The sequence below is a fragment of the Phaethon aethereus genome (assembly GCF_964289735.1).
Source record: "Phaethon aethereus genome assembly, chromosome: 1".
Lineage (NCBI taxonomy): Eukaryota > Metazoa > Chordata > Aves > Phaethontiformes > Phaethontidae > Phaethon > Phaethon aethereus.
This window is the reverse complement of record NC_138575.1, coordinates 195,126,005-195,270,183: the sequence shown is the minus strand read 5'-3', so window position 1 is coordinate 195,270,183 and position 144,179 is coordinate 195,126,005. Positions and strand designations below refer to the sequence as shown.

The 144,179-nt window shown below is 42.5% G+C and overlaps 1 protein-coding gene across 1 annotated transcript; it reads left to right on the top strand.

Annotated features, from left to right (window-relative positions):
• Positions 1-121,423: 121,423 nt before the first annotated feature.
• On the top strand, positions 121,424-122,769 carry SERTM1 (serine rich and transmembrane domain containing 1). Its single transcript, XM_081996967.1, has one exon. It carries the CDS (start codon positions 121,576-121,578, stop codon positions 121,897-121,899), a length of 324 nt encoding a protein of 107 aa, XP_081853093.1. The 5' UTR covers positions 121,424-121,575; the 3' UTR covers positions 121,900-122,769.
• Positions 122,770-144,179: the final 21,410 nt, after the last annotated feature.

Sequence of the window (144,179 nt, the reverse complement as noted above, 5' to 3'; positions counted from 1 at the left end):
AAATGTGGTGTTCAGGCTAACAGTAGCAGCTTTCAGGAGGTGTTGCTGTCTTCGAGTAAAAGAGGTATGGAGGAGAGCAGAGCATGTTCACATCATGCATGCATACCTTCTATAGGCACTTGAGCACCAAGGAACAAACGCAATTTTCCACATATGCCTGTTGATCTGCTAACTGAACATCATACTCCTTCCTCTGCCATTTTTTCGTCTTCATTCAGTGATTGGTCACAACTTTCAAATTATATGGAACAAGGATGTGGCTCTGCAGAGGCTCCTTTACCAGCAGGATAATGCGGTGCAGGGCTCCTGGCTCAGAGCCAGCAAATAATAAATCTACTATCATGCTGGAGTGACTGACATGCAAGTGTTGAACAGAGCATGCCCATTCTTAAAAGCGTCTCCCTGCACCAAGTCTTAGGCATGAAGTTGGCCCCTAATCTTTTTAGATAGTTATCCTATATCACCTGGTGAAAAGATAAGCCCAGCAGGGAGTAAAAAGGCTCTGATGGCTCTTTTTGCAGCAAGTAATAAGGGCAGAAAGCTTTGCTGCTGTTTGCCAGATTATGCCTCACAACTGTACTTTCTGTAAATAGCTGCTTTTCTTAGTGCATGAACATCAGGCCATCATGAAACTCACAGCACAACCCCTGCCAATGCTCCCAGATCACTGAGCTGGGCAGTATGTAAGGGATGTACGAGTAGTTTCTGCTGTTTAATACCATTCTCTGGGCCAATTCAGAGGTTACAGTTTGGGAACTGCTGATCTCTGTAACTTCCACTTGTGTTAAAGCAAATGCTGACTGGCCTTAAACTGGGGAAATCTTTTATTGTCAGATGAAATATCCAGAACCTTTCATAGCTACCTTTTAAAGAGAAAAGAATATTAAAAAAACCCCACAACAAACAAAACAAAAAATCCCACCCACCAAACTTAGAATCACTAATCTAATTACCAAGGAGACTACATTGTCAATATTGTACCAATACTGTACTGAATAGTCTCTAGTAGAACACAATATTAATTAAAATGTTGCTGTTTCCTCCATCTGGAGAAGAGAAACTTCTGAATGCTTTGGGATGGGAAAAGTCTCCGCAGGTGGTTGATAAGTGTCTGAAACCATAATGCTTTAGAATCTTTGGGGTTTTTTTCCTTGTATGGTGTGACACGAGTGATCACTCTAAGGATGCTCAAGGAGATTCTGGGAATCTCTCTGTGCTGATTCATCCTAAAGACACTGAAAAATTCAAGAGTAACATTAAGTGTAATGTTACAAAATTCAGTGTAATAGTAAAGTTAAAGACCTTATTACAGTATTAAATGTAATGAATCTATCTGCCCTTGATGGTCTGTAAGTGACTTTGCTAAAAGATTAAAGGCTATCACTGGATTTTTCTTTATTATCCTTTATTACCCTTCCTGAGTGCCACTATCTCAAACCAGTGAAAACTTCGCTAAATCTCATACTGTCTTCAACTGGGGCATGCATTTCACCTGGTATATGAATGACCCAAAATCATCAGCTTTCTTGCTTTTTCTAGAAAGAGGGAAAGGCTATTATGAATAATGTACCCAACAGTAACTCTTATATAAATATTCAACATAATGTAACTATCCAATGATTACAGTATTAATTATCTATAGAGAGTTGATTCTATATCAGCTCATGAAATGTTAACCACAGCTTGTTTACCCCTTGGTCAAAATTTAAGATGGATAGGAATGTGTTTTACAAATTTTTTGACTATGCTCTGCATCCAGGGTTAATGGTGACAATTTCTGAAAGCCCATTAACAAAAGAGGTGCTGACCTGGAACTCTGCATTGTTTGGTAAAAGGCTCAGCTTTTTGCATTCTTCTCTAAGGGAAGTTCTGCATATTACTGCAGAGAGCCAAGCAAACACATGAAGCCTCCCACATGAAGCTCACTAGAGTTGAACCTAGGAGTAGGTTCAACGTGCCAGAGTTGAAATCGATAGCCCAGCTCAGGTGCATCTACACCAATGCACGCAGCATGGGCACCAAACAGGAGGAGCTGGAAGCCATTGTGCAGCGTGACAGCTATGACGTAGTTGCCATCACAGAAACATGGTGGGATGCTTCTCATGACTGGAGTGCTGCAATGGATGGCTATAAGCTCTTCCGAAGGGATAGGCAGGGAAGGAGAGGTGGTGGGGTGGCTCTGTATGTTAGGGAGTGTTTTGATTGCATAGAAATCGAAGATTGTGAAGACCAAGTAGAGTGCTTATGGGTAAGGATGAGGGGGAAGGCCAATGAGGCCAATGGTGGTTACAGACCACCCAACCAGGATGAAGAGACAGATGAGACATTCTATAAGCGACTGGCGGAGGTCTGGCATTCGCTGGCCCTTGTTCTTGCGGGGGACTTCAACCTACCGGACATCTGCTGGAAGTATAACATGGCAGAGAGGAAACAATCTGGGAGGTTCCTGGAGTGTGTGGAGGATAACTTCCTGACACAGCTGGTGAGTGAGCCCACCAGGGGAGGTGCCTTACTGGACCTGCTGTTTACAAACAGAGAAGGACTGGTGGGATACGTGGTGGTCGGAGGCCATCTTGGGCTTAGCGACCACGACATGTTAGAATTCTCAGTTGTGAGGGAAGTAAGGAGAGGGGTCAGCAAAACTGCTATCATGGACTTCCGGAGGGCAGACTTTGGCCTGTCCAGGTCACTGGTTGAGAGAGTCCCTGGGGAGACAGCCCTGAAGGACAAAGGGGTCCAGGAAGGTTGGACAGTCTTCAAGAAGGAAATCTTAAAGGCACAGGAGCAGGCGGTTCCCATGTGCCATAAGAAGAGCTGGCGGGGAAGGCGACTGGCCTGGCTGAACAGGGAGATTTTGCTGGGACTCAGGGAAAAGAGGAGAGTTTATCATCTCTGGAAGAAGGGGCAGGCAACTCACGAAGAGTACAAGGATCTAGTTAGGTCAAGCAGGGACAAAATTAGAAAGGCAAAAGCCCAGCTAGAGCTCAGTCTGGCCACAGTCGTAAAGGATAATAAAAAATGCTTCCACAAATATATTAACAACAAAAAGAGAGGCAAGGAGAATCTCCATCCCCTACTGGATATGGCGGGGAACATTGTCTCCAAGGACGAGGACAAGGCTGAGGTACTTAATGCCTTCTTTGCCTCAGTCTTTAATAGCCAGTCCAGGTACTCACAGGGTATTCAGCCCCCTGAGCTGGAACATGGGGATGGAGAGCACAATGTACTCCTCATAATCCAGGAGGAAGCAGTCAAGGACATGCTAAACCACCTGGACACCCACAAGTCTATGGGGCCTGATGGGATCCACCCGAGAGTACTGAGAGAGCTGGCGGAGGAGCTTGCCAAACCACTCTCCATCATTTATCAGCACTCCTGGTTAACAGGGGAGGTCTCAGAAGACTGGAGGCTTGCCAATGTGACGCCTGTCTACAAGAAAGGCCGGAAGGAGGATCCTGGGAACTATAGGCCTGTCAGCCTGACCTCCGTACCGGGGAAGATCATGGAGCGGTTCGTCTTGAGAGTGCTCACAGGGCATGTGCAGGACAACCAAGGGATCAGGCCCAGCCAGCATGGGTTCCTGCTTGACCAACCTGATCTCCTTCTATGACCAGGTGACTCGCCTAGTGGATGAGGGAAAGACTGTGGACGTTGTCTACCTGGACTTTAGTAAAGCCTTTGACAGCGTCTCCTACAGCATTCTCCTGGAGAAACTGGCGGCTCGTGTCTTAGACAGGTTTACTCTTCGCTGGGTGAGGAACTGGCTGGACGGCCGAGCCCAGAGAGTTGTGGTGAATGGCGTTAAATCCGGCTGGCGGCCGGTCACAAGTGGTGTTCCCCAGGGCTCGGTTCTGGGGCTGGTCTTGTTCAATATCTTTATTGATGATCTGGATGAGGGAATTGAGTGCTCCCTCAGTAAGTTTGCAGGTGACACCAAGTTGGGTGGGAGTGTTGATCTGCTGGAGGGTAGGAGGGCTCTGCAGAGGGATCTGGACAGGCTGGATCGATGGGCAGAGGTCAACTGTATGAGGTTTAATAAGGCCAAGTGCCGGGTCCTGCACTTTGGCCACAACAGCCCCATGCAACACTACAGGCTTGGGGAGGAGTGGCTAGAGAGCAGCCCGGCGGAAAGGGACCTGGGGGTGCTGGTTGACAGCCGGCTGAACATGAGCCGGCAGTGTGCACAGGTGGCCAAGAAGGCCAACAGCGTCCTGGCCTGTATCAGGAATAGTGTGGCCAGCAGGAGTAGGGAAGTGATTGTGCCCCTGTACTCGGCACTGGTGAGGCCGCACCTTGAATATTGTGTTCAGTTTTGGGCCCCTCACTACAAGAAGGATGCTGAGGTGCTGGAGCGTGTCCAGAGAAGGGCAACGAAGCTGGTGAGGGGTCTGGAGCACAAGTCTTCTGAGGAGCGGCTGAGGGAACTGGGCTTGTTTAGTCTGGAGAAGAGGAGGCTGAGAGGAGACCTTATCGCTCTCTACAACTACCTGAAAGGGGGTTGTGGCGACGAGGGTGTTGGTCTCTTCTCCCAAGTAACTAGTGATAGGACAAGAGGAAATGGCCTCAAGTTGTGCCAGGGGCGGTTAGATTGGATATTAGGAAAAATTTCTTCACTGAGAGAGTGGTCAGGCATTGGAACAGGCTGCCCAGGGAGGTGGTGGAGTCGCCATCTCTGGAAGTGTTCAAAAAACGTGTGGATGTGGCGCTTCAGGACATGGTTTAGGGGACATGGTGGTGCTGGATTAATGGTTGGACTTGATGATCTTGAAGGTCCTTTCCAACCTAGTGTTTCTGTGATTGCAGTGCCCACCAGTAAGCACTTGGAACAAAATGAGTGGATAGTCTCATTGTGGCTGATCCAATTGTACAAGGGCTGAACAGGAGCATGGTTTCCTCTTGTTCAGAGAGCCCCCACCATGATTGCTCTTTTGCTTAGTTTATTAAGTCTCATTTGTATTAATTCTGTCTTTAATAAATGTGTTGTAGGCTCCTGCTGAGCAGAGTGCTTCTCATTTGTTTCACCAGTGGTTCTGCTCTCTGGACCTTTTAAGTTACTCAGTGTATGAACAGTCTCACATTGTGCTTCAGCCATGGAAGAAACTTATATATATATATATATATAATTTGAGACAAGTGGTATGTTAGGATGGTTGTAGGCAATGGTTAATTAGAAGGCCTGTTGCAGTTCAGGCTTTGGCAACAAAAAGGGATTGGGCTTTTTCCTCAATAGAGTCAGAGTGTATAGAGGCCTTCGTTGATGCTGTCTGTATAGATGCATAGTTGTTTGTTTGGTTTTTTTTTAAGGTCAAAAGAGCTTATTACACTTTCTGATCACTTTTTACCAGTTTAACAATGTTTGCTGCTAAATCACCCTTGATACTAGAATGTCTCTATTTTTAACTTCTACATCTCTGACTCTAATTTCAAGTCCTTTAGTTTTTTTCTTGGCCCAACTAAGTTAAAGAGCCCTTTGCTAACTGTATTTATTTCCCCATGCGAGAATGTAACAACAACAATTAAGCTACCCTATGTTTTTTTTTTCTCTTGTAAACAAAACAAAGCGAGGTTTCTATGCTTTTTATGGTAATAAATTATTTCTAGCTCTTGTGTGTTTATAGCACTCCTCTCCAGTTACTGAACATCCTCTTAAAACATGGGCATCAGAGGATGGGATGTAGCTCTTGCCATGGCTCCTGAACACAGTAGGTGCACGCCGCAGGACTGCAAGGCCCACAGTCCCCGAGGAAAGTAACTTTCTAATGAGTTTTGAGATTAAGTGCTGGCAGCTACACGCTGCTGAAGATATGACTCTTGCTGAAGCCTGCTTGTAATGAAAGCTGATTCACCACATTTTTTCCCAGTACGTACAAATCAAAGGCAGTTTTTCTGCCTCCTGGCAAGTTACCAAAGCCATCAGTTAGGCAGGAGTTGGCCAGATGTCTTGTACACTAAGCAGCACTGCTAATATATACTAATTGCAATTATTATGCCAATATTAAATACCACCATCTGTTTTTTATCTGAAGTCAATGCCACTAAAGGACTTTAAGCTGTTCAAGGTATTTCTTTAAATTTCAGAGGTGATGGTATAGATTTTGGTCCCTATTTTGCTTTTAGGAATGCTCACCTCAGTGGTCCTTGCATGGTCAAACATGGCTGGAACTTCCTAACTCTTCTTTTTTTGTAAGTGTAGTGGAAGCAAATAATTAATGTGAAGGAGGATAAACAGTTCACGTAGGTAAAAGTCTGAAGGGGGCAGGCGACTTACTGAAGGACACAGCAAAGCCTGAGGCGTGCAATGGCGTCTTTCCTGTAATCTTTCCTGGCAGGATTGTGTTGAAGCCTCTCCTGTCTCTGAGGGTTGGGGGCCGGAGGGTCTGCTGGAGAGAAAAGGATTGAGTTAGGAATCCTCTAATTAAACAAGTATTCTGGGTGTTTGTGGCAAGGTGCTGGCAGGGGCGGCTGCAGGGCAGCCTCTGTGAGGAGAGGCTGGAGTTGGTGCCAGGCACAGCTGGTTCCAGCCGGCTCCAACAGGCCCACCACACAGCACAGCTGAGCTCCTCAGCCAAGATGGTGGCATCTCTGCAAAAGCGTATTTAAGAAAGGGTGGGAAACACCAGACAGAGGAGGAAGCTGAAGGAAGACCATGGCTGGAGGAAGAGGAGGTGCTCTGTGGCCACAGAGCAGATATCCCCTGCCTGTGAAAAGGATCCATGCCAGAGCAGGGGGAAGCCTGAGGAAGATGGAGTGGTGGAGAGGAGCCATTACAGACTGACTGCAGCTCCCTGCACTGCTCAGAGCAGGGAGAGGAGTCTGGAGTCAAGCAGAGCCTGGGAAAGTGGGGAGGAAAGCTGTTTTAAAGTTTGCCTCTGTTTCCCACTAACCACATCAGTAGTTAAAAATTTATTTTAATTGGCAATAAATTCAGTTAATTTTCCCCAACTGAGGTCTGTTTTGCCCATGACTGAGGAAGCGGGGTGTGTTTATCCTGGAGAAAAGGTGGCTAAGGACAACTTAATTATTTTCAGCTGCTTAAAGGAAGCTTGTTAGAAAGCCAGAATGGGATTTCTCTGAGGGGCATAGCTGAGGCCGCGAGGCAGCAGCAACCTGAAGGCTCTGACCACACATGAGGAAAAAAATTTCACCATGAGACTGGTTAAGTGCTGGTGCAGGTTGCCCAGAGATATGGTGGGACCTCCATCCCTGAAGGTCTCCAGAGGTTGATGGAACAAGCCTGAAGCACCTGCTCTGGCTGTGAAGTTAGCTCTGCTCCGGCCTCCAGAGGGGTGGTGTAACCTGGATCCTTCTGTCTTCCTATAGGATGCACTGGTGGAATGGGCTGGTTTTGCCCTATGTTCCTCTTCAACATGAACAGCTAACTGTTAATTAAAATGACAGGGAACGATGACAAGAGCAAGCTTATGTAAAAAGGTGTGGAGTAATTTCCTGATCACTTGAGCAACAGAGCTTCCACTTTTTAGTATGTTACTATGTGTGCTTGTCTTTTAAGTATATATGCGTGTCTGTATATATACACACATAAACATATACATGCACATTGAGGGAAAATGGTGAAGGGTTGTATCCAGGCTGCCTGTGGTCAGTGCCTGACCTGAACACCATGACATCTAAGGCTGAGAAAATGCTGACAGTTTTGGGCACCTATTTCTGAGACCTGGAAGAAAGGAGCTATGGTCACCGAGAAGCAATCCAAGCACAAGTTAATCCTCAACGGTAAGCAATCTTCACAGTTGAAGATTGCTTACTGTTGAAGTAATCCTAAATTGAACCTTAGGATGCATAGTACTGCTTGGGATACATTCTGCAGAGCCCAGGTCAGTACAGATACCAAACAGCAGTTGTCTTGCTGTACCTTTGAATCACAGGTATGTTGCGTTGCTGCCATACATGCCAGAAGTATATAGTTCTAATTAACTGTGTATCATACATGTCAGCAATATTTTTGTTTGATCAATGCTTACCAAAGCCATGAGAAATAAAAAAAAAGAGAAGCAGACTTTTCTTAAAGCAGAAGGCAATATTTTAATCAGCTTTATTTGACATATATGTACCTCCTGCAATCCGGTGGCCTGATCCTCAGAATTTTAAAGTGGGAGATAGGAAATTTATTTTAATGGTAAAATTTTCTACAGCTGTGGTCTGTAGAGGTGTTTTTTGCATTTTTCCTCCCTTTGTGTGCACTTGTGCACACAGCCTCTGACTGGTTTGAACGTGTTCTTGGTCATCAATGTGCTGATACCCTCTGTTAATTTTGAGATGCTGCACAGAGCTTCAATGTGTGATCTGCCACCTTGGCCGTCAATTCTGTCACAGTCATATCTGTCATAATTTATAACAGAACTGTTGTCGTAACAGTTTTCATAACTGTTTTCATGCTCATCTGATCCATTGTGCCATCTGCTACTATGAACAGAAAAGTTACTGACTAACTTTGACCTTTGTACCCTAGAAGGTGTAATAAAACCAACTCACTCCCTGGCATCTAGTAACTGTTTATTAGAAACAATTTTGGACTAAAGCTGAGCTTGTATGTTGGGTGTGAAAGGTTCCAGCTGACTGACCCAGGCCATGGAGAAAGCTTTCAGGAGTGCCTGAATGATCTAGAAGCTTAGGTCTTCTTGAATTTGAGACTTATACTCTTGAATTATTTAGATATATTGAAAAACTTAGACATACTGGGTAAACTCTATGGAAAGCATTTGGGGATTGCCACTACCTACCTATTCTTACCTGAGATCCTGAGCTTATGTGGTGCATCGGCTGCTAGCTCTGCACCAAGGGCCTGGGATTTGAGGTGTGCTAGAATCAATGGTAATGCTTTACCGGGGTCTACTTTGAAGCTTGTTCTAATTTTGAAATGCACTATAAAGTCTATTAACTAGTTCAGCCACCTCTAATTTATTTTAACTGACTGAACTGTTAGTGTGGTGATAGGTGGCTGTAAACTACAGCAATGTTTCTTTCACTCTATTTAGGAAAATCCTGTAAGTGTTGCTGAAGCATTGTAAGGTACCAAGAATAGAGATGTGGCAGTCTGGAACTCCAGTGAAGGTTTGGGATTTTCAAAGCAGTGCCAAACTCAGTTGTTAACACTTTCTAAGGTGGACTCATACTGCAATTTTTTTTGTCATTTAACACTTCGCTAAACATTGTGCCATTGATCTTGATCATGACAGCAACTTAAAATAGTTTTCACATTTTGAAATGACTATGTAAACTCAAAATTCCACAGGAACCAGGGCTGTAGAAAAGTGTCAGCAGTAACCTAACAAGAAATATATGTTCTGTTCACTCCAGGTTGGCAGTTCTGCATATTTACATATTGCCTTTACATTAATAATTCTAATCATAATTAATTTCCATTTCTGGAAAAGACTGAATATTGTATTAGATGTGTTGAGCAGATGAGCAGCTGCAGTATTTATAATCTTTTTTTGCCGTTTCTTGTGTTTTATGGGAAATAAGTCCATCTGGGACTGGTGACATCTGGCCAGAGAAGGGATTTGGTCAAGAGCAAAGGCAGCTAGTAACATGCAATGGATGAGGTGCAGAGGTGGGTTGTTGTTTGGAGCTCATCAAGAATGAAGTCTCTGAAGCCTAGGATTTAAGGAGCTGGAAGGGGTGAATGTGGAGGGGATGAAAGAGTCTGACTCTCATTAAATAAGCTGTGTAATCTTCCCTTCCTTTCTCCAGAAGCCCTTAGTCATGTGAGTTGGAGCATTCAAAACGGCTTACACAATCAGGAGAAGAATAAAGAGGTGAAAAAACCCCAGAAAGTAGCTAAAATCCTCCAATTCTTTTGGGCTTGATGCCAGCCCTACCAGGGGTAAGGCTCTTGCTGAGGAAGAGAGGAGAGTGAAAAGACATTGTTTCCAGCCTGTTTTACAGGATTGTCTTTAACCTTCACACTTTGGTGCTTTCACTTGGACTGTTAACTATCGTTAGTAGCAACAAGATGAGAAGTCCAGCTACGATAGGGGTAATGTTGAAAGTGAGCCATTAGCAATCCTCTTCCAGAGCTGGAGAGGAAGTGAGTTTCAGAAGACTGTCAAAGGCAAATTTAAGTTTTTTTGAGATGGGGGGAAAAAAGAGCAAAGAAGTACTAGGATAGTACTAGTAGTAATAGGATAGGAAGTTATCAATTACTTGGCCTCAGTTTTGAACTAGGAACACATCGGGGGGAATGTTAATAATCAAAACCAAATAATTTGTAATCAACTTAGACAACAACTAAGGTGAATGACAGCCAACATTGTTAAATGTGAGCTCATGGTATATCAGCCTAATGTCCACCTAGGATGGGTCTTGTAAAGGAAAAGCAAATATGTTTTTTTTTTTTTTTAACTTCTAGTGAGGCTTTTGTCTGTGATGACACTCACATAAGGGGAAATTGGATCTGATGAAACTGGATGGGGTTATGTGGTTGGTAGGAAATTGTACTTGGAGAGTAGTTATCTCTAGCTAGTTATCCAAATGGGTAGTCATTAACAAAAAATTATTTTCGCTAATGACTTAGGTGAAGTAGAGAGCATGCTTATAAAAGCGCAGGTGGCACTAAGATGAGAAAGGATGTGGATTCTATGGGACAGCCTCAGCGTTCCAGCAGTCCTGCCAAGCTGAAGTGGTCTGAGCAGAGGACGCGCTTCTGTAAGGACAAATACATGTTTGGATGAAGGCAGGAGCAGGAAAGCTGGGGAACACAGAGTGGGGACTGACTGCTGGGGGGAGTCAGCAACTGGGGACTCAGCAACTCAGGAGTCAGCAATGTCAGGCTGGGAGGTGCTAAGAGGAACATGGTCTGGCAGGTGTAAATGCAGTCCTTGCATGCTGCTCAGAGCAGTAAGGGCGGCTCTGAAAGGGTCTGGAGGGAGCATGGCCAGCTGCCCACCATGCACAGCTGCTGCAGAAGGCCTGGCTTTTCTCATCTTAGAGAAGGGAAAGCAGAGAGGATGCATGATTATGGTCTCCAAATACAGGTAAGAAGGGAATAAATCAAAGGGGCAACGAAGGATAATAGGTTTATATTACAGTGATAGAGGTTTCATTTATTCCTCAAGGAAAGAGCTATGCAGCATGACAGCTGAGCATGGAAATTGATCATCCCAGTGGTGTTGCTTATGGAGGTTTTTAAGTGTCCATTGAGAGCAATACAGGTACAAGTATGAGACCCTCAGGAATGGGAAGGGCAAGATAACTGCATGAGGAGATCCTCTTAACACAATAATGTGATTTTTATGAAATGGCTATAGAACTGGTAGGGCAGAACTCATATATGACACTATGTTCTCTTCCCATTTTCCCAGGATATGAGTAAAAATGTGGCTCTTTACCTACCACTTCTGCCAAATCAGGATCTAGCTTGAGGGTTTGCTGACTGTCCAGTCAATTGTTTTTGCTCATGCTGGCACTTGCTAAAACATGGTTTGGAAATGCTGCTGATGCTAGAGAAGAGAATAAAAGCCAGCTCATGCTCTCATGGCTCTGTGGACTCAGCACTGTTCTATGTATCCATACTGTCTTTGCAGTTGCAAATAGCCCTGAGCAGCAGAATGGCCATATAGCTAAAATGAACATTAACCATAGGGACTTGACCTTGTCATATTTGTACACCAAATACTCCAAATTAATTATTAATAGTGAAATTGTGGTAGCTAAACATGGACATCTGACAGAGGTTCTTCCTTAACGCTTATGGAGATAAACTAAATGAGAGAAACTAAAATGCTGACATGAAATCACTGTGTAAACGGACAAGTGGTTTGTCTCTCTGCACTCTGGGGGAAGAATGTGAGCTGTCCTTCAATAAAGCTAACTATGTAGCACCTGATGCCCTGCTTTTCTGTGCTGGCAGCAGTGATAACTTATATCTCCCAGGCTTTTGACACATGAAATGTCCAAAGTCATCTCAGATGTACTTTCTTGGAAGCATCAATGGAGCACACTGTTTAAAACTACACCTCACTCCCCCCTCATTTTTCCTTTTCTAATTTGGTTAAATTTTCTTTTGATTTCTTTTGGAAAAGAAGAAATGGTGGGAAAAAAGAAGGTAACTAAAGCTCTAGGACTTCTGATTTCGAAGGCTGCTCAGCTGAAGCCTTTCTCATATGGAGAAAGAATGCAGAGAATGAATTCTGAATTTCTGTAGTAAAAGAAAGATAACAGACTTCTCTCCTGCTTTGTGTAAACTGTGAGAAGTTCATCACATTCCAGGATAATTAATCAGGAAGGTGCCTCAGGAGGTCTCTAGGTCAACCTCTAGCATGAACTGGGATCAACCATGAGAACAGAGCTGGCTGCTCAGAGCTTTATTCCATCTGGTTTTGAAAATCTCTAAGGACAGAGATGGCACAATCTCTCTGGGAAACCTGTTCCACTGCTTCGCTGTCTGCACAGTGGAAAAAGTTTCTTCATATAGCCAGTTTAAGTATCCCTTGTTTCAGCTGATAATTAGTGTATCTTATCCTCCCATCATGCACCACTCTGAAGAGCTCAGCTCCATTCTCTTGATGACCTCCTCATAGATATTGTACAGCCCTTTTCCTCCCCCACTTCCTTTAGTCAAGTGAAATTTTTTTTTGTTTTCTCTCTAATGTATTTGTCCTTGAGTGCCAGGAAAGCATCAATACCTCCATTTTCACAGGTAGAGAACTAATCTCAGCTAAGTGAATTTATTAGATTATTTAGATGTCCTGTTGATCTGACAGTAAGGCCTAACTCAGCTCCAGATTTAGACACATAAATTTAGGTTTCTGCATCGTGGATGCCTTCAGGTAAAGTTAGTCTCAAAGCTCTTGTTATATTCAGTGGAGGTGAAACAAAACAGCCATCAGAGCTTAGAGGTTATTTGTCTCACACCTTGGTGCACTCAGCTGTCTTGTTCTCTGGAGTTCACTACCTGTACTGAGTAGATCTCCACTGGCTATAGTGGCATTGGCTCACACATAGCCATTTGCATTGTGTCATAGAATAGTTTGGGTTGAGAAGGAACCTTTAGAGGTCATCTAGTTCAACCCCCCTGCAGTGAGCAAGGACATCTTCCACTAGACCAGGTTGCTCAGAGCCCCGTCTAACCTGACCTGGGATGTTTCCAGGGATGGGGTATCTACCACCTCTCTGGGAAACCTGTGCCAGTGGTTCACCACCCTCATTGACAAAAATTTCTCCTTTGATCTAGTCAAAATCTTCCCTCTTTTAGTTTAAAACCATTACCTTTTGTCCTATCACTGCAGGCCTTGCTAAAAAGTCTGTCCCCATCTTTCTTATAAGCCTCCCTGAAGTACTGGAAGGCTGCAATAAGGTCTCCCTGGAACCTTGCCTTTTCCAGGCTCAACAACCCCAACAGTCTCAGCCTTTCTTCACAGGAGAGGTGTTCCAACCCTCTGATCATTTTTGTGGCCTCCTCTGGACCAGCTCTAACAGGTCCATGTCTTCCCTGTGCTGAGAGCTCCAGAGCTGGACACAGTACTGCAGGTGGGGTCTCACCAGGGCCGAGTAGAGGGGCAGAATCCCCTCTCTCGACCTGCTGGCCATGCTTCTTTGGATTCAGCTCAGGATACAGTTGGCCTTCTGGGCTGTAAGTGCACATTGCCGAGACACAAATTCGTTCCTGAACCTGGAGCTGAATCCCATCATAAGAAACTGTCTCAAACTGATACAGGAATTCAGTAGCAGAGCATCATTTGAACTTGCATCTCTCTGGTCCATGCTTGATGTCCAACATACTAGAAGAGCCGTTCTGTTTCAGAGGAACTGTGTGACTTTGTCCTGTGAAAATCAGAGAACAAGGAGGCACAATTTCAAAGCAGCACTAGTAGTTTAGAGAATGGTGAACAGTGTTTTTGTCTTATGTACAAAGCTTGTTTGATCATTCGGCAGCACCATTTTCTTATGGTTTCCAGTTTCAGTGGCATTGGGTCTAAACACTGTGATTTATTCTCTCAAGTAATTTACTTAAGACTCTGACAGCCTCCTTTTGGACTGACATGTGGAAATGACAGTGAATTCAATATTGAGTAAAATGAATGCCTTTTACAGAAGTTAATTCAATGCACATAAAGTAGAGTGACAGTTGTAATTATTTAACATTTTTTTTAAGGGAAGAATAGTTGCTGTGATCACAAAAAGCTTTAGAAATGCTGATTCCTTTTGTGGTTACTGAGATGAGAGTGCACTACTAAATACATGAAATTAAAAAAAATACGGGAAGAGCTGTAAAATATCTTTGCTGTTCAGAAGACTTTGCTTTGTGGTATTTAGCTGAGCATCGATGTGTCTCTCTCTTCTAGCTCCTCAGGCTGTATCAGATTGCATTCCCCAGTGCTTGTGTCACATGTTTGGTGATACCCCAAGGAGTCTGTGTCTTTCAGGATGAGGATTTTTGTTTAACCAAGCCGGGAAAATGATGAATAATCAACTGGAAGTGAACACAGGATGACACTGGGCTTTGTTAGCAATCAGGAGGAGTGATGAATGTTGTTTGGAAAATCTCTGTATTTAGAGTTTAGATGTTTCTTAATTACTTCTTAGAAAAATAAAGTTATAAGGAGGCATAATGCAAGTCTTCTGTGGGTATGGGGAGAGAAAACAAAGTCTCCTCTTACATTTTTCTTATATCCTGGGAATATAAAATTGGTGAAATTATGAAAAATGGGAATACTTAGAAATGTAAAATGGTAATACAAAAAAAGGCAAACAACTCCATCATCTCTTTGCTTCTTCTAAAACACCCAGGTCTTCCTTTTTCTTTCCATTTCCAATTCTTACCTGTTATGACATATGAAATGGAAAAGGCAAAAATGTTAAAACCTTAAAATGTATAAGGCTAGATATCTGCAATGTGCTTAGTGCTGCAGTGATTTAAGCTATGTACAATTCTGGTTGCTCACATTCAACAAAGTTGAATTCTATAGAGCAAGAAAAGGTTAGTAGGATGGTTGATCCTTTCTGATCAATCTATATTACAAAAGAAAAGTAAAAATAGCTTTTCTAGTTTATCCCAGACTGGTGTTTGACTCTCCACAGATACAATATTTATTGTTATATGAACATTAGGAGGGAAACAAACTCTTGAAGCTAAGCAGCATGAAAAGATGGAGCTCAGTAAGTTTATCCTGCTTCTAGACACTGTGGAAATAAATTTCTGGAACAGCCTTCCAGTAGGAGCTGTGGGCCAAGAAGGAGCTTACTCCTCCTGGATTATGACAAGGGAGTGTAAAATGTGGTTGCCTGTGACAGCACATTGAGAGTGTATCTACTTTGCTCAATAAAGGAGGCCAGGGAACAAGCCTAAGCTTCCCACCCCTGTTTATCATTAGCTTACTTCTTGGTGTTGCTTTGGACCATGCCAACTAGCACTCCCAAAGATGACATCCAGGTATGGTTCCAAGGAGAGTTTCCTTCAAGGCCTCTACCTGAAAAACCATTATAAATGTGGCTGCACCAAGGTGGGTTCCTGTGTCTCTCCATGGTTCTCCAAGGCTATCACAGGGGGGTTGCACTCTTAAACATGCTTTTATGCCACTTCCTGTGGAAGATCAGCTGCTGCATGGTGTCTCGCTGGCTCTCATCTCCAGAGCTTGTCCACCCTGTACAACAATGTAAGTCTCCCAAGTCAGAGCCTGAAAATCCTAAATCCTACTTATTTTTCTCTTGGCCACCTTTGGGGAGGAGGTCACCCATTTCAGGTGATACAAAATGAACAGCTGTATCTGTACAATTACTAGGCCTCTGTTGCCAGACAGTGGGAGAAATCTGAGAGGCCATGAAAAGCTGTACAGCATCTCAGGGTCTAGTAGGAAATGCTTAGGAGCCAGGCAACCTGAGTCCGTATTTCCTTTCAGTGTGTGACATAGCATCTTACCTAATTTTCCCTGCTAGGAGAATTAATTGGCACATATCAGTCAAGCCCATGTGCATACCAGCACGTAGGGAGTAGGCACTGTGAGCACTGACACTCAAATACCAACTAAAAAGAAGCCCCATGCGATCACTTAGACATTGCCACATCCCAGAAGGCTTCTTCAAATCATATGATCACTATTTCTAAAGGTGGAGGCTTTCAAGGGGTCCTTGGGAAGCCAGTGGTAGTCACAACAGGTTCCCAAATGATTGGCTTTGTTCCTACGTTATCACTATGCCCAGCCTAGGCTGGTCTGAGTATCGGTATGAGGAAGAGGCTTCACAGAGTATTCTTGGATAAGAGACTATCACCCACCATTGATTTTCTACTTTCTGAAAATAATTGCTAGTGGTTAGCTGTTCATTCAGGGCAGCACTGCATGAAAACCCTGAGGTACCTGACTGCTTGTTTCAGCTGAAAGACTGGGTTGTGTGACATCCAGCTGACTGAATTGCTACTGTAGGTATTTCCCAGATCAGCTATTTACTCTTGACATCTTCCTGAAACTATCTATCAAGCAATCTCAGTTAATGGATGCTTTTGCAAAAATTGTAATCTTATGCAGTTGTGAGCAGGAAAAGACTTATCATTTATGGGGTGTTCTTGTTCATAGTTCAACAGGACTACAACAGGAAGAGTGTATTACAAAGAGGTCTCATATTTTATTCCATTTCAGGAAATGATATCCCTATTTTACCCTTATTATCTTTGGAGAGCCATAGTTTTCCTGCCCTTACATAGATGCTCTTTTAGAGTGTAATAAGCCATCATATTTCTCTGTGGTTCAGGCAAAGACCGAATTGGAGGGCTAGTGGCCAACTCCTGGATAGTAAATAAGAATTGATGGAGAAGAAATAATGGGAAAGCATCTGGAAACCCCGACTACTCTCTTTCTTTTCCTCTTTGTTAGTGCTAGCAGGTGGCACTAAGCTGTAGCCCATGGCTCATGGACCCGTGAAGAAGCCCAGAGGCACTCTGCTCAGAGATAAGGAAATCCTTGCAGGGTTTTCCATTAACATTGAGAGGAGAGCAATGTGAGGTCTTCCCATGGGAAAAGGGCTCCATTAACCCCTGCATTCAGGAAGGGCATAGACTCATCCTTCATCTATTGTTTGCCGAAGATATAAAACAACAGTGTGGCCTCAAGTTTGGATTTTTCAGAGCTGCTGACATAAAACAGTGAAGCACCAGAGTTCTTCCACCGCTACACTGCTACCTTTCAGGATCTATTGTTATGGGCATATGCAGCTGAGGAAGGTGTGCTACTGAATTTCATTTTTGAGCAGCTTAGATGCTGATAGCCACTGAGATTTATGTAAGGTTGTGACATTTATAGGTCATCTTTTGAAAGGTTGAAGATATTTTACAGGTTTTTTCTTCCTTTTTTGCTATACAAAACCCAGTATTTTCTATTTCCTCATTTTTTCAAGCCGAGTTTTTATTTCTACCTACAATAGAAATAAAGGTAGAAACAGAAATAAAGGCAACTACCTCCGCTCTCTTTTCTTTAAACAAAACTAATAGCATATGTATTTTAACTAGCCCAAGCCTCAGGTAGCTGAAACATATTATTTTTTATTGATGTCAGGTAGAATCAGAAAATAAGCTTATTAATGAAAACTATGATTAATGAACTGTTTTGCTTTATATGAGTTTTATATATAGTGCTTTATATAGATCTCACAAGAAGAGTGGCCATCTTGTGGGTAACTCCTTTAGGATTGAAACAACAGCTGGAAAGTCTGATTTCATGGGAGGAAGGTATGCTATTTTTTCATTTTCTGTTTAATACAAATTCAGATTAGGTTACTTTTATTTATAAGATTTTATATTATATGTTATTTTCATATCCAGTCTTGTTTTCTTATGTATGTATTTAAAATCTAAAGATCTACAGCTCACTGTGCTTCTAACGTCCTTTATTCTTTTCTCTTCATCCCTATTTCACATGAAGAAAGTTTCCTTATCAGATGATGATGCTATCTAGGTAGAATTTGCTGCAGTAGATAAATGTATTTTAAATTCATATATTCTTGTCTGAAATTCTGTTTTCATTTATTCTGAAGTTGTGAAGATTTTAAAGAGGTTAGAGAGAAAGTATGGAGTTTTCAAGCAAAAATAAAATAAAAGCCATGTCTATCCTTTGTATGCTAAGGCTCTTCCATCAGTCAGACTAGAGGCACTACACACTATGCAATCCACATTTATAACAAGATCCTTCAGAATTATTTTGCATTTACTGCAGAATTTGGTCACACATGAAAAAGTACAAACATGCTCTCTTTTTCGATAATAAAAAATTCTGACTACTTTGTAATTATTAAAGTGTATTTGGAATACTTTGAAGTCTGTCTATTTGTCTAGGTAATTGACCTAATATATACAGGCCAATGATTAATTCATTGGTTTTTGGATTTTACAGGAAACATCTTCTTGGGCTTTAATCTGATTTGAACAGACAAGGAGCATGTTCTTATCTGTGTTCCCAGGAGGAGTGGAGCAGCAAAGTCCTCTCCCTTGCCCTTTGATTACATTTAAATGCACTACTCATGCTTTAATTGAATTTTTATCAAATGACTTGAAGCTTCCAGGCAAATGAACTGGGTTTAAATTTTGTGTTTATTACCTGCTAATATGAAAAGCAAATGTTTATCAATTTGCCTTATTTTTCTTAGGCCAGTACCGTTGTAATTTTTGTCAACAGACGCAGGCATTCCTTATGAAGACCAGATCTCAGAGCCTAGGGGCTAATTTGTAGTGTCTGTTAGCCACATGAGCATGCAGGCTCAGTCCTACACTCGTGGTAAGCAGCAGTGAATTTCTGTCTTTGGAAACACTGGGGAAACAGATCCTCTATGGCAAACCAGGGCCCTCTGAGAGGAAATTAATTCAAGCAGTATTGTATGATAACCCAATCTATGCCTCTAGAGTAATAGTCTGCACATCACTGATGCCTTCAGCAAGAACTTGACAAGACAGTTTCCCAAGAGTGACTGTTAGGTGTAAAAGTTTTTCTCAGCTATGTTCCATGATCATTCTTCCTGGTCCATGCATTTTCTTTTTTTTCTCTACCAGGTGTGTCAAATATGACAATTAGGCTCTGGCCCTCCTGAAATTTTTATTGTGGGCCAAAGATCTTCCAAAACCTAAGCTTCCGTGTGAATGTGTCTAATGCATGGTAAATCTGAACTGTATATAAACAGGACTTTTTATACATTTTTTCATCAGTTAGTGAACTTCTTGCAGTATCAAGGTGGAATTAATTTGATTTAAAACTCAAATGTCTTGTCTAAACCAGTTTCTTGGGCTTGGACTCCCTACAGTCTATGGGGCGAGAAAGATACCTTCAAAAGCTGCTATCCCCTGTCTCTCACACAGGCCTTAATATAAGATGAATGACTCCCTCGAGGCACCACCTATTTCTTTCTGTTGATTCTACAGGAAGCTTAACTTCCACATCTAACCTTAAACATACACATTTCCTTTAACTGTCATTGGCATCATGGGTAGTAATGACAATGTAATTGCTGCAGGAAAAATACGCAGATAAAAGCCAAGTGAAACGAAAGTCATGGGGAAAAAGAGAAACAGACAATTTTTTGACAGGCAATAAATAAAATATTAAAGTGAAACAAAGGATACAAAATGGTCCTAAAAGGCATTAATTTTTCCAGTGAATGAGGTGGCAAGGCACTGAATAAATAGCGACATTTAGTTATTATTTATGGGCACTTTCTGTCCTTCAGCTCTGCTCATGTCTCCTGTTGATATCCCTAGGATATGTTGCTTTTTGGTCTCAGCATTGAAGAACTCTACATTCCAAAGAGTCTTTCCTCTTGGGTAACTTGGATGCCTCTTTTCCTTCTTCCCTAACATGATCTTGTATCTCCCTGCTATCATTTCCAAAGTCTGGATGTGATTCCCCAGTTTCTGTCTCTGATCTCTTCTTATTTTGGTAACTGTGTCTCCTGAAAGGATTAGAAGTCATCTGCCACTGGTTAAAAGTGACCTGTTTCTCTCTACAGTTCAGATCCGTGCTTTATACTTCCTGAGAAGTTAAATGTAATTATTCTACCAGAAAGCAAGTGAGCCTCTTGAGTGCTCCAAGAGCTCTGTGAGGCATCAGGGTACCACAGTCTCATGCGACCACTTAGAAGCTGACATCGTCTTAATCAAAATAGGCCTCCATAGAGCCAGGCTACTGTGTTCATGTCATGAAGGTTAAGAGCATGTGGCTCATTGACTGTTCTGTCTTTTTGATGGAGGAGAGGAAAAGAGAAAATGATATTCCTCCTCTTAATTTCGCAGAGTTGAGCAGGGCTTGATATTTAGATCCCATCTTCTTATTAGTTCGGAAAATTATACTTGAGCTTGTTATTCTGAGTCAGTGATGTCTTAAGGAGGAAGGAGCTTTTGTTCGCAGGTTGTGGCAGTACTTCAGATATCTCCTGTGGCAGGTGACTGAGCTGTGCCCACACCTCTCTACAGACTCACCAGTAGCACTGCCTGCCCTGGTGGAACCAACGTTGTTCCTCCTACTTGCCCAAGACACTGATTTTTGCAGTTCTCCACACTTCACAAAAATACTGTGCTATCTCAGGGCAAGTTGTTTTCTTTTTTTTTTAATCTTTCTTTATATTTTTGGGATCTTTCTTACTCTTTGGTACCTGAAGGTTTTGTTCTTTAGAAATGCTGGGCAGGCAATGGAAGACTGCAGAAACAGTTTCTCTGCCTTCCCTATTTATTCAGAAAAGAAAGAAATGTGTTCTTTTCCAGTGAGCTAGGGTGGACTCAATTAGGTAATCTCTACTCACCTGACTTTGCAAGCTGACTTTCTGGATCTATTTAGTCTCATAAGATCCTGTTCATAGATCTTGAAATGGTGACCATTATTTTACCAGTGATAAGGCTCTTCCCTCTGACTCTCCGAATCCAGGAAGACTCATGGAAGCCACACCTCACATCCAGGATGTGAGCAAAAGATGTTGTTTATTGACAAAAAAGGAGCAATTAAAAGACATCAACAACTGAACTAGATGGCATCTTCTGCTGCTTCTGATGCTGGGAGCCCCAAAGTAACAGCATCAGATGGACCCCTTCTTTGGTGTACAGCACCCTGCGCAGTCCCCTCTGCAATGTAGGTGTGGGCTGACTGGCCTTCCCCACTTTTATTCCAGCACATGTTCTTTTTACGCTCCTTCCTTTGTAGCAAAAACAGCTTAGATACCATGCAGTTGCATGCTGTTTATGCAGAGCTAACTACTGCTAAACACGTTGCCAGACCTTTGTCCACAGCCACTAGCCCTTCATGGTAACAAATACCTTCCATTTTTCTGCTAGTTGCCATTTTATAAGTTATTTTCTCCCATAAACATTTGTAAGTTTGGATTTTCCCTCTGCAGATTTTCCCTCTGCACCTTTATGAATATTAGTCTTAATTCAGAAGCTCAGAATACCCACAGTCACTAAGCTAAAAGTAAGCTATTTTTGCATTTTTACATTGACTTTGACTTTAGATAATTTTGGGGGTGTATGTGAAGGAGGCAGAACAAAACTCAGGCTCCCTTGTATTTTAACATTGTGACCATCCTGCCAAAAAATGTTTGACATCTGAAGGCTTCAGTTTCTTCCTGATGTCTAGTTAACAGATCAACTGGCAGCCTCATCATAATATTGGTGTACTTTGGTTGTGCTAAGAGAAGTGTGAAGAATCACTGAAGGAACTATAAGTGCTATCTGTCTTGCAGGTTTATTTTAATCTTTGTAGAAGCAATTCCTCTTCATTGTCACTGAAGTTCTTGTGACAGATCCACAACATAAATAAATTCTGCCCCTCTCCATAAAGAGCTTTATTTTTATCTCAAAAAACAAGCCTAAAGGAAGACAGTATTTCATAAGATGGGTGTGGAAGAATGCCTTTTTAGTTGCTGCTGCCAAAAAAGAGAAAGGAAGAATGAAAAACCTTCAACCACATCATTCATTTCTCCTCCTCCCTCTTCAGGTTTAGCACTAATCTAAATGAAGTTGGAGCCTATTGAACCAATAGGAATTTTTTTTGCCATAGACTGATGATTCTAATGCCTGGTTTACAATTCTTTATGTTCTTCTTCTAAAAAGGCAAAGGATCACCAGATCTGCTTTTAGACTAAGAAATCTCTCTTTGGAGGCTATCAGAGAGGTGCTGGTTTTCAAGACACTACCACTGCCGGTAGGAAGCCTATGCAATGATATGTCTCTTTGCTATTACACTGTGCATTTGGTATTGCAAAACATACATCAAAACTCAGAATTAATTTCTTCCACAGCTAGTTCGTGTGTCAGATTAAACAGGATTTTCCTTAGCTCCAGATGAGTTCTAGAAATGCATACCTCCTACACTAGTACACTGCTTTATATATTTTAAGTCACGGGAAAAAGATCTTCTCCAGTCCATAGTAAAGAGTATCTGAAAAGCTTGAAATCCTTTCTCTTCTAGATCCATGGGGCACAAAGGCAGAGACAGCAAAAGTTGTGCTTCTCCCTGCTTTAAAATGTATAGTTTCACACCTTGCTTGAAGTACTTTCTAGCAGAATCAGACCTGAAGAGAAAGAAAAGAAAAGGAAATCGACTGGGATGCAGCTGATGACAAAGGCGCAATAGAGACTCACTTTATTTTGCAACATATGCTCCTGGTTCCTTTGCATTCTGTAATAAAACTGGGGGAAAAAAGATGTCTAATGGTACTTACAGAGGTAGTAAAGATGCAGGAAAATGGGCAGATGTAGTTATGATTATAAATGATGGTGAAGCCTATTGTAGAAACAATGCAGGAAGTAATGTGTTTAAGATACCAGTAACAGATACATGATCTGGATAATAACCTAAAGAAAGGGCCAAGATCATGTAAGATCATCTCTCACTCCCTATCTTTTTTGGTTACTATGTGTGCTTGTGGTATACTCCTCTCAGATAGAAGAATGGATTTTCGCAGGCTTTGTGCGTGAACTGAAGAAACTAGTTCTGTGGAGATGTTGTCTGTTGGTCAAAAGTCTAAAAAAAAAATCTTCTCAGGTTGATATCATATGGTTAAAGAATGTCTTGCATGATGTTGCTTTGCATTGAAGGTCTCCACAGGGAGACTAACAATCACAACGCATTCCTAGCTTGTAGTTTGTTATTTTCCCCTATACAGGCACAAGTTTCAACATGTATAAACAATAGTAGTGAGCAATACCACCAGCTCTGTGTTCTCAAAGTGCTTTCGAGCTTTTCCCATAGGAAGTCCAGATCATACTTGAGCTGAAATGATCAACTTGTGTTATGTGACCACAAAGAACACAAATAAATTAAAAACTGCTGCATGCTCTGTAAAGCTACTAGAAAGAAAATGGATTTGTGGTCTATCGTTTATTCCCTGAATTTCAGGGAATAAATTTTTCCATTCCCTGAGAGGAATATATCCATAAAGAATGGATTTTTCCCTCATTTCTTGGGGCTGGGGGAGGGTGAAAAGGGCCTTGCTCAGGTCTCTGTAAGTGCTCCTCGGATGTCTTACCATGGGCCTCTTCTCTAGAGAACTCACACACAGTTTGAAACAAGCCAGAAGGGGTGCGTTGTGATGGGAAGTGAAATGTTTTCCTTTCCTCTCCTCTCCTCTCCTCTCCTATCTTGCTCCTGCTCACCCCCCCCCCCCAAATCCCAAATGTTAAACTAAAGTATTAGGTCACTAAAATAGTTAGGATAAGACTGTTTTGTGTGGATAACTAGGCATGCAATAGCTGAAAAATACTATTTTACAAGTTAAGAAACATGATTTCTTAACTTGTGTGTTTACCTTCTATTTCTGTCATATGATCACATATTATTTTGTAATTAATACAATGTATTAAGACACATTTTCTGCAACTTCCAGTGCCTTCATATAGCAGAACCATATATGACAGAGTCCCTGAAAACAAAGCTGTAGATTAAGCTGTACTTCAAACTTATATAACTTCAATAAACCCAGTAGATTTCCATATTTAATCTATATAAATTATCAAATATAAGAATGAATGCTTACTGGTATGCCTAAGTTGGCTGTGTAGTTAACTGAGTCAGAAGGAAGACAACATCTAGGTCCATGCTTGGTTAAACTGGCTTTGTGCTACCTACGACTAACTGTTTTGACCTTGGAATTGCCTAGGCTGTGTTTTTGTATTTGCACAATATGTAAGGCTTTCAAATCCAAACTTTAATGTCCAAGAAAAGGATCTATATGTAAAAAAATGAATGAAAATTAAGCAGTAAGATGCCTAAAAAATGCATGTTATGCTGAGATAACCTAGATCTCAAAGGTCATTCATGAATCAACTGTCAGTGACCCAACAAAAGTGTAATCATCCCACATGAACACAGCCCTTGGGGTGTGCTGTTGGAATAATTAACTGGCAACTAGAAAAAAATATGGTGTGCAGGACTACACATAGTGAATCTTTTAAGAAGTATAATTTAATTTTCTATTAAAAGTGTTTTAACTGAAACTTTCAAATTTTGCTTAGGGAAAAAAATATACACATTTTAGACCAGATTCTTAAAAGTATTCAGATGCTAGAAAGACAGTGGAAATCTGGCCCTCAGTCCATGTGTTTCTGTGGAAATGCAAAATGTGTAATTTATGTTCTGTTCATTTCTTCATAATTACATATCCCCCCAAGGAATGAGCTTTAGTAAGTTCCATTTATGCATATTAATTTCTTAGCTAGAACATTTAATCATAAAGTTGAGAAAAGAGTAACATTTAATCACTATTAGAGAAGTGGGAGCTTTAGGAAAGGGATGGCTGGGCATAGGGACATTGATCAGCTGGGGAGCCATTCACCTTTGGGTCACTCATTCCCACTGAGGTCTCCTGGGGAATAACCAAGAGCAGTTCCTGTCTCATGCTTACTAGAAATTTCTAGTTTCCTTGCTTACTAGAAATGAACTTGTAGTCTCAGACCACCACCTTTGCCTCAGCTGCTACTTGGCAGCTTCAGAAGACAGTCAGAAGCCTGGCTGGCTGCAGAAATAAGAGGGCTAGCTAGAGAAACTGATATACCCACAGGGGAGGGAAGCCTCACCAGTGTGAGGGTGACTTGCTCCGTTAAACTGCCTTTCCTGCAAACAGCCAGAGAACTCCAGTTCCCATCTTCCACCAGCAGTCTTCCCATGTCAACTCCTTCTTAGGATTTATTTTGCCTAAGATGTCATGCTTATAGTCATGGATGTAAAAAAAAAATCCAACCACCACACCATTATTTCTGCCCATGGCCTGTGGTATTGACAGGTAAATGCTGTTCCCTTTTGCCTGTATCTGCTAATCAACAAATGGCTGCCCTATGCCCATCCTTGCTCAAAACGCTGCAGGCTTCTCAGTGTCATCCCTGGTTTCCCACAGAAATGAGATTTCACACAGTTTCTGTGTGGACTGACACCCTGTGCTGCTGGCCACCTCCAACCTGTATGGCTGGAGGGAGCTCTCTCAGCTGTAGTACCCTCCAAAAGGTCTTGCTAAAATAGTTGGCTGGGTGGAGGGGAGAAAATGTACATTCCCTGACTGTGAGAAAGGCTGCAATGTTCACCTAAACAATAGACAGGGTCCAAAAAAGAGAGCATGAGAGAGAGCAAAAGGAAGAGTGAGAACATGCATAAGGATACCTCTCTGTTTGCTGCCACTCTTGAAAAGACTCATATCCAACACACATTTTTTCAGTTGTTAGCATGAATCAACCCAAAGACAGAAATCCAGGGGAAAATAACCTACATTAGTTCTGCAGCTCATCAGCTCTCTGGTGCATTTCCTTCAGTAATGAGCCAGAGACACTATTTGGTATGTCTGTGTATATTACATGAGTCACACTTTGAACTAGTTAAGGTATAAGAGCTTTGCTTGGTATTTTATGAATCATACTATTTAGACGTGTCAAATGCTATCAGCCACTTTCTGTCATCAAAGGAGCACAACACTATCTTTTGATCTGCAGAAACAACAAACCCAAGGGTAAGTAAAACAAATGTATTTTTTTAATTATTGAGGCTGAGTAGAGCACATTTTAAGGGCTCTAGAGCTGATAGCGGTAGTTGTACAATGCAGAAATATTGTAGTTGTATCACCTTGCTTATATGGGTATGTCACATAAACTTCGGTGAGGTCAGTGAAATTAAGAGACACACCAAATGAATATGAGGCAGATATCATGGAATCATAGAATCATTTAGGTTGGAAAAGACCCTTAAGATCATTGATGTCATTTAGCAGGTTCTTCAGTCCTCAGAGTTAGATTTGATGCCTTTGTCTCAGGAGAGGAAAAGTAAAAATTTGAAAAATTCAAGTTATGTGAAGTATAAAAGTACTTTTCAACTTGTGCCCTTTCTGCAGTACAACTGAAATGAGGTGGCATTTATGTAATTTTAAATTTGTTGCTTTAGAAGTATGGGTGAAATGAACTGAAACATGGAAGTACATTTTCTTCCGTAGCACTCTGGAAAATATGCTGTTGCAGTCAGTCATTTTCTGGAGGAAAAAAAATCTTATTATGCTGAGTTTCTTATTTGATGCCAAGCTAGTCTGCTTGGCAGAGTTAATCAAACATTGATTCTTGCACTAATTTTCACTTTACTGTCTGATGGCAGAGATAATAGTCTGTACTGATGAGGTATGCACACTGGCTTGCTCTCTGTCTTCACCTTTGCAAAGCTTGGGAAAGCTTTGAACTCCAGCCACGAGGGAGCTAGGAGGGATTAAGAGGCAAGTCCTGTGATCAGAGGCAGAAGATAGAACCATTATGTGCAGTCTAGACATTTGTCATGTAAGTACTTAGTCTGGGAAATACTCCTATAGCTTGTGTTGTTTTCTGATGTGGATGCTCTTTGGGGAGCTGTGTGTGGTTAATAGGAACAGCTTTTCCTCTTTACAGGAAGGAGGATAATTCTTCTGAAGCAACATGAATTCTTGAGGTGGAGTTGTTGCAGCAGCCCAGTACTCTGAGGTACGGGCATTGCTTTGGAGCTGAAATTGTCAGTGTTGCCCCAAGTCAGGTACATGTGGAGGCATCATGTCATTGCTTGTTTCCTATGGGAAGCTGACCTGGGATACTCAAAGTCTACAACTTCTCAGTGGATGTGCAACATGAGCAAAACATTGGTCTTTGTCACATAATCTCTGGATGTGGATGATGCCATTTTCCTTTGTACACCAATTATCTAAACTCTTTCTATCCTGAGTCATTATCCTTCCCTCCGTCTCTTATTCACTGGATTATTACAAACCTGCACATGCAGAATCCCATGCAGTCAAAGAAACTTTATGATATCTTTCAATATTCCCTTGTCAAGTTACATCACCTCTTTTTGTCTTCTCTCTCTTCCTCTCTCTAGGTTCATTCTTAACGTTGCACTGGCCTCTTTTCAGTCCCACCAAACAAGCTCATAACTGTCAAGGCAAAAGCTTTCTTCTTTACAGTTTCTGCCATCTGGAACAGCCTTCTTGTAAATCTCTGCCCTGTTGACTCATCATTTCATTTTTTTTGTCATATGAAAACAAATCTCTTCTCCCATCTCTTTCCCTTGGTTCATCTCTCCCTCCAAGATACTGTAGTTTTTCATACTTTAACTATTTTTTAAATTCATATCTGAGACCCGAACCCTGAGTCTAATATCCAGATGATTCTGTCCTTCCTCAGTATATTTTGGAATCTGAAGATATTAAACCTGAACAAAGTTCTGTTAGGTAGTTTCTGAGAGTATGTTAAAAGAGACAAATTTACAAATGCTTTTATAAGATGTAAGACCAGCTGAAATTCTTCCAAGTGATTGTTGTATAGTTCAGGACAAAGTTTGTTTCAGAAGAAATACATTTTCTCCTTCAGTGAAGACAGCATTTTCAGAACCCTGTAAAGAATTAACTAATAACAAAAGTCATCACTACAAGACATTGTCCAAGTGGAGGTGAACTGCACTCATTACTAATTAGATGAAAAGTAAACATGAAAATTCTTCTCATAAAAATTGTCATCATGAGATTAAAGAGACACCCCTTCTTTACCTGTCAGAGCTGATTGCCTTTGTAGGCACAAAGGCTCAAATCAAGGGTTCACTCATGTTCCTTCATTGTAACATATGAATAAAGTGCCTAGTACTCTCTTTCAGTGCCCATGTCTCTGTAATGCTAATAACGGTAGGAATGTTCTTCCATTAGGGCATGAGGGATTTAAATCCATAAATAACTTGAGTGAATAGAAACAATTTCCCATCCCTCAAGTGACCAAATTGATTTTTTTATAACTTACAAAGAGGGAAGGTGCCATTAATATTGAACGGGAACATGTCTGAATGGATCTCATGTGATTTCTGCAGGAAAAGGCAGCCCCTCTCTGAAGCCAGAGAATGCCTGCTGTACACTTAAAACACTTAACAGCCTTTACGTGCTAAGGTTAGTGGTGAGGGCTAAAGCAGAAAAGTCAGTACACTTGGTAGATTATATAAAATGCGTTCATTTTTGTAAGAAAGTCAGGGCCTCACACTGCCAATATTTTAATGAAATATCACAGATGCTTTAACAAGAAAAAGTGATCCGTTCTGTATCACGAAACTAGAAGCTGATGGAATGAAGAATGAGGTGAAATGTCTTCAGCAAAAAAGTGTTTTATCACACATTCAAATGTAGTGCAGCATGGCTTATTCATCCATCTTTCTGGCTGTATATGAGCATGACAGAAGAGCAGCACCCCAGGGAGCGGAGTTTCATGCCCTCTGTTCTGTTCCATACACACAGGCTAGCTGTAACCTTGAGAAGCACATTTTGGAGGACAGTTTCCAGATCAATTTTTCCAATTCAGCTTCTCTAACTGGAGCCTTAGCTGATATTACTTGACTGTCAGCGTTTGTTATATGGGGTCCTGCCAGCCAACGCATTGGTATGAAAGGAGCTTTAAATGAAAGCTGAGGACATGTGCTGTGTTTTTATGCTGAAGCCATCTGTGTGGAAGGACAGGTAATTAATTCAGCATGAAAATTAAAAGGCATAACTGGAATCTGTTAGAGCAAGTGAACAGACCCGATAGCAGGCTGCTGCCCGGGGGGGCTCTGCAGCCTGACTCCCGGCTATGAGACCACCGCCAGCGCAGTGCCTTCGCAGCAAAGCGCTTAGGCACCGTAGATGCCTTCTGCTCACATCAGCATGGGGAGCAGCCCGGGATGGAAACCTGCCTGAGAGGCAAGGTCATTACCCAGGCGGTGCCGAACCTGAACTGCTCGGTAAGGACATACCCAAAAGACACAAATTGTGGGCTGCAGCCTACTGTTGAAAATTGGCAAATCCAGACCTGCCAGCGTTGCCAAGTCTGAAAGCAGCCGGTGGGCACACGCTGATCAATTCTGTATTACCTGTGTCGCAGGGCAGCTCAGACCTGTGCGGCTGCCCTGGGCAGTTACTCTCCTGCGACTGACGGGTGCTAGAGAGCTGTGCCTCCTGGAGAACAAATTTCAGTTGATTTCTGCTCAAGTGTTCTGAAATAGCAGCTTGCTGCCAAAAGCAGCAGTACTTTTCATTAATTCATGGCTGAGGTTGGGTGAGGACAGCTTCTGCCCCTAGGTCTGCCTCCCCGTAGCCTCAAATCCTTCCATCGCTGGGACTGTGCAGGGCCGGTTCCTGCTCAGCCCTTATCAGCCTCCCCACACTGCAGGGCTGTCTCTGCTGTGAAATCAGTCTTTTGTTTTCATGAAGACAAAGAAAGTCCCGGAATTTAATACACAGCTGTGAGTGAATACAAGACAACACCACCGATTCACCTGCATTTGCAGATTGCCACTTGCTAGGTTGTTTTTGTTGCTTATTATTTGAACTACTGTCAGCTCCTCTCTATGAGCAGGCGAAAGCCACACATCCCTTGTGCTGGTGATGAAGTACAGAACTAGGCTAGCTGACAAGGTATTTTCTAACTGGAAGGCTTTTGTGCCAGGATATTTCTTTAATATGGAGTTATGTAGCAGAGGGTGTCACAGAGACCTAACTATGAGTTTACTACTACTAAATAACTGAAATGCCATATGAAATGTCAGTGGAGATCGTGAAGTAATTATATCCACTAAACCCCTCCAGTTAAGATGTTACTTTCCACCAGAGACAATGGGCCAGATTTTGTATCCAAGGTAACTCCACAAAGCATTTTAGAGACAGACTGAATTTTATACTCCAGCAAAAGATAGTGCAAATGATATTATTAATTTCCTTTTATAGTAGTAGCCCACTGGGAACTTGGAAAGGACTTGCCAAAGTTATTTGTATGGTAAACTGAGGTAAGCTGAACAAAGGCATATTTTACAGGCCAAAGCCGGTTAAGGAGCATCTACCAGCAATTTCGATTTCTTATACTGAACAGCAGCATCACTGCTGCAGTAGTTTGTTGGATTCCGTCTATCAAGATCCTTTTGAAACTGAAATCACTGCAGTTAAACATTTAAAAAATCTGGGGCATGAACTTTTTTAACTTACTGTCAGAAGGAAGTTGCAAAGGTGTAGAAGTTTCAGCCTTCAGCTTTAGAGCATGTTCAGGGTGGGACATACTACAGATCCACTGCAGTTTATTTTGGTGCAGCACAATCCTTTAATTCCTTAATTCTCATTATAGCCAATCCAGTAAATAAAAGTTATATCTAATAAGGTGAGAAACATGGAGGAAGGATGAAAGGAATAGCAAATATAAATCTACACAAAAGTTATACCCACTTAATAAAACTTGCCTACCTACTTAACAAAACTCTACACAATGGAAGACCTTCCCAAGACACTAGTGAACAGGATATTTTCACAGTCTTACTAAAGTTGTTCCTATTCACAAATAATCTTGTCAAAGTGACGTCAGGTCACACAGGACTTAGTGTCCATAATTACATGCAGGGAAGCTCAAGATAAGAAGAGGATGAAGATGTTGAGTGGTTACAATAAATCCATGGACCCGGGCTATTCTGTTGAGAGTTTCAAAGTCGCCTTAGCTACATGCAAAATTTACATCCTTGCATCCCATTGAGATTTACAGAAATCATTTTTTTTAATTCCCTCTCTGAAGACTTTCTAGTGTCCTTAAATTTAACTTTAGAGCTCTAAAGCTATGGCCAGTTGTAGCAAGGAGATTCTATTGTGTTTTCAAATACAGGACACTAAATATATAATAGCAGCTTAATGAACCATTAAATACACTGGAAATAAAAAAAAAATTCCCCATTTACTGTACTGTATTTTTATTTAATATTTGGGATCAGATGTTAAAACTGTATAAGAGGGTAGAGCTTCCCAGAAAACTACAACTCAATTATCTGAAAAAAATCACAAGCTCTGTCACCCTATCAAGTCTCTACTGTGCCCTAGGAGAGTACCCCTGGTGAAAGGCAAGATTCACCATTTTGGGGCAGAAAGAGCCCTTGGGGCCCAGAAGTGAAGTGCTGGGGGGTGTGGAGGCACAGCTGGCACCATTCACACTGCACCACGTTGCAGTAACAGAGTGAGCTATGGGCGCACATCTTCAGGGCACACTTTTTAGTTCTTAGTTAGAAGCCTCTCACACTGCATGGCTGAACCTGCACCACGACTCCCTTTGCAGGCCTGAGAAGTCAGGTCCAGTTGCGGTTTTTGTAAGCTGACAACCTCTGTAAACATAGATGCGAGTCTTAGACCTCAATAGCAAAACCTGCTGTGAGCTGCTACAACTCCCGACAGCTTTTACAGTGCACGATGTATTTTGAAAGAGCAGTTTATCCTATTTATTAGGCCTTTTCCCCTTACAATGTTAAAACGGATTCTAACCACATGTTAGGGTAAGTGTGGCTGATCCATAATGTAACTTGCTCTTGTGATGCAAAGTCTGGGACTGAATAGCAGCACCTCTGTAAGGATTAAGGGATATGAAAGTCAAACTGAGCATCTCAATTAAAATATTTCTAGCAGACAATGTAAAAAATTGGATGTATGGTGCCTTTCAGTTTTGCAAAAAATCTTTGATCGCCTTTTCTGGATTCAGGTTCATGTTGTTTCATTTAATTTAATTTCACTTGTTATTGTTCTCCTCTACCATCACTCTCCTTTACCAGACAATAAGTTATTTGCTTCTCTTCCTGTTAGTTTGCAAATATACATTAGAATGAGCTTGGTGTTCAGACCTAATATTTTTCTTAAGCATGCTTTTATTTTTTTAAAGTGGTATAATATATAAAGACTGTATACTCTTCAATAGTGTATGCACAGTTTAAAAGGGAAAAAAAAAAAAGTTCTCTTTCTCTCCATGCTGGCTGCTTCTTAATTTGTTCATCAGCCCAAATACCTATCATGCGTTTTTACTTTACAACTCCACAGAGCTGTGGTGGTTAAGAATCTAGTAGTGGTATCAAGGCTTTTGTGGATACCACTAATGCAAGGGATCAGCTCAGAATTCAGCTGTAGGGTCTCCACCAATGTATATATCCAGGAATATTGACGAGTCTTAGCCCTAGTGACACATCATGCCCCCTTGGCTCCGGAGGCCGCAGTGCTCGCTCTCACTTATGTTGCGCAGAAGCATTGGTAGCTTGTGTCCCTTCCTCAGCTGCCCGCCGAGCATTGGCAGCACTCTGGGGTACGCTGCCTCAGTGGAAGGAGCTCAAGTTTCTGGCAGTTTGTCCTCTGGTTTAGATTAACAAGATGCAATTACAAATTTGGCTCAGTGTTCTGTGGTTCTCTTTTCATATGAGAAATCAGTAACATTAATTGAGAGAATTATTTTACAGCTGTTTTGGAGTAATTTCAGGGTTTGGGGTAACTGTCTTTTTTGACATTAATGCTTACCACTTTAGTTCCTTTCTTTCACACAGTCCTCCCATTTCAGGAAACCTGCAAGAAGACGTGCAATGCAGAAGACTTTATTCAATTTCCAAAATGTTCTTTTTGTCCTATGGGAAGTCAGCTGAGAATTTAAATACATTTCTTGCTTTCTCTCCAGGTTCACCTGCTGTTAGAATCAGTGCACCTGGCACAATCATGGCACACTCATCCATGGAAAAGTCATCCAATGATCTTCACATTTGGGGTATGGCAGTGGCTGATCTCAGCTGATATTTATATTGAAGAAGCCTGTAGGGCCTGGCAAAGGGAGTTAACCTACCGTGACACCTATATTTGGATGGTAATACAGCGACAGAACAAAAATATTTAACATGGAGACTTATAAACGCAGTACTTTCCTCTTATCTCTTTTGACAGTGGTTTCAATCAGTCACATCTGATCCTATGAAACTGGTTGTCTGCAGTTTTTGAAATGAGTACTTAACACTTTCTGTTCTGTCTTTTAGCATTCCTTGGCAATATATATACTTTACATTAGAAGAATTATCTGACCTCATTATTTTACTCCATGCAGCCACTTGCTTCCAGTTGCTTCCCTCACCTTTGAATTAGATAATTGCAAACCCTGATACTTGATATCCACTAATCACCTACTTGAAGTATTGATCTACAGCCTTCAAGTCTCCTAGAGATGAGAAAAGACCACCTAATGACTTGACTTCTGCAAAGACAGACAACTGGGAAACACGCCATACTGAGAGTTTATATAGGAAATGGCATTAGCAGAGGCTTCACCTGCCTCCCAGCTGTGTCTGAAATATAAAAAAACATCCTCCAGAACCCCACTGATACACTTTTCTCCCATGGCTGTTGGCTCTGCCCTTTGGATCATCTCCCATTTAACAGTTAGCAACACTACCTTTTCCCCTTCCCAGCTTTCAGAAATTTATACATGAGTAATCAGAACAGAACCCTTGATGTTTTTATTTCCCTTTTATGTTTTTAGAAGAGATTCATTAACTTGTTGGAATCAGAAACTCCTTTTTTCTGTTCATATATACACCCATGTAAATAAATCAGGGGGAGACAGAAGTTCAATGCATGAACTGTCTCCCACAGAGATCCAATTAAAGCTTGCTGGGTTAGGTCTTATTTTGGGAAAAAAAAAACAGCCTCAGGTTTTTCACAGCTGAATCACAAGCATGTCCTTTCCATAAAACATATGCAGATACTCAGTGCTTTACAACCTAATTGTGGTCTTGGGTTTAAATGATTCACATGGTGCACTGAAGTCTGCATTTTTAAAGGCATTCTAAAAAAAAAAAAAAACAACCCCAAAAAAACAACCCAAACAAAAAAACAGATTCAGGACAGGCTGGAGAATTAGAAAGGTTATAAAGAATAAATTAGCACCAAAATTCTTCTGCCCTGTACCATGCATTATTAAACATTAATTAATGCCTTGGAATGTCTCACTGCTTAATTATCTGTTTTGAAAATGAATTATTAGTGAAACAGACATTTTTAGCTTTAACTAAGTAGGAGACCTTGTGTTATGAAGACCTCTCTGTTAAGTCACCCAAGAGAGTGTTTTTGCCTGTGGTTCAAATGTAAGAACCTGCCTTTCCAATTATCTAATAATTTGTTTCTGCTGTATAGTCACCCCTGGGTGTGGGACATTATCACAGGGTAGACACAGAAAAATTGGTGTGCTAGCAATTTTTAAATAAAATCCCACCTTTCATTTCTTCCTTTCTCTTTGCACACTAGTTCGGAGGACTAAGGGAATTCTCCAGGTCTGATGTGTGTGATAAAAAGACAAGGAACCAAAAAACTGACATGCTATGACTTCTGTACTAAATTGGAACATGGACCAATAGCTTTTCTTTCACAGTGTATTGGGTTTGTGTGGCAGGTTTTGGTGGCAGGGGGGCTGCAGGGGTGGCTTCTGTGAGAAGCTGCTAGAAGCTTCCCCCATGTCCGACAGAGCCAATGCAGCCAGCTATAAGATGGACCCACCACTGGCCAAGGCCGAGCCCATCAGTGACGGTGGTAGTGCCTCTGGGGGAACAGAGTTAAGAAGGGGAAAAAAATCTGTGTGATGACAGCTACAGTCAGAGAAGAGAGGGGTGAGAATATATAACAGCCCTGCAGCCCCCAGGTCAGAGCAGCAGGAGGGGCAGGAGGGGCTCCAGGCGCCGGAGCAGAGATTCCCTGGCAGCCCCTGGGGAAGCCCATGGTGAGGCCGGCTGTGCCCCTGCAGCCATGGCGCTCCACAGGGGAGCAGATCTCCACCTGCAGCCCGGACAGGACACCACGCCGGAGCAGGGGGATGCCTGAAGGAGACTGTGACCTCATGGGAAACCCACGCTGGAGCAGGTTCCTGGCAGGACCTGTGGCCCTGTGGAGAGAGGAGCCCAGGCTGGAGCAGGTTTGCTGGCAGGACTTGTGACCCCGTGGGGGACCCACGCTGGAGCAGCCTGTTCCTGAAGGACGGCACCCGTGGGGGGACCCAGGCTGGAGCAGTTTGTGAAGAACTGCAGCCTGTGGGAAGGGCTCATTGGAGAAGTTCATGAAGGGCTGTGTCCTGTGGGAGAGAACCCACACTGGAGCAGGGGAAGAGTGTGAGGAGTCCTCCCCCTGAGGAGGAAGGAGCAGCAGAAACAACGTGTGATGAACTGACCACAACCTCTATTCCCCATCCTCCTGTGCTGCTGGGCAGGGAGGAGGTAGAGAATTCAGGAGTAAAGTTAAGCCCAGGAAGAAGGGAGGGGTGGGGGGAAGGTATTTTAAGATTTGGTTTTATTTCTTCTTATCCTACTGTGATTTGATTGGTAATAAATTAAACTAATTTCCCCAAGTCTGTTTTGCCCGAGATGGTAATTGGCAAGTGATCTCTCCCTGTCCTTATCTGGACCCACAAGCCTTTCATTATATCTTCCCTCCCCTGTCCAGTTGAGGAGGAGAGTGATAGAGTGGCTTTGGTGGGCACCTGGTGTCCAGCCAGGGTCAACCCAACACACACAGAAATCAAGCTTTGATAGAAGAAGCCTGAACACAGTTGTGGAGAATTAAAGCCTTACCTGCTTGTATAACTTCTACCCACTCTTTTCTCTCCACTGACTCACGCAGTATTTACTGTGGTCTAGGCCGCACCTTGAATCCTGTGTTCAGTTTTGGGCCCCTCACTACAAGAAGGATGTTGAGGTGCTGGAGCGTGTCCAGAGAAGGGCAACGAAGCTGGTGAGGGGTCTGGAGCACAAGTCTTCTGAGGAGCGGCTGAGGGACCTGGGGTTGTTTAGTCTGGAGAAGAGGAGGCTGAGAGGAGACCTTATCGCTCTCTACAACTACCTGAAAGGGGGTTGTGGCGACGAGGGTGTTGGTCTCTTCTCCCAAGTAACTAGTGATAGGACAAGAGGAAATGGCCTCAAGTTGCGCCAGGGGAGGTTTAGATTGGATATTAGGAAAAATTTCTTCACTGAGAGGGTGGTCAGGCATTGGAACAGGCTGCCCAGGGAGGTGGTGGAGTCGCCATCTCTGGAAGTGTTCAAAAAACGTGTGGATGTGGCGCTTCAGGACATGGTTTAGGGGACATGGTGGTGCTGGATTAATGGTTGGACTTGATGATCTTAAAGGTCCTTTCCAACCTAGTGATTCTGTGATTCTGTGATTCTGTGGTCCCCAGCAAAAGTTTGAGGTTTAGGATGAACCATTGTAATTAAACACACAATACAGTTTTGGGGTTCTCAGTACCTAAATCCTATCCAATTGTCTAACATTTTTGTAAGATGCTACACTCTCTCCTCAGTTATATTTTTGGCAACACATTTCGTGGTTAATTGTATGTTTAAAAAATATTTCTTCTGCCTCTGAGTTTCACAGATGCTTCTTCGAGAGAAGGTAAATAGGAGATTCTGATTTTTTTCTTGCATTTCTTGTTTTATGTGCCAAGCCCCTTTCTTGGGTTCCTCCTTTAAGTTAATAGCCTGTGTTTCTTTACTCACTCTTCACTCTAAAAAACGTTTATCATCACTACTAGTCTTTGAACATGTTCTAATATGTGCCAGGCCCTTTTTTCAGGTTAAGGCGATGAGGAGTGCAGATGATGGATAGATTGTACAATGGGATTATGGAAGGATAATGTGAAGCAGTGAGAGCGGAGGGACAAGGCACTCTGCAGTAACAAAAGGATCAGGAAAAAGGAGTGAAAGGGCATGAGTGAAAGAAGGAGGAAACACAATACATGTTAGGAAAATAATGGGGCAAGTAAGTCATTAGCTACTATGTCGTAACAGTAGCCAGGGATACCACGTGACTGTCTGTAGGAAGGCAATAACACCGTGTCAACAGCCTCCCCACACCCTCCCAGGGGCTTACAGGGCAAGTTTTAAGTAATTTCCTGCTGGGAATGATTCTTCATTTCACCTTTGGGGAAAGTATTTGGCAAATGGTCACAAGGGGTCCCAACCAAACCACTGCCAAGTGGTAAATTAAGCACCAAGAACAGGGATCAAGGGACAGAGTGTTGGTGTGTAAGGGGGGATGAGGGGAAATACTCTGACGTTGATGAGGAGAGGTTGCATTACAGTAATTTCTTCATTCTGAGATGCCTTTGCCTCATTTTATTATGCCTGTGTTGTTAAACCAATATGTGTACCACCTTGGCTGGTTGGCGTGGTGTCCTGGGCAGGAGGTGGTGCACCATGCTCCTGGCAAAGAGCTTTATACCAATAGGTCTCTTACAGCAGACTGCTGGATGTTGCCACAGCCAAAGCCACTCAAGCACAAATGGCAGTGGGAGGTAGTTGACAGAAAGCTCTGTAGTTGTCAAGTTTATCTTTAATATGTTGGATGTGGTCCCTACAGAGAACTGACAAAAAAGAAGGATTCCACAAAAAAATGTGTAGTGAAGCTGTGTAAGTCCTTACCATAAGATTATATAGAAGATAAAAGTTTACAGGGTTTCAAGAAGAACCATGGAATGTTCAAGGAAGATAAATCCATGGAGAGTTTTAAAATGCATAGAAACTTTCTCTATTTGAAAAAGAACCTGTGTCACAAAAGCTTGGAAGCTGAAGACTCTTAGGGGGCATATTATGTATGTTTGCCCTGTTCTCAAATTCTTTTGGTGGTGAGATGGTGTGACATGGTACTGTAACTAATATATTCTGAAATGAGCTGAAAATTTGAATTTATGATGTACATACAAAAGATACTTCTTGTAATACCAAAATGAAAATGGATATATGATCACCAAAACCACTAGAAATGCCTAAACGGAATGATTTCATGCAAAACAACCAATCCCTCTCTTATCTTTATGTTCAGGATTTAGGTGGCACCTACACACTTTCAAGACAAGAGGCTGGAATCAAAGAGGATAATTCTAACAGATGAAAGTTACGGACTCAGAAGAAGTTTTACAGCACAGTAATTTTCCCACATGCCTTCTCATGTTAAATTACTGCTATTCTCAGAAGGAAATTACTTGTTTCTTTTGCTGTCTCACAAATGTTAATGATTTTATCATCTTTTCCCTTGCTAACAATCTCCTGTACTCAACAGGCAGCAGGCACCATATTTACTTGAATCGTCTTTGTCTAGTGCAAACATAATACTTAAAACCAGTACTATTTCTTCCAAACTGTTATTAATGTAAAGTCTGCTCTTCCTCTTGCAGACCTGAGGAAGGGCTTGTGTGCCTGAAAATTTGTCAGTTATTTCACCTACACTAGTTCTAAAGCAAAAATTTGTCCCTCTCTACAAGCTTTGCACCAATTAAAAATACAAAACTTGGAAAAAATACAAAGGAGGGAAGAAACACAAACCCAAAGAAAAGAGGACAGAATACACCAATCATTACACAGTGGATGTGTTCTGTCCCTGCTAATCTAAGAAAACAAAGTTAAAGACTGGTGAGAACGAGACAGATGACTTCATCCTGAGGAGTGGCAGAGATTAGATATTATCTCCAAAACTCCCCAGACCAGGCTGGGGCTTAGGGGCTGGTGTTATCAAATGATAGGGAAAAAGGGAACAACTCTCCCTTTCGAACACTGCTCAGTCTTGCCATCACAAAACAGGCAGTGTGGGGCAGTCCAAATTAAGGGAGAAACAGTATCACAGTTTCCTGCTAGAAATGACAGGATTTCTGAGCCAGGGCTACTTGTGTCAAATTGCCACAACCCTGGCATGTACCATCTCTTCCAATGCCAGTTTTTTAAACTCTTGTTGGGCAATGTGGCCACGTACTGCCAAATGCTGTCATCAGTATGAACAGGATAATCCACGTGCACTTGGGACTCTGCAGGCAGATGGATTAGACTTTCTGTTTGCCAATGCTCTGGTCCGGTAACTGGCAAAGAAAGAAAAGGAACAGGAGGGTAAAAGTGGTCATTTCTGGGTATTTCTTCAGAGCAAGTTCTCTCAAGAAAAGGAGACATTCTGAACCATGTGAACTACAGAAGACATACAAATTTTTCCCAAATTTTTCAAGAAGGAAGATGCCTGAAGGGAGAGAAATTTTCTTCTTTAGCAAGTTCCCTCTATGGAGACCTGACTCTGGGCTCAGCCAGCTAGTCAGTAATTAATAGTGCCAACAGGACATACTAGGTAATGAAGCAGCCAAACGATAAAGGCCATGGCCAGGCAGATCTCACTTCTGGACTTCAGAAGAACAGCGTCATGGTTCTGCTTGTGGAGAGATGCTGTGTGCTGAGATGCTACTGAGAGGTAGCACTGACATTTACTGTCTTTGCCCAAGGATGGGATTTCTTCATTGAATTTTTTCTGTCTAAAGGATCTCTAGTTTAAACTCTTTTCCTACAATCACTATGTAGTCCCTAGAGAGAGAGGTACCTTTGCAGACTGATTCATTCTTTATTTGTTTTATACATTTTTCTTAGGATAGGCTGACATCCCCTGCAAATGACTACCTGCCTCTTTGGCTATAGAGGAAGGGTGCCCAGACAGATGACCTAGACCAGAGAGTAGACTTTAAACAAGGTGACTCCTCCTCAGTCTCTTGGCAACCAATGATTGAAATGTTCTTTTCCCACAATTTTAGGATGTTTTGTCGATCTCCTTTTCTCTCTCTAGACTGCTTTGTGAGAAGGCCAGGTATTTTCAAAGTAATTTTCTCCTTGCTAAAAGTTTTCTGTAGCAAAAGTGGGGGTTTGGGTGGCTGGCAGCCTGCAAAGGGCACTAGGCAGGGAGGTAAAAAGAGCATTTTTGTCTCTGTAAGCCTGTCCTCCGAGTTGGAGGTCTGAAGTAGAAGGTCTGAAGCAGAGGAACTTTGAGATAAGTGGACCTAAGTTGTTTTGAAGGAAAGCACGCATGAGATGTTGTCTTAAATTTATTGAAAAAGGCAAGGTCAATGTTTTTCAGAAACCTTTACAGTGGTAATTCATGGGCTTTTATGAGGTTTAAAAATAGCTCAGTATGGTCCATATCACTGCATCCTGGTGTAGAAAAGTCAAATTAGATGGCAGGACCATGTAAGAAAAGGAAACAGATAAAATAGGAGAAAACAGAGATGTAGGATATTGACGTAAATCAAGAAAAGAAACAAGTGAATACTTCCAAGTGAATTGCTTTAATTATCTCGAAGATATAAGGTCTTCCCACTGTAACAATCTCTGTTGGTATGTATCTGCAGTAAGGGAATCGTGTAATAACCCATAACGTCCTTCTCTCTGCAGAGGATATTGTACACAGACAAGTTGTAATGGTAGAGATACTTATCCCCTAACAATTAAGAAGGAAAACATCTAAATTTTATCTCGGGTTCTGCAAGGTGAGGCTCCAGCCCTCCTGCTCTCGTTACAGCCTCCTTTTCTGTAATAAGCCTTTATCAAGTGACATTTGTTATTAGTAACATGTAAATTTGCTAGATCAGCACCACTTGCATGACAGTAACTGAGTACACACTAGTGGGTTTATTATCCACCAACCGCGTTTTGGCTTGTAGCTTTTCTTCACATATTTTACTGAGCTGAAACACAGCATACAGAAAAAGAAGACAAAATAAAGGAAAAGGATGTCATTCAAACTTGCATAAATATATCTAATTATATTCTGAGCCATTAGCATTAAATGAGTTGCTGTTTCTGCTGGGAGCTGAGAGCCAGCAAGTTTCAGAGCTGATCCATCAGGCAGTGGAAATTTTTGCGGAAAACAGCACCTGTCTTTGATGATGTTCATGATGTGTTAATAGGTAAAACAACTTCTTTATGGTGGATGTTGCTGTTAAGTATTTTAATACAGGAAAATACTGAAAAAACAGTTTAGCCATCCTCATCATCAACTGAAGGGATTCACAAGGGCTTCTGAGGTTTTTACATTAGTCACGTGCCCTATTGCTTTTACCTTCAGATTGGTATTTGTATTACTCATGAAACCTGCAACTTCTTGAACACTCTCTCTGTACTGCTTGGCCTAGCCCAGAATTACCACTAAATGAACTAAGAAATTAATCTATGCTGAAATTTTTCAACCCGCTGATGGTTTTTGTTCTCAGTCAGCACTTTTTCAACATTTTGTCCTGAAGCCTGTGATACCAAGTGGTCTTTTTAAAGTCCCTAGGACTTGAACTCATGTAGAAATATTAAAATCTCTCCAGTTATTTTAAAAAAGACAATTCAAGACTTTTTATAACCTTATGTTTCTAATACTGCAGAAATAAGTACATTTCATTTCTTGACAATATACTCTTGACTTCTCTGATAGCTGTATGTGAGTTTTCTTGTTTCAGTCCTATCACAAAAGATCTAATCTGTTTAAGATTTTGGTCAACTTCTCTTGTTTTATAAGAAGGGGAGTGGAATCTAAAAACATAACATTTTTTAGTAATTGTTTTGAATTTAAGGACTACTATATGCAAGACAGTACAGAGCACAAATATATTGGCAACCACTGCTTCAAATTAATTAATGCAAAAATAACCAAGATATGGTGCAGCGCACAAGAAGGGAAAAGAATTCAGAATATCACCCAATATTCATTATTCACTTACTGAATTTACTATGTTCCTTATCCTGCATATATAAGCTATCTGAAATTAATGGAATACATGACACATTTTCATGTCCTAAGTCTGTAAGAACTTTTTCTTTTCTCCATTCTAGTAAATGAGAAATCTGCCACAGATACCACTGCATCACAGCTAAAATTTTCTAAGACCTAGAACAGACCTTAGTCCCTGTGTGCAAAAAATATGCCTGTATCAGAAATAGTGTGGCCAGCAGGAGCAAGGAAGTGATCGTGCCCCTGTACTTGGCACTGGTGAGGCCACACCTCAAATACTGTGTTCAGTTTTGGACCCCTCACTACAAGAAGGATGTTGAGGTGCTCGAGCGTGTCCAAAGAAGGGCAACAAAGCTGGTGAGGGCTCTGGAGCACAAGTCTTCTGAGGAGCGGCTGAGGGAACTGGGGTTGTTCAGTCTGGAGAAGAGGAGGCTGAGAGGAGACCTTACCACTCTCTACAACTGCCTGAAAGGGCGTTGTGGTGAGGTGGGTGTTAGTCTCTTCTCCCAAGTAACTAGTGAGAGGATGAGAGGAAATGGCCTCAAGTTGTGTGAGAGGAGGTTTACATTGGATATTAGGAAAAATTTCTTCACTGGGAGAGTGGTCAAGCATTGGAACAGGCTGCCCAGGGAGGTGGTGGAGTCACCATCTCTGGAAGTGTTCAAAAAACGTGTGGATGTGGCACTTCAAGACATGGTTTAGGGGGCATGGTGGTGTTGGGTTAATGGTTGGACTTGATGATCTTAAAGGTCCTTTCCAACCTTAGTGATTCTGTGATTCTGTGATATGGTATTTGCAGGAAGGTGGTTGGATGGGCTTTCCACCAATCAGGTCAGGGATCTGCTTCCCAACTGAAGATGATGGTATCAGAAGCATCAGGAGCAGACCTTTAAAGATTTAAACCAAAGGAACCCACAGAGAAACCTGGGGCCCTTTGGTAGAACAAGCACATCATTTCCTGAGTATTCAGAGCCATTTTAGAGAAGATAAAAGGAGTAGGATTCACTTCATCAAAGCTGTGCTGTTAAAAGTCTGTGCATCTGGACCACAGTCCCTAGACTAGGCTTACTAGGTGTCTACAGAGAGAAATTCATTTCACCACCCTCTACGTGTTCCCAACTACCTCTCCAGTGTGTGTGTCTATTGACTCAACTAAATCAGACATCCAACTTTAAGGGAAAAATGAGGTGGGTGCAATTTCAGCACTCATTACTCTGGAATATTAGCCAAATATTCAATTTAACAGGTCACACTTCAAGCCTGAATGCTTTGGGAATGCCCTAGAGTCCTTGGAATTTACTCAATTCATCCTCCATCCTTGACTGGCTCCTCTGCCTGCCACGCATAACCATCAGTACTGCCTGTGCTCAGTGTGTTTCTACAAAATGAGAACAACGATCCTGTAAAGTGCTTGGACGTCTGAAGAGCTGACTTTTAACATATACAAGGTTATTATGACCAGCTTTTGAAAAGTCAGTTCAGATCAAAGGACTTGTCAAATGAAAATATTTCAATTACCTACATGACCAACAGAAGGGAAACTTTCATACACTGAATGGAAGAATCTCATCTGCAATATGACTAGCTAGTTACAATTTCAAAGCACACGGTAAAGATGTTGGATTAATTTCCCACTCCAGATGACATCAGTAACACTTTTATTAGGTAGAGGCATTTAGATCCTATCTTGATCCCTGATAATTACTAATAATGATACATTTATGGTGCTTAGACATTGGCTATTTATTTCACGGAAATCATAGCACTTTACCTTGTTTTGCAATGCCATGAGGTGGCTTCAGGTTGAGCTCACTTGCTCTTTCTTCCCTCTCCTGTTATGCAATACTGCAACCCTTGGGAGTTTATGCAGAATCAACTCATCATTGATCCTTCCAAACTCATCCCCATAAATAAGTACTTCAGAAGCATCTACTGTGGTTGCTGCATTTGACAAGGGAGGAAGCCTCTCTTTTTCACTCAGAGTAACTCACTGTGTCATACCAAGGCTGGCCTACGTTTTGTCTCATCTGGGATGGCTGATGTATTAAATATTTATAAACCACTGATCATACTGAGTCATCTGCTGTCAGTACTTGAGTGTTTTCTTTTTTTTTTTTTTCTTTCCTTGAAACTGCGCAGCAATTACTTGCTTTGTTTCTAGATGCACCTAGGGGGTCTGGACTTCCGCTGTGCACATAAAGGCAGCTCTGCAGAGGTGGTACTTCAGGATATGGTTTAGTGGGCATGATGGTGTTGGGTTGGTGGTTGGACTTGATGATCTTAAAGGTCTTTTCCAACCTTAATGATTCTGTAATGCTGTGAAGTCTGTGGAGCTCTGCTGGTTGACCCCTACTTAATGATGCAGTACCCTGTGATTCCATCAGCAAAGGTGCTGGTGGAGAATTTCCTTGCTGGAGTTTGGTTTAAGCTTTGGGTTTGTTTGGAAAGTCTTGGTAATGATTGTTTAAAGACCAGTCTGTGAACAGGGTAGCTAACAGCAGTACTTACCTACCAAAATTTTTCTTTTATCAATATATCCAATTAGGTCTTTTAAAAAAAATCATTACATCTCAGAAAGATACCTGTGTCCTACAGCAAGGTGTGGGCCACCATTCCTGGTGTTTGCTAAGTAATTTCTTCCTAAACTGCCTCAAGGTTTTGCTGGCTTATAATCTCATTGTTACGTGTTATTGTAAAACTGTTGCTGTGCAGCAGCACTGCTGTTTAAGTCACTGCCTCATCAAGCAAGGTGCTTTGCTTTGGGCAGTGCTAGTGAACTTCAGAAAGTAAACAAAAAGTTGAACCAAACACAAAACTGTATGCTGAGATGGGAAAAAGAAAGGATGTAAATATCACAGTATTGATATTCGGGGGGACAACCTGTGTCCACATTGGTACATCCACCCTCAATGGTGTCCACTGAGCTCTCCTCACCGCTATATCCTTCATATTATGCAGTCCTCCTGCTGGGACTGGGGGCACCGTGTGTGTGTCCCCCCACTGTAGCCATTTATCAACTCTTATGCACCGGTGCTCCTACCAGCACCTGTGACCAGCAGTCTCAGCTGCATCTCACTTCTGTCCTCTTAGGACATATCTGGAGACAGCTTCTGAAATGGTCCCTTGTAAGAAACCTTTCTTACATTGGATGATATTTGAATATCAGATAGTAATATTATTATTTTTTATTGTCTATGAACATTGCTAAAGTTAGTGATCATTTACATTGGGATCCCCATTGTTAAAAGTAAATTCTGTGCCATGTTGCTGCTGACTGGGATGGAGGAGAAGCAGGATCTGTAAACAGCCATTTGAATAGTCCCTGGTGATTTTTGAGAGTGTCCTTTACTGGGATATGCTCTGGCCAAATCTGATACCACAGGGAAAGCTCCCAGCTCCTACCAAGCCCTTTAGGAACTCAGGAAATTGAGCACTCACTTACAGGACCAGGCCGTTTGGCATCATTCTTGCTGAGCAGGTCATCATCTATGGTTTGCAAATCCCTGAAACCCTCCTCAGCCCATGGAGGGGAACAGACACAGCAGCATCAACCAAAAGACTGACAGCCGTGATTCATACTGAAGTGTTTCCTGCTGGGGTGGATTGTAAGCATTGAAAAAATGCAGGTGGCCTCTTCAGACAAAAAGGGTTTTTTTTTTCATTTGGGTTTTTTTCAGTTCTGATATGTCCTTGCTGTGGAGGGCACAGTTATTCTTACCTCTCCTTATTCATTAGGCTTGTTGGAGATTTATCTCTAAGCTGAGATATAACATCCTGTAATAAGGGTGAGAACCCCAAAGAAAGTAAAACCCCATTTGCCATAAACGTTAGTAGCTTTTGCTATTTGCTGATCTCTCTGAGAACCTAGGACACAACATGACTCTCCAGTTTAATTTTGTCTGTTTATCAAAGATTAGCAATACTTCTGGATCTTGTCCTCTGCTTTGGGAGGTGATTTGGACTGCAATGGGATTTCTGTGCGTGGAGTGACACATCTCAGTAACACAATACCTGCTTACACATCAGCCTGGTTGCACACCAGAATCACTGTGGCTTAGGCAGTAAGATTTATATCAATTTTTCTCCAAGGGATTTGAGATTGCAAAGCATATGAATGGAAGCAGTCTGCTGTGAACAGTAAAGCCAGGCAAGTGCACCATGTGCACAGCCCAAGCTCTTGCGCTCTACAGTCCGATCACTTTTATTTGCACCAAGAGCTGCTCAGCACAGTGGAAGTTAGTAGATGGTGTCAGAGACCTGGTTATTTGGTCAGCATGCATCAGCTCAGGGCCCCATACACCAGTACATCTCACCCATCATGCCTAGATGCTTATAGTACAAACAATTGCCATCTCTGTAGGTGGTGCTTGGAGCACCCATAGTCTGTGGTATCCCACACAAGTGTTAAACTCCAAAACCTCTTCCTTTTCTCTGTGAACTATATTAACCATTTTTTGAAGGGAGAGGAAAAAAAAAAAAAGCCTGAATAAACAGAAACTCTATTATGTGCAGAAACGATCACTTTGATAGGGCACCACAAGAATAACCAGGTCTCTACCCTTTGAACTGCAGAAGGGCTTTTATTTACTGATGTGGACGAGATGCTAAAGGGTGAATGCAGGGTGTACTTTGTCAGTGTACTACATTGCTGTTAGTAAGAAGCAGAAAGATATTGAAGGTGAGAAATCCTGCGTTTCTGGAAGAGTACTGGGCAGAGTGCAGAGCCAGGATCACAGAAAGGAAGGTTGGGCTCTGGTGTAATCCTTCTGAAAGACCTCTGTGTTAGAAAGTAGGATTTAAGTCACCTGTATCAGAGATTCCCAACCCATTCCCAACCATAGCGCAAGTGACAGCTCATTTGTCTGCATTTATTGGACTGTAAAGTGAGGCAATGATACCTGACTATCTTCTAGGGCTAGGAGATAGCATCTTAAAACGTTCTGTGAAGTACTTTTCTATAAATAATAAGCAGTAAGTGGACAGAAATTTTGAAGTTATCAATCAGCTTGATCTTGGACAAATACATTTTCCTTGAGCAGAAAGGGAAAGATCGCTGTCTCTAACTTACAAGGTCCGAATGGGATTCCAGAGGGCTCTACGAGACAAAGATTAATCTTACCGTGCAGCAATAATGTACCGCAGCTTTGCACAAATGAATAACTTCCTACATTCATAACATATAAGGACAAGAAGGAGTTTTACATCATTGAGTCTGACCAATTTCACAAGCCATTGCATTTCATGCAGTCACCCATGTATGAAGACACCTTGTTTGACTAAAGCTTGTCTTTCAGAATGCTTAATAAGGCTGAAATTGAAAACACCAGAAAGTGGAGGATCTTGCTCTGCTCTTGGTTATCCATTTCAATGGATACTTTTAAACATGTGTGTATAATTTCTCATTGAAATGTGTATAGCTTCAGCTTCCAATTAAGTCTATAAATTCTTCCAAATATGCCTTTCTCCACTAGATTTAAAACATCTTGAGTATCCAGATTTTTCTACCTGTAAAAGTACTTAGGCACAGGCAGCCAAGCCACCAGTCATTCTACTTGTGATACATTGAATGGTCTGATCCTGTCAAGTTTCTCACTGTAAAACATTTTCTCTGGTCCTCAAAGGTCTTACAAAAAGCTTACGTTTAGTATATATGTATAGTTAGCTCTACCAGCCTGATTTCTTAGCCAAACCTTACTCTTCCCTTTAAGGAGGCTGCAAGGCAGGTTTTACGTAAATCCATGCGGAAAAATGAGGGACAGACAACAGAGATTTCTGTTGACAGCTGTTGGTGGACAGGGAGAGAAAAATGCTCAGGGTTGCTTGAAAACTCCCAGCAAGAGAGAGAGTATCAAAAAGTGAGGAAAGTTTGTGTTGTTTTTTGTAGACAATGGGATTCATTTGCACGTGAAACTATTGGTTTACTATATATTTTTTAACATTTTTGGTAGTGATCTGCTATTGTCCTTTTCAGGCAAAGAAGGGAAAAGGGGTAACAGTTTCAGGTAACGATCTCACGCACACAATCTGTCTCTACATGATGGTAGTTCTGGCTCGTAAATATTTCTATATTTTAGGTCTCTACACCCTTGAGTATATCACTAACACATACATTCAGTGATTTAGCAGGAATAGAGAAAGTTGCTTTCCTAAGCTGCAGGACTGCTTTGGGTGCTGCAGGATGAGTGACCTTGCTACCATGCAAATTCCTTTTTGCTTTAGTTGTCAGTCTGGACTCCTTGGGTTCAGCCCAGTAGATTCACATCACAAAGATCATCTTCAACTTCTTTGCATTATAGCTTATATACAGCACTTGTCAGAAGAGACAGTCTTTTTACGATGTTATCTGGCTTGAGCAATTTTCACCCCTTCGCAGAAAAAGTGGCTTCCAGCATTCCACTATGCCACTTCATGAACTTTTAGGGATTTACAAAGAACATGTGAATTTCAGCAGTTTCAGAAAGAGATTTTACAAAATCTCCTATGGTGGCCCAAGTTGCAAAAAGTCAGTTCTGTGAAAAAAAGTATTTCCTTTCCATGAGTTTTACTTGCCTACAAAGGTTCTAACAAAGTCACACCTTGAAAAGAGGTGGAAGTTCATCAGTGCTCTGCCTGCATCAATCCCATAGCCATTTTGCCTTACTAGTACTGCAGAATCTGTTATTTCTGCAAAATCCAAGACTGCCTCCTAATTGTGGTTATTCCTGTGGGTAGGAGAGTGCATGCAAATAATGTCTACCTTCCTTTGAGATGATTATTGAAGTTTGATTTTCTCACAGTGATTTTTTACTAGCTTGAAGCAGAGGGGTCTGCACATGGTATAAAGAATATTCGTAGAATCACGGAATCATAAAATAGTTTGGGTTGGAAGAGACCTTTAGATGTCACCTAGTCCAACCCCCCTGCAATGAGCAGGGACACCTTCAACTACATCAGGTTGCTCAGAGCCCTGTCCAACCTGAACTGGAATATTTCCAGGGATGAGACATCTACCACCTCTCTGGGAAACTTGTGCTGGTGGTTCACCACCCTCAGTGTGAAAAATTTCTTCCTTATATCCAATTGAAATTTACCCTCTTTTAGTTTAAAACCACTACCCCTTGTCCTATTGCAACAGGCCCTGCTAAAATGTCTGTCCCCATCTTTCTTATAAGCCACCTTGAAGTACTGGAAGGCTGCAATAAGGTCTTCCTGGAGCCTTCTCTTCTCCAGGCTGAACAACCCCAACTCTCTCAGCCTGTCCTCACAGGAGAAGTGTTCCAACCCTCTGATCATTAGTTTTGTGGCCCTCCTCTGCAACAGGTCCATATCTTTCCTGTGCTGAGGGCTCCAGAGCTGGACACAGGACTCCAGGTGGGGTCTCACCAGAACGGAGTAGAGGGGCAGAATCACCTCCCTCAACATGCTGGCCACGCTTCTTTGGATGCAGCTCAGGATACAGTTGGCCTTCTGGGCTCTGAGCACACATTGCCGGCTTATGTCCAGCTTTTCATCCACCAGTACCCCCAAGTCCTTCTTGGCAGGGCTGCTCTCAATCCCTTCATCCCCCAGCCTGTACTGATACTGAGGGTTGCCTTGACCCAGGGCAGGACCCTGCACTTAGCCTTGTTGAACCCCATGAGGTTCACATGGGCCCATTCCTTGAGCTTGTCCATGTCCCTCTGGACAGCATCCCGTCCCTCAGGCGTGTCAGCCGCACCACTCAGCTTGGTGTCATCTGCAAACTTGCTGAGGAGGCACTCAATCCCACTATGTCATTGATGAAGATATTAAACAGTACTGGTCCCAATACGGACCCCTGAGGGATACCACTCATCACTGATCTCCACCTGGACATTGAGCCCTTGACCACTACCTTCTGCATGTGACCATCCAACCAATTCCTCATCCACTCGACACTCCACCCATCAAATCCATATCTCTCCAATATAGAGAGAAGGATGTTGTGGAGGACCATGTCAAAGGTCAGAAGTCCAGATAGAAGACATCGGTAGCTCTTCCCTTGTCCACTGATGCAGTCACTCCATCACAGAAGGCCACTAGGTTGGTCAGGAAGGACTTGCCCTTGGTGAAGCCATGCTGGCTGTTTCAAATCACCTCCCTGTCCTCCATGTGCCTTAGCATAGCTTCTAGGAGGACCTGTTCCATGATCTTCCCAGGCACAGAGCTGAGGTTGACAGGTCAGTAGTCCCCAGGGTCCTCTTTGCTGCCCTTTTTAAAGATGAATGCAATGTTTCTCTTTTTCCAGTCACCAGCGACTTCACTCAACTGCCATGGCTTTTCAAATATCATGGAGAGAGGCTTGGCAACTGCATTAGCCAGTTCCCTCAGGACTCTGGGATGCATCTCGTCAGGTCCCATAGACTTATGCATGTTCAGGTTCCTCAGGTGGTCTCGAACCTGATCTTCTCTTACAGTGGGAGGGACTTTGCTCCCCCAGTCCCTGCCTTGAGGTCCATCCACTCAAGATGTGTGGGAAGAAAGGTTGCCAGTGAAGACTGAGGCAAAGAAGTTGTTCAGTACCTCAGCCTTCTCCTCATACTCATCCATTGTTACCAGTCTGTCAGTCTTGCTCATCACTGGGGGTATGCTTTCTGTTATCCTGTAGGTTAACTCTGTAATTGTTCTTTTTTCTCTCCATTTCAAACCAAAAATTCTATGAGATTTGGTTTGGCACAGAAAGGTAGCAAGACCACAAAAACGTTGTGACACCTCTTAGAGACCTCAGCCTTTGGTTTTGGTAGAAAAAGGCTTATAGCGGTTTTTTTGGTACATCTCTCAGCTTCTTTTCTTTATGTCCCCTACTAAACGTCAAACATTGCATCAGTGCTGCACTGTCATGTGGTTAATGCACACTCAGCAACCCCTGAAACTGCATTAGTGGCAGAGTTTGTCTTCAGTACCAGAATCATTCCACCGGTGACAGAGCAGGCATGGTTTCAGCAAGACCCATGGTCTGTGCTATCACCATCACCTAGCTCTGCTATTTTATTTCTGCTGTCATTCATCTGCTGTTGCCAGCAAAGGGAATAGGGCCAAATGGGAAAGGCAATTCTCAAACGTGTCTCTGCTTTCTTCAACAGTAACATATTTCTCCCCACTTTGGGCCCATTCCTTTCTGCTCTGAGTATGAGTTCTTTCCCTGAGTCTTTCAAGCCTCTTCTCTCTACAGTTTGGGAGCATTTTAAGTTTCTCTTCTGGCATCTTATTATTGAGGTGGTTCTTCTTGATATTACTCTATATTTCCTCCCTACTTTATGTACTTTCAGGAGTCATCACCACAACTGTCTGATCTGTCCTCATAGGTCTTACCTAATTTTCTCAAGCATTTTGAACAAGGCTTCACCAGTATCTATGTTCTTCTGAAATCTAGATATCCCAGTACTTACTTGAGTTGTTGTTCTTTCATATGACACTTGGCAGTTGTCTAGCCGGCACCAGTCCCAGTATAATGTCCAACGCATCAATGTGGAAAATCCAAAACCTGTTTATTTTCTAAAATACCCACCACTTACATAACTGAAGTATACTTCAAATAGGTAGGTGATTGAGGAATATGTAAAATTATAAAGAACTGAATTGAAATGCACTTGCCACCTGTCACAAGTAATGCTTATAGATTTTACGCCTGCTCAGAGTGGATGACATCAGGGGTATAATTATCCTCCAGCTAAGGAATAAATTGTTTCCATGCTACTCTAAGAAGGGCTTTATATATGACTGTGGAACAAGACTGCATGGTTAAAATGCTGTCCCTCCATCTCCTCTTGGGCATGTATTTGAGGTATGATGCCAGTTCCTATACATATTTCTCACAAATTTTCATCTTGGAAACATTTATCAATAGTAAAAAAAATATTTTGGGTGATATTAAATGTACCCTTCAGATATAGTGTTTTAAACACAATGAAATATTCCAATGCTTTTTTTTGCCTTTACAATACAAATCTTTGTTCTACCCACTCGAGCTATGTTTGGCCATACCAATGTTCATACGGCCTTCAGTGACTGATGTATCATGTTAACAGTGATGGATATTTTTTGTTTCAGAAATGCTGATTGGTTAGAAGTCACCTATGCTAATATAGATCACTGGGACATCAGCGCGGATCAGATGATTATTTAACCCAGTTTGGCCTAGAAGTACAAATGTAAAGTAATTGTAAATATTGGATGTTAGCAAGCAAGCACTCAGGTGAGACTCTTCTTTTTTGCTCTGTATGTTGTCCTTATACTGCCATATTTCTGAATAGATAATGTGGGAAGTCTAATGGCAAACTTGACAATGAGATCATGTAAACGTTTTTTCTTGATTCTGTTAAATCAGTGCCATATTCCTCACCTGATTTTGTCTCCTCAGCTGGTACCTGCCTTTGATCAAATTCAGATGACTAAGGAAAGCACTTATATATTAAATAGCTGTATATATTCCTCTTAGAGCTTCCTTTTAGATGGAACCTAAACACTTCCAAGACATAACTCGTCTCGTACATAACTAAGGTCTAAAATAGGTCAGATATATGGCACCCTAAAAGTGCCTATTTCTGTCCACTGACCATAAAGACAGTTTAAGGTGAAAGGCTCAGGTGTGAGTGTATATGCCTACTGAATGTATTCCTGAAGCCTGGCTGTGCTGACCTGGGCTAGGGCACCGGTAGGTGTGGTGGCAGATGTTCACTGGCAGCATAACAACCTGGTTTTTGACCACAGTTTATGGATGCAAAGGATAATCAGTCCCTTCTGTTATTCAGTAGGACAGAAAATATCTTAATATATTTAGCATTTAAATAAACTCCACGATAACCATTAATGATTTCACAACAACTTCTAGGAAATTGTGCCTTGAGAATTTTTTTTTCTATATGTGACCACCCAAACAAAGTCTTAGTGAAAAAGAAGACTTATTCTTATCAGCCAGGATAGAGCAACTGATGAATTTCTTTAGCCAATATGTAGTTTGGGAAAAGTCGTCTTTTTCGTCTGTTAACGTTGTGAGAAAATCTTACAACAGAAGCTGGTACATTGACCTTTGATACAGGTTGCGGAGAGAGGAAGCCATGACTCATCCACGGTTAGTACTGTGGCGTCATGTCTCATCAGTAAAGCTGCTCAACTCATCTGTTGCTTTTGATCTGGCTGCTTTCAGTGCTGCCATTAGCACTTTATTACGTATGGAAAACTTATCCATTAACAAGCTGTCTTGTTGTTAGATACATATTACATTTCCCTTTGTCATCATGGATGATGTGTAATACTTGTCCAAATTCAACGCCTGTTGTTTGGTGCATGCACTTCTTGGCTGAACCTTTTATTTTACTGGCTCCCATGTAGCTTCAGAGATAGAGCTAGTCCTAATTGCAAAGTCAGTCGTCATTGGCCCTCTTCACAAAGAGATTACTTTGAAGAATTCAAACAGGCTTTAGTATACAGAACCTTTTTGTTTTAAAGTATGCAATACCTGATTCATCCACCTGGTATATTTTTACACTGTTATTGTTGTCCTTTGCATATCTGAAAAGATAACAGTAACAAAACTCATGAAAATGAACTACTACATTCATCATCTTTCACCTGACAATGACAAGGTTTTTAATGCCCATCTTTGCTGCACCATTTTCTATATATCAGTATATCCAGTGCTTCACCAATTCTCTGTCCTTATAAATACTCGTTTTATTTCTGTCTGAAAAAATATTCTGCTGTATATGATTTAGATTTCTCAGACATTTCGTAGAAGTTTCTTCTCTGCCAGAGTCATTGCTGCTGTCTTGCTTTCTTGACAAAGTAGTGACCAGAAGTTATTTCACTCTAAAGCTGTTGTGGCATTTTGATGATCAGTGTGTGCTATATCAGCTTCATTCAAATTTCTGGAAATGTCAAGAACTGGAACATGCTGGTGATTCCAAGCAGCTCTCAGAAGAATATCCCTTTAATACATACCCTGGAGGGACAGTTGTGTGGCACTGGATCTCCTGAAGCTGGTGAAGTACCTGTGTTTTCTTTCATTTTTTGGAAAAGTTTCCACTGGATCATCCTTCTTTAGGGCTTTATATTTATAATGAGAGTTGCCTGTTTATAGTGAACTGCTCATTATTCCTCCCCCAGATTGTCATCAGCATCTAAATAAACAAAATCAACAATAAACAGTAGAAACAAATGTACAAGCAGAATGAAAAATTGTCACAAAATTGTTTCATTGCTATTACCATAGAAATGCTAGCACTAGAAAAGGGTTCTATCAAACCACACAGATGTTGATATTCAACTAATATTTTGCCAGGTACTAATTCTCCTCTCATCCAGGAATGATATATAAAGTCATCCCACCTGCAATGAGAAGAGCACTGAGGCAGCCTTTCAAGAGTGACTTGAAGATGCAGGAGATTCTGTTGGGCTTTCAGATGTACAAGAGATCTCTCTGGTGAGGTCCACAGTGCTGACTGCAACACATGAGAGGTCTGGGACAGCACAGCCCTTCAGAGTCAGGTCAGATCTGCTCAGATTTTGAACCCTTTTAGTTCTTAAAACACATTGCAAATGAGGGTAGTGAAAGGGGAAATATCTCCTATTAGCACTCATGCTCTCATTAACTAAGTTCTGAGAATAAGACCAGAGTGAAGACGGGCCATCTTTTTACACAGGCCATGTCTGTAAACTAAACTGTAACACTTCAGCCACATATTATACTTGTTTTAGGAAAAAAGACTATTCCCAGTGAAGATTTTTTCATTGCTGGTGCCACAATAAAAATACACTTAGCAATTTTTTTCTACATACTAATGAAGTAACCACACATTTTAGCACCTCTAAACTTAATGGTAGTCATAAATCTTCTGACTAGCCTTCCAAAGTATCAGGGAATGAGTGTTTTATTTGGTCTTCTCTCTGTGGAATAACAGTATTTGTGATCTTCCGGTGGTGTGTAAGTCTATCTATCATTTCTTAATGAGGGAAGATGAGAGGGTCATACTGTGATCAAATCATTTATGTCTTCTACTCACGGGGGCAGGAAAATAATCATCTTGGAAGACTTTCATCTTCTGTCACTGCACCACAACAGACTCTTAGTTTGTGTCTTACTGAAGCCATCAGGGAATCCTTTCATGGCCATTTTCTTTTCCTGAGAAATGGCCGATCTTTTCTGAAGTGTCCACAAACATAAAGCAGAATGAGCTGTCTGAGCATCTACTTTACCCAAGTGGCTCTCACCCTGCCAAAGCTGTGTGCTTGCAGCTGCCCAGTACCAGGCCTTCCCATCCTCCCGCTTCTCCTGTCTTCAGCATCTGCCAATTTTTTTCTCTAACTTGTGCTCGTAAAATTAATCTATTTAAAGATAATGAATTCTTTTTTCATTGATTAAACGCCAAAAGAGAGGTTTTATTTTTAGTCTAGATCATTGTGGCCCCATGAGTTTACATTGACACATCTGTAGGAGGGTTGGTTTGGATTAGGTTGGAAGCAATAGGGATGGAAATATGGGAAAAAGGTATTGCTTAGGTCCACCCACCCTGCCAAGCCTACTATTTTATGAAACCACATGCTCTGTAATGAACCAGCCATTCCCATTTACTCTTTCTGGTTTTGTCTCCTTGTACCTTTGTTACAAAGTTTTTTTGCCCCTTGTGTTTATAAGATGACTGAAGTTAGTCAGAGTTGCACTGCTCCAAAGAATGAAGCTTTATTGCACTGAAGAAATGTTTAATTTCAAAGCAACTTCTATTGGCATTGGCTCAGTTAAAAAAAATCCAATAAAACTGCAGCTGATAACTTCTGCCTTACAAAGATCTCTCAAATCCTTACAAAGGCAATTGTGAAAAGCACCAAGCAAATCTTTAGGATAAATGCAGAAAATCCTTTGATGATTAAAGAAAAATTATCCAAAGATTAATCAAATTAAGAAAGTATAGTCTGTCTAAGATCTGTCTTTAAAAGATCACAGAATCACAGAATCACAGAATCACTAGGTTGGAAAGGACCTTTAAGATCATCAAGTCCAACCATTAATCCAGCGCCACCATGTCCCCTAAACCATGTCCTGAAGCGCCACATCCACACGTTTTTTGAACACTTCCAGAGATTGTGACTCCACCACCTCCCTGGGCAGCCTGTTCCAATGCCTGACCACTCTCTCAGTGAAGAAATTTTTCCTAATATCCAATGTAAACCTCCCCTGGCGCAACTTGAGGCCATTTCCTCTTGTCACAGAATCACAGAATCACAGAATCACAGAATCAGTAGGTTGGAAAGGACCTTTAAGATCATCAAGTCCAACCATTAATCCAGCGCCACCATGTCCCCTAAACCATGTCCTGAAGCGCCACATCCACACATTTTTTGAACACTTCCAGAGATGGCGACTCCACCACCTCCCTGGGCAGCCTGTTCCAATGCCTGACCACTCTCCCAGTGAAGAAATTTTTCCTAATATCCAATCTAAACCTCCCCTGGCACAACTTGAGGCCATTTCCTCTTGTCCTATCACTGATTACTTGGGAGAAGAGACCAACACCCTCGTCGCCACAACCCCCTTTCAGGTAGTTGTAGAGAGCGATAAGGTCTCCTCTCAGCCTCCTCTTCTCCAGACTAAACAACCCCAGTTCCCTCAGCCGCTCCTCAGAAGACTTGTGCTCCAGACCCCTCACCAGCTTCGTTGCCCTTCTCTGGACACGCTCCAGCACCTCAACATCCTTCTTGTAGTGAGGGGCCCAAAACTGAACACAATATTCAAGGTGCGGCCTCACCAGTGCCGAGTACAGGGGCACAATCACTTCCCTACTCCTGCTGGCCACACTATTCCTGATACAGGCCAGGACGCTGTTGGCCTTCTTGGCCACCTGGGCACACTGCCGGCTCATATTCAGCTGGCTGTCAACCAGCACCCCCAGGTCCCTTTCCGCCGGGCTGCTCTCCAGCCACTCCTCCCCAAGCCTGTAGCATTGCATGGGGTTGTTGTGACCCAAGTGCAGGACCCTGCACTTGGCCTTATTAAACCTCATACAGTTGGCCTCTGCCCATCGATCCAGCCTGTCCAGATCCCTCTGCAGAGCCCTCCTACCCTCCAGCAGATCAACACTCCCACCCAACTTGGTGTCATCTGCAAACCTACTGAGGGAGCACTCAATCCCCTCATCCAGATCATCAATGAAGATATTGAACAAGACCAGCCCCAGAACTGAGCCCTGGGGAACACCGCTTGTGACCGGCCGCCAGCCGGATTTAACGCCATTCACCACAACTCTCTGGGCTCGGCCATCCAGCCAGTTCCTCACCCAGCGAAGAGTAAACCCGTCTAAGCCACGAGCCACCAGTTTCTGCAGGAGAATGCTGTGGGAGACGCTGTCAAAGGCTTTACTAAAGTCCAGGTAGACAACGTCCACAGTCTTTCCCTCATCCACTAGGTGGGTCACCTGGTCATAGAAGAAGATCAGGTTGGTGAAGCAGGACCTGCCTTTCATGAACCCATGCTGGTTGGGCCTGATCCCTTGGTTGTCCTGCACATGCCCTGTGAGCACTCTCAAGACCAACCGCTCCATAATCTTCCCCGGTACAGAGGTCAGGTTGACAGGCCTGTAGTTCCCAGGATCCTCCTTCCGGCCTTTCTTGTAGACGGGCATCACATTGGCAAGCCTCCAGTCTTCTGGGACCTCCCCTGTTAACCAGGACTGCCGATAAATGATGGAGAATGGCTTGGCAAGCTCCTCCGCCAGCTCTCTCAGTACTCTCAGGTGGATCTCATCAGGCCCCATAGACTTGTGGGTGTCCAGGTGGTTTAGCATGTCCTTGACTGCTTCCTCCTGGATTATGAGGAGTACATTGTGCTCTCCATCCCCATCTTCCAGCTCAGGGGGCTGAATACCCTGTGAGTACCTGGACTGGCTATTAAAGACTGAGGCAAAAAGGCATTAAGTACCTCAGCCTTGTCCTCGTCCTTGGAGACAATGTTCCCCGCCATATCCAGTAGCGGATGGAGATTCTCCTTGCCTCTCTTTTTGTTGTTAATATATTTGTAAAAACATTTTTTATTATCCTTTATGACTGTGGCCAGACTGAGCTCTAGATTACTATTTTGATTGGATATGGAACTGATTCTCACAAACAAAATGATTGTGTTTATTCTTTAGGCTTTCTAGAAAGAGAACCTTTCAAATTATATTTATTCACTAAGGCAAAACAAAATGGATACCTACATTCTGCCATCCTGTCTGGTTTATATGTATGTGATATATATATATGTGTACAATATGCTTCTGTTTTTACTGATTACATTTAAGAGTAATAAAATTCAGATTATGTTTCTCAAGTAATTTAATTTCACTGTTTATATTGGAGTAGGGTAAATAATTTGTAGCAAGGAACTCACGAATATTCTTTCTGTTCAGTAGTTCTCTGTGAACAAAGCCTAATTCTTCCCGGTGTAATTGCCATTCATAATTATTTCCTCAATAATTCATGCAAATAATTTGCAGCCATAATTCATTCTTAAGCAGGTTCATTGAGGCCGTTTGAATTCTGAGCTATGACGGTTGGGAGCATGATCATTCTGTATGTTTCTGTCCTTGATGGCAGAGGCAATTGATTCAAAGTTTTCATTCAGCATAAGTGCTCTTCTAAATTAGGATGGATTTGTGTGTGATTTAGTACCTTTCAGTGATGGAAGCAAATTAACTGCAACTCTTTTAATCGGGTGTCTGGTGCAATCTGAAACTTTTGCTGAGTAAATTCTTGAATTCTATAATCAGTCTGGAACAAGTTGTGCCATTAATCATCCTGAATGTAAACTCTGCAGAAAGATTGCTAAAAGGCAAACCAATGTTTTAAAAATCAAGGGAACATTTGGGAGGGTTGTTTTAGTCTGCTGTCGATAACATCTAGGTAAAAATGTTCTAATTAGCTCAAGAATATGTACCAGTGTACTGTATAGAAAAATCATGGGGGAAAAAAACAAACTCTGATGAAATATTGTAAATTGGATAGTCTCTGAAAGAAATCCTCCTTTGTGTGTGTGTGTGTGAGAGAGAGCGAGAGAAAGAGAGATACTTCCTCTGTTATTTTCAATCTCAAGGACTTCAGTGACCAAAACTACTTGAATTGGACAGAGGAAAAGGGAAACTTTAATTAATTTCTACCTGAGACAAAAATTTACGTACATTCACTCAGACAACAGAGATTTTTTTAGAATTTTTGTTTTTGTTTTCTTGATTTTGTGCTTTTTTTTTCTTAGTGCTTTCTATTTTCCATGCTTCAAGTTCTTATTAATACCTCTCCTCTCCTGCAAAGCTTTCACAATTTATTGGCAGACAAGACAATAAATAAGCTATTTTAACTATGACCTGTTCAGCTGAGATTTGGCCAAGTTAAAAATGGTGTAACATGAAGGAGTGAGTCCCAATGGAGAGGTGCAACTGCTTCTCACAGTAGGAGCACTGGTATAAACATCTGAACATATAAAGTTGTTGGGATGACTGAGCACCTACAGCTGCAGAAGCGGAGCATTAAATGATGGATGCCAAAATGCCTAACTTGTCCAAGTACCTGCCCCCTTTCAAAAGGCAAAGTAACTTTTAAGTTTTTGCAATCTAACACATGGGGAAAAAACTCTGGCAAGTGGTTGCTCACTGTTGTTACGCTGTTTTGAGCAATTTGTGGGCCAAATTGTCTCTTCAGAGGCTGAGACCTCTTTGATATTGCAGGACCCTCCTTCTTGAAGAACCAGCACTGAAACGCAGGGAGAAGACCAGCGTCTGCACTGCTGCCAAGGGGAAAAGAGGCACCAAAACCCTTGCCTGCGAGGTTACTGTAGCCCTGCCTGGCAGACCAAGGAGTGACAGTGTTCGTCACAGCCATGATCCTTCTCCTAGTGCCCAAAAAAGAATAGATCAAGAAATCCTGCATGCTGATGGTAGGATCTGCTAGGCATTTTCGAATATGTGGGGCTGCTGGAGCACTACATCCCCAGGTCCAGCCAACAGCAAGGCTGAGCACGTGTTCCCCATTAGCACACACACGTGATGCAGACGTACACAGATATATGTAGCTGGCTACACAGATCAGCACAGGCAGAAAATGCCCATCACTCACACAAACATGGATGGCACAGATGGCCCAGTCCTGTCCCTCCTCTTCTGCTGATCAGGACTGAAGCCCAATAGTGGAGTATGGGCATACGTACATGCACGCGCAGTATGGATCTTTCCAGCAGCCAGTGCTGGATGCTCAGTCCATCCTTCAACCCTTCTGGCACTTGGACCTACGAGCCCCTCCCAATGAGCCCCACACCCCTGTGGGCAGTGACGCCCTGCTTAGGTGGTGGTGCAGAACCTCTCCTGGTGCCATGCCCTGGGGTTTTGCCAAGTCCGGGGGCTGCTCAGCCTCCTTGTACACCCAGCAGCAGCTGGGGCTGGTGCTACCTTGGCATCATTGGGTTAGGGTATTCTCACTGCTGTTGCTCCTCTGCTCCTTCGCGTTTGCAGCAGTCAGCCCTTAACCACAGCACCTAACATCATCCCACTGATCCATTACTGATATGCTAAAGGTGGTAATTGGCAGTAAAACTGACAGTCACATCCCTGTTTGTTACATTTCCTTGTCCCAGTTTATATCATTTTTCCAATAAGCCTTTTAAAACCGACTCACATTTACAGTAAATGAGCTAAATGTGACTTCTTTGCTCATCAATAGCTGCCTGAGTGCCACTGTGGGCAGACTTGTCTCACACTGACAGGGCAGAGTTGATGGAAATTAAATTCACAATTAGCAATTATTTTCTTGTTCTGGTTCTTTGATTATCTTGTCAATAATATATAGCTTTGCTCAGTGCATACTTGCTATAGGCATGGACATAGAGAAAAGGTTTAGATAATCATCTTTAAAAACCAAAGATACAACTATGGCAAGAGCCATGAGCAGAGAAGAGCACATGTAGCAGATACCTACAGTAGGTAATTCTCATTTTAGTAAAAGCTTATGTCTGCAAGCTTCAGAGGAAGTTGAAGGATTCCAGGTGGGGTCTTCATGCGACTGAGCAGAGGTGGACTTTGAACGCCTATATTTCAGTATATTTCACTGAAAACATGTTCTCCAGATTTGGATTCCCAGGCATTCATGGAGCCCGCTCACAGCTGCCTGCTGGCAACTATACGTGGCTCTGGGATCAAACTATACCTGGAATTTCTGTTCATTTCCTTAGCCATTCTCCTGCAAAACGTATGCTCCTCATCAGTGCTGTATTGTCATACACTGGTCTTCCTGACCAGGCCACTATTAGGGCTTCTGTTTCTGGCTGATGCAATTCAACAAAGTCCTGCCTCAAAGAGTTTATCAAGCAACATAAAAAGGAGTCTGCTCAACAGCATCAGATACCCTGAGTGAGCCTTTTCTGTAGATTTCTGTTTGTGCTTCTGACAGCAACATCTTTAATTAAGGGCTGGATATGGCCTTTCATGTCATTCAGATAACATTTCCAAGAAAAGCAGAAATGAGCCAAACAAATACGATGTCAGGGAAAAAGCCAATACTTTCTGTTCAAGGACTTACTGCTTAGTAAACTAGAATCCCATGTTTTAAAATGAACTGATTTTCAGTGTCTTCTGACTGTTGAAGTGCAAATTTAGAGAGTTCAGTGTGTTGGTGAAAACCAAGTATAAATGTGAGGTCTCAGGATTCATTATTCTGGAGGATTGCTCCAGTGGAGGCATATCCCCACTTGGGATTTGCCTGAGCTGTGCTGGTTTTGGCTGAGATAGATTTAATTTTCTTCAAAGAAGTTACTAGGAGGCTGTGTTTTGGATTTGTGCTGAAAACAACGTTGATAATACAGAGATGTTTTTGTTACTGCTGAGCAGTGCTTACACAGAGTCAAGGCCTTTTCTGCTTCTTGCACCATCCCACCAGCAAGTAGGCTGGAGGTGCACAAAAAATTGGGAGGGGACACAGCTGGGACAGCTGACCCCAACTGACCATAGGAATATTCCATACCATACAACATCATACTCAACATATGAAGCTGAAGCTCAACATATGAAGAAGAAGGAGGGGATGGGGGGTTGTTCAGAGTTATGGCGTTTGCCTTCCCAAGTAACAGTTACGTGTGATGGAGCCCTGCTTTCCTGGAGATGGCTGAACACCTGCCTGCCCATGGGAAGTGGTGAATGAATTCCTTGTTTTGCTTTGCTTGCGTGGGCAGCTTTTGCTTTACTTATTAAACTGTCTTTATCTCAACCCACGAAATTTCTCACTTTTACCCTTCTGATTCTCTCCTCCATCCCACCAGGGGGGAGTGAGCGAGTGGCTGTGTGGGGCTTAGTTGCTGGCTGGAGATAAACCACGACAGAGCTCAACAAACATTTCAGTAAATTTTTTATTTGCTGTTATGTACATGTGGCAGATGACCAGCCTTAAAGAATGGCAGAGGGGAAAGTCCTGAAATCCTCCCTGATGTCCTGCAAAGGAGCTGAGAAAGGACTTCATGCCTTGTCCACTGGTAGGGGCCCCAGGTGCTTGGTGACCACCAGCTGCCTGATTTTCTCTGGTTTTGGAAGCACAGAGCCTTCTGGACTGGCTCTGGCTACACAAGTCCCAACTGTGGTGGTCGCCTCTCCCACGGACCCACGGGGAAACAAACCAGAGGCCAGGTTAGTAGACTTGGTCACATGCTTAATGTGGTAAATGACACACAGGTATTTTTAAAGGTATTTAAGTACCTAATTCTGCTGAAAGACTGAAAAACATTTTGGGAGGTTGACAGAACTCTGGCTTAGGCGTTGAGTTATTTGCACCTGTGCAGCTGTGCCATGGCGATTTGGTGGCTTCTATCACAAAGTATGAAGGGATCCTTAAGCCAAGGCAAATGTCTGCCGTCAGGCTCCTCGGCACCCTGAGAATCCCACCAGTGCCCACTTGAAGTGTATCAGCATTTTGTACAGGCTATCAGACGTCTGGTAGAAGAACCTTGAACAGTTTCTTTTGGGGACGGATTTCAACTTGCCATCTCCAGACGGTCTCACAGATGTCACTGTCTGTTCTGGCCATTTGCTTCCTCCTCCTCCTCTCTGTTGTTAAGACACAGATTGAAATTCGTATTTTCTGGCAGTTATTGAAACAGAGGGAATTTTTTCATTAAACCCAGAATTGGTATAATCACTGAGATGCTGAAAAGTCAGGTTTTCAAGTCCAGAAGACTTACAAGGTTTTAAGAGTCTTTCACTGAGTCTTCATACTCCTGAAGAAAAGCTTTTAAAATCAGCCAGAGATGTATAATTTCTGTGTATATATGTGTATATTTATGCACATATATATGGGTGGTTTTGAGTTCTGCTCACATCTTCAGCTATTCTGCAGAATGGTGGGTGTAATCCAGCTCGGTCTTCTCTTGCAGCAGTTCCAATCAAACAGAATACAGAATAGCTGTGGCCTTAAGCTATAGTCTGTAGGAAAACTTGCCAATTTAGTATAGAACTTGAAGTAAAATCTGTGTCTGACAGATTTCTCACTGTGCTCTGAAGTGTTTCTTTATCTCTTTTTCCCCACCTCTTAGGAGTTAGAGACTCACAGTCCTTGGTCTCTAGTTGCTGATACTGCACCTTCCTTCTCCCCACTTCTCTTTAGTCTTTGAAACCAGCCAAGCCGTCAATCGGCAAAAAGGAAATAAAGTCATAAACATTAGAGTTGACAAAAGCCAGGTGATTCTTGCTGCCCAGAAATCAAAATGTGTTTTTCTTGTTAAAGGACATTTTGGATACTGCTTAATTGCTTCTGAAAAGTATATCGCTGCGGATACGGAATACTTTTTATAGAGAGAAGATTACTCTGCTGAGTGCACTGCTGCTCTGGTTCACTGGTTCACTGGCCCTTTTGAAGCATTGTTCTCCACTTCTCCTGAAACTCTGCTTCCTCATTTTCTGTATTAATAGTCCTCTGACCATCCTGATATACATCCCTAAGTACTTCACAGAGAAACAATCACTCGCTGGGTACTGTTTTTCCTTTTTCTTTGGCATCTGGGGGACAATAAACCTGAAACCAATATTCAACTTGCTACAAAAAAGCAAAAGACCTTGTGCTTGCAAAATAAAATATGCTATTCAATATCTTTATTTTATCCTTTACTTTGTCCCCAAAGTGAACATCTGGGCATCTTCTGAGTCACATGCAGCTGTCTGTGGGAGGCCTAAAAATACAGCATAAAATACCTCACTCAAAACAAATCCTTAGCTATACTTGCATGGTTTCTCATTCACTTTCATTTCATTAAAAAAAAAAAAAAAAAAATCTTTGAACTGAAATCTTAGTTTCTCACATCTGTATTCCATAAAAGCTGAATATCTTATGTGAAATGACAGAAAGAACCAGGGCACTAAATTATTCAGAGGCTTGCTGAGAAGATATGGGACTTCTCATAATGAAGGTTAAATCCCTGTCCAGGTTGCTACTTGCTGAAAATTGCTTCTGTCTGCTTCAGTAGCTGAGGTGAGCTGTGTTGATATTCTCCTTGTAGAGCCTTTGTCATCAATCCTCTATCATATGGTATGTCTATGCCATGCAACATATAGAGAGTCTTGTGATACCTGCTGCAGTCTGAAATGAAATAGTTCGAGCATCAGCAAGCTGTTGGCCACAGGAATGGGGTCTTCCCAGGGCTTGCTGGCACAGCAAGACTGTTCCCAGCACCTGAGCCCCCTCCAAGGGATGTAGCTGCTCATCTTAGCAATACTTCAGTGTGATGTCCATGTCTGTGGCAGGAAGAAGAGAGGTGAGCGCTCAGCTGGAGTTTGCACGGGGAGCTTGCACACATGCCTGGAGGTGACCCCAGCAGTCAGAGCTGTTTCAGCAGCGAGGCAGGTCTGCGTTGCAGCTGCCTGTGCCATGTGCAGTGGATATCTTTCCCATTCGGTTGGTAAAACGTGTTTACAAATACCATATGCAGTTAAAAAAAAAAAAAAATCAAGTTCTTAAGAAACAAAGAAGTTCTACCTTACATTGCTTTGCTTTGCTTTTCTGCGGAAATGTGGATAAAAATGCTGGAGGCTGCTTTCAGTGAATGAGGTCCAGCAGTCTCCTGGAGGAAAGAGAGTACAAATGGAGGGGTTGTGAGGAACATGGTGGCTTCTCCACAGGAACTCTACTCCCTCACCATCACCATGACAGAGTCTTTAAAAAGGAATAATGAAGCTCAGTGTGATATTTGCTCCACAATTTCTGCCTGTAACTCCACTGTATTCTAACCCTGCTGGCACAAGTTCAGTGAGGTTTTACCCATTTTAAGTTTGTTATGGATATCTAAGAATTTCTTGTAAAATCAGAATTCTGCACTGGCATTTACTAGAGGATGCCATTTTGGTGTCACAGGAAAGAGAGATTGGAAGTCTGGACTCCAGCTCACAAAGCTCCTTGGTTTCACATGGCAGGAAAATGCCTGGTGCTGTTTAATACCTCTGTCAGCTTGTGAATTTAACTGGAGAAAGCTCTTATTTGTTCCATGTAGCCCCACTGAAAGTCAGAAAATTCCTGCTGTTTTTAAGTGCAGAGTCTTGTGGAAACCATGGCCAGTAGATGGATCTGGCAGGATAGCTCTTTTGGAGAGGTTCCAGGACTCACGATCTATGTCTACACTACTAAGTGGAGGAGAGACAGGGAGGAAACTTGTGGTCTTGGGGGCAAGCAGCATCAGCTGGCTCTTGCCCACATGGCTTTCTTACTACAGAGCAGAGCAGAGCTGGCTATATCTACACTACATTGCATTTGGCTTTGAAGGTTTTCTAGGTCCCATGTAATGCCCTGTGGGTTTAATACATGACTATACTATTTTGTACATTTTTTCCAGTTTCAACTACTTTATAATTGGTCTTACAGGTCACTAAAATACTGTTTCTATAGCCTGAAATTGAGGACAGGTGGTGTGTACCTTGACATGAGGTGAAAGGGAATATGGGAGTGCCTAGGTATGCCCAGGTACTTGGGATAGCATTAGAGGACTCGTGGGACATATGGAGCCAAACCTGGTGCAGCCTCATCCATAATATCTTTGGAGAGCTGTTCCTGGAGTGAAGTACACCCCTATTTTTGCCCAGGAGAGAACTGGGTGAAGTGACCCAAAGCCCAGCAGGAAATGAACTATTAATTAAGCAGTGTGGCCGACTGAGGTGTACTTTGTTCATGGTTTATTCTCATTAGCAGTGTTAAAGTAATTACTGTGTCTAGATTTTCAGGTCTCCTACAAGCTCCTGGTGATCTTTGAGTTTATGGAGGTATGTGTCGCTCATCTTGCAGGGAGGCAACTGTGGGAGACTTCCTTTTGCCCTCTTCCTTCTGTGAGATTTATGGCAGGAAATGCATGACTCGGTGACTGCGCAGAAGCCTTTTGGCTCCCAGGTGTCTTTTTGTTTCGGTATGTAAGAGTTTTAGTTGCCCAGTGACATGGTACGTGCTGTCTCACAATACAAAACCTTCTTCCACTTCCAGTAATAACCCTTTAGTGGTCCAGCCCATCGTGGGAAGGATCAGCCTGCCTCCAAGCGTTTGATGAGAAAAGGAAGTCAGGATTTGTTTTAGCTCTGCCCTACTTTGCCATGATGAGAGCCGAAGCCTTCAGACACAACTGCCTAAAGCAGGTTGCTAAGCCCATTCTGAGACACCAAAATAAAAGGTGCCAGATTTGCAGATGTTCTGGGCATGGGAATCAGAAGAAGCTGTACTTCAGCAGTCCTGAAAATAAGGGCATTCTTAATGCAATAACTAAACCTTGCTCTAGTCTTGAAATGTTTGGGAAATCAAGCTGTAAATGTCAAGCTTCTTTCTGCACTTCATTTTGCAGTAATAGTTAGTAATATTGATGTGTCTGTGCTGGTTCAGAATCCCAATGAAAAGACTGGGGTGCCTGAGAGATGCTGTGGTCGCTAATGGCTGCTTATCCACTTGCATGGAAGGGCCTCTAAGGCTTCCCTAGGACAACTTTTCAGGTGCTTACACCCTACGATCCACAACAATCTTCTAGAAATGCATCTTTCTCAATTTATAGGTGCTTTGAAATGTCAGAAGTTTCTTTCTTGTGTGGGGAGATATGTGAATCCTCCTCCATCATGGCAGCCTCCGACTTCCAGGGAGCACTGCAAAGACAAACGCATTTAAAATCACCTCAGATAGATAGTTACATTTCTTTTAGCACCTTAGCCCAATTAATTAACTTAAACTTATTTTCTCATTTACCTGCAACAATCTATTTTAAAATGAAACACAGTGAAGGGAAGATAAGCAGGACATGGGGCCAAAATTTCACTTCTGCTTGAGTTTGTCAGCCTTAGAGTAAGTGCTGCCATTATGAGTAAAGATAGCAGAAGTGGGATGAAGGTGTTTAATCCAATGACCCATTTCAGGCACAAGTTATAAAGAACAAATACAGTTTATTTAGCACAGCTCTTGCCACAGTTTTCCAACAAAGCTTTTGTTCTTAGTGCTCTATTACTATACCATCATTCACCTTCTGTCTGGTTCCCAAAAGTTTCAAGTAGTTGCTATGGCACATACTTTTAAAATTACTTCTTCTTTAGCTTCTCTCAAGGGAGAGAAGGATCATTTTAAGAACAAAACCTGTGAGATGAGAATGTCAGTTTTAACCCACAGAAATATTTGGGTATTTTGCGTTCAATCCATTGCAGCAATAGTTACTGCAGCCCAGGAACAGAACTGGAAACTGGGAAGCCGGAGACCACAGCCCTTTGAGGCTACTGTGCTTGTAGTACAAGTACCAATTCTGGGCTATTTCCTCCCAGAAGGAACTTAAAGAAAATGTAAACAACATTTCTAAACAACAGAGATTTAAGGTAGAACAGAATTCTGAAGAAAATATATCTTCTTTAATTGTTGTTGATGAATATGCTAAAAGAACTTGTAACAGGATTTAATAAAGGGAAGGGAAAAAAGTTGTGAGTAAATATCTTGAAAAGCTTTTAAGACAGATTTGTTGTGGTGAATAATTATCCTTAAATTTACTTTAAATCTGAGCTTCAGGAGTTTTAATATTAATCAATTTACTACAACATTTCTTGCAGAAGTATTATTTTTATAAAAATCTTGGCTCAGACTGTAACAGACAGTAGACATCCTCATGACAAGTCTACATCTTGCAGGTAAAATTCCACTAACAAAAGGTCAGGTCTAGTAAACTCCTCCAGAATAGGCTAGGAAAACAAAGACTCAGACTGTTTTTCCATCACTTCTCAGCTGGAATACAAGCCAGAATTACTGGAGATGCTACTGGAGTAAGGAAGAACTGTGTGTACCCTACGTGCAATCTTAACATACTGGGTGCCATTCTACTTGGTTAATGTAATGTTTTGTGCTATCTTACTGCTGACAATGTAAACTGGTGCTGTCTCACAATCTCCATTTTTAAATGTAGTTTTGTTAGTAGTCATTTGCTGAGTATCAGTTGAAAGACAACCAAGATTTCTAAACTCTATCTGTTGTTACCTTACCAGGTCAATATTAAACAACTCACCGAATAAATTTGAAAGGTTTTGAGTGCTCCTGAAAGCAAGAGAAACAGTAGACGCTCAGATACTTGCAATGCAGACTGCTTGTTCAGTGATCGAACTTCTGGTATGCATTTATTAAGTTCATTGGCTTACACAATCAATGCTTTGCAAAGCCCCAAGAGAGGTCTGCTTCTCTTACAGGGAAACCAGAGAGGGCTGATGTGAAAATATTACAGTATTTGAATAACAACTTCTTAAGTAATCTCTGTTTTCGTCTGCAGGGGAAGGGAGAGGGAGTGGAATAGTCTCCTTTCTCATCACAACAGCCTAAATCTGCCCAATCCCGATCTTTGGTTAAAGCCGCAGTGGTAAAGAAAAGCTGAAGGTATCTCACTTGCACTTGCAAGGTGATTTCACCTGGATGTAGTCTTATGAATTTAACATTTGCCCAAGTGGTCCATTTACTCCAGTAGCTGCTGTCTCACAGAACTGCATACCAGGTGCTTCAGAGACCGGTGCCACAGCTGGGACTTCTACGCCAAGGGAAGCTTCTCCCCAGTTGCTGTCAACCAGTGACTGAATTACAGGAAATATCAACGAGGATCATTTTGAGGGCTGTCTAGTTATAATTGCAGATGTTCTTAAGGTCTGCATAGGTGAGACCTTGGTGTCTCTCATCTCCAGTTTCAATGAACTCCACATGTTAATTATACAGTGTGCTAAAGAGAAAATCCCAAAAATCATGTTGCATTTTCTTGGAAAGGTCTTCAAAGGCCTTCACTCAGCTCTTCAGGCATCCTCTGACAAATGCGTACCAATGTCAAAGGTCAAGTCTTTTGGACTATCTGTTGGAAGTGAAACCTGATATGAACAGGAGTTTATTTAAAAAAAAAAAAAAAGCTCCCATTGTATAAGAATTTGAATCCAAACTGCAAAGCTGAATCTTGCAAACGGTGTGAGACAGACTTAAGTCCAAAAGTAAATCCTAGTTTGGCATTTGGGTCAGACGGACCAAGTCAGAAATATAGATCCGTGCTTTTCAAGGAAAGAGGTGGCTGGTGAAGCCAGATGGGAGTGATGGACCTTCTGAGGGCAGGGTTTGTAAGCTGAAGGAGGGGGACTGGCAGACAGGAGGTCTCAGCCCAGAACCTGGCTCTGCTCCAGAATTTCTGTGTCATTTAAACCAAACTTGCAAGTGTTCAGTCATTTTGAAACCTCAAATTGACATGGGGCTTCATTTTTCAAAGGTCTTCTCCTGAAGCAAATGCGGAGCAGCCCTTGCAGCGCCAGCAGCGTGCCGACTGCCTGGCTACGCGGTGCGCTCTGCTGCCGGGGACCACCAGCAACGTTGGTACCAGTGCTTGTAGGTAGGTAGGACCTTTCTGTTCTGTAGGACTTCACATAGGCACAGTGAAACCAGGGATTTTGCCACTGAAATTTCTTGTGATTTTCATCAGCTAATTTTAGTAAAAAGGGGATTTGACACACTTGTACAGAGAAATACTAAGAAACAGATTTTTTTTTCCCTGCTCTTATGCTTCTTTTTTCCCACCCATTTTTTTGTGCTGCTGAGCAAACATAGCTGAATCTTTTGTTTCCTTTTCTTTCTCTACATGAGCATGTGATCATTAACTCTGTCTCTGTGATGCACGCAAATTTTGGAAATTTTCACCAGCAGACTGCATGAATTTCATGTTTCTCTTGTGTACCGTACAAAAAGAAAACAGGTCAAATTATTACACTTGAGAGCTTTATTGCACTGGTGTGAAAGAATGTTGTTTAGTTTTCCGTGAGCTGGTCTGGATTTTCAGGATGGTACAAGGACACGAACAGGCCTTTGTCCCCAGTATATGTAGATTACATAATCTTAAGAGCAGAAGGGAAAGGAATCATTGAAAGTATGTTTATTACAGTCACTGCAGAGGATGGGAGCTGGCCACCAGTTCTGGGCTCCAGCAAATGTGAGAAGCCCTGGTGAGGTGCTGAGAGTGGGAAGGAAAACTGATAACAGTTTGGGGAAAAAAAAAAAATAGTTCTTGAAAATCAAGGGTATGACCTCTTAGTGAAAAGAACAGATTAATTTTGTAATTAAGAAAATACTGATGAGTTGTATGGAAGCATTTATGGACAGAATAATGAGAAATTATTCTAATTGTTGTACAGGTCCTTATGATATAGCTGCTGTCTCATAAAAAATTCAGCAGCAACATGGTCCCCACTCCAGAGCATTTACTGTCTAGAAGATGGATGTGCAAAAGAAGTCATCACCAAAGGAGCTCTTTTTTGCTCTTTCAGTTTAGTAGTTGTTTCATTCATTACCTTTCTTGGCATTATGAAAGAAGCAGTTCTTTTGGAAGGCTATGAATGATTAAAGGTCATCAGATCAAGACAAAGAGATCTTTTATCCCTGTGTGTACACTACAGACCACTACCAGAAAGAACTGTCAGGGAGATGAGATACACACCTTTTTGCTGAGCCAACACTTTGGGGCGTTTTTGTTCTCATGCACACGAGCAGCTGCCGACGAGAAGGCATGTGAATGGGAGGAGGGACAGGGACAGGACTTACAGTTTCATCGTCACTTAAGAAGAAAGATTTTTAGAAAAGTGCTCACTTCTGAAGGAATGGGATATTGGGAGGCTGATCAGTATCTAAAGAGGCATTAAACACATTTTATTTAGCTACAGAAGAGTAAATAGAAATGTAAAAGAAAAACAAAACATTGTTAGATAATCTATAGGTATTGTTGTGACTATAGTATACCCATCCCCAAGAGGATTCAGTTCAGTCCAATTTCATCCAGTCACATTTCAAATACCCAGAAGAGTGTAGGAATTCATCAAATCCTAAATGAATGGGGCAACAACAGAACCTAGCTTCATACATTTGTTAGAAGTGTAGGGAAGTAAAAAAAAGCATAATGGCAGAGCGGGAATCAAGGGGGATTGAAATGCTTTAAGAGTATTAATAATAGTTTAATGAATCCTTTCCAAATTCTGTAGCTATATTATCATATAGACCAGATAAGTGGTTCTCTGTGAATTTATGAATTTATGGCTTAGATATTGTTGGTTCAGTCTGAGCTCAAAGGGAGGATTGCAGTGGTAAATAAGACTTGGAAGGAAATACTCCCAGTGGATTTTTTCTTTTCAAATGCACAAGATTTCTTCCACTTGGGAATAATATTATCTGCTCACATACTATATGGGGAAAGGACTTGGGCCAGGAAGCTTCACAGCACGGAGAGAACAATTGGTGGACAGTGTCCTAATTGCAAAGAGACTCAGTATTTTTTTGTTTGCGGGCATTATTGTTCACCATATTTGCTACATCAGTCATTCTCTGAAAGGTACTAATGGTGACCTTGGTATTGCAATATCTCAGAGCCTCTCGCACGCCTCCATTTAATTAGCCACAGAACTCCCTCCTGCAATTCAGAGAAATCGCATTAACTGTATTTCCAGCAGAGAACTGAAGCACAAAGAGCTTAAGTAACCGTCAGAGATGACACGGGGAGCCTGCGGTGGAAGCAAGCAGCATCCAAGGCTTTGGCCACAGCTCCCATCTCCCTCCCCAGCTCCCTGCTCTCACCACCCGCCCCTAAAGCCCCCTCGTGCAACCAAAGCTACTGCACTGATACAGACACCGGACTGTTTTAGAGAGGCATGTGGAATTACTGGAAGTGAGTTTATTGCTTTCTAATGGCTCAGGTCATTCATCGTTCAGTGTTCATGTGGGAGCAGGCATCCAGTGAGCTGAAACGCTACGGCTGCAGCTAAAGCTGAAGCTGAAACACAGGTTTCATACTCGGCTTACACCCATGGAAAGCAAAAACAGATCTCATCCCAGCACCCCCACAATGCTTCTCTGGACCTAAGTGTGGAAAAACAGTCTGAACAACTCTCAGTGATTCTCTTTTCCAGTCCGCATTTTATGTTCTTGCTCCTGGGCTATTTAATAAGGAAGGTGAAGCAGTATGCTAGAAATCAGAGTTGCTGCAGTCTTTAAGTAAGGGGATCTTTTGGTGAAATTAATGGTCAGGGTCATGCAAAGGTCACTTTTTATGAATTGTGATCACCTTGTTGCTTCCTATTGCTCTGTCTCTCTCCCTTACCCTAAAAAAAAAAAAAACCAAACCAAACAAACAAAAAAAACCACAATCCAAAAAGAAAAAAGAAGCATAAGGACAAAGCAGGACCTAGGGCCTGTGTTCTTCTTCTGTGTCTCTGAAATGCCTTGTCCCTCAGGTCTTCTAGGAGGAATTGCAAAGACTACAGTTGTACCTGGACATTTTCAGCAGACATAAACACAGGACTTTGTTTTCCTCTTCTTCATTGAAGCTGCACCCTACACCAAAGGGTTGATAGCTACACAAGCACATTCCTCTGTGGGGGCATGAAGATACTGAAAGGTGCAGAAAGACTTGAGCATGCCCTTCCCACACACATTTCCAAGCTGTGAGCCAGTTCTGGGGATTGAATAACCCAATCGCATAGGCTGCAAAGAAAAGGTCCTGTCTGTATTTATCTATGGAGACAAGCCATGACTGGCTGTGACCTTGCTCATGGTACTTTAAACAAGCACTTCAATCACAGTCACTCTACTGCTTCCAATTCGATTCATTGCTTGAGCCTGAATTTTTCAGGATTAATTACATCTAATCATGTGTGACTTGGACACGTGAGCTAACTAAAGTTCAGCAGCAAGGCATGAGATGAATGAGAAATTGGTTGGCAAGGTGCCGTGGTTTAACCCCAGTAGGCAGCTAAGCACTACAGCGCTGCTCGCTCACTCCCCCACCCAGTGCTATGGGGGAGAGAATCAGAAGGGTAAAAGTACAAAAATTCATAGGTTCAGATAAAGACAATTTTTTTTTTTTAAGAAAGAAAAAAGAAAAAGAGTGGAAAAAACCCCAAAACCCAAGAAAAACAAGTGATGTAAAAAAAACCCCAGTTTCTCAGCACCAACTGACCAATGCCCAGCCAGTTCCTGAGCCATGGCAGCCCTGGCCAACGTGTCCAGGAAAGAGGTTGAATATGCAGGACTGTGGTGGTTTCACCCCAGCCAGCAACTAAGCACCACGCAGCTGCTTGCTCACTCCCCCACGGTGGGACAGGGGAGAGATTCAGAAGGGTAAAAGTGAGAAAAATCATGGTTTGAGATAAAAACGGTTTAATATGTAAAGCAAAATCTGCACATGCAAGCAAAGCAAAACAAGGAATTCATTCACCACTTCCCACGGGCAGGCAGGTGTTCAGCCATCTCCAGGGCAGCAAGGTTCCATAAAGTGTCATGGTTATTCGGGAAGACAAATGCCATAACTCCGAATGTCCCTTCATCCCTTCCTTCTTCACCCCAGCTTTATATACTGAGCATGACATCATATGGTACGAATATCCTTTTGGCCAGCCTGGGTCAGCTGTCCCAGCTGTGTCCCCTCCCAGCTCCCCGTGCACCCCCAGCCCTCTCGCTGGCAGGCCAGCACGAGAAGCTGGACTGTCCTTGACTACTTAACAACAACTGAATACATCAGCACCTTATCAACATTTTCTCATATCAAATCCAAAACATAGACTCACAGTAGCATCTATGAAGAAAATTAACTCTACCCCAGCTGAAACCAGGACAAAGACCTATTTTTAATACAGAAGGTAGTTATGAGAGGGGAGAGTCTCCTTGTCTTTGTTTTAAGCCAAGGTGAGGACAGGATGCAAAGGACCATGCCATGTTGGAATTGTCTCACTTCTTGAGGAGGGAGAGCATCATGATAAGACGGGCTTTGAGGAAGCAGATTTTGATAGACTCAGGCAACTGGTGAGTAAGATCTCATGGGAAGCAATCAAACTGGAAATGGAGTAGATGGCTATTTCTTTAAAGGAATGCTCTTAAGAGCACAACTGCCAACTGTCTCAGAGAGGAAGAGGAATAAGAAGTTTAGTAAGAGGTTAGTGTGGCTAATTACCAAGCTCTTCATTGACCCAACCTCAAGGGAGTACACAAAGAGAATTGAGAAAAGATTGGTGAGTACAACTCCAAAACATAAACATAAGGGTATAGGGAAGTTGGGAAAGGAAAGGCACAAAGTGAGATACCTTCTCTCTCTGGTCATAACATGATTTTTTGTTAGCTTCTGTAGGAACACCAGTAGTAAGGAGACAAACAGGAAATGTGTAATCCATTATCAGTAGAGGGGGAAAGCTGTTCACTGGTTAGGCTTAATGCCTTTTGCTTGCAACCATGTTAAATGGAGTTTCTGCTTCCCTTAGTAAAAAAGCTAACTGCAATCAATTGACTAATCATTTAGGACCTGTGGCAAAGGGGCAAGATGCACCTCGGGGTGTACGGCAGCCACAGCAAGCACAGAGTTGCGGGAAGCTGCAGCATACGTGAGCTCCTGGGAGGCTGGGAAAGGCACGGGTGCTGCTGAGCCTGTGAGAGAGGGCAGGGAAGAGCCAGGCCATTCCCCACCCTCAGGTCCCAGAAAGATCCTGCAACAAATAAGCTTTTTGGAAGCACTTAGAAGAAAACCAGGTGTATCAGCTCTCACGGGTTTACTGAGATTACTTAGGAATAAACGTCCCACTCCAAAAAGACAGTTTGGTAGAAGATGGGTTGGGCTACAGTCGCCAGCTGAATATGGGGCAGGAATTGCATGATTTTGAAAAGGAAAGCAGGCAAACACCATCTCTAAACTGGAAGATAGCCTGCAAACAAGGGAAGGAGTTGGCTGCTTCTCTCGGGTGTGGGGAGGTCAGCTCTGGATTTGTCACCAATTTTTGGTGCTGAGGAGAGCAAATAAAATGCTTGGGGGAAGATATGACTTATGAGGAAATATCAAATGAATTGGGGTCACTTAGCCTGCAGAGGGGAGGTTGGTGCATAGATATGAGGCGGAGGAGAGAGGACTGCCAAAAGGAAGAGAAGCAGCTGATCTCTGCCTGGTGTGAGCTGGATGGGAAGTCGTGGGCTTGCGCTGCTGCTGGGAAGCTGAGAGCTGTCAGGAGCCTTTCAGGCTGGGAGGATCCTGCCCCTGAGATGGCTTTCAGCTCTGCGTCCTCCGAGTCTCTGTAAGAACTGTAGTCCAAAGAACCCGGCAACCAAACAGCCCTGTGGAAACAGTGCATGTGGGTCTGGGTGGGCTGAATGAGAAAAAATTGCATTTCATGAGCAAGGCTCCCTGACGGCATTGCAACTGCTTGAGGATGGGCTGTGTTTAATGACTACTGTGACAAGCTGAAGAGTCTTGCAGGCTTTGCTGGCACAGGTCCTCAGAAACTTTGGTGAGCACTGATGCCATGTCGGCAATGCAACGTCAGCAACCAGCCCTGCAGGGCAAGCCAAGGACCCCACTCCCTGCAGCTCCTCTGCGTGGCGGGGTGGGTTGGAGCTGAGATCCCACTGCCCTCCCCAGAGCTTTGCAGCTTTTGCCCTAATCACAGCAAGTGACTCTGAGCAGCTCCCAAATAAACCTCTGTAAAGGTCTTGCTACTGCTTTTCTCATTTGTCATGAATACGGTGCTGATGCAGGGACAGAAGGAGATGAGAAAATCAAGGGACTTACAATTCGTAGGAAATATATATGCAGTCAAATCACCAGCTACACACAAGTCCCCAAGGAAATAGGTCCTTGTTACGACATGCTAGCAACAAATTTTAGCTCTCATTATTTTAGTTCAACCTTGCTGAATCAGCTCAGCCAGTGGAGCCATGTATTTAGCAGACAGCGAGATCAGTTCCTCACACGAAAGGCTGGATCTCTGCACTGCGGATGGACGGAGCAGCGGCAGAATGAAGCCCCTTCTGCAGCAGACGCCTCAGCACACAGAAACCACCCAGCTGCCATTCGAATGGCTGGACTCTCTGATATGTTGAATTAAATAAAACAAGAAAGGTTTGTTGGGCAAGTGAAGGGTAGCTCTGAGGAGCTGTGGCTCAGTGAAAGTCTGCAGCAGCAGCAGCTTACAGGACGAGTCCAGCTCAGGAGACATGAAGTAGCTCTAAACTGAAGAGGTGGCTCAGGTCCTGGTAACAGGCCAGGCGTAACATTCTAGGTCCAGTGTGGTTGGTTTCCAAAAGTCCTGTGTGCATTTTAGAGGATTCATTGGCTTCTGTATTGCAAGTCTAAGTAGATGTCCCTACCTTAGCAAGCTTGGAAAGGATTTTATGTACGTAAAACGCAGTTTCAGCATAGGTGTGTTGTGAAGATGAGGCCAGAATGCTTTAGCATGCAAGGTTTGCCTTGGTCAAACTGCTGAGCTGAGAACACCACATATGCCACCCTCAAAACCTGAAAGAAACATTGCCAAATTTACAAGTGGTTAAACTAAGCCTGGAGGACTCTAGCTTTCTGAGAGGGGAACTAACCATCTCTAATAGGTCCTTTCCATCTCTGGCTTCTCTGAAACTGTGAGTCTTTGAAGACTGTGACTGACAGGCTCATTAACACTGAACAGCCTCAAACACACACCGAATAACTTGGCGAGCTAATTAGAGGAACGCTGGGATAAAGAGAGCATGACAATAAAATATTTCTGATGTTAATTAGAGGAAGAAAAAAAACAAGGCTAAGCTTCCCAAAAGAAATTTGAGTTGGGAGTGAGTAATCCTGCAAGATGCCGAGCGCTCAGGGCAGCCTTGCGGCATGCTCCCGGGGGGCATTGCAGCAGGGCACGCAGCCGGGACATGGGGCTCCCCGAGCAGTCAGGGATGCACCCCAGACAGACACCTGGTGAACGAAAGGGAGGGGGAAATAGCTGATACGCAGGTTTTAATTCAAGCTGACTAAGGTGAAATGCAAATCAAGGGGGAGGAAAGCAAATCTAGTCCCCCCCCCGCCCCCAAATTTAAAAAAAAGCAAAATTCAGGCTAAGAGTAAGGAATTATGAGAAACAGAGAGCAGATGTGGGGCTTGAGTGGAATTAACATGTGTTGTTGTGCATCTTAACTGTCTCCCACAATGTTTAAAAAATGCACTAATGTTTTGTTTTTCTGTTCCTATCCTCTGGCTCGCTCTAATTGCTTCCAGTTAGATGTCTCCAGGGCATAATTTTCCCAGGTGTGCTCCCACAGCTTCACATTTTCCTTTCTGTGGGGCTTGGCAGCAGTGGCTCTGCCCCTGTGATGTTCGGGGTCGAGCGGAGCCCCATGGTGGGGCAGCCCCAGTGGCCACCTCCACTCCAGCCCTCGCCCAGCCCAGGTTGGCTGTGCTGGTCCCACCGCTCTGTCCACACACGTGTACAGCATTCAAGCAGGAAAAGCATTGCCCAAAACTTCTGACATCAGCTTGAGAGAAAGCAGCACGGGGTGATTCCTACTGCGAGGGTCTCCAAACATCTCAATGCGGCAGGAGCACAGCGGCTGCCCTGCCCCAACACCTCTGAGCATGCAGGTTACCACTAGAAATGGATATGTAGCTGCATATATCTGTTCTTTTTTAAATAAAAGAGAAGGAAAAGTGCCAGTAACTTTCAGAGACTAACCCCATGGATGTAAAGAGTTCAGCAGCAGATGCAATTGCCCTGGGCATCTAGAAAGGTGGTACGATTTCACATCCTACACATAACACAAGAGGGAAATGATGTATTTCCACAGCTGGTTCTTTCTTCCTCATATCCACTATCTCATTTTACCTCAACATGACACATGGATTTTCTTATTTGGGCCTTACGCTTAAGAATTTTCTTTTCTCATATAAAATCAGTGGCTGCTTTTTTACTTATAGTAGTATTAAAATGTTCTTTGTGACACCTTCATATTTGTTGAAAGGACAAGGAGTTGAATGTCATGCTTCTTTAGTGTGTAAAGCACTCAACTTTTCTTAAAATTCTGTGTTTTTCCCATAACAACTGGTTGCAGCATTTGTCATAATTTTTTAATGTTTATTTCTGGTGAAATAGCTTGGAAAGAGATGACAGCATGATTTGGATAGGGACTAGAACAGTATAAATAACAGAAAAATCACCCCCAAAAATCACCAGGGAGAATGTGTTGGTTTTTCTAAAAGCTTTTATCACCATCACTTCTGAGTACTGTTTTTATATTTAATGACCAAAGGAAAAAAAGAGTTGTTATCCTGCAAGGCACAGTATATGTGTTGCATAAGACTTTCTGAAAGCACAGGAGATGGTCAGCCAGCTGCCAAGGTTGTATTAACAGAATCATAGGTCTTTTCCAACCTTAATGATTCTAGGAGTCTATGAAATAAGAATAAGAATTGCATAGATTCCAACAGTGTGTGCCACAGACACCGAGCGGTTCTGTTTCTCTCGGAGCCGGAAGACAGCACCTGCAGGTCAACACAGCTGGCAAATGGCAAACCAGTTCAGTGTTTAACTGAGGTGGAACAAAGAGGAAAAAATGATAAAACTCACTTCTTAAGAGAAAACAGTCAAACAACACACTCCAGGATTTTCAAGCACAAACATCTCTTGACTTCACCCAGGCCCCAGGAGAAGGGCAGCTTTAAAAAGGACAAAAATCCCCAGGGAAGGCAGACATGCCAACTATTCATTTTTCGGATACAAGGAGGGCAGCATCCTCACCACTGTGCAGTCAAAGCACTCCTGAGTCTGCTCACAAAGCAGCAGTACCTTCCCACAGCAAAACACTGCCAGTACTGAACACCGCAATTATTTACCTATCTTGGCTTCTTTATATCAATTATTTTCCTGCCTTGGCTGCTTCATCTCATATTATTCTTTTTCTCAGGGAGTGGTTCATTATTTCCCTTATTTTCCTTTCTTTTTTTAAGAAGTTTCCCATTTGTTTTTTTTTTACCTCTACTGCAATTTCAAAGCATGTAAAGAGCTGTAAATAGCCACTCTGTTGCAAAATCATAGGAAAAACCTCACGTCTTCAAATAATCCCAGAAGCAAACAATGAAATATGAAACACAGAAACATAAGCACATATTCCCACCTCTCGCTCTAAATGTCAAAACCCAGTATAAAAAGGAAACCAAAAGCTTTGACATGTTTCCTGTATATTTATTATTGTATTTTTTTGAGCTAAAACCAGCCTTTGAGATGAGAAGTTCCAAATCTGTGAACTTTAAAACCCTCACCCAGTAATTCTGGCAGATTCATTTATTCAAGGGAAAGAAAAAAGGCAACAGCCTAATTTAAGTGTTTAAACACAAGAAATATTGTCTGCAATTATTTGGGATCAGTAACATTTTTCCTGAAAGTGTCTATGAATCATGATTTTCTTTATGCAATAGAGGACTGCTCCTCTGTTTCTGGAAACCAGAGGAGCAGGACAAGCTAATGAAGGAAGCTGTTTCAAGGGATTTAACAACTGAACTGGACAAATTTGATTATCAGTGTGTTTCCAGCCACTTTCTGCTAAAGAGAGACAAAATCCTTTTAGGATTAAACACACAGTAAAATGTCCTAGAAAATGTATTAGAAAATCATAGTCTTTCTACACATTTTTAAACAGCTTATAAGTACCCATATAATGAGTCCTGTCCTGTTAAGAGCCTTTAAATTCTAATAGAGTATGAATTGAATATTCAGAAAAGAACAGAAAACCTCTATGCACATTACTTAAAAGCATCAATGCATGGATATTAAATATCGAATTAACATTATAATAATCTAAGTCAATATCTATTGACTTGTCCAGGCTTTTGGGATGATGTCCATAGTCCTTCTTAAATGTGTCAAAATTCCTTTCGACCTCATTTGTTTCACTGAGACCTTTCCATGTAAGAAACAATCTAGACGATAGGTGTATATTTAAGGTTTTCAGTTGATCTCCATTTTTGTTATTGATGTTGTTGTTCTTCCCAATTATGGTAATGATTCAAAGATAACCTTCCATATGTTAAGAAATTTGCAAAACTTACAGGTGATTAGCGACACATGCTAAAACCTTATAATCGTTTTAGATCCTTGTTTCATTAAGGACATTGATGTTCATCCACACTATGAAGGAAGCTCTAAGGCTTTTTGGCTGTGCTCGTTCAGCTGTCTCGGAGTGGCGGACTGTCAGCAAGCTCACTATTGACTGAGTAATGCTCAGTGGCTTTTTATGTACCTATGTGTAGGTGCAAAATGCTAGTTTTCAGAATATGTCACATATAGGTAGAAAAATTAGGGATCAGGAAGGTAGTAAATAGTTTCACGACTGTGTCTTGTAAACAAAGAAGTTATAAACATATATATAATGTGATATATATTTCACCGCCTTGAAATATCCAAAAAGTTTTAAGTGGGCTTTTTCCCCACTTAACTGAGCTCTCTAAAAAGTTGGTTTTAGTAAAAAATAGTTGTCTGAGTTTCCTCAAGTCAGAGGAAGGAGTCAAGTATCATCAAAAGTTGGTTTGTCCATTTGGCTGAAGGTGGGAGGACCTGAAGTGCTGGCAAGCGTTGCCTCTCTCCATTAGCACCACTGAGCTGGTTCCCTGATTTTCGGGTGGTTACAGGTAAGTGAGATCCTCACTCACAGTGATACACCAGCTCCCTCCTGTCCACCTTTGTTTTGTTCTTGTCTAGAGCGCTCCCTCAGTAAGTCTGCAGATGACACCAAGCTGGGTGGGAGTGTTGATCTGCTGGAGGGTAGGAGGGCTCTGCAGGGGGATCTGGACAGGCTGGATCAATGGGCAGAGGTCAGCTGCATGAGGTTTAATAAGGCCAAGTGCCAGGTCCTGCACTTTGGCCACAACAACCCCATGCAACGCTACAGGCTTGGGGAGGAGTGGCTAGAGAGCTGCCCAGCAGAAAAGGACCTGGGGGTGCTGGTTGACAGCCGGCTGAACATGAGCCAGCAGTGTGCCCAGGTGGCCAAGAAGACCAACAGCGTCCTGGCCTGTATCAGAAAGAGTGTGGCCAGCAGGAGTAGGGAAGTGATTGTGCCCCTGTACTCGGCACTGGTGAGGCCACACCTTGAATCCTGTGTTCAGTTTTGGGACCCTCACTACAAGAAGGATGCTGAGGTGCTGGAGCGTGTCCAGAGAAGGGCAACGAAGCTGGTGAGGGGTCTGGAGCACAAGTCTTATGAGGAGCGTCTGAGGGACCTGGGGTTGTTTAGTCTGGAGAAGAGGAGGCTGAGAGGAGACCTTATCACTTCTACAACTGCCTGAAAGGGGGTTGTGGCGAGGTGGGTGTTGGTCTCTTCTCCCAACTAACTAGCAATAGAACGAGAGGAAATGGCCTCAAGTTGCGCCAGGGGAGGTTTAGACTGGATATTAGGAAAAAATTCTTTACTGAGAGAGTGGTCAAGCATTGGAACAGGCTGCGCAGGGAGGTGGTGGAGTCGCCATCTCTGGAAGTGTTCAAAAAAACATGTGAATGTGGCACTTCGGGACATGGTTTAGTGGGCATGGTGGTGTTGGGTTGATGGTTGGACTTGATGATGTCGAAGGTCCTTTCCAACCTTAATGATTCTGTGATTCTGTGAAATGAATCATGATCATGAATCTGAGAGTGCACAAGGACATGCCGAGAAACACCTGCAATATGATCTCCTTCCATAAATAAATGCTCATAGGTAAGTACCAACCACCCCTGGATTCTCTAAATTTCCACCCATTTTTACATTTGCTAATTATATAATTGGCAACTGAGTAGGTGCATTTATTGTACCCTGCTCTCTGCACACCATCCTTTGTCTTGTACTAGAGATTAAGAACTGTGTGATTGCTACAAAAATAACTATGACTGCAGTTCATACTCAGGGAGTTTTACAGGTATTTTATTTAAGAAAAAAGTTGTGGAACGGGTGCTAAAAAAAAATGTTAGGGTTTTTAAATAATTAAAACCCACAACACTTTGCTTGTCTCTCTCAGACTAGGCTGCGATTATGAAAGCCAATTATCGCTTTTGTTTTGCTAGGTCTCAAGTTCTGGCCACTAGCTTTGAATTTACCACAAAACATCAGGAGATAAAGGTAGCACTCTTGATTACTGACCGTTGAAACAATACTTTTATAAAGCAAAACCTAGGCAGCAGCTTGTCATCCCTTTCTAATTTACAGCTTTCTTGACCTAGCAGGGCAATATATCTATCAGATTTTAAAGGTATCATCTCTGGGAGAGAGCCAAAGAATCACTCCAGCCACCTATTCTTTTACAACACAGATGACGTAATTTAAATATTTATTTTCCTGTGGTCATATATTCCGCAATGCATTTGGGAAACCTCATTCCACTGGTTAAACATAAATTTATTTATATTGCAGCATTTTGGCAGTAAAAATGATTTGGGTCCCAGTGAACTCACAAGTATGTAATGCACGACTCCAGTTCCCAAATGGTTTATCAGACCACATCATTCAGGCTAAGCACATCCTAACCTAACAGTTATGATTTTATCACTCTCTCACCTGATTAGCAGAGACAAGCAAGCAAGGAGAACAGAAGCCTCTTTTGTTAAATTAGCCTTTCTCCCGTTTCTGTTATGTAGTGTATTGCTAACCCACCCAGCGTCAGGGATCCAGATCCTTTCTTCAGAAGAGAAGGCTGAGAGGGGACCTTATCAATGTCTATAAATCTCTGAAGAGTGGCTGTCAGAAGGATGGAGCCCGTCTCTTTCCAGCAGTGCCCAGTGACAGGACCAGGGGCAATGGGCATAAAGGGCAGCACAGGAAGTTCCACCTCAACATGAGGAAAAACCTCTTTACTGTGAGGGTGACGGAGCACTGGCACAGGCTGCCCAGAGAGGTTGTGGAGTCTCCTTCTCCGGAGACCTTCAAAACCCGACTGGACGCGTTCCTGTGCAACGTGCCCTAGGTGATCTTGCCTTGGCAGGGGGGTTGGACCAGATCATCTTCAGAGGTCCCTTCCAACCCCTACCATGCTGTGATTCTGTGATTCATGCACTTTTACAGCTACTACCCAGCTACACAGGGCCAGGATGGCCGGAGCTGTTTCTCTCTGCTTTTAGACATATTACTCTAATTTCTTCTTTGCTCTTCAGTAACAATTGTTGGCTCTCAAGTTTCTAAAAATACCTGAGCATCTGAGATCTATCACTTACTTTGATAAAAGATAGATTTAGCTGTGAATATGGATATTTAAAAATTAAATAAATTAATCCCAGCTTAATGGCCATGAAATGACCTATTTATGTGGTGAGATCTTCCAGTTAAATCTTCCCTGAGTATATATTCTATATACAATGTGAGTTTGAACCCAGAGAGCTTAGCTGCCTGTCTTGTAACCTCACGCACCAATAAAATACGTAGGTTTTGATGCATATGTGTATCCTAGAAATATAAATGAAAATGACAATTTACTTGTCTTCACAATGGTCTTGTGGACTTTTCTCTGTGTTGGGATGCAAAAAGCATTATCTGGCTAAACTCCAAGACCTGAGTCACCATTCAGGATATAACTCAAAATCTATTTAATATGTTTTTGCTCATAGCTCATCATAATTTGGCTACTACCTGCCAGTGAGCTATGTGTCTACATAAAGAATCATAGAATCATTAGGGTTGGAAAAGACCTATAAGACCACCAAGTCCAACCCACTGAAAGCATAACTTTCAGTGAATTTACTCTGAATTATCTTTCACCAACTGATCACTTCATCTTCCAATAACTATACCGTGAAAAAAGATAAGCTTCTACCCTGCTTTTCAACCAGAAGGGTATGAAATGCTTCAATTTCTTTACATTGAACGGCATAAACCCATAAAAGGTAAATTGAGGATCGCGCCCGTCCTCTGAGAGCACCTCCTGACTTTGTCAGGGTAATTGGTCTCTCATGGCCTGGTTTTAAAGTAATTTCAAAAAAATAACTTCATAACCTACACACATGTTCTGCTAAGACTGACGAAGCACAGCCTATGTGCTAAGTACCGTTAGTACAACTGTCTTTGAAAGCTTATCAGCACCTGACTTACAAGCACCAAATCAAGGCAGGGGGAGGGAGAAATCTGCAGCAGTGCAATGAAATGGTTCAAGTGCCAGAAACAAGTGGCATGTAAATATGAGCAATTCTGAGACCATTGTTTTGGAAAAAGTGAGGATGTGAGTTCTGCAAGTACAATCCCCCTTTTGGTAATGTATGGATATTTAACGTTGATGATGAATATTGATGAATACTAATTGATTGGACTTAGTTATTTGAGATATAAACCTACTAATTTTTGTGCTGCAAGAGTTGAAAAAACAGGTAACATAATTATCACCTTTGGGGGTTGTCACTAGTTTGTTTCTACCAAACTGCTTAGCAGGGATTGTAGCCTAACACTAAAAGGTTGCAAGAGTAGCAACCAGCAGAGAGGGTCCTGCTGCAAGCCTACTTGTAACCATATACCTAATGTCTTGCTGCCACGTACATTGAACAACTAGTGGAAAAAAGTATTAGCTATAGCAAAATGCTTCAATACTAATTGACACAGACTTAATAGAGTGCTCTGCTACTATATTGGTACCATGGCATCCAACACACCAAGATCCAGGCAACAGGAAGACACAAGAAGGATATGCGCTGTTTCTTCATAATTTGATATGACTGCAGGAGATCAGCATTCACAACTGGGCATGACTAACAAAAATAAGCCCTTGTCATTTGGCCATTTGGCCTTCCTAAACACTGCACTAAGGAAAGGGGAACTCAGAAACAGAGGAGAACGTGGTGGGTGGCTCAGGTATGTCTTTTGTGATGCTCGGTATCCAAAGAACCCAAATAAAGAACATGGACATGGAAGTTGAATGGAAGCTTAAATGCAGAGAATAAGCAAACAATGAATAAAAGCAATGAGCAGAAAGTGTAGTCAATACAAATTTTTGCACAAATTTTAGAAAAATGAAAGAAGAAAAGGAAGAGACATTTTCTCAGGTTATGTGCAACTAGCATGAAGGCAAAAATTTAAGCTGCAGAAATAGGATAAGGCAAACAAGCAGCACTTGTCTTATGTCCAGGTGTAGATAAAACTAAGTGCAGTGTGAATACTGTCTCTGGCTAATCAAGGCTGGAGAGGGCAGGAGAGCTTCTTGCAAATCAAAGTTTTTAAATCATATTCAGATGAGAAAAAATACTGTGAAGATAATATAATGTATGCACTAATTAATTCTATAAGCAGGGACAAGAATGATCTTTTTTTGCACTTCTTCAAATATTAGAGAACATTCTGCTCTGCCAGTTGGTTTAACAGGACCTCAAACCATTTGCAACCAAGTTTAGTTCTGGTTAAAGGAAAACTGTCATAACAGAAAGCACATTAATAATTATTTGAGTAAATTAAAGCCATATGTACTTTAGGCAAATACACAGAATTTCAAACCCTATAGCACAAAGTACTAGTTTTTTGGGTATAATTTCCATTAGCTCTATAGGATTCACCTGCATTGCACGGTTAACCACTGTCGCTGACAGTGCTAACTTGGGTGATAATAAGCTAAAATGTGCCACAGGTGATATCTTCCTTGATGATTTGTGAGAAAAGTCTGGACACAGAAAACCTTACTTACTGCAGACAGGCTAATTTTTCCGTAGAAATGTAAGCTAGTATTGTGTTGGTTGCGGTAGACGCATTTTTCCGTACAAAAAGAGGCTGCTTCACATGGTTCATGTGTCGGTAAAACAGGTCCATGGGAGTCCGTCTGTCAAAGTGAGATCAGACCAGGGAACACATTTTACAGGGGAAGTGACAGTTAATACATGAAGTAGAATGGATTTCATATCCCTTTCCGTCCTCAATCATCACAGCAAGTAGAAAGCCTGATCTGCACCATCAGATTTTTGTTGAAAAGATTTCTCATTATAAATGTGAAGGATTGGAATTTTGCAAGTCCCTGAAGCCTTCTGAAAATCAGAGCCACCCCAGTGAATGTGACAAATACTGTTTCCATCAAAGTGATAAGGGGGTGAAGAAACAGAAATGCTCGGTCTCCTGTGGGGGGCAACCACATGCTAAAGAGACAAATGTGTGTGTTTTCTTGCACAAAGTATACTTTTGCAACAAAACGTATATATGTATATGTTTATATACAAAATAATTTGAAATAGATAATTTGTGCCATAAAAGGGTTGTATGCTCATTTTCTGTTTTAGGCAAATTGACTTCACTCATATTTTTTAGGAACAATGCACTCAAAAGTAATAGTATCATTCAAAGAAATGGACGCCATCAATTTTTTTTTTTTTTTGTAATGTGAAACTATATTATGACTCAGGCCATAGCCTGTTTGATGTCAAATGGAACCATCGGCATATACCTGATAAGGATATTGTCTTCATACAGCACGTAATTAGTTATTTATTTGGGAAGAGGAGTTTTGATTACGGAAAATAGAAAGGTGGATCCAAGTTTCAGTGAAAGGAGAGGATGTTGGGAGATGCATCTGTACAGTTGTCGAAATTAACTCCAGCTGATACAGGGAATCACAACACAAATTTCTGCTTGATGTTAGAGAGAAAAAGAAAGATCTGGTAGTAACAAAAAAATAACAAGTAATTAACAGGGGACTCTAATTAACTAGAAATTATTCTTTGACCCTCAACAGGAAGATACTTGCAGGAATTAGTGTTTTACAGAAGGGAAGAATAATATTGCTTAGTAACTGTTATTGTAGAAGATACATAACTTCTTGCTCATAATGTCCTTACTCCAGATTTCATTTTCACTCTCCATATATGAGACAGTGTGGGATGAGCTATAATTATGCCTTTTCCAATCTCTGAAGTGAATCCATTATGTAGAGGGAACCCCACTGTGAGAATGAATTTGACATGGTATATAAATAAGTCAGGATTTCACATAATATATGAACCGACTGGCCTTAAAACTGAGAGTATTATTTGATTACAATGATGGCTGTTATAGAAAATAAGCAACTACACACATAAAGTAGAAAAAAACTTAAAATTATTTTGTATGTGTTGTTGATTTAGAAACACATATCTCTAGGACGTGTATAGAAATTAACTGTAATGCTCTGAAGACATGTTGATACCTTGCACACAGAAACACTCTGAAGCTGTAACACCACTTAGGCTAGTGAAAGTTTGTATTATTGCACCATGGAGTTAGTGCAAGCATGTGTTATTCAGATATACAGCTGATTTCAACTGCAAGTCTTTAGGTGCTAGAGTAAATTAAAAAAGAATAGTAAATGCAAAGAATTATATGCACAATTTATTTTGGTAACACAAACAGAAAGAGCAGAAGAAATGTCAGAGGTCTTTTTCCTAGTGAACAAAACCAATGAGACTTATTAGTCAGTCCCTAAATAACGATATTCCACTTTTCACATAGATAATATTAATTTACTTCTATTTCTGCAACATAATCCCAGACCAGATACAATATAAATTCTGGTGTAAACCCAAAGCTATATTTAGTTGATTCCTTGCTTTTACACCAAGCCTTATTACTGAAACTAATTAATAGTTTAACTTTGGAATCTCAGTTCTTTGCACATACAGATCCAGCAGTCACAAGATGCAGGTGCCCGTGAAGCAGGAACGCCTTGGTAGGTAGAGACAGTACAAGGGCCTTTGAAACTTTGCCAAAATCTGAGCTGTTAGGAGCAAGTCAAGATGAAAAAAAGGTGAGTGAGATTCGTGAGACTGTGAAGCAATATCTTATCTGATGAAAACACATAAACAAAACTGGTCTTTTAAGAATCAGGTGTATAAATTACAACTCTAAAGTTATCCCTCCTGTTGGTAATATAAGGACTATTTTGTTGCTGCTGAAAACCATTAACTGACACTGGCTTACATCAGTTATCTGATGAATTATCAATCCCCTTTGGTTGATGAATTGGAGTTTTTTCAATCAGACAATTTTTTACCTGCATGCAGTTACATCCCTACTCAAGGTTTGCCCCTTTATTTGACAGGGGAAAATGTCCTGTTCTAGACAAAAAGTGTTCTTTAATACATATGACCTCTTAAAGCTGTGTTTTCCACCAAAAAGATCCTGTTGCATACCAGTAACTGTGTTTTACACCAATATGTTGGAAGTGTAGGCGACTACAAATATTCACACACGGTGACAGCCTTGCCTATTGTGTGCTGCTTTTTCTTTCATGACGAATGCAGAACCAGGTCCCACGTCACAGCCCTTCATCACATCCCAAACACAGAGGTTCACAGCCAGAAGCAGTTTTCTTCAAAATAGCATTTGGGAAGACAGACATGACCGACCCAGAAATAGGACTGATATTTTGAGGTATGGAATGGCTTTGCAAGGACATGAGGAAAAATAAAGCCCAACTATGCAACGCAATATTCAGAAGAGTAAGGGACACTCCTTTTTACAGTGGTGGCGGGGTTGGGCCCTGTATAATTGCTATGATCAAGATAAATCAACTTCCTAAGGGAAGTACAGAAATATGTCCTATAAGTATTTTAATTTCAAGGACAAGACCTCAGTCCAGCAGAAGCCAACTTATTTAGACTCCTTGGCCATAGGAGAAATTCCATTAACCCTTTAATGAGTGGAGGCAAGTAGGATGAGAAAAGGGCATTGCATTTTCTTATTAGGAGTTACAGAAGCAATGGCTCTTATAATAAAGAAAATTTTATAAATATGCCTGATTTCCTATGGAAGCCAAGCTGACACAATCTCATGTATAATTTCCCACATCTTTATATCTTTTCAGTGTTGGCCAATTTTGGTGTGAAAACCTCAAAGTTACTAAATCCCATTAATTCCATGCAAATTGTCAATGTGATGGAGGGAACAGATTTGAATTAGTTAATGGACTGAGAGAAAGTCTGTCGGGTGAGCTCAGTCACATTATCAGACGTTGGAGAATCCACAGGGCTAGAAGCCACGCAGATGAATGTGACTATTTAGTCTTCTGGTATAGACTCGAACTGAAGGTTTAAGAAAAAAGCAACCACTGATTCACTAAGTGTCTGTCCCGTTGTGACACAAAATTACTGACACTTTAGACCCTAGACAGGCAGTTAACGAATATGATGTTCTCATCTGCATTTTTAGGTAGGTTACACATTTGTAACACAAATACATACTGAGATTTTGCACTTGCCCATGTCGAGTCTAACTTATAATGATCTGTAAAACTAAAGAATCCGAGCCATGCTAATGAAATCTGTTGGTAGGATTAGAAGAGGGAATGAAAATTATTATATTCAAGAGATGGAAGAACATTATAAAAGGGTTCTGCTCAGAAAAGAGCTTTGAATGAGAAGAGTTGCCAGAACACACACAAAAAAGCAAGCAGAACTCTTGCCTGCTGCTACTGGAGCTACAAGGAATTGAGAGAACAAAAGTTACTGAAGGTCTGGAGAAAATCTCACACTAATTGAAATTGTTGGCACAATTTCCTCTGTCACCATTAAGAAGATATACAAGATACATGATGAAAATGTTTTGGATTTCAGCAAATGTAATGTCTCTTTTCCATATTCAGTTGATTGAAAACACTAGCAGAGGCTCCATTTTTAGCTTAAAAAGCAATTTAAAAAACCCTGATAGTCAGCAGAAAATATGAAAGAATATAAATTTTAACAAATGAATAAAGCAAAAATTAGTCTGTTTCACATAATTCAAAATTCAGAATACTTCACAAATATTCATTTGCTATGTGTATGCACATACATACAAATGTAGCCATGGGAAAAAGTCTCTGTATGCAACCTCTTTTTCTGGTTACAAATAAATTGTTTCTGGATTTTTTTTTTAAAAAAAAGCACCAAAATGTTAGTATAGGGTGGAATGATATATTCACATATGCATATATATTCATATTTATATATGTAGTGTTCTTCAAGCATTACACATGTGCAAACATGAATGTATATGCGATATATATACACTTGAACCCCAAAATGCAAGTATTTATAATCAGATGCTATTATAATAATGTCAATATTTTTTTGTGAAGAGGAAACATGTTAATGGCCCAACTATAAGCCAGACCATGAACCAGCAGAAGGAAGATCAAACAGCTTTAAGTTCTTCTGAAGCCCTGGTTAATATTTGTCAGGTTTTTTGACACCTGTTTGCGGGGCTAAGAGTTACCACATACCTTTGACACACAATCTGCTGCCACCGTGGTTTATTTCTGGAGGGTGCTGCTGGGGGTAGACAGTGTTACCTGCAAGAGATGTGGAATATGTGGCGCCCACGAAAAGGTGATGAGACCATTAAAACTCTGGAAGCAATTGCTGCTGGGTTAGCTGGTGACACCCCTCCTCCCCTTTGCTAATTCCCTTCTCGGGTCTATGTTTATCAGATTTATCAGACTCTTTTTGGCTCCAACTTGAAGTTTTCCTTAACTGCATGCAACGAACAGCACAAACTGTCCTACCCCAAGAGCTCTACTGCTCACAGGCTGCTTTGTAGCCCAGGAGAAAACAAAGCAAAACAAAACAGAAAACAGAGGGGGGAAAAAGAGAAAAAGGCCAATGCACAAAAACATTGCTTTTGCTCCCGTTGTTCAAATGGAGCTGAAAACAGTTAAGACAGAAGGGCCGTCACCCCAGCTGGACCATAGTGGTACCATGTAAAAACCTCAGCCTGATTCCCAGGGGCTGATGGCTAAAAGGTAAAAAGCTAAAGTGCAGATCCATCAGTGTGCTGTATAGCAGCAAGAATAAGAGCAAATGTGTGATTCAAACAGTGTGTTAACGAGTGGAACATAGATTACAAGCCCTGGGAAATGACAGAAGTAGTTTCTTTTTGAATTTAAAAGCATTGTAAACTTGTGCCTGAGGATTATTTAACAATTTCCTGATAGATTTCCTTCTATCAGATAATTAATAATTTATCGGTTTTAAGAACAGGAAATCTTGAAAAAATTTTAAGCATGAACATCTGACTCAGCTGGGTTTCTCTAAAGGTCCCCACATACCCTCCAATGAAAATACTCTGGTTTTCACAGCAGAACAAGAACACCACTGGGAAGAAAGGGAAAGGTTCACTTTGGAAGAGGAAGATTTCCCTCCAGAAGAATTTAAAACTCAGTTCAACCACACTAGGTCCCAAACAATTGGAAGAAATATTTTCGTATTTCCTTTTAACAGATTTTAGCTTGAGTTTTAGTTGCCTGCTACGTGAGTTTGTCAGCAGTTCTGACTGACCCTCAACTGTTAAGCACAACGCTAATGGCCTGCGAGGTGCCCCCAGGTTTCTGTGGGCATTTCCTGGCACCTCGAGGCCACCCCGAGAACAGTTTTCCCAGAAGGGTGACCCTCCGGCAGCGCTCCCTCTGCTCCAGGAGTGAGAGCTGCTCCCCTCCTCACTGACAGCGTATATCTTTCCCTTGACGCCAAACACACCCGTACCCATCCATACTGCCAGTTTACGTTAGGCGACACCCGTCTCTTCCCACTCCGAGGGAATGTCACTTAGGGTCACTTTCACAGCAGTTTCCAAGCACAGCCATGGCCCAGGGAAGGTGCTGGCCTCCATCACAGCAGCCCAGAGCGCCGTGAACGCTGCCCGACAGCCCACCGCAGCCTTGGGCTCCGGCAGGCGAGCAGCCCCATGCACCAAAAAAATTCCCCCTCTTTGTAGCCGCGTGCCGGGGCACAGCACTGCAAAAGCGGGCAACAGCAGCAGCAACTATGATGCAAAAGGCAGAAAAAACAATTGATCGCTCCCAAAACATGTCTTGGATGAGCTGACAACTGCCAAGTCTGAGACAGACAGACCGATACCTAAAGAGAAACACCAGCGGCAGCTCACCACTCGTCTGGGCTTACGGCGCTCAGTAAATCGGAGAGTGTGTTATTGATTAAAGAGTGCAGAGCAGGTCTTTGGGGGGTTATCAGAAGTAAAATGAATCTTTAGGAAATGCAGCTCCCCGGCTGAGGGATACAGAGCAATGCTCCTCGGGGCTTTGCAAACAGCTTCGGATTACAGGAGAGCAACTTCGCTGCCAAGCCATGCAGATGGGTTGATGACTAAAGAGCAAGAAGAGCAAGGACTAACTTTGTGCCAGAATAACTTCCCGCTGAAAGAACAAAAGCAAACAAGCAAACTAAAAACAACAACAAAAAAAAGAAAGTTTCACTAATAAGGGACTGAAAAGAAGGATATGTTTAAAAAGTCTTGAAATTTGCTTGGCTGATCTAATGAGGGAAGAGGTTGCTCCTTTGTAAAAATAAATGCCTCAAGAACTCTGCAGCACAAAAATTATTGTTTCCACTCGGGTTTCCTCTATTTCTAAATCATGTCTGCCCTCCCTCTTCCTGCCAATGCATCCTAAAAGGATTTATAGGAAACTCCCACCTGCCCATACCTGGCACCCCACCTGCTCTGAAACCCCAGCCCCACCGATGGCGTATCCTACTGCATCGGAGCTGGTCTAGTATTGTGTTTCCTTCCCAAGTACAGGGACTAAACAGCACAGGGAAAACCCTAGAAATGAATGTAGAGGGCTGACACATTCCTCTAACTAACCATATATTCATACTCTTGTTGTTGCTCTTCAGCCTCCTCTTCCACCTCCTTCCCATCTCCTTCTGCTGTAACCCTTCTGCAAAGCACCATATGTGTCTTGGAATAAAGAAGTAATAAATTAAGGAATGAACAACACTACCCAAAGAAGTAAAAGCTTCCAACAATGGCTATTCATTATTTATTTGTTACCATCAAATTAATAAGTTCTCCTTGTCTTTCATGGTATTGCTTTATAACTGTCTGCTATATGTCTTTTATGAAAATATTAAGATGTCCATTATAATAACAGCCCTTGCCACTTGCATTTTATGTCTTCAAAACACTTTACAAATATTATATTATGTTATATTATGTTATACTATATTACATTATGTTACATTACATTATATCAATTATGTGGTGTACGTTAAACTTATTGCAACAGTTAGGATTATTGTTTTCTGACATCTAGAATGCATATATAATAGGGCTAACACGAAGACTATCACAGCATATCCTTTATTTTTATTACATATTCTGAGCAAAGTGTCTCTAAAACCAACCTCAAGCATAGTCTTTTTGGCTCACTCAAAGGTAGAAATAATTTGTATGAGATGTCTGTGCTCAGACATCTCTGCTGTTTAAAAAGTGAGATCCATAAGGCAACCGGGGTTCACCTCTGCATCCTTAGGTCCCCTCACCGCCTTCCCATTCCCCCCACCTCTGTTCGCCTCCCACGTGCCGTCATGGTGTTCACTCGGAAGAGGGGCTGCAAACCCCACCACAGCTGCCACTTCTGCATATAGCGCGTACCCGGGTCTTACACACAGCACTTTGATCTATGAAGCTATTAAATGATATTTTCCTGTACTTCTATATGCAAAACAGTGGGTGCAATTTAGCTCAAAGAATATATTAACATTAATTAGACTTCATGTTATAAGAGATGAAATTCTATCACCAGTCCATGTTAAACCACTGCTGTCCCATTGTATTGCTGATGGCTCTTCCATTATTAGCATTTTTGATAATCGAAAGTGAGAATACCTCCAGCCCAGAAGCCCCAAAGGCGGCTAAAAATCCAATATGTTTTTTCATGAAATTTTTCACAGAAATATGGAAGGTGGACCATTTGAGAAGAATCAAATATCCTTCCCTTGATTTGCTTTGAATGGATGGGGATTTATCCACTCAACTCCCTTTAAATTCATGGCTGACTGAATGCCCATATGACTAGTAATTTTATCATCAGCTACCATCCTGCTTAGCTTTTAAGTAAAATAACATTGAATGACCCTACAATCAGGCTTTGTATTGTCTCCAAACCTGGAAATACTGACAAAAGCCTAGAGCCAATATAATGTTTATTACTTTTCTACATCTTATGCCCCTTTCTGCCTACAGAGTGTCACCTGAGATGAAAAATACCATTATTTTTTTACTATTATCCATATAGTGGCAGCATGTGGAGGTCATACAATCTCATCTCATCTTGTGCAGGTTGGCAGGCTTGCCATACCAGCAGTGCCCATGGCAGTAGTAGCTGCTACGTGTTTGGCCATACTCAGTCCTGGTTGTAGCTTTGCTCCACTCCGAAACTCCTGTAGGAAGGTGCTCAGGACTGTTTCCAGGCTGCACCTTGCTGCTTTCTCAGCACTCATCAGGGCTAGGATTGCTACTTTCTCATGAGCACTGATATCCGATGTTTTAATTGCGACATCCGCTGTTACTTTTTGTATTACATGCAATAGGGTGAATGACCACAGCTTTGGGTTTGGGAGGTGTTGAGAGCAACCAGCACTTTACAGAATTGGAAATGATAGTAGCAAAACTGCAAACCAGTTTATTTTACTCCCAATCTCCTGCAGTAACCACAGGACACTTTACCTGTAATATCCTGTATTTATATGCAAATCTTGTTACCCATCCAAGAACCTACTCTACCTGTGTAAACACATTTTGCTTGAGCAACTGATGAATATCAGCATTTTGTGGGTCAAATTTGAGCAATTATGTTGAGAGTAGAGGCATAATTATTTATGATTTGTAAAGTTTATTGTATAAGGTTATTTCTTGTAATTGATGTAATGTCAGAGGAATTACTTTGATTTCTGCTGAATTATTGTGGATGTATACTACTATTGCTGAGTGGATTCAAAAAGAACTTACTTTTCTATAATTTACAAAGCCTTGATGATGAAATCCCACTAAAGCAAAACAATACATCTTTAAAATATATATAAAACCTAAATTTATAAATTTTATGTAAGGTTTCCTGAAGTTTGCATGTATCTAGCTGATTATTAGCATTATTCAGAGGAGAAATAGCATTTAATTGTTTCAGTTATATTCAGAAGCAAATAAATCAATCTCAGGGTTTTCAGCTACTGGAGAGGAAAACACCTGGGCAGCCATGGCTTTCAGAGACTATTCTAGATAAAAAGTGTCAAAATATACCTCAGAGAGGAACAATGTTCAATTTTACAGTGAAACGATTTGATCAATAGAAGAGGACCATATAGAACTGGTATATTGATAGCTCTTTTAATTTCTGACATAGTGGTGTTCTCCTGACACACATGAAGCACCACAGCAGTAGGTCACCCTGTCTTGCTCCTCCTTGCACAAAGTTTTGGTCACTGGGACTCTGGCTATAATTTTAGTTACCACAGTGATGAGTTTATAAAGAGTCTGCAGTCTGTAAAGCTGGTATCAGGGCACTTCCCTCCTCTGACTTGCATCTAGTAATTTAATTTTTCTACTTGGGTGTTCATGCTGTGCTTTTGTTTTCAGAAAGACTAATGAAATTAAGTGCCTTGTGAGAAATGCTTCAGTGTCTTCCAGAATAAGATTAAATGAATGAAAGAATATTTTTAACATATAAAATAGCATAACTAAAAAGGAGGGATAAATGAAGAGAAGAGGCATATTCATACATGACAGTTGACTTCCTATAGCAAACACACTTGGGCTCCAGGTTGGTTACCATCTTAGCTAGACATGGTAGTTTTAAATACTATAATTATTTCCCAAGCTAAGAACAGAGATATACTACAGAAACTCAAATACCCTGGTAAGGTTTAAGGGATAAATTCCCTTAAACTACCATGGGATATAGTGTGAAAAAAACAGAAAGCAAGCAGCATTTATGCCTCTTGAAATCTTGCAGACCTCTGGCAACATGCAGGCTTTCTCTGCTACAGTCACTATATGCCCACCTGTATCTTTGCAGCCCATGCAAGGGTAAGAAATAGAGGAAAAAAAGAATCTGCCATAAGGCAGTGTTAGAATTAGTTTGAAATGTGTCTATCACTAACACAGTTAATTTTTTGTACCTGGACCCTGTATTGCTTGTTCTGGTTTTAGACCTCTGTCCTTTCACCAGGTACAGAAGTGTTATTTCAGATATGTATCAACTTACAGAACTGACAGGTACATTAGTAAATTAAAGAAAATTTTTTAAAAAATTATTATTCTGGTATCAGCTAAAAACTTAGCGCACTTCAATGAATAGGAAGCCAGGAGGCATAATATCATAACTTGCATGATAGAAAACAGGAGTAGTAGTTTGATAAGAATTTATTATGGGGAAAAGTGTGATGTCTTTAATTCAAGTGATAACTTTGAATTTTGATATACCTTTTTCTAAGGCTATGTCTCTGGCATTTGTCGAAGAATGTGTCAAAGCAATCAAGCAAGCTCGTAGGGTACCAGCCTCCATGGGGTATTGCTATAGCCTACCAAAAGTACACTGGTACAGTCTTGAGCTATCATGTGCATTTAATACTGTTATCTTTGTGAAGTGATTTCACATGAATAGTGCTGTGTTAATCCATTTAACTTGGCACGGTTGATGGATTGAGACAATCAGTCTTCTTTCAGATAGACGAGCAAATAACTAGAAAGTGGTAAAACTGAAGACTTGGGCTATTACTGAGCTGGGCTTAAATGGGAATAAATTACCCTGGAGGAAAGGCTCCAGTATACACCTCACATTGAAACCTTGCAAATTTTGAGAACTAATTCCCATACTTTTCTATTTACTAGGGGAAAAAATAAAAAACATACTCATATATTCAACTTCCTTCCTGAGAATTCATTATTGATGCATAATAACAACTCATTTGTTATTGTTAACCAATTTATACAGATTAAAGCCAGTTACTTCAGTTTAAGGGCAACCAGTTGCTTCAGTTTAAGGGCAACAGAAATACTAAATCAAATCCTTCCTTCATCTGTGATGCTGTTTGCTGAGAACTTTGCTTCCTTTACACACAGCGTGTAGAAAACTTAAAAGGTTGACTAAATAGCACTCTGATGTTTTCCTGCTTCCAAATGTCAAGTCCTTCACAGTTCATGTGACCATAACCAGTGACAAGAATTCACCTTGTACTGATAGTCAAGACAACAGATGGGGAAACCCAGCATCTTATTACTATGTATGCACATATATATGTGTGTGTAAATTATGAGAAAGCAACGAATAGTCATATCATAAAAAGCTGGTGGAATATTAATTCCATGAAAAATCAGATTCTAAGCAATGATGGGTTTGTTGTTGTGGCAGAGCATGAAAAACTGGCACCAGCTGAACTCCTTCAATTAGTTATGAAGGACAAGTTGGAACAGAGATTATAAACCAAATCACAAATTCATTTTATGTAGCTCTTCTGCTAACAATAAGAAATAACTGCCAAACAGAATAATTTCATGGATTTCAATATTGGGAACCTGGCTTAAGAAAAGTGTCTTCCAGACTGAGCAATGGGGATAAATCAGTCAGTTTGTGGATGACTGCTCCTTGCAGGGGTCTGGGTTCCTTACAGGGCTCTCGCTTTCTTGCCACTGTCGTGGTTTAGCCCCAGCCGGCAACTACGCACCACGCAGCCGCTCGCTCACTCCCCCATGGTGGCACGGGGGAGAGAATTGGAAGAGTAAAAGTGAGGAAACTCATGGTTTGAGATAAAGACAGTTTAATAAGTAAAGCAAAAGCCGCACACGCAAGCAAAGAAAACAAGGAATTTGTTCACCACTCCCCATGGGCAGGCAGGTGTTCAGCCATCTCCAGGGAAGCAGGGCTCCATCACGTGTAATGGTTTCTTGGGAAGACAGACGCCATAACTCCGAATGACCCTCCACCCCTTCCATCTTCTTTGTCCCAGCTTTATATACTGAGCATGACGTTATATGGTAGGGAATATCTCTTTGGCCAGCCTGGGTCAGCTGTCCCAGCTGTGTCCCCTCCCAGCTTCCTGTGCACCCCCAGCCTGCTCGCTGCAGGCCAGCATGAGAAGCTGGACTGTCCTTGACTACTTAGCAACAACTCAAAACATCAGCACCTTATCAACATTTTCTCATCCCAAATCCAAAACATAGCCTCATGCTAGCTTCTATGAAGAAAATTAACTCTACCCTGGCTGAAACCAGGACAGCCACTCATATGAATCACTGATGCCCATGGAACTGCACGTGCATAAAATTGTATGAGAAGTGAATCATCCCCAGCGTGCAGCTATTAGGCCACCATCCTGAAACTACTAAACCATCTTTCTCAGTCATCCCCTGAGTCTTCTCAACAGTGATGTGTTTAGTTTTGCTCCATTTTATTGATTAACAACAAATCTTTAGGAAATAAAATCTTTTTTATAGCATCTTTCAGTGGAAGAGCTCCCAAATAGCCCAGCACACAAGAAGGGACATTGGGGAATGTGATGGAGCGGTCTTATCACAGACATCAAGACAGGTCCTGTCCTCCATGTGCTGCCTGTCTCTCCCACCACAGAGCTGGCCTTCCACACACCTTGGGGGATTTTTGAAATTAAGACTAAGGTTTTCCAAGCTAGCAAAACCTGGAAACCAGGAAAGGGAAAACGCTAGGATTAAAATTAATCAGAATGACAAAACATAGTACATTGTACTCATGGCGCAACTTATACATGGCTAAGTGTTGCATTAGCCTCTCTGTGTTGGCTAGCCCTGGATAACAGTCTTGCTTGTAGTAGGCTTGAGCCTGGGCTGGAGAGCATAACCCAGAAATCTAGCGTGACCTTGACAATCTGCCTTTCACAGACAAACCTATTCCTCCAAACGGCTGGAGCAGGCGTCTTCTCTTACTGTTCCGGTTTATACTTCAGCAGAGATTTCAGCTTCCAGACCTCAATGGTGCGACATAGGAAGAGTCTGGCAGGCTTCCTCTGATACGAAATACAGTCAAAAAGCAATAGCAAAGCAGAATTGCATTTGGATAGGTACACATAAAAATGGATGAGAAAGTATAACTATCCATATCCTGAGTTCTCTTTTTAAAACCCCAGGAGAAACTATAAAGGAGAACTTAAGGAGGCAGGAATAAAGGAATGGTAGTTTATAAGTGGTCTGAAGCATGGCTGCATAGCATAGCATAGCATATATATATAGCTTGCTTTAGGGTAAGAGTGTAGAAAACTGCAAAGCTCCACTTTCTACAAGGAGATAAGCACTTCCAGTGAAAAGTTATTTGCCTCTCTATCAGTCTTATGCTTTAGCATCCTTGACTGCAGTCAAGGGATGCCAAGGGCAAAGGATCTGATGCCAATGACAATGAAGGGTTCTCCTCATGTATTATCAAGTGCATGTTTAGTACTCCTCAGAATCAGATCCAACTCATTTAAACACTGTCTCAATCAAAAAGCCTATGAAAATTGCACTTGCCATTAGCGTAGCTGAGTTTTGTGAAGAAGAAGAGTTTTTTTCCCTTTTGTGTATCTTTGGTGTCTCTGGCCAAAGCTAACCTCTGACTATTCACCTTTGGTATTATCAGATTCTGAACTGGTAGGGAATCCACTTTTTTCCCAGCACTTTGAATGTGAATAGATCACAGAAAGAGCAGGAACAGCTGCTATTTCTTCTCTCTTGGTTGGTGACAGAAACTGCATTTCATTATAGTTGAGATGAAAAGCTGATCTTCTCAGAGTATATGTTCCCAGGCTGGCTTGGGTAGATGCACTCAGGAGCTGATACGTTATCAGAATTATTCTATCTCAGTGCTGATGTCATAACATTTTATGTTACCACTCTCTGAATAATTAGCTAAGGTTATCACCCAGATCATAGATTTCCTGATTCTGATGAAACAGGGACACTGCTGAAAAAGGCGAAGTTACCACCCAGGGACAAAATGAAGCAGCAGCCATTGACCTTTGAGAGGCTAAAATTATTAAAAAACCTCTCACTTCTCTGAATTATAATGAAGTTTCTTTCCTTACACTGGTTTAGGTTTTCCTCTGCTCAGGCTCTATTATTTCTAAAATATATAAAAAAAAAAATTTAAAAAGCATTCTGAAGAGATAAGAGTCCCCCTTTGGGAATATTTCATCCAACACACATAAATAGATGGACGGCAGTAGCTGTGCTACATTCCCTGGGTAAAAGGCAGCTCCGCGTGAGATATGCCTTGTGCTTTGGCTTTGTTTTCCCCACTTCTTGTCTGCTCCACAGCCAGCTCTGTGGGCTTCAGACAGGAGACCCCCGATGAGATTTGTCTCTACTATTGTCGTTTCTTCTATTTTGTGGGTATGAGATTGATCTTTTTACAGGATCATTTATCTTCGTGATGGAGGTCCTGATTTTCAGTTATACTTAGGCCACTTTGGAGTGCTCTGGCAGTGTAATGGGGCTTTAAAATCAGCTCAGATCACATTTGTACTTACTTTAAAGCACTTCTGCTCTGACAGACTGGTATTAAATAGTTGTAGAGTACATAGGCCTCAGATTTGTTACGTTTTGATTAGCTAACAGCTATATACCTGTCTCTTGAAAATTACATCAACATTAAGACATCACAGGTAAGGATACCATGGTAGCACTGCCTTGGGTATATCCAGTGCTTGTAAGTGGATCATCTGATACAGGTGCAACAGCAGCCAACAGTACGTCTGTGAAAAGACTTAATGCAAAATTATGCCTCAAACGGCACTTTAAACGTGAATTATAAGGAGAGAAACTCTGATCTGGGAATTTATCAGTAACTATTACAGAGAATAGTGTTGGCCCATTAATTATGTGAATATAGCAATGAAAGTGAGGAAATGCACTACATAGCTGAGACTAGACTTTACATATGCATATACGTATAGTCTGAGCACAACAACCAATTGATTATATCAGCAAAGGGCATAAGTATCAGTGAAAAACAGGGGTTGTACTGCCCAGTGCAGTGATATGCTTTTGGGAGAGGTTGGGGGTTGCAGGGAAGCTAAAGGTACAGAACTTTGACTTGAATTTGGAAATCCTCATTTGGCACTTAAAGCTTTTCTGGACACACAGTGAGATCCATGTGGGCACAAAACCCTTTCCAGATTGCAGTTGACTGCCACTGACTTAAGTAATTAAAAAAAAAAAAGGAGGGGGGGGAGAGTTGGCTTGTCATTCAAATACTTAATTGTATGTGCATATTTGGAGGTGTCTTATGTGAGCTGAGTGCCCAAGATCTATAAGACAGTGGAGAACTCAGGCTCAGCTCAGCACCATTTGAGATGTCTTTACGCATCCTCTGCCAGCTTCCCAGTTACCAGGTAAGAAATCTGCAGGTTTCCTATAGGCCCTTTTCGTATCTACCAGCACTGTATGATGTCTCAGGTACCCTATGACATCTAAAATGTCATAGATGCCTCTCTGGGCAGCTGAATCAAGCCCAATATGGGGGCAGCTTATGGATTTAATCTGATTTTACCAATACTTATATAAACAAGAAATCATTGAAATAAGGCAACTAGACTATGTGAACGCAGGGCAAGAAACAGCATGATCCTCCTCGCAGAGAGAAAAGTGCTATTAGGCACCAGAAAAAACATACATATACACATGTGTGCACACACCACCTTGTAACTGCTCTGCCTACTGAAGCTTCAAGTGGAGCTTGCATCTGTGTAAAACCAGACGTCATTAGCCTCAAGACACAAATCTCTAAGAAAACAAATTTTTGCAGTTCCAGTGCTTGCAGAACTTTATATTCACCAAAAGGGGGGTATTAAATTCATTGCCTTTAAAATCAAGTGCAACTTTCTCATCTGGCTGTATTACAGGATTTGCTGTTGGCTATTCATGCACCCTGATTCCCAGAAGAAGCAGCAGCCCCTGGACATGAGAGAACACCACCAACTGACCTTGGACATTATCCATGTACTTAATGTACCTCACTGCAGATATGTCCTAAACAAAGAGCTGACTTATAAACATTAAAAAGATTCTATGATTAATGTTAACTATTAACAGAAAGAGCTGACCCATGCCAGTGTTTCATATCCCAGATAAGCAGTGCATGAGGTGCTTGTCCTTTTCTTAACATGTGAATATATTAATATTATACAAGTGACATTTAGGGAAATGAATAGCCCGTTATTCCATAGGGCTCTCATTAAAGATAACCTCTCCTGAGGTTGCTTGATGGCAAAGTTCCTAAGTGGATTAGTAGGAAGCATGGAGAGAATGAATGAACTTTGCAGTGACTAGTCTTAATAATGACTGCAGGTAATTAAAAAGACTAGAGGTATCTGGAGAATTCTAGGTCTAATAGTGGTCTAACAGTATTTTAAGAACATCTAACAACGGAGTCAATTGAGCTTTAAAAATCATTTAGCTGGTCTTTGCATTAACAAGTAGCTTTTATGTGATGGAGGAATTAGAAGTTAAATATTGGCTCAATAAGTCCTTAAAGGCTTTTCCTATTTGCAGGGTTGGCCATTGTTAAACAGTAATGTTTATGTAAATCGTAGTGCAGAAGCCTTTTCAGTATTGGAAAACGTTACCCTGCAAGCTTATTAGCTTTTAAGCCACTGTGTTCACAAAAAAGTACGCAACAAAATATGTGTTGAATGTGGTGCTACAAGTTGAGTACAAATCCAGGCACTAAGACGACATGGTCAGGTTCAAGAAGGCATCACTACTCCCTGCTCTCCCCTGAGAGCTCAGTGAAGAATGAGGGGACAGCCACCATTTCTGGGGAAAGGACTATCTGTCCAAATAGCAGAGGGTTTTATTTTTATCCTGTCTCTTCCTAGACCCGCGCTCTCTGTATGTAAATATTTAAAGTGAATGGACAGATGAGGAACTGATTTTCTAGCGTGGGATTTAGTTCATTTAACTGCTGTGTGCCTATATCATAGGTGTGTAACAAAGGAACCCTTTCTGTGAAAGTCCCTAAGCTCGCTAGATACTCGAAAGGAGAAAGAAAAATGGATTTAAAGCCATCAGAAAAGCTTTCCATTGACAACAAAGTGGATTTAAGCATTTCAGAAAGACTCACCTTCAGAGCCTTAACATACAGCTTTGTCTGATGCATAATTTGGGTGAGCTGCATCCAACCAAGCACTTCAACATATATATCACAGTGTCTTGGTGAGGATAAAAAGAAACAGCTACCAATTCTAACCATGAAAATAAAGGGAGAAATTTGGACAAAACACATCTTTGTTGTCTGATTTCATAACAGAAAAAGGTCTGCATTTCACATTGTAGAAGCCCACAGAAGGCTGGGATTGTATCAGTTTCTTCCTGCCCAAGCTGTGGTACACCTGGAAGGAATACAAAAGCAGCAAACACGTAGTGAAGCTAAGCAGACAGCATCCCCTACACACATTTGAAGTGGATGTAACAACTCTGTTGGCAGATGTTCCAGCAAAGTCGGGGAATCAAGAAGCTGCTTGCTTACTCCATCACCTAATGACTCTGAGCAGGTGCAAGGAATCATATCAAGAACCATCAAAGCAGTAATAATCATAATAATATGCAATTTCCCATACCTTTCTGTGTATAAAACCATTAAATCCACTAGAGCCGTAGTGTCTCATAGACAGCCTAGTAGCAGCAGGAATGACACTGAGCTCTGGAAGCCCAACTGGACTAAGCATCAGTCAAGCCGTATCTCCCGGACATGCCCTTTCCAGGCCAGAACCTCAGAGGCAACCATACCCACCCAGAGTGCTCTTCAGACCTTCAACCTACTGCTCGAACTCCAAGGCAAAGTCAGCATCTAGCTGACTGTAGCTGCATTAAAAAAAAAAATAAAAAATTAATGTGGATGTATAAGAGCTTTTTTTGTGTTCTCAGCATCTGAAGACTCTCCATGCATTTTTCTGCTGTGCTGTTCCTTCATCTTTTTTTCAAACCTTCTCTGAAAAGGTCTTTTCTGCCTTCCTGTTTCTCTTTCTCTGTTTAATGCTCCAGTGGAACATTTTATCTTTGCAAAACATTTTGAGATGCATTTTGCATGAAGGACACTGTCCCAAGGAATGGCCAGCTCATACTGTGCTGTTTGCACAGAAAGCAAGAAGGAGGAAGAGCAATAAAAGAGCAACTTAATTACTTGGGAGCTGCGGCGCTTCCCACTACCATGGCCTCTGCGTGAGGTCCTGATGCAGCCACCAGACCCGACTGCGAGAGGGATGATCTTGCTGACAACTCCCCTGGTGCTGCTTTAACCAATGTCACCGAGCAGCTCACAGCAAATGAACAAACCGCAAAGAGCGGCAGGACATCAGTGATGTAACCCCAGCTAAAAAAACATCAGGAAATATCAGTGACCTGCGTGAAGCACAAAAGCCTTTCTGCTCCGTTCTCCTCTGCTGAACAAATGTGTACCCTCTTCTACCGGAGCTGTTCACCTCCCCTTGAGAGGTGCTTTATTCAGGAAAAGAGTGAAAAATCAGAGCATAGCTGCAGAAATTAATTCCCACTCGTTGCCTAAGTACTGGTATTGTTTTGTAGCTAGCATGATACGACCTAGCCCACATTTCACAGGTTGAGATTGTGAGACAGTCTAAATAGATGTGGATCTGACTTCAGAGTTTCTCACAGAGTCAAGGATTACTAGTGACTATGCCTGATGGTGTGGGGTAAGCACATTCATCGGTAGGAAGTGCTTAGGAATTTCCTCATTCTTCAGTGGATTAGGCTTTGAACTAAAATCCACTAAAGTGAGAAAAGTCCAAGGGATCACAATTTGTTTTCTTTAGAAAGCACAGATTTTTTTTTTTTTTGGCCAGTGCTAGCAATTGCATGCCTGGCTTAGCAGTCACTTCAGTTCTGTTCCATTTGCCTTTTTTTCAGTTCTTCTTCCCACTTGACCTCAGGGTGAAATTCTTGCTGTCTGTCCCAGCTTGCAATTCCACTGCTGGAATAATTGAGCTGTAACCAGAAAAAGCATTTCTCTTGGCTTCTTTCTCTTTTCAAGATTCAAATCACTTTTACCACTTCTGCTCCTTCAAGTCTTCTGAGGAGTTTTGTACCTGGGCCACTATCTGTATGACAAAATCAATACTGAGAGCTTTAATCCACCATCTGTTTATACCCAGTGACATCTCAGACACAGGACTTGTACCAGAGCCCTCTACTCTGACTATACAAATAAGAAAGGATATAGCAAATTCTCAGTATTTTTGTTAAAATGGATTCAGCAGGATTCTTCACCTCTAACCTAATCATCACCGGTAGTGTAGTAGGTATCTATGATATTTCTTTCTTTGCAGTTTCAACAGGTTTTGTGTGTTATTGCCACAATAGCTCATGTAATCAGCAAGTCCACTGTCAAATGTGTCCTTTTCTGCAGTGGCTGCAAGTTGAACTGAGCCAGTGATCTGCTTTCAGATTAGGGATATCATAGCACTAACTGATCCTCTGTTCTTTTTGAGTTCCTAACACATACACATGACTTTCTGCCCCAAGAAGCCAAACCTTAAAAAAACCCCAAACTAACAAAACCACAAAAACACCGACTTCTCTTTTTATAGGTGAAATATGGGGACAGCATTTTTGCTACTTGAAAGCCAAACCCACCTTTTTTGTATGCCACTGCATTCACAGGTTATTATCAAGGAGAAATTTGGTTCATGCTTTGGGAGTGATTTTCCCTTTAAGATTTGTATTTTATTTACTTATTCATATGTCTTGTTCCTCCAAAACTGACTTTGTTTCATGGCATCCCAAGTTACTCCTCTGCTGAAACTGTGTAGACTATATCAAAGAAAGCACCTCTCACAGAAGTGCCTCCGCAGCACATCACAAACTGCGCAGCTCCCGAAGAGCAATTTAAAATGAAGAACCTTTTCCAACATCCTTTTCAGAACTGCACATGGACATTAGCCAGACACAAGACTGAGCTGCAGAGGGTGCATTAAACTCCCCATCTGCTCTTCACAGTGCTCATCACTGATTTATAACCCACAGTAAAGTCATTTGGCCAAAAAAAATCATAGTGGATGAGACAAGTGCACCAGAAGCCAGCTGAGCCTTTCCTCCCAGTGTCCACTGAAGGAAATGTGTCTCAGCCAGCCATCATTCTCCCAATATTTGAATTCCAGAGTATATGTTACCTGTAGGTAAGTCACTCTCCAAATGAACTAGCAAAGCCAGATTTTGTTCTCATTTATGCTACCTTATAGACATTATCTCAGTTGGTCTTGGCATGACTATTCATTCACTCCTATCTAAATGATCTCAAAGTACCCCTGAGGGCCTCAGCAGCTTTCCTGAAAACTTGAAAGAGTTTTCAGAAAAACACCCGCAAGTTTCCACTTCCCAGCGAGTCTGCTTTTCTAACCCAGTCCTTCGCCATGTCCAGCTCCTGGTTGTGGTGCTACGATCTGCAGTGGTGCTACGATCTGCAGTGGTGCTACGACCTGGGTGGTAGATGCCCCATCCCTGGAAACATTCAAGGTCAAGTTGGATGAGGCTCTGAGTAACCTGATCTAGTGGAAGATGTCCCTGCTCGTTTCAAGGGGGTTGGATTAGATGACCTTTAAAGGTCCCTTCGAACCCAAAGATTCTATGATTCTATGATCTGACCCTCTGCAGACTCTCTGCCACGGAGGAGCCTGCATTCCCCACGGGTGCTCAGCCCAGTCAGATGCAGACTTCACATGGGCCCTCTTTGGGAAAAGGTCCGCCTCGGGAGCTGGAGAGCGAGGCATTTCAGCGGTATATGCGATGGGACGGTGAAAGCCAGGTGTCTGTGATGGCCGGTACCTCCCGGTGACTTTCCCCCTCCCAGCAGCAGTAAGGCGGAGAGACTTTCGCCGTGCCCGCAAGCAGAGTGCAGCACCCCGCCCGGACACCCAGGCGGGGGCCACGCGGGCCCGGCGGGGCTGGGGTCCGCGGCCGGCGGGCGGGCGGGCAGCGCGGCGGGGCGGGCGGGGGCGGGCCGGGGGCGGTGCTCGCTCCGCGGCCGCGCCGGGCGGCGGGAGCCGGGCAGCGGGAGCCGGAGTGGTGGCGGCGGGCGGAGCCGGAGCCGGAGCGGCGGGAGCGGTGAGTGGGGCTGGCCCCAGCGGGGCGGCTGCGGGCAGGAGAGTGCCGCGCTGCCCGTGACGCCTGAAGCCGGAGCGTTTCGGCAGGGTCTGGCCGTCTCCCTTTTTAAGGGAGATCGTCGCTTTGGGCATGTGCCTAAATTTGCCCGTGCGCTTTATTCTTCCCCTCGGTTTGAGTTGAGCCTGGGCTGGGGGTACGGCTGATCCGGGCGGCGGGGAACGGTTGCTCCGCCGTTCTGCAGCGCTTCCCCGCGCTGAAGCGGGTCTTCCGGCGGGGTCCGGAGCCGCGGAGCACCCGGGGAGCCGCGCAGCACCCGGGGAGCCGCGCAGCACCCGGGGAGCCGCGCCTGCCCACCCTCCGCGCCCCACCGGCGGCGCCGGCTCCGGGAGAGTCTTCTCGGTGTGTCTTTCGTGTGCCGTAATCAAGGGCATTCGGTTTTCACACGCGTTTAACCTCGGGGTGTGTTGGGCCTGTATTTGATTGTTCTCAAATGTGTTTTGGATAGAACTTGGTTTTGTCCTTACTGACTTCGTGTGCTGTCAAAGTGCTTGAATGGAATGGACCCTTCTTCGTTTCGGAGAAGTGGCTTTTTCTGGAGGCAGAGAGGGGAGGGCTCAGGGATAGCGTGGGGACAACATCTGGGGGTGGGCTGCTTCTGGAAGGAGGGATGCCGAGAGAAGGGAGGCACAGGTTGGTTTCCATTTCTGAAAGATTCTGCAGGCCGGAGGGTGTTGATAGTGCAGAGCATTGGGTCATCCCTGTGCAAGCACATTTTTGGCTCTGTGGGTATAAGCACAGATTGCCACCCCTGTGCTCTTTCACATTGTTTGCGGGAAGATGACAGGAAAGGAATTGCACCCTCTGCAAATAAATTGTAAAATGCCTATCCAGTGTACTGGGAGAAGAGCTGAGCTTAGACAGCACAACGTGGAAAAAGAAAACAGGATGGATGCACAAAAATGTGCCTTTCCAAACACTTGATTTCTAACTAAAAGCTGCAGGCTGTGACAATGTCACCTCAGTAGAGGTAATGAAGTTTGGGACAGAAAGCAAGTGAGCCAAACTCTTCCTACCCTTGCAAATGCTAAAGAGTTAGAGGGAAATTGTGAAAATAGTGGTAAAGGGCTGAGGACTTTCCATGTTGATTAACATTTATATAAGCAAAGACAATTAGGAATCCATGCTGAGTATTATGAAACTTAATTCTCTGGTAATTATAGCAGAATGGGAGAAAGATGAATAGAAGAAATGTATAAAATCGCGACCAGATAGGATGTAGGTAGTGCTGGCAGTTTTTTTATGATAAGGGATCCAGCTGGAGGGCTGGTGCCTGTTTCCTTATGATTTTGCTTTTTACAGTCATTTTGACCCTGCTCTGACTTTTTTGTGCCTGAACAGACTGAAATGAAGGGCAATCTGAAACCACCAGCCTCCTTCTCTCTGCTGTAATGTCTAGAAGGGCTTTTCCCCCTGAGAGACAGTTGCTGCTGGTTGTAGCTGGGTACTGGCTGCCTGCCTTCCCCACCTCTTCCTCAGACTGGGTCAGCCCTATCACCCAAGGTTGGGGAAGGAGAGGCAGGCATGTCACCCCTGCCTCCCTCATGTTTCCTTGGCTTTCCTCTGCTCCCATGTGCAGGCTTGCCTGCCTGCAGACTGCTACTTGCTATATCTAGTACGTGTGCATTGCTGTCAACAGGAGAAATGCTGTAGGACCTTGAACTGGTGGGGAAGGGGTCCTTGGCTATTTCAGCATCCAAGTCTACTCTAGTACTGTCACCAAATAGGTGGGTGTATGTATATGAATATATTTGGCTTAGGAAGTTACTGCCGCTTGCATTTTGTTAACCTTTTCAGATGTAAAAGGCTGACTGGGATAGTTTGTGTCTGCCAAGTGTCTTGGTTCATAATTGGGTCTTACTGGTGTAGCACAAATTAAAATTGTATGCTATAAATTCCCCATCAGAGGCAGAAAGCAGTGCAGTTTTCCTCCTGGTGCCCCATCTACGCAGAAGAGGAATTAGCTCAATGATAGAGTACATCCAGAAAATACTGAAAAATCTGGTGTTCCTGATAGCTTTGAGACTTTCCATCTCTACCTCCTGCACCCTCTTGCAAGCACTCCTCCCCTTGTGTCTTCGTGACTGCGGTTACCTCCTTTTCCTGGCTTGCGCAGAGGAAATCCTGTTACGGCATAGTCGATCCACGGCGCTGCTGCAAAAACCCACCTCTTAGCCTGCCGCTTCGGCTGCATCTCCCCTCTTTGTCAGTCCTTCTGCCGCTCGCCCTTCTCCCCTGCATCGGACACGTCAGTCGCAGGCTTCACTTTCAAGTGTCCTCGATAGTCTCCCCGTACATGATGTACCACCTTTCCTGCTTTACCAGGATGTACTCCTGAGCTTTGATCAGCCCGTGCTCTCAGCTGTCTCCCTCAGGCTATCACCTTTGTATTTCCCCGAGCTTTGCCTTGCGCTTACTTGTAGTTTCATATGGGCACCTTGTCCATCATTTCATTAACTTCCTTGATAAGTCCCAGCACGTTCGTTTTTGCTTCGTTTGCCTTCAGCGGCTGTCTGGTGAGATGCTGAGACAAGCCCTCACCCGTGCTGCCTCCATCCCTGTTCACTGGAATTAGTCTGGCTCTGGATTTGAGCACAACAGTGTCCGCTAAATCTAGGACACCTGAGAGGCAATGCTGCGGAGATCACTCTATCTAGCACCAGCAGAAGCTCTCCCTCCATAGTCTGTGTTATCCTCACTTGCTCTTTTTGGCATTTCAGGTGCAACCCTGCCCCCTTATGCTTACCCGTTACAGCATGGTTCACTACAACTCCCTTTCCAACATCTTTGCATAAGTTACTGCAGACCGTTCTGCAAACGGTGACAATATGAAAATACTATGCACACAAACAGAGATACGATAATGCCACTGTCTTTTTGTCAAGGGAGGGCACGCAGCCTGCGTTGGTAAAATAAGGAATGGTGTGAGAATGGAGACCTTTTCTGTTACACCATCGAGGGGAAACAGAGAATCGAAGGAGACGGCTGTTTTCTTACGTCTCTTGGTAAAGCAGGCTGAGGCATCTGAGTTGGGGAGCGGAGTTACAGCGAGCGGAGTTACTGTGATAGCACATCTGTGCCTAAAATTCCCTTGACATTTAAATTCACCGTACATAGTTGGTATTGAACCTGCTTTTTTGGGGAGAAAAAATTCTGAAACAAAATGATGCATTAAGAGAGGTTTCTGTTGAATCAAGTGTACAAAATTCTGTCCTAGCTTTATATTGTGTCAGGATTTCTAAGGCGGTTAAAATGAAATCTGCTTGACATTTTTGTATTTGATATGGAGCATATACTTTGTTTTTATAAAATATATAGAAGCCAGTGTGTCAGCTGAACTTTACCATAGGAAAGTGTTTTCTTACTACTCTCGACTCCACTAACTGGGTCACGACTTCATTAGTTAAGGACTAATAACCCCCTTGATGAGCAAAGTTAAGGGCCACTTACTGTTCAGCAGAGCCCCTTGCTGAAGTCTGCAGGGAGGGCTCCTGAGACCTGCTGGCACGATGTGCCCATGGTGGGTGGACGTGCCCCCCCGGAGTACCAGAGACACGGTCTCTCAGCCACGCTCGTGTGTGCAGCCATCTCCTCTGGCATCGGGCAGGGTGCTGTGCCACAGCACTGGAGGGGACAATAGAGACCTTAAATCCATTCGCTTCCAGATTTAGCCACATTTTGTCCTAAAACTGTATTCCTGGTAGATGTAGGGGGTAATGCCTGGTATTTCTGAGGGTTTTTCCCCCTTTACCTGGAGGGATGCTGAACCTGAGGGTCTGAGCCCTGCAAGCTGTTAGCTTCACAGGTGAGTGTGATGGAGAATGAAAGCAGGCTTTGATAACAGGGACTGTTTGCCCTGTGTCTTGGTATTTTATCTGGTAGGTTTTGCTCTGAGTAAATGACACGGAGGAGTTGGAGCACTGCTCCTTGAGTAGTGCGTGCGGCTTCAGGGCGAGCAAATGGAGTGCACAGCCCCCTGCTCCACCGGCCATTTGGCCCCAAGCGTGGAGCCCAGTGCCCATCTGCTTGTGTCGAATACAACAGCTGGTTACCAGGAGCCCACGTTAAGAGTCAGGCACAGCTAACAAAGCTTAATTAACTTCTCTTTGTTCTGAGATCTGCATCATCACCACCCGACACACGCTGGGTGGCATCTTCTCCCGAGAGGCTTCTCAGTGTCGGTGGGATGCTCCGCATGGACACTTGCAGCCTTGGCAAGGAGGGGTAGCAGCAACAGCATGATTCAGCTATGAAAGGAGATGGCCAGACAGAAGCAGATGAAATATTTTCATGTACTTGTTGCATCGAGGGCAACAGGCTTTAACTGATTCTTTTTTTTTTTTACCTTTTGTTCTTTTTGCCCGGTGAAAATGTACATTTTTAATCAAGCAGCCATTCCACCCTACACTAAATTTTCTCTTCAAACAAAATTTTTTAATTTGGGCTTGCAAGAAATCAAACAAGAAGCCATTCCACAAAATACAGAGATTAAGGAATCCTGGTATCTGCCGGTTCCTCCCTCTTCCCTGGCTAACCTCGCCCTGGACCCCTTTCCATCCTGCTGTCTCTGGGCACCCACGGTCTGCTACTTTGGCAGTGACATCTTAGTGGCTGTGTTTGACTGTAGAAGTCAATTACCGAGACCTAAAGCTATTAGGGCGAACCAAATGGCTGTGTGAACCTTCCTGTCTCCTCTTCCTGATCGTCTGCTGTCATTAAACTTTAGGAAGCTCGACTGTCTTTGAGGTTTCTGCCTGAGGTTGAATTTGTCTGAAAGTCGCCAAAAGGAACAGAAGTTATTCAGAGTGGGAATAAAGGGAATAAAGCTGGAACTGGACACCAAGCAACCAAATATGACCCGTCACTGTGGTCAAGGAAGAGTGGGCTTTTGAGTTTCTTTTTTTCTTTTTCCACACTTTCTCCCCCCCCCCCCCCATTTTTCACAGGAAACTTTCAACAAAAGTGGGAAATAAATATTTTTAGCAAACCAACACAGGAAGGAGACTGATTTCCCCAGCGACCCTGTGTCCTTTGGGTGAGATTCAGACTCACACTCCCATGGGAAGCAGGACCAGGAGGGCCCCATTTCCCCATCTGAGGTTCCAGATGTACAATGATGAGACTCTTTTCCCTATTCACATCCCGAGAGACACAGGGAGCAGACAGGTCCTTGCTCCCTGCGTATCTTAGTGGCGATGGGAGTGAATACAGTGTTTGGGCCAAATCCAGCTATGCCAGAACATGATCAGTGCGAGCCTCTGCTGTGGGCTAGTGCCGCAGCTGAGACCATGAAAATAGCTGTGAAGGGCATTAGACTGGTGCAAAAACGAATGATGGGCAGTGGGATGCAACTGTGTATGCCAAGAGGTCTCCTATAGATAAGCTTCTTGATGTTCTGGTACAGATATTTCTGTGTTCTTCAAAGGTAATTAAAAGCTCAGACCTCACCATCTCACTGTGTATGCTTTCCATTTGAATATGAATGCACGCATTTAAAGAGCCTTGAGGATGTATTGTGTTTTGCACTGCATCTCTGGCATGTTTAATCAGCTAAAGATTTAGTAGGCTCTGTTCCCTTTGCCTTGCCTGGGATTGGGGCGTTGTATTGAATGAAGGGCTAGATGGGCAAGAGCAGTGCTCTGTATCTCTGGGGAGAGGGACTAAAGAAGATCCTGAGGAAACAAAAGAGAGCTGGAAAAGAAGCAAAATGATTTATCTTTGTCTTGTTTGAAGATAAAGTCCCTGTTGCAGAGATTTGTGCCTCTTGCCCAGAAGGGAGCCAGGGAGAGAAACAGAGGAGGGAAAGGGTCTCGCTACGAGCAGACAAAACTGAGGGGCATAGGATCGTGCTCTTTGTTACATGAAGCAAATTTGCCAGAGGAGAGGTACACGGGTGCTGTTGCATCCCCCTCGTCATCCTAGTACCACCACCTGCCGCAGCCTACGTGCTTCTGGGCAAGGCGATGGCGTGCATGCCCTCGCATCCAGAGGATGTGCTGGGTCCATCCCTGGGGAAGTTGACCTCGCAGTTCACCTGCAACCTCCCACCTCTCCTTTTGCAGAGGGAGGTGGTCAGAAAGCTGTCTGACTCCCTTGGGGTGGAACATTAGTATAATCAATGGTATCAAAACATTTGGATTTCAACAATGCTGACTTTTAACAGCTGCACTAGATTATTTTCTTTACTGAACTTGGACAGGCTTAAACCATAAAGTGATTGAGTGATTGAAGGGATGAAAGCAACACAACAATGCATTAACATTCATCCCCAGAGATCTGCTTCTCTAATGCAGTTCAAACCAAATGTGCTGAAAGGGTAGAGTCTGAGATGTATAATGATCGTGCAAGCGTCTTTTCTTTCCCAGAGGGAAAGATCTTTTTTGAAAGTGTCCCTACTTTTGCTTTAATCTGCATCATCTGGGTTTGTTTCTTCATATACAATCAACTTAATTTGCTTTATTAAAGACAGTTCGGGGGGCACGTTTTAATTTTAGGCATTGAACAAATGTAGCACACAAAAATCTTCCAGCTATCCTTGTGCATGTACAATATTTAGTTTGGGATTTCAGGTAAGTAAAATTAAAGTGCAGATTGTCTGAAATAAAGAGAATAAATAAATAATGATGTGTAATCCAGAAAGACCTGATTCCTGGCAGGAGTCTTTAGGGGATAATGTGAAATGAACTGGAATGCAGATCCAGGGCTTCAGTGCTTGAAGTAGTGCCAGGGGACAGCAGGTTGTCTTGGTCCTGGAGCACTCTGCAAAAGAAGAGGAGAAAGGTGTTATCAAGGCACGGCTATAAAGCAGAGAGCGAGAGATAAGCATGGTTTTTATATTATACATGCAGTGCTGTAACTGGACAGTAGAAGGATGTGGCTAGCAGGAATAAAACACAAGCCAGGATTCCAGTTGCTTTGTTTTCTTCTGAAATTTCTGGCACCGAGAGCAGTCAAAATTCATCACTTTTTAGTCCCTGTTTTTTTATTAATGTAGTTATTACTAAACTCTTCAGCTTTGATTTGCTTTTTTATAGGGGCTTTTCTCAGCATGCAGTCCCTTTAGCTTTGGGCGTGATAACTAACCACATCCTGCACATTGGACAGTTGGCTTGCATCCCTGTCTCTTCCTGCTTGTAAGTATTTTATTCATTCTCTTTGCTTGTTTTTCTCCTACTTTTAAGGAGCAGATTGAACTGACAGGCTCTGGGTCTGATCCCAGGTCATGATGTCTTTGCTTTACGTTGGTATAAATAACTCTATATATACAAGCGTTTGATCCTATCTGAATTAATCTAAATATCCTTATGGCTCTGAGATTTTTTCCTTTTCCCAGCCCCACACAAAACCCCAATAACTTGATTTTAACCTGCAACCAAGCCATCTGGGCACTTGTCATCTTAGATTTTAAGAGTCATAAATTTAAATCATATTAAATAATAATAAAAAATGAAATTAGATCATAAATTAAAAGGGAGACTTTGCATGTGGCAGGAAATAGTTTTTTCCTTTTCCTTGTGTGCACTTTTTTATTGAGTCAGTTGGTGACTGATCCTGTTTCCCAGGCAGAGTGGTAAAGGGATTCTCTGCTCCTGGAGGGTCCATCTGTATCAGGAAAAAGAAGCATCATACTTAATTGTGGCCTTTCAATTGCCAAAGGCATTTGTGCAAGAACAAGAAGTATTAAGGATCTTATCCTTGCTAAATTCCAAGTGAGCAGTCATTCTTTGCCTTTCCTACCTAATCTTTCTACATTTTCAACGGAACAAAATGTTGCTCACTTCTTTTCTGCCTAAAGCTGTGGTCTAATTTAGTTGCATGATGTTAAATTGCTACGTTTTTCCAGTCTAGAGCAAATTGCCTTTCAAGGCTGAAGGGTTCCCTGTATGTAAAGTCCTTTAGTATGAGCATGTAAACATATTTTTAATGGCATTAAATGCTTTGTGTTATGTGTTAGCTGGAAGGACCATATGCAGTGATAAAGTCCTATATGCTAAAGGAAATAAATGCAGAAAACTAAGGCAGTGAGGGGGAAGATGAAAGAATTAAACCAGAAGCTCGCGGGCCTTCATACATGTATCGAAGTAGCTAAGGTCAAGAGAAATCTTAATCTTTTTAACAGATCTAGTGAAAACGTGCTTCCAGCTTTTGGAATTAATAACTGTGACAAACAGGACTTGGTGGGGGGCTGACACACCTTTAGGGGTGAAGAGGTTTCAAGGGATGAGGAGGTTTCATCCTGGAACAGGCATCACCATATTGCCTGGGCTCTTTTCTTCCTGCCCTGATGCTGAACGAAGGAGAGGTGGTTCTGGTTTCAGGTCATGAGGGGATGATACCACTCCTGGCTTTAACTTTCCAAAAGGGCAAAAGAGAGCAGAGAACACACTTGTGAGTCCTTTCACAGAGATAATCAGTGTCATCTTTAATGAATGTCCTCTGCCTCCACTCTCCTACTCAAAACAAAGAGCTGTCTGCCTCGTAGAGAGCAAGCAGTTTTTGCACAGACCCCGAGTACCATCTTGCAACTCATCTCCCTTCCTAGCCATTTCCTAGCCAGATTAATGGCCAGTAATTTCAGTGCTATCTAGGATCTGCTAATCACCAGATCCTCCTTATCAGGGTGATGGCCCCAAGTCATCCCTTGTGGGCACGTTGTTCCAGTAGTGTAGGGATGTGCTTCTTTGACCCTCATCTCCGTGTCCCTTGGGACACACATGTGTGCAGCTGGATCTGCAGGAGGACAGTGTGTGCAGAAATAATGAAGTCTGGTGGCCAGAGGCCTTCTGCCAGGATGCATGGACATCTGACATGGGCAAGCTTCTTCAGCTGTCCTGCACTGGGTCAGCAAACGACTCCCTGCCCTCCACAGAGCCCTCCATTTTGAAGAATATGGTAGAAATCTCATCCTTCTGTTGCACTCATCCTCTGCCTTTCTGTATACATTGGGCTGAAATCAGCCAAAAGGGTTTTAAGCTTTTAGGGAAGGCAGGCAGATACAATTAACAGCATATTGATGTCTGATGGGATGAGGGACCTCACTCTTCTAACTATGGTAAAGGCAAATTAAGCTCTTCTCTGTTAGGAGTTGTTTACAATAAGAGCTTTTCAGCATACCTCCTACCTGTAAAGAAAGAGTCGATGGGAGATTGTGACAAAAATGTTAGTTTATGTAGCATAAACCCACTGATTTTCTTTGATGTCAATTTTTCTCTCTGCGTAAACATTTTGAAGCCTCTGAAGCAGCCAATGTATTTCTCAGCTTGTAGTACAAAAAGCCAGGAAGAACCAAGAAAATGAAGTGCTTATCTATGGCTGATAAACTCCTAAGAAAATGAATCTACCAGACTTATCTTTGCTTCCTGTTCCTCAATTTTTAGGGCCTCAGTGGTTGTGAGTATGCTCCATTAAATTATATTTCACTGAGCCTGGAGAAATAGAGTTGTTGCATCAAGATATGCAGAGAAATACAATACAGGGAACTGGATGGTAAAGGATTTATGACATTGGGACTATGAAAAAGCCCTCTGTTTACTGCATGCCATCCTGGAGAGTGCTGCAGTCTCATTTAACATTCACCTTGGACCGAACTGGGAGATGACTACCGTCTCAGCTATGCTCAAGATTAAATTACATATGTTACCTATAATTTGGCACCCAGAGCATATGCTAATTGATGAGGCCTCTGCTCCTGACCACGTTTCCATTTTCTGAAAAAATAGGTCTTATGACAGGTGCCATCAAAGATGCAAATAGTTGATAGCTTTGGCATGGCTACCGAGGCGTGATACTGCATGCTACCTGGGATTTACCTCTTACCTAGCGATGGCTTGCTTAATCCCTCTTCTACCCAGTTTGCCCTGCTTTTTGTGAATGCAAAATTGCCTGTCTCCCACTTACGATGGGATAAAAAGAAAAGATTAAAAACTCCAAGTGAGCCTGCCTACAGGATATGCCACGTAGTCCCACCCTTGGAATAAGAGTGGTTGTTCTCACCTGTGAAAAGTGATTTACGCAGAGGACGTGAGTGGAGGAGCAGTGCACAGCTGGAGGAAAATATTTAAATAGTGGTTCTGGTTGAAAAGCAAGGATGTACAAATGACACAATGTGTTTAGCAGAGCCTTTCCTGGTGTGCCAGTCCTCATGTTTGGGGACTGAAGTAGCAGAACAAGCTTTTGCTCTCTTGTACATCTAAAACCAGCGGAGTGCGGAGGTGGAGTCTGTGCCTTCTTGGTACAGCGAGTTGTTTTACTGAAGTGCGTGAATCCGTCTAAGCAGTCCGCCCATCAGAGCAGCAAGGCTGTGTAACAGCAGAGTAATAGCAGCGGGAAAACTCAGCTGGTGTCGGAAAGGCAGAGTGTGACCTGCGATTTTCAGCAGCGGGACTGGACTCAACAACTCAGGAAGCCTCCTCAAGCCATGCATCCCTGTCCTGGAACTGCAGAGGTGCCTCTGAGAAAGTAATCTGGATCCAGCTACACCACAAAATCTGAGTCCCCCAGCAGACAGGTCCCAGTTGCCCTGTCCCAAGATTTTCAGGACTAGTTATTTAGGAAGCCTTCTCCTGTCAGAGTTCCTCTCCATCTCCAGTCATTCAGCAATAGCACTTTAAATTAAGTCTTTGCCTTAAACAAAAACAACTTTCCAACAATAGACAAGGGAGAAGTAGGGACCACTACAAAATTTCAAAACTTTGGTTCCTTAGATGTATTTCTTGATGGGTTTATGGCTCTTGGAAAGACAACGGGTTTATTGCAGTCAGACACTTTCAATTTTATCATTGTACTTTGAAGTCAGTGACAAAACGCCAAATCATTTTTTGGGGACCAGGTTTGGGCTTGTTGTTTTGATGATTTTCTACTTAGTTTTCACAAATGCACAAAACCAAAATTACCACAGAGGAAGGTGAAGCCGACATCTGGCTTTATTTGGGGTTATTCCTTTGGGAGGATTAACAAATAACCATAACAACTGGTTATGCCACTTACCTTCTTCTCCCAGCAGAAGCAAGAACCTGAGCAAAGCGGTCGCTGTGATGCACTAAATAAAACGTCTTGTGGATCCCCCTCTTAAAGGCTGGGAGGTCTGATTTGTGGCGTGGCTGAGGTCCGTGCAGCCCTAGGACTGCGTAGCTGCCTCCCGGTCCGGAACGGCGTTTGCCCCCTGCCCCACGCCACTGGCTGGGCTGGCCTGGCTGCTCGCCGGCAGCATTGCCATGCTGGAACAGCACCAGGGAACACCATTAGGGATCAGGATCGGATCCATTTAATTTCCCTACATTTTTGTACCTTTCCTATGAATACTACTCAGATGTCAGGACCAGATCTGTTCACACTCTGTAGGATTTTGCTGTTTTACTCCACAGGGCACAGATGGTTGGTAAAAATCCATTTAGACTGAGTAGGACCTTACACTTTAGGTCCATATTTTTAAATGTGTGACTAAAATCACACTTTTTTTTTTTCTTCCTAATATATTACCCAAAGAGCCACTTTAGCTGAAGCTACCTTTTATGGTGAGATTCATTTACACATCACTACGTAGTGTGAGTGAGGCAACTAGGATCTGGGCCATAGTCCTTTGGAATCTGAGTTTACAGTGTCTCTGATCTCACTACAAAATACTCGGTTAAAAATAGCCCAGTTGACATTGTAAGACCTATAAAGGCTCTGATCTAGCAAAGCACTCACATCTCTGCTTAACTGTGAGGTTCTGATTAGTCCAATTTAAGACCATAAATTTTCCACTAACTTCAAAGAAAGTCCTACACCAAAGTTCTTCCTTGTACCAGGGCCAAAACTGTTAATGGTAACAGTAAAACGTAGTGGATTTAAAACTTGTGAAGAATTTAAAGGCTTTTAACTTATGCCATGTTAAAGAATTTATATGAATTAATTCCTTAAGTTATTAGAAAGAAATTTAATTAATAATGGATCTGCCTTTCATTATGATGAGTAATCAAGGATAAACATCTTCTATATCAAAGCTTATCTGTTAAAAAGGATAATTTAGCTATAATGCACTTAACTACTTCCAGAACATGAAATGAACACGTATTGTTCCATTAGTTAATTTTGGATCACTAAATTAAAGACAGTTCAAAAGGAGTATAATCTCATAAGGATCTCTCTTTGTTCAGTCTGTTGTGACTTATTTTACAAGGTACAATAAATACTGTTTCTTGTGGGGCTAAATACTATTAGGGTTATAAAATGGTTTTGTTTTACTATATTTTATGCATTAGTTTGAGTTATATACCACAAGGGTAAGGATATTTTTATCTGGTATTTGCAGATGAAGTTTTGTACTCCTGCATATCTTGTAGGCTATCAGATTGCTTGATTAAGACTACCAAAAGCTCCACAATGAAACAATAAATGCAATAAATAAACAATAAACCAACATCTGGAATGTAACCAGATGAAAACACAGACGTGTATGTACTAGTAAATTTATCCAGGCCAGGGCATACGCCTGTCATCATCTCTCCTATTGAATTAGCAAGCACACCTCCTGGCAAGGTTTTGGCCAGCTAGCACCCTCTAAGGAATGTCTGGACATATTTGGGGTTAGGACTGGCCATCATTCATTCCCAAAGGCAGCTGTGATTTGGCTATCCTGTCCATGGGGATAAGAGGGAGTTTAGCCACCTTGATGCAGCATGCTGCCCAAGCTGTCCTCGAGACCAGAGAATAGCCTTGACCTGTTTTATGTGGGAGTACGGATGTAGTTCTGAGGTACAGAAAATAAAACAGTGTTTAAAAACATGTAGTCCTTATTTACTTGGGCACTTATGGCTTTTTGCAGCATATAGCATAGCCTCCTAAATTTAATTTACAGTGCAAAAGTACAGTGGGTAACTATGCAAATAACTTCAGTGACTGCAAAGCAAACTTCTTAGCATTTTCAGTGGGTGTCTTCAAGGCTTCTTGTGTTCTCAGAGAGGAAACAGCACCAGCATAAAAGTACCTTATCCTTCTTAAGCATCTTTAGTTCAGGTTGGGGCTGTCACGCCTAGTGTCAAAAAGTGTTGGCCTCTTGAAGCAAGAGATACTTTACTAAGTTAGCAAGGGCAGCATGTTTGAAAGAAAAATTATAAGGCAGAACATTCCTGGGAACAGTGCTGGGGCACTTTCATAGAAGCTCAGAGAGATACTTGGGCAGTTGCGTCACACACAGAAGGAGAGAGCACAGACAGTCGCATCAGTACTTTAAGGGCCTGATTCTGTCTCTCTGGCTGGTGCTGACAGTGTTTACTCCCACTGTCGCCGTGAAAATCAGTGGGATTTTGCTCAAAGCCTCTAACTGTGAATTAGAGATAATTGTATTGAACTGGGACCACAGGATGAGGCTAAAAGCAAGGTCAAGATAAGAGGGACCATGCTGGGAACGTAGCTCGGTACGGGTATTGTCTTCCCAGCGGGAGGAAAGCTTGCTGCCTTTCCCTGTAGTGCCTGAGTATCTGCAGTGAGAGGTTGACCATGGATGGATGGATAGAAAGATTGCATGTGGACAATTATATGCAGAAAATGAGCTTCATTTCCTACCCGCTTGCACCTTGCATTATCTGGTTTGTATCAAAACAAAGGCAATGGGTTACGCCATGTAATTCAGCTGCAGCACGTCAGCTTTGTACAAGCAATTCCCCATCACCAAGCCTTCTCTTACGCTTCCAGACTGCACCTGGGGACTGACTACGTCAGTTTAAAGAAAAGCAGCTTAGCATACCCTGATCTGCTCATCCTGTGCTACTCTGACCTTTGCTAGCACCCGAGCTGCCAGGTTCCAACACAAAGTGGCTGGAGGCAAAGCTTTTTCAAAGATGGGGTCTCTTCCCCATTAGCGTTGACTGCCCGTGGATAGTCCCCTTGCGTTTGCTGAGCTGCCAGGGATGCCCAATCCCTTGTGATTTTGCATGTAGGTGAAGCCTACTGCAACGCTTTACTGAAACATGCCTGCTATTGAGGTCCCCATGGAGAGCGAGATGCATTTTGATCTTTGAAACCGTTTGATCCATTTCATAAATATATTGTAAGAAAGCAGATCTGGCAGATTTTTCTCATTCTGAGCACCTCTAGCAAGGCAGTATGGAGTAAGTGGCCAATAGTAGTGGATTTGTCATCCATTGCGGTGCTGAGCAGCCTTGCTCTAGGCTGGGGAGCTGAAGTCTTGAGAGGGATTTTTTTGTTCCTTGACTAGCTTTTATCCACAAGACAAATTTGGATTCCAATATATATGTTCCATATAAAGTACATTTTTGATTGTGCTGTTCCTCAGTTAATCAAGTCATAGTGGGGAAGGGTCAGTTTTAATTCATTGGCAGGTAAGATTTCTCCTAATCCCTGCATTTTGGAAAATAGAGATACAAAAATAGTTGTTAGCTAATGCTTTAAGAATTGCAGCTTAATGCTAAGGAATAATAACTTGTAACTCTGAAAAAGTAGATTGTCTCAGGTGCAAATGAAATCACATTATCTGCTATTAAATTAATCTTGTTTTCTTTTTTTCCTCCCTTTCTTGCAGTTCTGAAGGGTACAATCTTACATTGTCCTGGGCTTGTGCAGTAAAAGATAAATTTGATCACTGGCTGACTTATCATCTCTTCGTTGTGATGGAAAAAGGGTCGCCTAAAATAAACCTTTTGTTATGCTGCTAAAACTGCCTTTGAATCCAAGATCTGCTGTGATTTTTAAAACACAAACCCAAAAATGTCAGAACCCGACCCTTCATCTGGATTTGTAGGAAACATGGAAAACGGGACTTTTCTGGAGCTGTATCCCACATCCCTTTCAACTTCAGTGGATTCATCACCTGGCCGTTTATCCAACGTCTATGTCTATGTTTCTATATTCCTTAGTCTCTTAGCTTTCCTCCTTTTGCTATTGATCATTGCACTTCAAAGGCTGAAAAACATAATTTCTTCCAGTTCCTCCTACCCAGAATATAATAGTGATGCTGGAAGTTCTTTCACTAATTTAGAGGTTTGTAGTATTTCTTCCCAGCGCTCTGCTCTCTCAAACCTTTCTTCATGAAACTAAATGAAAGGAAATGCACAGGGAATGGAAGAGCTTTGTCTAGTTTCTTGGGGCGGTAGTGCATGCAACATTTGCCTTAGAAGACTATTATGAGGTGGCTTTTAAAGTTTCCTTAGGTTTTTTTTTTTTCTTTCCTTTCCTAGTCTTCATTTCCCCTTTTACTAATGTTCCTTTTCATTTTGGACAATGGATAATGACACTTGATCATCGTTTCATGCCTGTAATAGTGATGCTGTCTTTTTCTCACACATGCACAGTGTTCATTAAGAGTATTCCTGCCAAATTGTAATATGGTTCTAACTGTATGTGTCATTTTTCTGCTCTAGTTGTGAACCCTTCCCTGGTTTTGTATCTGTAATATGCTGACTACTTGTATTTTTCCTTTTTTATTAAGATAAGGACTTCTGAATGAAATCCCTATTGCAAAATATCAAAAACCAGCTTAAATTATAAATATAGTCCTTGGGGCAATTTAAAGTTGTTGGTATTGTTTCTTTTTTAATTTTCACATCTTTTTCAGTATTTATTGATGTTTACAAAACAGAACTAAAATCCGTTTCTTGAAGAATGTTGCTTTTGTTTGTTTGTACTCCCAACTTGTTCTGTATAAAGCCTCTGTATTTCAGTTTTTGAATCTCTTTGGTTAACTTAGTAAAGTGACTACAATAACGATGCTCACTGCTGAATGTGTGGAGGTATTTTTGGACCCTGTGGCATCTAATTTGCCTAATGACGTGTTCCTCCAGGGCGCAGCTCTTACTGCTGAATCATGTATATCACACAACTCCTTTGCATCCTTCACTGATCCTGTAGCTTACTCTTGATGGATACCAGTACAAACCAGTTGTTTCCCGTAAAAGATCCGCATACAACAGATGTACGGTATAGCTGGCAATTGAATAGCTCCTGTAACGGTCCTTTAGGCACAAGATATTTGTATTCTTGTAAGCAGGGCCAGCAGGGACAGAAGTTGATTGCAGTGGTGAGGACTTTCTGGGCCAGTTTTTGTCCTGTAATTTCACAAACGTACACTGGGACACGAGGATCTGTGCGATGGCCAGGCAGACCTGCGCTCTGACACTCGGGAGGTGCAAAGTGTACCTGCAGAGGGTAGGAAGAGATGGGAAGGAAGAAGGCAGCCCCTTTTCTCCATCAGCATAAGGAGAGGCCAGAGATGAGGGAGTGAGAAGTGGATGATCTTTCACGATCTCGCTCCTCTTCGCGATGCCATAGTCTAGGTTCCGATTTCCCCCTGCCCAAAATGTAAGCCAGCACCCAATTTCTGCAGTAAAGTGATTAGCAGCGTTATGAACAGGATCCCGTGGTCAGCTGGGAAATAAACCAAGCCAAACAATCAAAGAAATGATTGGAAATGCCACGTGTGACCCGCTCGGATTGCGGCCCCACACCGTGCGGTGCGATTCCTTGCTGTCCTTACTGCACTGTGTGAGCACAGCCCGGTCCTGCCACTCAAGTCGGTGCAAATTTTGCTCTCGTGGCAGGATACAAGTGGCTGAAGAGACCCTGGCAGGCGCGATGGGTTGGGGAGCTGCGGAAGACCTCCCGGCCAGATTTGTTACAAATACCCTCCCACCGAGCTGTCAGTGCACTCATCAACAAGACACATTCTGCCCTTAACTGCACAGGCTTTAGGAGGAAAATGCGGAAAGCCTGGTGTAAATGTAATCATTAGAAACGCAGCTGTTCAGTGCCAGACAACATACAAATGATGCTGGAGCTGGTGTTTTCAATTTTTAAAAGTGAGCCTACAGTATGGTAAGTGGTAATGACTTAGGGTGGCGATTAGCTACTTATAAAGGTCAAAGAACTTGCTGACCTTTATAAGTACTTAATAAAGAACTTAAGCCTGCGCATTCTCTGAGCCAAACTGGATTTATGAATATATTTAGTCTCTGGAATATTTTATTAATCTAGAGAAAAATTTCTTGTAAGTCACTTTTCACTGTGATTGACGATAGGCCTTGGGAAAACAGATAACAATTCAAAAGGGATCAGTAAACATTATTTCCTTTCTGAAAGCTCTTCCAAATCCCAAACCTGTAACAATGTTTTTGTGTGTCAGCTCATGGGCAAAAATTAATGACCTGTAAATCAAGATGGAGCAACTGTTCAACTATCTTCTCTTACCTACAAAGTTGTAAATTTGTTGCTTCCTTTGCTGCAAATGCAGGAATTTAATCAAAACCAGAGATGAGACCACAGGTTGAGATGGGTGTTTGTTCCCAGCAATATGTTTCCCATTACTAGCTTACGCTTGCGGGTGTAGAGACATTGAATATTAAATACAGACTGTTGAAAACCCATTGGCTTTGTTCAATGAGCTGTTGTCAAGCTTCACAAGAGCAGAAAGTATTTTTCAGACTGCATAAAGTAGCAAAGGTAACAGAAACCACACATTTGATTTTGCTTTGTAGTTTACTAGGTGCTATTAATTTTTTTTCCACTGCAGTGACATATGGGACTCTATACAGTCATCGTGATTTCAGCTGAGTTGCACCTGTTCTTCTCAGGACAGATTTGAGTAGAAACAAGTAGGATCCAACAGAATAGCATCAGGATAAGCCACAGGCAAAAAGTACCACGGCATTTTTAAGGATTACAAAGTATTTGGCCTTCAAGAAAAAAAAGAAAAAAGAAAAAAACAAACAACAAACCCAACCTGAGAACCCGACCTTGAGTTAAGTTGGGCTAGAGTTGCAGAGATTTTACACCATGGTAAATTGAAAAACAGATTAGGTTCTTCATTTTCATCAAATTTCTGTGTTTTCTAAATCTTCCTCTCTCTATCTCCCCTTCTTTCTGTCGCTCACAAACCAAACAGACCTGGTCAGGCTGGAGAAGTGGGCAGAGAGGAATCTCATGAAGTTCAACAAGGGAAAATACAAAGCCCTGCACCGGGCGAAGAATAACCTCAGGCACCGGCACAAGCTGGGGGCTGATCAGCTGGAAAACAGCTCTGCAGAGAAGGACCTGGGCCCCTTTTGTTTTTACTAAGCCCTTTGACTGCCACAGTGCCATTAGCTTTGGTAATATATGACTCCAAGACTCCATGGCTTCAGGTAGTTGCAAAGTATATCTGGAAATCTACAGAAAGAATAATACCAATAAAGCATGGATAAGGAAAGAACAGAAAGAGTTTCTGGATCACACAGAAAAAATATTTTCCTTCAGTTCAAGAAATACTGTCCATTTAAGTGTATTTAATCAAAGAGTACCTTACTGAAGGCTGTAGCAGCCTCTATATCTAAGACTCTCTTGCACTGCTGGCCACCCTGGCCCTAGTGTCAGGTTAACCCATCCCATTCGTCTGTCCTCAACATTACCAAATTATTCTCGTCCTGAAACAGTGTCACACTCTTCACTTACCAATTCTTCAACTCTGTGGAGGGTTTACTCCACTGAATGAATTTTCTGCTTTCAGCCCTTTTCTGTCTGCCAGCTCGCCTGAAAGGTTTGTCTCTGGAAGCTTAAAGTCTTGTCTGGATTTCCTACAAATACCTTTTAATAATTCTTACTCCGCTTCCACACAGCTTGTTTGCCCTCCTCTTTCACTGCCTAACCCTGCGGTACCCTGGCAAGGCTGAAGCCCCATGGAGCATTGTGCTCCACTGTACTTGAGCTTTTTCTGTCAGAGTCTTTTTTTTTTTTTTTTTTTTTTTTGTGAGATCACTGGGAAAGACATCTGCGTGGGAAGGTTATTTACAAAGTTCGTATACCTCCCATTCTTCTCAACGGGACCATTTCGCTGCATCTGTTACGGTTGTCTAAGGAAACATTGTGAATTACAGCCCAGCTGCTTCCCCAGCTGAATGGCCTTTTCACATCAACAGCTCCTTGGATGCTCTCAAAGACAACGGCCCCACTCTATGGCTACAGCGGAGGATTACACGCCCCAAATTCAGGGTGCAAAAGTAACCTGAAGAAGTCCTTCTTTTTCCTCCATGAAACGTGGGCTTGCGCTTGCCTGTGTCTTTGGCATAACGTAAAGCAGCCTTCAAGCTGCTCTACGCTAAATGACGTAGGTGATGCCGGCCAGTCTGACATGCAGAGGGGGCCCACCTGCAATCACAGCCCCACTCTCACGCCATAGCTCCATCAAGCTGCGAGCTCTGTCAGACTGCCCATAAGTGGGGTGGCCCAAACTGGCCAAGATGCTGTCCCAGGCTGGGGCTTGGCCAGGGACGCTTTGCTGATAACAGATGAAGATGTGTTCACAGCTCCTCCCAGCACTGGAGATAAAAGCAGCATCAGCCTCCTGTGTATTCACTTTCAAGGCCAGGTAAGCGTGCTAGTGTAATTACGGTAATCATCACGCAGGCAACAGCTAAACAGCACTGGGTGAGATGAGCTATTTTTCACTTCTTGAAGTGTTTTCTTTGTTTTAGATCAGTGGGAGCTGAGCACCCACTGTAAGTCTGAAAATCCCAGCAGGTGGCTATCAGCATGTCCAAGATCTCTGCAAGCCTTTAGGAAATCGGACCGGGCTCCTTTGCATGGTTTAAGTTCACCTTCTGTTCCTTATCCACAGCAGCACAATGGCTGGATTTGTTTCACTGGTTAACACACTCATCAAAAGATGCAGCTTTTATACAATTAACCTCTGTAAGCAGCTTCAGTTAAAAAATCAAAAGCAAAAAAAATTCTATTTTTTAAAGTATAGTCTCATGTATAATTTTTTTCAAACAAACTTCAAAAGTTTTCCTTGGAAAATTATATTTTTGCCAAAATATCTATTTCTAAAGAATAGTTGTTTTGTTTTGTTGAATTATTAAAAATTGAACTTTTTATTCCAGCTGTGCTGACGTAAGTATTTTTGCCCCCATGTTTTTCTAGGTAAGACTTTCTACTGTTTTAAGGGACATAAAATTACTCTATAATTTTATTTCTCTGCCTTAGCCTCAATAAACAGGTGTAGGTGTCTGCCAGAGCAATTTTGCCACACGTATTTACTTATGAAGCTGCACCTGTAATACTGCATACTGATTTCGTCATACAGACCAGGTCATAGAATATGTTTACATCTCTTTTTTTTTGTCATAGTATTATTAGTAAAGTATAAGATGGAGACTAGGCTGTTAGCTGATGAATTGCACCCTCACTGCCCCTTCAACACACAAACCAGTTTGTCTTTTGTCTTAGAGTATTAGTTACAGCCAATAAATCATTTGCCCGGCTTTATCTTGAGCCCGGGCTCAGCAGTTGCTGACAAGTAAAAAATAAGCGCAAAGGACTTATTTATGTCGGAGGTTCCCTGCGTGGTTTCCTCAGGGTGAATCCTGCCCTTCGGCTCTCTGGATGCTGCTCCAGCGCTCAGAGCCATGTGCTGGGGGCTGTCTGCCGAGGAACCCCCACGGCTGTGCCCCTCTTCCCAACCAGCTTCATCGGGATGCAGAAGACAGCGAGGCTTGCAGAGGATGTTCAACTAGGAGAAGCTGCAAACACCTGCCAGGACAAAGGAATAATACCAAGGCACCCAGTGAGAACAGAAGTGCAGCAAGGAGCGAAGTGAGATACAGCCTGAGAAACACGCAAATTAATGTGCCTGCGGCAGAAATAAACTGAAAAAGGACCACTGGTGGTGGGAGAAACGCGGGCAACAGCGACAGAAAACCATCTTCTGATGAAAGGGGGAGGTGAATGAGGCACAAATAGGCAGTATCGCAGCAAAAAGGTAAGTCGGGCTGGCATCCCCCATGAGGCACGCGGTCCCTTTTTCTCCTGCCCCCAGTGCCAGCCCTGGGGACCAGATGGGGACAGGTTAATGGGCACGAGGACACCCAGCTTAGTACCTGGGCAGGTAACTGCGTGGTCCCACGCATGGGAAGCACCCTGGCTGCACACCTCGCCGGGCCTCCCCCCCTGCTGCAGCTCTGCTCCTGAAGGCTTTGCCTCCGGCAAAATATTCTCCACTCAGGGACATGCAAGTTTCCTACTTCTTCCTTTGCTCTTGTGCTTTTTTGCTGCCTCTTCGCATCTGAAAGCTCCGAAGGATTGCTCAGTTAATCACACTTCACCTGGGGTGCCACCAAAATGTTTTACCAGGTGGCCATGATGCCTCTCCGCACAGCCCCAGCTGCTGGGCAGGAGCCAGAGCAGCTGCCTTGGGGCACCCCACTAAAGCAGCCCGTGGGTCTGTGGCCTCTGTTCACCCAGAGCCACCCGGCACCGGGGGAGCCTCACCAGCGTGCCCAGTGCCGAGCGGCGACCTTGCATTGGGTTTGCGTGACAAGGTGTTGGTCGCGGGGGTGGCTGCAGAAGTGGCTTCTGTGAGAAGCTGCCGGAAGCTTCCCCCATGTCCGACAGAGCCAATGCAGCTGGCTCCAAGATGGACCCACCGCTGGCCAAGGCCGAGCCCATCAGTGATGGCGGTAGCGCCTCTGGGAGAACAGAATTAAGAAAGGGGAAAAAAAACCTGCTGCGCAGCAGCAGCCGGAGAGAGGAGTGAGAACACATGAGAGGAACAGCCCTGCAGCCCCCAGAGCAGCAGGAGGGGCAGGAGGTGCTCCAGGTGCCGGAGCAGAGATTCCCCGGCAGCCCCTGAGGAAGCCCATGGTGAGGCCGGCTGTGCCCCTGCAGCCATGGAGCTCCACGGGGGAGCAGATCTGCACCTGCAGCCCGGGGATGGCCCCACGCCAGAGCAGGGGAATGCCCGAAGGAGGCCGTGACCCCATGGGAAGCCCATGCTGGAGCAGGCTCCTGGCAGGACCTGTGGCCCTGTGCAGAGAGGAGCCCCGGCTGGAGCAGGGTTGCTGGCAGGACTTGTGACCCCATGGGGGACCCAGGCTGGAGCAGCCTGTTCCTGAAGGACGGCACCCATGGGGGGACCCAGGCTGGAGCAGTTCGTGAAGAGCTGCAGACCTTGGGAAGGACTCATGCTGGAGAAGTTCATGGAGGACTGTCTCCCATGGGAGGGACCCCATGCTGGAGCAGGGGCAGAGTGTGAGAGGCCTCCCCCTGAGGAGGAAGGAGCGGCAGAGATGTGTGATGAACTGATCACAGCCCCCATTCCCCATCCCCGGGTATGACTGTGGGGGCAGGAGATAGAGAATTTGGATGTAAAGTTAAGCCCAGGAAGAAGGGAGGGGTGGGGGGAAGGTGTTTTAAGACTTGGTTTTATTTCTCATTATCCTACTGTGATTTGATTGGTAATAAATTAAACTAACTTCCCCAGGTAGAGTCTGTTTTGCCCATGACAGTAATTTCTGAGTGATGTCTCCCTGTCCTTGACCAACAAGCTTTTCATTATGTTTTCTCTCCCCTGTCCAGCTAAAAAGGGGAGTGACAGAGCGGCTTTGGTGGGCACCTGGCATCCAGCCAAGGTGAAACCCATCACAGACCTCCACAGGAAAGTGTGGCTCCACCAAAAGCAGACAGCACTAACAGTGTGATCCAACAAGGTACCTCTGAGTCTGGAGACACTGAATTGGTGTTTCCTGTCCTACCACCTGCTGATGCCCCATCAGTACTATGTAGCTGAGAACTTTGGCACATATGGAACTAACTGCTCTTCAGAAACAGCTCTTTACACATTTAGAGAGGGCTTTTTCATGAGAAATACCTCTATCCTCACAGTAATTTTCCATGTTATACTCATGAATACTCACAAGGTATTGTGGTTGGATGGTCGCATCCAGATGGTAGTGGTCAAGGGCACAATGTCCAGATGGAGATCAGTGATGAGTGGTGTCCCTCAGGGGTCCATACTGGGACCAGTACTCTTTAATATCTTCATCAATGACATAGACAGTGGGATCGAGTGCACCCTCAGCAAGTTTGCAGATGTCACCAAGCTGAGTGGTGCAGTTGACATGCCTGAGGGACGGGATGCCATCCAGAGGGACCTGGACAAGCTCAAGGAATGGGCCCATGTGAACCTCATGGGGTTCAACAAGGCCAAGTGCAGGGTCCTGCACCTGGGTTGGGGCAACCCCTGGTATCAATACAGGCTGGGGGATGAAGGGATAAAGAGCAGCCATGCTGATAAGGACTTGCAGGTACTGGTGGATGAAAAGCTGGACATGAGCCAGCAAGATGTGCTCACAGCCCAGAAGGCCAACCGTATCCTGGGCTTCATCAAAAGCAGCATGGCCAGCAGGTCATGAGAAGTGATTCTGCTCCTCTACTCTCCTCTTGGTGAGACCCCATCTGGAGTCCTGTGTCCAGCTCTGGAGCCCTCAGCACAGGAAAGACATGGACCTGTTGGAGCAGTTCCAGAGGAGGGCCACAAAAATTATCTGAGGGATGGAACACCTCTCCTGTGAGGACAGGCTGGGGGAGTTGGCATTGTTCAGCCTGGAGAACAGAAGGCTCTGGGGAGACCTTACACCAACCTTCCAGTACTTAAAGGGAGCCTATAGGAAGGATGGGGCCAGACATTTTAGCAAGGCCTGTTGCAACAGGACAAGGCGTAATGTTTTTAAACTAAAAGAGGGTAAATTTCAATTGGATATAAGGAAGAAATTTTTCACACTGAGGGTGGTGAACCACTGGCACAGGTTTCCTAGAGAGGTGGTAGATACCCCATCCCTGGAAACATTCCAGGCCAAGTTGGATGGGGCTCTGAGCAACCTGATCTAGTTGAAGATGTCCCTGCCCATGGCAGGGAGGCTGGACTAGGTGACTTTTAAAGGTCCCTTCCAAGCCAAACTATTCTATAATTGTATGAAAAAACAGCAACTGAGACAGATAGACTGGCTGATAAATGCCTTTGCTCAGCTTGGGTCCTCCTAGCTCTGTGATCCTGATTTGTTCAAAATGCAGTTGCCCTCTCCCAGGCCTTAGTCCATCTAAGTAGATGTCCTCTTAAAGTCACCCTGCTGGGATGGTCTTTTAGGATACTTTTTGATTTACTTCCCCGAAGATAGATAACAGCAGAGGGAAAAATGAAAAGCGAAAACCAAGGAAGTTTTAATCCATCTAGAACTAGATAAATAAATAAACAGGTATACAAATAAATACATAGAAAATAAGAGAAAGAAAAAGGAGTTGGAAAAGATGTATAGCTAGAGAGACAGAAGAGGTGCAAATTCAGTTCAAATTCTATCTAATTTTTCAATTCCAAGCAAAAAAAAAGAAATGGATGCAGAAAGACAAGAGAAAAAAAAAAGAAAAAAATATTGCTTTGTGGCAGACCACCCACCAACTACTTCCCATTTGCAACTAGAGACCCACTGTGCAAAATAGATAAGTGGAGGGGTAATTAGGAAAATGGATATGATTAAGTGTTTGGGGAACATGGTACCTGCTCTGCCCATGTGTTTGGCTGAGAAAAGGAGTCATCTCTGCAGACAAGAAATAATGGGCAGGTTGACCCTGCCTTCAGTAACACTGGGATCCGTGAGCTTTGAGTGGGGTTTGATCAAGCCAGGATCTCCTCCTCATCTGCTTCCACCTCCAGACAGCCTCAGGGACTGTCCCGGCAGCATCAGGTGCCCACAACTGCTGAGTGCTGGCCACTGACCACCCTCTTCCCAGAAGCCAGGATGCTGCAGCTGCTGCTGTGAGATAGCATGACTCCCCCCCGAATGTCTGCGTACTGACCAGCTATGAAAGCCGTAGGACAGCTACATGGTCACCTGGAGCAGTTATCTGACCTATCTCTTGCCTGGAAAAAATGTTTTTTTTATCCCCCGTTGGTTTTTTTTTCTGTTTTGTTGTTTTTGTCTTCTTTAAAGCTAAGACAAAAAAAAGTAACTTGGAAAAGCAGACATTCAGTGAACAGATTCACTTCTATCTGAAGATGCTTGCTTCTGTTACACTGTCATTGTCTACTACTACAGGGAATGTGGCAAAGGGAATAAAGAAATAAAAGCAGAATAAGAGCAAGGCAGAGTACAGGAATGAGGGATTGGCTTTGCTTTACATCATTCCTGAGGATCCCAGAATTTACAGTTGACTCTCTTTTTCAATACTAAAATTGTAAAGAAATGATGCTAGAAGCAACCCAGCTGTTCCCCGCCACCCCTCACCCCTCACCAGAGCTCTCTTTGCCCACACGGTTGTGTATGTACCAGTGGGTGCAGGATGACACAAAGCTGCACCTTCTCCCTGGACCTGGGCCAGCTCTGGTGTAGGGGCCATAGCCTGCGTTGGTGTAGTGCTGTCCCAAGCCTATAAGCCCATAAGAACCTCTAGAGCAGACTTCCTCTTGTCCATCTAGCTCCGAGTATCAGCAGGAGAAACTCAGAACTATCTGTATCCATCCCTGCAGACATCCCCTTTCTAGTGTACTGGTATATATATCTCAGGTGATAAATTATATATACATACTATAGAGACTGTGGAAACACCATCCCTGGAGACACTCAAAACTCATCTGGGGAAGGCCGTGGGCAGCCTGCTCTGGCTTTGAGGTTTCCCTGTTGTGAGCAGGGGGTTGGACTAAACAAGCTCTATTCCAATTCTTCCGATTTAGTTTTTCTACGATTCCATGATATGAGTTAATGTGAGACCAGCATTAATTTGTTGGTATTCAGAGAGAAGAAATTAATGTAGAAGTACAAAGTTCATCCATTGCTATTGGCTCTAACACCAGCATTTGCACTTAGTAAAGTCTGGTTTGGTGTAAAACATCATATGGATCCTATTATGTTTTGAGCAGTTTCTATGGTTAACCTTGATATTCTCATTGAATAACGCTTTAAAAGACCCACTGAAAGCAAAAGCCATGCTAGCTCATACCCATCTTCTAGGGCAAAGCAAGGAAAGTGACAGTTCCACATCTGCGGAGACCACCATCATTCTTGGAGCGCTGATGATCGTTGGCCCTAAAGTAACTCCAAGCCTTCAGTGCAGAGGGGATTTTTAGTGCACCAGCACTCTCTGGTTCCTGAGGTGGGACACGAACCCAGCCTGCCATACACTACCACTTTGCCTGTTCTCTTTTCCAAAAGATGTTTTGCAGGAGTATTAACGCACCGGTTTGTGTCTGCATATTGCAACTGAGAGAGGCGGGAAAAGAACACCACTACGAGTGTGACTTTCAGTGACATTTTTTCCAGTTCAATGACTAGCTTTCACTGATTTCATCATCTCTTGTAACTTGTAGTACAATAGAATTCAGAGTGACTGATGCCACACTGCGATGGGCATCCTGGACATAAAGATGGGGCTCTGCCCATCTGCACGTCACCTTGGTCAAAATGATTCTCACTTAAGTCATGTTCATGTCTCAATTCCATTTAATATCCATCAACTTGGATTTGTTGTGTCTTTTGGTCTTTATGTCCATCGGGAGATCCTATTATTACTCAGTACTGTTCACCTTATTATCTTCTACTATGACCTTACAGCTAAAGATAACTTAAAATTTCTATGCTTAAAACAGTGCAGCAGCTCAGGAGGTGGGGTAGGAGGCACTTGTTTCAGCAGAAAAAAGATTACATGCTATTTGTCATGTTTCTGAAACAACTGACGTGCAGGCAGTGGGCAATAATTCTACTGGAATTAACCTGCAAACAGCCAAACCTGCAGCAGAATCCTATGCAGATATTTTCTATCTTATTCCATCTTCTCTGTTCACTGAAAAATAAAGGTTACAGTTTCCTGTAATGAGCTTCAGTCATTTCTGTCAAAATTGTTTGGGTTAAATAAAACAGAAGTTATAAGTTGAAATATTTTATTACAACATTTTTTAAACAAGTACTCTTCTGAAAGAAGATTGTTTTGAAATATATTTAAAAGTGATTGACATAGATCTGATTTTAAAAGTAGTATCCAAAGCATGTCTGTACAGATTAAATGAAAAAATTTTGTCTAACCTAAAAGTGGATTTTTTTTTTTCAAAAACAGGCTCATGTTTTTGTGAAGAAAATTTACTTCAGATTTACCTGTGATGAATTTTTTCAATTATTTAATTCATCCGGAAAAAAAAAAATCCAGTTATTTATAAAACCTTAATCTAATTTTCTTTCATGACTTGATCCTAATGCATGTTTGCACAGAGACCTCCTCTTGACCTCAATGGAAGTTACACATCTAGAGGGAATGCAGAACCAGACTCAGCAGACAAAATCAGTGTTTTTCTAATTGCTTAATTGGTGTTTAATTTTTCTGCTGTTTAGAGCCCAAGTTACTGACTTCTAATGAGAAAAAGAAATGTATGCTGGAATGAGAATGTAATCGGATAAGAAAAATGGTTAACATTACATTAGAGCTCCAGAAACAGAGCAATTGGTAAATGTGAGTGTTTTCATTTGAGTTACAAATACCATTTCCGTTGCCACTTCAACTAATTCGTATTCAGAAAACCACATGCCTGAAAAATGTGTAAAACATCTGCTTTGAGAAACCGTGCCAATGACTAAACCGTGTGCATCATCATACAGAGATCTCTGAAGCCGTAAAAAAGAAGACTAGATCATCTCCATTAAGGACGGCAATTTGTGAGTTGTCCACAGGATGGATCTAATCACATTATTCATTAATTCAGCCTACAGGGGGAAAGAAGTCACTCAAAATCATCCGCAACGACATGATGAAAGTATGTCGGTTTTATCAGATGAAACACGACAACGACTTTAGCTGGCTGTCCTTGTATGCACATAGTTCAGGAAGCCCCTTTTTTCTTATTTTCTTTAGTTTTTCGGAAATTACTGCTTGCCCTATGTACATGGCACTTTATGCTAGGCAACCTGAAACCCTCCGATTCAGTAACTAGGTGTGACTTCACCTCCCGCTGATATACTGAGCCTAGAAAACCTATGCAATAAAAACTGCAGTGAAACAGTAGGGTAACTTGGCAGCAGTAAATTATACGGGCCTCTCCCTCTCAAATGAACCTTTACCAATGCCCTTTACTGAATATTACCGATGTCGTTTAGCGTGCAGCACAGGCCTTCCGCTGATAATAGGTAACATCTGCTTTAGATCAAAAGGGTAGGGAACAAGTACTTCTTGCAGGGAGACTCTGCTCATCCTGGTTGTCAGTAGCAAACTTTAAGTCTCATGTCGATATCAATATACGGCATCTCATTCGGGGTTTGGGTTTGTAAAAGTAATGATTTCCCAAGCATCTTCTGAGTCCTGATAAATTCAGTGTGCCTATCTGATGAGCTCAGAATGTGGAAGCTTTCTACAGTTAAATAGGGAAATGCTGTAAATACAATTTTAGGCAATATGTTTGCGAGTAAGATAAAGATCAATTACTTTCAACGCTTAAAGGTAGTGTGGCCTCAATTCTTTACAAAGCCCTTTTATGAAAATGCTCCTATCGCTACTACATGTTCTCTCACCATTCACTGGGACTATTTAATTTCTTCAATTCTGTACTAATCATTATAAAGTATAGCTAGATTTCCCAGGATGGCTGCTACAAAGAAAAATACCCAGCTCTGAGTATATACATGGCCCTTTTCCTATATAGAGGAATGGGGAAGGATGCATGATTAAACATGGGATTCTCAGAAACTGGCAGATTACTGCTCCGACAAGAAGTGGGGATGGAGAACATAACATAATCCTTTCCTTCCCAGTCCTAAGTGTCGGACAACCTGTGCTAGCACGCAGGGAAGTAACTGCTTTCGCTCACAATTCATAGCTACAAACTCAGATCTGGAGAGAGGCTTTTTCCTTTAGACGCCAAAACCGTCTCCAATCTTTCTTTCAAAGGACGAAAAAGTTGCCCGTTGTGCTATGACGGCTGGTGTCCAGTGTCATGGCAAAGCTGGTAGCCAGGAGAAGGAATTGTCAGGCAAATACAGCTCAGTACTTTGAGCCCCATGGTGGAGGCACTGACTTGCTCTACCGAATGCCCCATAGGCATTAATGTCAGCACATGGGGGCTTGCATAGTACAAGAGGACTTCAGGGAGTGAATTTGCCTAATTCTAGCAAGCCTATAATAAACCCAGATGTGCTATCACAATGTTTATGCCTTATAACTTGCCCAAACCTGGACAAATTTTCATGGGAAACTCAAAAGGACTATCCAAAATTAATTTCTCAGTGCATGAAGGCACAAAAAAAATCTTAGTGAAAAGGGAACTTGGGAACAAGTAACGCATTTTTTTCCTCTTTTCATTTTTCTTTCTCTTGAAACCCTGAAAAAAATCATCTCAGTTGAACACCTAGCAAGGAACTCTCAGCCTAAAGCAATACAATCTGGAAATACAGCAGTAAGCATAAACAGGATTTTGCAATGAAAACATTGTTACTTACACTAATAATAATAGGGTGCTATATCAGATGCATCTTCATCAAAGTTTACAACATAGTCCTAATAAAGTACACTATGATAAAATTATTAACAGCTCATAGTTAAAGCATTCAAATGTGCTTATCATAAATTAACACTTGAGAAAGCAATAGTCTTAGTTCCTTCAGGGCATTAGACTTTTTGAGTCTTTTCTACTGGCCACGGCTGTACTACAAGAGCTATAGAAATGTGTCAGTCATTTCTACAAAACATCTGCGTCCATAAACTGGAAGTAAAATTCTGAGTAATTTATATCTCTGGGCTAAAGTCCAGTGAAGGAATTGTTAAGTAATCACTTCAAAAGCAATTTCCTTTAGTACAGGATGTCCATGAATTTTAATAGGCCACAAGTATACAGTAGTGAGGATTTTGTTTCACGGTATGGTTTTCCTTCTTTGCAATGAAATCATTGCCAATTGTTCTTGAACACACATTAATACAGTTTATGATTTAAATTAATTCCTAAAAGCCAGGCTTTATGGGATGGGATCACCTCAGAGAGGATTCTTTCTTTCTCTTAAAACAGTACTGTTGTTATTCTGTAATATGCAATCTGAAAACATTATTTTCTAAGTTATTTCAAATACATTCTATTTTGTTTTCACAAAAACATAGTTATAACATATTTTATAACATAAAATAGTTAGATCTCTGCACCACCGTTTTTCTGGAAGTCCCCAAAGATTTGTGGTTTTGCAGGGCTGAATTACAATATTTTAATTAGTAAATCATCCTTATTTTTCTCCCCTGCAAAACCCAGTAGCAAAGCCTGGATTAAAAACATTAAAGAAACACGTTTGGTACAGATTTTTGGACTTGTCATGGCCATGATTTCACAAAGCTATGGACCAAAAGAAGCCTCCCAACGATGGTTTTCAGAACACATGTAGGAAACACAGATTTGTCTGACATCCTGCAAATGTTTGTTGACAATGTCAAATCAGTTTGTTTTACTTTCTCTCACTCTCATGCACACATCTATATATTTGTGTGCTTGTGTGTATGCCACCAAACTCCTCCATCCTCCCAGTTGCTTCTGTCATCTTCTCTGAATTTGTCAATCACTTCTGGGAAGATGCTCAGCATCCCACACAACGTTGCAGCTCCTGACACCCCACAGGCACGGAGAGCATTTGCTGGATTCCCGCTTTGCAAGGAGATGCCTCTGCATAAACAGCCCCAAATTGGCCATACAATGTGGCAACCTCACAATTAATCATTTTTTTGGTCTTCATCACACTAAACCTTGTTACACTGTTGCCCTGGTTTCATGCTTCTACCGGGAATCTCTGTCTCAGCTGAGCTTCCCCACATACTGTGTCTTACATTTTTCCAGTTTGAAATTAATTTTGTTTTGTTTTGTTCTTCCCCTGTTTTTCACAGATCACTGTTATTTATTTGCCAATGGTGCTATAAGACCACAAAAGAGATTGCCTTGGGCCCTCTCTGCATGAAACTAAAATTTGAAGTGCTTCAAGTTAAGCAGGACTGGAGGAATGATTGGAGGAATAAGTGCAGTTATCAGTGGTTTAATCCATCGATATACAAGGTAAGGAGAAACCATCACCCCTCCAAAGCATCTGGGTGAGTCTGAAATCAATCAGCATGGTTGAAAGCCTGGGCAGAGGGAGCTGTTCATGGTATAGTCAGAAAACTGAACCCTGGTCCACTCCATTAACCCCAAAGTCATCCTTTTTCATCAGTTCTTCGCGTCCCCTGTGCTCACCTTGTCCCAATTTAGCTCGCCCTTGGGATTTCTTTTAATACTCTGTTTACTCCTTCATCCAGATCATTAAATAAGATGTTAAATAAGCCTGTATGTAATACCAGTCTCAGCAGTAAGCCAGCAAGCACCAACTTGATACACTAAAGTTTATCATTGCCCTTTGTTTACAATTCAGGGAGTTTTCATCCCGAAGTACCTATCAAGACAATTATGAGAGTAATATTTCATAAGTGACTCTAGTGCATTACTAAAATGTAATTATATTGGTGTAAATTATCAGAGCTATCAACAGAATTAGGCATGTTACATCTGTAGAAGATCTGCTGCTGTTATCTCTTCTGCTTTTCTTCTCCCTAATTTGCCTGTTTGATGCAGAGCCAAGGCCTAGGAGCACCAGGGGAGCTTGGGCATGCATGGAGCTGTGAGATATTATGGAGCAGACAGAGCTTGGGAGAGTTACAGACTGCTGCCTTGGATGGGGAAAGTCTACAAGTACTGTCCTCTGTGGCTCTTGCTTTCCTTTTACAGATCACTGTGGTTTTCCTCCCTCAGCATTTTCTCCATTGCATGATGAGGGATGTGAGCTTATCCTCATCCAACTGTATCTGCCAGGATCATTCCTCCCTTCCAGAGAAACCAAACTACATTTGTTTTCCTCTTCGTCTTTACATACATCTTAGAGCATGAGCTGCCTTGCTAGGGAGTCTCCTGCTCACTAAGATCAACTGCACCAGCTAACAGACAATCCCAGTAGGAGACTTCCCCTTCCAGCAGGATACATGGAGTGACAATATTTGCTTCATTGCTTTTCATCCACTTCTTCCTGGTTCAAACTGTTGGAAGTCTCTTGCAAAGTCTGCCTTTTCTGCCTTGTCTCAGCAGCAGCCAGTCTTTGGCTGGGAAGCCCATCCAGCTCCAGGAGCATCACTGAAGCTACTTGTTATTGATGGCTTCTCCGAGGCACTGCCTCAGCTGTCTTGGGCTCTGCAGGAACTGGCAATGTGGCTGCTCCCAATTAAACACTACATTTGCTGCATAAATACCAAAGTCCCCATGTGACCTGAATCCACTGACTTTTTTATGTTTATATTTTCCGGGAGTGCATGTCTGGTTTAGCAATTAGCAGGTCTTTTATTAGATCTCCTTTACTTCCTAAATGCTCTTCTTTTTCTTTCTCATTATAGACATAACCTTTTTAGAGTCAGATAAAACTCTTCTTGCGTGAATTTAGTCCCCTCACCAATTTCTGGATGTTTTCCTTTCTGGCAGCCTTTTTCAGACAGGAAGTGGCCTTCATTAAAATGTGTTATATTTTTTCATTTGTCCTTTGATTGTTTCCAACTACATTTCTATTGGCTTTCCTACTTATACCTTTTCCTTAAAACCTTAGCCAATTGTCTCTCTGTGTTTTGTTTTGTTGTTGCAGATTTTCTTTAATCTTCTGTGCAGCTCATTAGTCTAGACCTGAAGATGAGGATGGTGGGGAAAAAGTAAAATAAAAAGCATTCCTGAGATCTCAGCCTTAAGCACAAAATTAAACACTTCATAGAAGGGAGCAGCACCTTCTGGTACAGACTGCATAGCAGTGCTACACATAACCCTACTCCTGGCCACTGAAAGAACTTAGCCTCCCAGCTAGTGGCGTGCAACCTCTGAGCATGACAGGATCAGAGCATAATAGACACTTTTATACAACTTTTATTCAGAGGAAATATTTGCTGAAATTCCAATTAAGCAATGGAAAAAGTATGAAAATCACAGAATGGCTCTGTTTTCTGCAGAATCACAAACTCAACTCGTCACTTCTGCTGGTGTTAGACTTATTTGCTATCCTACCTAAGCTGACAGGGAAAATAAATACTTCAAGGTATTTTGTCATCTCAGGCATTTGCCTTACCACAAGATGCCATGCCCTGTGAGGTAGCTGAGTACAGCAGCACTGTGTTTTACTTTCTTTTAAACACGAAGATTTTGACAGAAGACTACCTAAACCAGGGAGCATCTGATTCTCCCTAAAGGAAAAGTTAATAGGGCATGCGATACTACATTTCAAGCCTTACTGCATTATTCAGGGGGAAAAAAAGCTTTAGTTTTATTTTAGAGGACTCAAAATAGTGTTTTCAAATATGTGGCTGATCACTTCTTAATGTCAGTAGTCAATGATAATAACTTTTGTGATGACTTCAAAGCTACTTCTTAAAAGAAACGGATAATTTTAAATTGAGGTAAAATGTGTGAAACAGTAATAAAAGCAAATTCTTTTTGAAAGGTTTTTTGGAATGTTTCACCATCCTTCTTGGGTCTCAGTGTGGATCTGAGGCATTAATATATCTACATAAATGGAAAAGAAATGTGGGAAGGTCACTGAACTTAAAGAAGTATTGGATATACTGCACGAACCAAAAGCCTTTGCCAAAACATTATTTTTGCAGTCTCTGTTTCCCTGTTCATCCATTTCAGGAGGCAACAATTTTTCACAGTGTTCAAAATCCCTCCTGCTGCAATCAGGCTGTGCAGTCACCATTTACCATCCACTGAGCCACTGTGTGAGGCAATGGAAATCACTGGCTTGCAGGAGTCACAGTTAGACCCGCATGAGATGTACCAGAGCAGGATATCTCTGCAATGTGTTTCAATGGAGGCATCCTTGCCTCTGTTTCTTGTTCACCACCATCACCCCTGAAACCGGCTTTTGGACTTTTGGCTTTGCTGTTTAATTTGATTACAACAGCGCACAGGGCAATCCTTGCCCCAAAGTACGCCCAGTCTAAACACAACAAGAGGAAAAAACCACAACTATTTTTCTCCTTCACAGATGACTGATTAGGTCTGTCAGGTGGGAAGTTAAATGCCTTTTCCAAAGTCTCATTAAAGGCATATGGCAAATCTAGGAATTGGACCTCAGTATCTTGAATCCTTGGCCAGGATCCCACCCAGAAGGTTCTCTCCTTCTTTGAATGTTCAGTTCGAAGGTAGACATGCTTTGCATTTCTCAGCCCTCTGCCTAACACAGCAAACAAAAGCTACACACCCTCAGTGCTATGTGGCCATCTCTTGTACACATGGGTTGACAAAAGGTGACAAAACTTTACAGTGTTAAAAAAGGCTCAAGCTGGGGACCCACGCTATCAAAATTACTTTGAAATGTTTCATTTTTCATTATCTTGAAGAGGAGCTTTTTTTTGGTTGGGGCTTGGTGAGGGGTGTTGTTACTAAGTGCTAGTTAATCCAGAGAGAATAAGCATCTCCCACTGAAGGCAACACATACAGGTAAATGAACACAGTGGAGCTATTCATCTAAACATAAACACTCTTGTATATGGTCAGCTGTGTAACTCTCCAGGCTTCATCAATGGTATTGACCAGATTTTGATCCCCTAGACAGGGTGCCAAGGCACTGAAATTGTTTGTAAATACCTACATGTAGAGTAGAGTCTAGTTATCTACAATGTAGATATCCACTCCTGAAGTAGCTACTCCAGACTCCTTGGACAATTAATGGAGGGAAAAAGAGTTAACGGAACAAAACATTCCAAGATCCAAAGCATCTGGCCTGTTTCAGATATTTGTTTTCCGATGAGGCATTTCATGATTTAGGCATGTCTTTTGGCAGTTGAGGGAGTCTAGACTGACCAGCTCAGGTGTTGCCATGGCAGAGGTTTACCCTGGGACAGATGACCCACACACCTCTGCTCTTTGAAGGCCTTGCTTGCAAAACTATCACAGGCAAGCTGTAATGCACTGGTTTTGCATCTCCTTTTTCTGGACATATCAAGCCCCACCAAACAGGGACAAAATACTTATCTTTTTGCACAACAGCTGAAAACATTAGTGTAAACAAAGTTTGAGGTTTGTTTTTTTAAGCCTATTCACTCTACAGCTCCTTCATCAATGTCTGATGGAACAAGTTTCATTCCCTTCATACAAACTGGAAATTAGGCACTAGATAGTTGAAAATAACAAGACTCTTCAGCAAAGCCATGTTCTCCAACGGAAAGATTCCTCTTGCGTTAACATCCACTGCCCAAAGAATGTATCAGGGGGAAAACTGTTCAGTTCTCATAATTTAAACCAAATAAGGACTGAAGCAGTTTATTGATTTTTTAACAACACATAACTCACCAGCAGTACATTCGGGATCAGTATCAGTAACACAACAGATAAACCATGTCTCCTGCAGAAGAAAGGTCCTTCCACAAGCCCCCATACCTGTACCCTGGGTCCCCACTTGTTGCACCCCGTACCAACATGCCACCTGCTGAGCACAGGCTCCATGGGCTGTCCCATGGGGACGATGTTCTGTTTGTTGGAGGTGGAGGTTGCAGTGTTAACAAGGCAGCTTCTGGCCGTGTCAAACCAGGTTTGACTATTGCTGATTACCCTCCAAGGTGTCTCTCCCTCCCTACCAATTTTTACGCTTCTTTCACACTTTTTTTCAGGATGATTCTTCCTTTGTTTCAAAGCTCTCTTTGAAATTCCCTGGCTACTGTTTAATGCACTGATGGTCTCTCTTCCCCTTTAACACCATCAGTTGGGGGCTGATGGTCACCTTCATCTTTAACATGATCAGTTAACATGGGCAAATGTCCTCCAGACAGCTTTGTGTATTTGATACACACACACACACTTTCCCTCACACTCTTGTGTTACCAGGTGTTCTTATTCAGGCCATTTGCCAAGGGTGGACTGTGTGAGCACCTCCACAGTTATTTTTAAGTGTTGTGAATATTTATCTCTTCCCTGGTTATTTTTTTATTGTTTAATGTAGTTTATGAGTTAGTTTGATATCTTTGTGGATGCTTGAAACTACACACTCAACTGCACACTTGTTTCTCATTTAAGCAAAATCAGTGGCACTGCCACTGAATTAAAGTTTGCATATTGTAGCTTCTGATAATTATACAAGGAAAAACAACTGTGGCCATGCCCAGCACTCTGAGTTACTAAACTGCTGATAAAAAATACAGTACAGAGGCCATATTATCATCCATCAGCTTTGTTGCAGCCTGGCAGCCTGAGCAAAGAGTGGGAAGCTGAGGAATCCTTTGCTTCCACACTTCCATTTGCTGTTGATGTACCAAGATACGTTAAACACAAAGCCAGTACAGGCTCTCAAACTCTTCTAAAGCCTCTTCAGCAGACTGAATAGCCATTTACAGTAGTGGAGGGATCTGCTCCAGCTTCAGGGGAAACAGCAGCTGCGCTTGGTCTCATGTGTCTCATGCTTCCTATTAAGAACCCAGGACACCAGAACTAGCCCATCATGGGAATGTTGGACTCTGCTACCTTTTCAAACTCTGCCATCCTATGCTTGGTTTCAGGCTCCTTTGTACCAATACAGGAATCAAAAGAATCTCATGGGTGTTTTTCTTTATGCTGGCTAGCTTCTCACCCATGCCAGCTGCTCACACTGCGTCTCCTGGTCCTGTCCCATTGGCTTCATGGCCCATGTTGGGGAAACCAGCCCTGACTCCTCAAGCCACCTGAAATTCCTTTGCAGAGCTTAATCTCCAGACAGGACTGAGCCCAAGGAGAATACACAGGCAATATTATGAACATTTTTTCCAGCTATTTACAGAGTCAAAGTATGGCTATAGCACAGTGCATTAAATACTTGCTTGGTTTGGTAACAGGCTATTGCAGGTGGGAAGAGCAGCAGCCTGGATGATGAACAGCCCAAGGGAAGAAAAAAAAAAAGAAAAAAGACCCTGAGATAAAGCAGCCAGCTATTATCTGCAAAATGGGAACACCAAGGCTCCAAACCAAGTTATACAGCAGTGTTACCAAGACTGATAACTTACTAACCAAGGGGATTAAGGACTTAAACAGCCTTTCCTCAAGAAAGAGAAATAGGTGACTTGCCAGCAACTGCTTGCAGGAGGACTAACAGAAACAGTGAAAAAAAAAGTTACATGATGTCATACTTGGGCAAGTCTTGGAGGAACCTAAATCTTAGAAAAAAATAACTGAGCTGGCAAGGAATGGCTAGGATAAAGGCGCTGTCTGTTTTAATTTTGCTCTCTCTGCTTGTTACATTTCTATGAATAAATAAATCACAGTAGTCTGGGAAGCAGCTGTGTTAGGTTGTCATGATACCAGAAAACTGGAGGGTGGCAAATTGGTGTGATGCCAGTTTTGAAAAGGACGCCAGGGGAGTTCTGAGGAACTCTAGGTCTGTAATCTTGATGCCTCTACCAGGCAAATTAATTGAAAGTATAATGAAGATTAGAATTAGTGGACCTGGGTAAAAATTGTCTATTTGAGAAGAATCAACACGGTTTTTGTGAAGAGAAATCCTGTTTATGAACAAGTTCTCTGAGGGGTTGAACAAGTATGT

Coding starts and splice junctions, on each gene's coding strand:
- SERTM1 (XM_081996967.1), top strand. CDS start 121,576: ATGTCAGAACCCGACCCTTCATCTGGATTTGTAGGAAACATGGAAAAC.